Here is a 112,145-nt window from a genome sequence, read left to right as displayed (position 1 = left end):
CACTCTCAGTTAAGTCCCACTGTCCTGAATGTTTTCAGAAATCCTGGAAATAAATAACCTGAACCACAGTCATGAATTCACAGAGGTAGCAAAGATATTCCTTTAATGTAACTGGTTTTAAAAGATCCTTCAGTGAGATTAGTCTCCGGTTCAGAAGCAGAAACCACTTTGAATTCATTTTAGCTGTTTTGGTGTAAATGAAGGTACTGGTTGGAGCAGAAGCTCCTGCTGGGTTAAAGTCGCTCTACAGCCCCATCCAGCTCTCCTTGTGTGACGGCCTGTCTCAGGAGAACTCCTCTATACTCTTGATATACCTGACTGTGCTGCAGGAACTAACAAAAACACTAACAGAGTAAAACCAAAGAACATCACATTAGCTCCTAATCCTTCTTTTACCACCTGGACCACTTTGGGCTTCACCTTCTACCTCTTATATATGTATGTACACACTCAACTGGCTTCTTTCCCCACACCTTGGTGGAGGGATTCAGAAAACCACTGAAGCCCCATCCTGGAGCCAGGCCTGGCAGGGAGCTCAAGGGAGAGTGCCTAGTGCCAGGGTCTTACCCCATGAGACCCAACCGGGCCCAGCCTGAAGAGGAGACGTGGGCTCACCACCTGCTGTAGTGAGCAGGATGCCTGGGTGTGTGTCTGCTGGCTATCAGGACATATACTTATAGGTCCCTGATGAGAAGATTAAAAATGTGTGTTTTGTTAAATCATATATGTTTAAAGGGAAAATAAGAAATGCATATATATAACATAAATGATACCAGTAAATAATTTTTGAATGGATGCTTCAGGCTTCACACAGAGCCGTCTTGGTGAATAACATTTATGAGCCTGTTTTGAAAGCAGGCCTTTACAACGCGCTTGTATCAACATTTAGCCAATTACAGGAAGTAAGTATCAAAATAAAAGTTCAGCTCAGCCAGCAGTGAATTTCAACTCCCGTCTTTGCCTCATTCCAAACTTTTCCATTCCTCCATTCCTTTTGCTTGTTCTTGTGGGTGTGGATTTATCAGCACCCAGAACAGAGCGATCAGGTATGGCAGAAACCCCAGAGGCCATGAGGCTTTCACAGCGTTTGGTAGTCATCAGTGAATAAACATGAAAGCTTGGCTCTTAATGTAACATCTGAGATTCAGAAATGTCCCAAAACATATTAAATATAGTCTTCTTCACAGGTATCTTCATCTTATCACAGTACTGCCACACAGTGTGCATTAAATTTACAAACAGCACAGAGGACACACAGAGAGGGTAGCATCGTCTGCATTACTGGTACAGAGATTATGTTTAAAGAGCCTTCTTCTCTGTCAGGGAGCAGCTGCCATCCCACACAGTGACACAAAGTTACACATCTGGACACTCTCTCCTCCACTGCACATCTTCAGGACTGAGCAGACTTCATCCTTCTGAGAGATTGACGGACTGGTGCTTACGCAGCACCTTCCTCCTCTAACTGAGCTGTCGGAGCGTTTTGTAATACCAGCTTCATTCACCCAGTCTCGCACCCTGTCTAAATGTGTCTAAATCCCTTGTCAAACATCTGTACACCCCAACCTGAGAGTAGTATAAATCCCGCTTTAGCCAGCTAGCATACTGGTATAAGATTCACAAGTAGCAAATGAAAAAGCTAGGACTGGTAAAAATCTGGTAAATGGAAATATCCAAATGATGAGATCCACGAGGGAGAGACAATCCTGATTCGAGCGGTGGTTCTGCGCATGCACTTTATGGTTATATTTATTAAAGTTAATCTAGATGTGTTAAAATTACTGAAATTTGTTTTGGTTTTTTGTATGACATCACTTGTCACTTTTTTGACAGTCGTATGGTAACACTCAATTTGTCACACACACACACACCCCCACACACAGATTTTTATTTCTTTTTTAATAACAATTCCATACATGCTTTCCGACCGGTTTGTCTGGTCCGACTTGGCTGTCCTGCTGGTGGGCCGGGCTGTGAGCTTACGTAGGGGACGGACGGGGTGAGGCGAAGCTTTAAATGAGGCTGGGTGGCGTTGCTGTGGCGTTTATTTGGCCATGTGGAGGAGAAGGACCGGAGAAGTTGGTTTTTAGATGGTTGTCGTCTTATGTTTTTGCTGCGAGCGTTTGGCTTCTACTAGCTAACTGCTCTTTTTAATAGAGTGCGCGAGGCACTTTAATTAACTTTTTAATTTAAAATAAAAGCAAACAGGGGAAGTGACAGCTTTATGTAACTTTTTAATCAACCCCTCAGGGATTGTAAATTACCTTTTTTTAAGTCTTAAAATTCCTTTAAGAAAATTAATAAACTTTTCCAGTTTACCTCGCGCCATGGAGAGGATCGACGACGGTTACTCGGCAACGCAGGAGTATCCACATCCGTTCATTCACAAAATGAAGCTGACCAGGGCGCAAAGGATCCGGGTAACGCTCAAATATATATCGATTTAATATAGAAAATAAAATAGAAAAACTCATATAATGACGTGTTTAATTTTAGTGACCATCAGTCATTCAAACATTGAGTGTTAACACCTGAAACCAACCATATGATGATTTTTACCAACACGGAAAGAGGAGCCAGTCACTAAAAAGTTATTTACGAAGTATTTACTATCAAGCGTTTTCTCTTGGGACTCTTCCGGTTTCCCATTTTCTTCTATGTTTGCCAATTTTTTTTTTCTCATATCGATACAATCTTCAGTTTAGGCTTCCACAGCTCCCTGTTTCTCTGAGATCATAAGCAAATGAGCAAAGTCATAAATGTTTCCCAGCACGGATAAGCGGGCTTGATGACGAGAACAACATACCAGAGGGTTCCACAACTTTGGAAAACTTAATCAGTGTGGCTGGGTGTAAAACTGCACCTCTATGGGCATCTGAGTGTGTTCCCCTTATACGCAGGACGAACTTCACAGGTGCAAAGCTCTAATCTTAATTTTATTCAGTAGTTTCAGACTAAAGTTGTAAAACCATCAAAAAAAAAGCCTATTTAATAGCCACAAATCAGGGTTTTCCTGTCACAAAATGGGACTTTGGTGACTGAATAAACTAACCAATAAAGGAGTCCGTCTGTTACATTATTTGACAGAAATCTGTGCCTCATTTGTAAATATTTGCTAAGCAAAAATGTCCACTGTGATTCATTCTGATGAAACTAGGTTTAAACAAATGTATTTATCGCAGCGCTGCTAATTTCAAATCATGCAAAGTCCAGTTTCTGAGCGGTATGAGATTTATTGGGTCGTATGTGTGACTGCGCATTTAATGTATTTCTTCTGATCTCACAGGGTATCATCCTCGGCAGCATCCTCTTCCCCATACGCGTCACCTTGGCGGTCCTTTTCTTCCTTATAATGTGGCCCATCGCCCGGCTGCGATTGGCCGGCCTGTCCGAGGAGGAGCGCTCCAAACCCGTAGAAGGCTGGCGCCGCTGGTTTTACCACCCAATCATCTGGCTGCTGAGCAGAGCTGTGTTCTTCTCTCTGGGTTTCTACTGGATTAAGGTCAAAGGTCGCAGGGCAAACCTGAAGGAGGCTCCGGTGCTGGTGGTGGCGCCCCACAGCAGCTTTCTGGACATGCTGGTTTTTTGCCCGGCCCAGCTGGCGACGGTGGTGTCGAGGTCAGAGAACACCAGCCTGCCGGTCATAGGAGGTAAACAAGAGTAGCTCTTAGCTAGTTCTTAAGATTTATCAATGTATACATTTCCTTCACGCGCATTTTTTTTTTATTGTGGGTCGACAATAATGGCAATTTTCAAGTAAAACAATTAGAAATTACATACATTGTACAGGGATAGGTGTCAGAGAACTATGACGTGACAGAAGCATAGCAGCAAGAGTGAAAGGGAAGCTTTACAAGATGGTAGTGAGGCCTGCTGTGATGTGATGTAATGTGTGGTTTGGAGACAATGGCACTGACAGAAAGATGGAGATGCTTAGATTTTCCCTGGGAATGATCAGAATGGACAAGAGTAGAAATGAGACAAATAGACTGAGATGGTTTAAACATGTGCAGAGGAGGAACACTGGGTATATTGGACAAAGGATGTCGAAGATGGAGCTGCCAGGCAAAGAGGAAGACCTCAGAGGAGATTTGTGGATATAGTGAAGAGGGTTGGTGTGACAGAAGAGGAGGATGCTAGGAACAGGGTGGAGATGGAGGCAGATGATCCGTGAATTTGTTTGCGTTGAAGCCATCACTGTAGCCTCTGAGGAGCTGAAGCACACTCGCACATTTCTGACACCGATAATGAATAAAGAAATTAACTGTTAGATTAATGTGTGCCTCCTTTTCTTGAGAATTCTGCTGCTGCCGTGCTAGAAGCCCTGCAAACTTGCCCACACAGCTTATTGCATGCTGATGTAAGGTGCTGCTGAGCTATGGTCTTACATAGGGCGTACATGCTGCTTCCTTTCAGATGTCTCCATGTCTGCTGTAGGAGAGAAATCTGCCTTTGATCGCGTGTTTTATCTTTTACGGGAACCCCTCTGCTATTCTGCTGACTCAGCCTCCGATGACAACATGAAGGTCGAGGCTTCAAGTGCAGACTTCCTTGTTTACAAGGAACTTGTTACTTGTTTATCCAGTTACTTGTTTATCTAGGTTGGATTTCATAGAAGTCCAAATGTAATGCGCAGTATTTGCAGTTATAGATATAGTTATATCTTTTCTTGTTTCTCTCTTTTTTCATCCTCTTGTCTTTACATCTGAATTAGCTGAATTCTCTGACTGACAGTCAGAAAGCTCCACCACAGTGTAAAACAAACTCACTGCTGGGAATCCATCCTGAAACCCCTCAGCACTTCTAGTTGAGCTGTTATTTTGCAGCATTATCAAATTTAACTTAATTTCACAGGTTAAACTGCATATATAGAACCACACAACTGATAATAAACACCTGAAAAGTTTCCCAACTTTGCCCCCAAATAAGTTTTTAAGAAAGCTTTTTTCTCCTCTGGATTGTAAATCTGCTTTTAGTCACTTGGTTGCATTTTTGTAATGACAAGTGCCTGGGTGACATCATATTTTCCTGTGCTGTGGAGGTATTCACAGTGCAGTGTGCTGATAAGAGCAGGCATTCGCTCTCCACCTTTTTCACACAAACAATCCAGAGCGATATTTGGCCATCGAACAGTTAGAGTAGGGGGTGGGGGAACTCCAGACCTCAAGGGCCGGTGTCCTGCAGGTTTTAGATGTGTCCTTGATCCAAAACAGATTATTTAAATGGCTAAATTACCTCCTCAACATGTCTTGAAGTTCTCCAGAGGCCTGGTAATGAACTAATCATTTGATTCAGGTGTGTTGACCCAGGGTGAGATCTAAAACCTGCAGGACACTGTCCCTTGAGGCCTGGAGTTCAGCGCCCCTGTGTTCTGCAAGCATGCGAGGAGATCCAAAGATAAAGAAGCGGCCCACACCGCTGGCTCCTGATCTGCTGCGTCTTACAGGGTGTCTTGCTTTCTGGTTCTGATTCTTGTTCTTTTCTTAATTGTGTTTCAGCTCTGCTGGAGTTCAACCAGTCTGTGTAAATTTTTCATGTCATGTCGACACGACATTATTCAAAAACAAGTAGGCTTGGGGTGTGTGAGTGTGTGTTTGTTTTGGTGTATAGCATCAGTTGGTTGAGAGCATTCACTGAAACTTTACAGAAGTTCAAAAGAGGCAGAGAAGCAGAAGGAAATGCAGGGAGTGTGAGTTTGAGTGTGCAAGGAAGTTTTTTTGGACCGTGGTGCAGCGGGGGTACAGACGGACAGATGGTAGCACTCATTGAATAATGAGGCCAGTGACATCACTCGCAGTCCTGTGTGTCACTCAGGCTAATGAGAACCTTGTGGAGTGCAAATGCAATGCTGGGAGTTCACACACATACACACAATGCTTGTGTTAATAATTCTTCCGCGTGTAAACAGAGAAGGTTGATTATGTTTTGGCTTTGCTTCTTACCAGTTCAAGTCCACGTCCAGCAAGATCGTGTGTGTGGTCGGTCTGATGGCTATGATGGCTGACGATCCTGAGCACCCTGACGTCTTCTTGCTGACCGACTCTGAGCATGGTGAGACTTGAACACGTGAGAGGGAGAAAGCAAAGAGGAAATGATTAATACAAGGATGCATTAAAATTGTAAAGTGGGTCAGGAGGTTTAAATTGAAGCGGGGACCCCTGGTTTACACACTGAAAAAGTCACCTCAGGGCAGCTGTTACTGCTGGTAGAAAAAGAGGGGACACAGATTAAAAGACTCAGTGTTTATGAAGAGAAAAGTAAAATAACTATGTGAAATTGTGGATGAGAAGATAAGGGATGTTGATGTTTCCCAAAGAGCTTAAAGTGAAAGGAGCCATAAGCAGTCTGAAAGTCCCGTGTGAGGTGGCAACACTGCCATGACATCACAAGCCTGGAAATCGCTCTCTCAGCTCACCGCTTCTTTTCATTTCTGTCCAGATGCTGATGTTTCCCGAGGGGACAACGACTAACGGCAGTGCTCTCATCAAATTCAAGCCCGGTGAGTGGGACCTACGCGTGCGACTCACGTAGGTGACATCATGCTGGTTTTCCAGCCGTTTGAACAAATGATGCAGGAATGACCTGTGTGAGCGGGAAGGGCGAAGCTGCACATTGTGCTGCTGCTGTGTGATTAACTGCTCCTCTCTTCCTCCTGTCTCCATCTGTGTCATGAAAGGTGCCTTTCTCGCTGGAGTTCCTGTCCAACCTGTGCTGCTGCATTACCCCAACAAGCTGGTGAGTAACACCATGGGCGTGCTGCTGGTGACAGCAGACGCCTTCTTTGGCTCTTTTAGGTTATATTAATCATTTGAGCCCTTCCATATTTTACACAGGACTGCCATTTTTGTCGGCTCTGATTCCGTTTATCGTACCTGGACCGTGTCCTCGGTCTGTGACAGATATTCTCAAATGTTCCTGGGTCTTTGTTTTTAAAGAGGTCTGTGATCACAGCTCAGGTTTATGCCACACTGGGCTGGTTTGCCTGAAACTGCAGCTGTTCATCCACAGAGAGATCTGTACCAGGGAGGTGCTGTTTGGGTAAACGGGCCTCAAGCATTATCCAAATGTTTCCCATGCACCCCATACATGATGTAATTGAATGGCTTTAATGAATCATGTCTTTAAGGATGGCCTTGGTGTTCATTCAGGGTTCGTAACGTGTCTTGAGGATCAGCTGAGGTTGCATTTGTGAACACACTGTGATGTTTACTCAGGCACTGTGTTTGCACACTGGGTACTACCGAGGTGTGCCGGGACTGACTGGTATTATATATGCTATAAAATAAAAGAATAATAACCCCTCCCACTCTGGGAAAGCAACTCAGAGGAAAGATAAGAAAACTTTAAATTTTTATTTAAATTTGTTGTCTCTTCTTCAGGATACTGTTCGCTGGACATACAAAGGCACAGCCTGGTGAGTTCCTTCATTGCTTCACCTGCACATCTGTCACACATGTTTAATGTCAGGGTTTAGTTTAGCAAACCCCAGAAACAAATGAAAATAAAAATCTACTTAAGGTAAGCTCCAAGTAAGAACTTGGTGCTTAAAATAATTATACAAGAGCAGCTTTTCAGCATCCTTATGCTTTTTCTAGAAGCTCAATGCAGTGCTTATCATTGTCAGCTGTAACAGATCAGCAGGGCCTGTGCTATGAAACAAGTCCAACACAACCAAGACGTCTGGCTTTATCTGGTTTGCTACCATCTGCAATCAGGATAAGCAGTCGCACGAACGTCGCTTGAGATGAGCGCGTTCGTGTGGAAAAAGGTGGCGTCGCCAGTCTGACCAATCACGGGCACGGGTGTATATTTTTACAAAGATAAAACCGCTACGTCAGAGAGATATGAAGAGAACAAACACACAATGTGTGTGAGCTTCAAGTGCTTTTGTCAGACTAGAAAAGATTTCTTGTATCAATAAAGTTTGGCCTGTTTGAAGCTGGGATGGAAAGTGGGCAAAAAGTCTGACTGCACAAGTTCAAAAGACTTCTCGGTGCCACGGCTCAAATATTAAGAGACATGTGCTTACAGTTAAGGGTCCCATCAAAGTTTTGTTTGGAAGATGGTTTGTTTTTTTCCTTCCAGCTGCAGCTCTGTTGGTGTTTAACAGTCTGAGAGCAAGAAGAGAATATAAACAGAATCACCCCACTTCTGTAAACCTTCGAAGTTGCTTTTAAGAATCTGTATTTCTTACTGATGCTCATCAGGGAGAGAAAAAGACTTTAAAAACTCAAGTTTGTCCTACTCTCTGTACACAGAGCTGAGAGATCATCCAGGAATGTCGATGCAATTCTTCAGATTAGTCAGCAGCCATCGTTTTCATACCTGTCTGTCGCTAATCTCCAACATAACTTGCTCCAGACTAGCGTACGTTGCCATGGTGAACCGCCCACCACACCAACAGGTTTAGCTTCTGTTTTTAACACATACAACATATCAATAATTCAATTACACTGGGGGGAAAATGCAAGGATATTGGCAATATTGTTGCAAATAATCAAGTCATTTGTATAAATTTTATGATGTAGACAATATAGAAGAATGGAGCAAAATTTAAAAAGCAGAAACCAGTGTTTTGTTTTGGGTTTTTTTTGTTTATTTTAAAAAAGCTCTGCATAAGGGTCAAAATTTTAATGTAATAAGTGTGTAAATGTAAGTTAGTGAAGAAAGAAGTGTGATATTGTCAGAGTAGGTAGTGGAGGAAGCCTTCCTCTTAGAGAGCGTTTTTGTTTATGACCTTTCGAAGCCCTTGTGAAGCTAAACGAGGCTGGAGCGTTCCGGACTTTGCACTCTAAGGAAATGTGCTCGTTTTTTCCAGCGTAATACTGACCGCACCTGACAACTCGTTATTGCGTTTTTAGAGATTTGACACAAAATATACAACATCAAAACTCAGAATTACTCTTTTTGTATACCAAAACACAAGAACAGAAAACAAAGGACAAACGTAGGTGGGGAAAATGTTAATCGAAGTTAGCTAGTGTACACAGGGAAGGGGGGATGCTGATTTTCCACTCCAATGATCCTGCCTTCTCTCACAGCTCGTCTTTGGTGGGACAGATGTGATCTTGTCCCATCATAGCAGCCAAATATGGCGCCATTGTTATTCAGGTGAATATAATACCCCTCCAGAAATGACTCTGGACCAGACGGGACCAAAACAGGTGTTCTTAAACAGTATTATCGAGCGCTATACACCAAGATCCCTTTAACATATTTCTGATCACAGTAGCACCCCTGCACACAGGATCCTGCCTGAACTGTGATTTAGTCAAAACAAAATGCTAATTTTTCATGATGAATCTAATCTTCTGCTCTGTGTGTTAGGACCGAGGCTCTGTGGCACACGGTGTCCCAGCCGTACACCAACATGACTGTTGAGGTGAGAACTGGTCATTCAGCTTATCAAACAAAAGCGTATATATCTACAACTTGTGGAAATGTCCTTTTACACACCCACACCTCAGTGATGTGGGTGTGTACGCCCACGTGTGTGTTTAGCACAATCTGACATTATTGTTAATTGTAGTGACAGGTTACAGTCGTGACTGGGTGTGGGCAGAGGTGTGACAGAGTTGGCGTGGTTTAAAAAAAAAAAAAAAAGTGTGTGTGTGTGTTGACTTTTGCCTCTCTGTTGAACTGTTACTGTGACTACACAAACAGTGTTTATCTCTTTATTGTGCTGCAGTTCCTGCCAGTTTACAACCCTTCAGAGGAGGAGAAGAAGGACCCCAACCTGTACGCAGACAACGTTCAGAAACTCATGGCCAGGTGAGGCGCACATTTTCCCTCATTTTATGACACGTCAGCCTAACAGTTTGGCTGCAGCCGCTGATTAATTAAAGTTAAAGTGGATTGTTGAATGCCTCCTTTTTTCTTTTTTTTAATAATCCCACTTACTGGTTCTCCCTGTTATGGGGAACTGGTTTGTTGCTCATGTTACAGTAGACATGCATTACAATGGAGGTACATTCCTGTAATTCCTGTGTCCAAGCACCAAAAGAATGTAAGCAAAACCAACAGTGGAGATTCAAAAATTGCAGTACTTCCACTGACCACATCAACTAAGTATTGTTACCAATAAAACCAAAGCACAGACTTACTGCACACGTTTAGCTTAATTTTATTCAGATAAGCCAATAGAAAGGTCTCACAAGGCCCCAGCAGCACATATGTCAATAGCAACAGGCGGTTGCCAGATGGTTGCAGACCAGTCTCTAGGCCTGTGTGACTGGAACCTTATTCACTTGATCCTACCTATCACACATCCCAGAGGGCCAACAAGTGGTTAGCAGTTTACCTCAAAAGCACCAGAACGTATCTTTTACCAACAGTTGTCACCACCTGGTGGCATGCAGAGAAACTGCAGGTTTAAACATGCCTTCTGGTCCTTGAATTTCTGAGTTTTTAAATACTTTCTGGCTCTGTTTGGTGATTTTATGTGTTATCTCTGCAATGTCACATTTTTATGATGTGTAGTTACGTGTGAGCGGTCACGGGAAATTATATTTCATGTAGTTTTAGGTTGGATCTTATGTACGAGGCAGATAGAGGAGAAAAGTAAAAGCTTTCTCTTGGTGAGGGATTTGTGTCTGCTGGTTGTTGTGACGTAGCTGTTTCTCCTGTGTGTTAGGGCCCTTGGAGTCCCCGCTACAGACCACGTGATGGAGGGTGGGGTTCCCGTCAGCAAAGTCGGTGGTCTGTCCCTCCCGCTGGAGTCTCCAGCCAGAGAAACGCTGACGCTGCTGCACAAAAACGGGTGAGAGATTACTCCTGCTCATGTTTTACTAAACTTTAAAACCTTTCATCTCCATCACACATCAGCTTACTTCACCTCCTTTATCCTCCTCTCCGTCAGTCTGGGAGCACATGAAGTACAGACTGCTCTGGACAGGATGATTGACAGGTGTCGCTCAGGAGCTCAGGGTGCAAAGGTCAGCGCAGAGGAGCTCGCCTCCATGCTCGGGCTGAGCCACCAGCAGACAGCTGTCCACATCTGCGGCCTCTACTCCAAGGTACGGTCGGGTGTACGCGCTGCAGCCGAGTCAGACCGTCCTCTTAGGTTTTATGGCTATAAACTGCGCCTGAGTGCACACTGTGTGCACCAAATATTTGTTTTTCACAAGAACTCGCGACAGCTGAGTCAACTATACTCAGATCTGAGAAGTCGATAAGCCGACAAGATTCAAAATGAAATGCTTCAGCCGCTTTCGATGAACTGATTCTTCAAGGAGGGAGGGCACGACAAAGGTTCAGCGCGTTTCTCTGTTGCTGTTAGAAACTGCAGATGTTTGTGTAGCAATTAGTGACGAGGTGAAACACAAACCCTTCCATCCATCTGTAACTCGTACTTACTGGCAGCAGGTTGAGCAGAGCATTTTAAAAGCTCGTCGGCCAGCTTCTTGTTAAAGAGTTTGTGCGACGCTCGAGTGAGAACGGTACAGATGATTCTCACAATCCACAGAAAGAGCAGATCTATTCAGAGGAGCAAGGACAAACTAAACCCTGATGAATGTTAACCGATAAGTCACAAACTCGCAGCTGCTTCTTCTAACCACAGGATCCTGGATTTAAAAAGCCCTGCTGTGTTTACCGAGAGCAAACAGATCTTGGGGCATATCATAAAGACGAGTGCATTGTGATTTTGGTGTTTTGATTTATAAATGAGGCGTTATAATAACTCATCTGTGCTTTTTCAGATTATGCAACATTTAAAAAGCTGAGAGGGAGAAGGTGCTGATGCAATCTGTGTGTTTTTAGGATGACTCTGTGGACCTGAGGCACATCTATTTTAGTGTCGCACCCCTGACTGGATGTGTTGACCTGAAGACACTGCTTCACTCTGCTTTCACTGTAAGTCCTGCTGATCGCCTCACCTTTCTCCACTTTCCCCTGTGTGCCTTTAGAAATATGACACATAGTCAGATATAATTTTAACTCCACAGTAAGAAATTACAGAATTAAAGAGCCCTGCATGTTTTAGTTTTTAAGACTGACTCCCCCAGTGGGATTTGTGACTTTTCCCTGAGTTCAAACTGTGGAACTTAGGCTCGATCGGCTTGCACAAAAACAGTCTTCACCTCCATAAGGAGCCTTTTTGTACCTCCTGCTGTTTTCTTGATTGTTCACTGTTTGTTTTTCAGTTGTTTAACAGAGAGGGCGGAGGCAGCCTGAGTGAAAGGGAGCTGTCGGACCTGATGGAGGCGCTGGTGGGCATCCCTCAGCACAGAATTGCCGAGCTCTACGCCGCCGCCTCCGATGAGAACCGGCTCACTGAAGGTGAGAATCAGCTGAACAGTGTAGATGAGCTGCAAAAGAACAAATTTCCCTCAAGAACCAGGGCGGTCAGTGAATGCCTGTTACTAGACAGTAGTAAAAACCATCCCTGCTGTGGCTTTGTTTCCACAGAGAGTCTGCTGCGGGTGCTGACTGCCCACCCAACCTTTCAGAAAGTGACGAAAGAGTACCTGAGGCCCGAGGAGGCTGCAGGTACTCTATCCAACGGGAGGTCTGTGAACAATAACGGATCAGTTTACAACAACAGCAAGAAGTCTGAATGAGGACCTCGCAGTGGGTTATTTTAGGGGGGCAGATTGAACCGGAATACTGGACAGAAGATTGTAGACATGTGAGGCGTGATGTGTTCATTGAAGTATTTATACAGTTCCTCTCTCAGGTGTGTGTGTGTGTGTGTGTGTGTGTGTGTGTTACTCTGAATAAATCTTTGCTTCAGATGCTGTTAAAGTCCAAAGGTCTTGAACGTGTTATTTATAAAGTTTCTTTGAATGTTTGCTGAGGTGGGGTTTTTATAGGAGTCCAAAGGTTTATTTTTCTACATGAATTTGTGTATTTTTGTTTACACGTGACAAATAAAGTGTCAAGTAAATGAGCTGCTGTCATGTCCTCCATCATTCCTGAATTCTGACTCGGTTCTCTTTCATTCACATAGTCAAATCTTGAAGTGTTCCTTTAATCGTTTTGAGAAGTATATGCACTCACTCAAAAACAGTTGTACACGTATGCCCAATAATGTGCCATCTGAATGTGTAGCTCAATAAAAGACATGACAAAGCTAATATAAGTTTTAAAAAAGTTGACTATAACCGGGGTGCACATAAGTGGTACACAGGTGCGCATGTGCTGTCAAAATAAAAGACCAGATAAGAAGTTGCAACGCGTGTTTGCGTACATAAGATTTTCATAAGAGGACAGACATTTGTTCAGAACTCTTAAAGATGTCGAAGAAGTAAGCTCCTTTAAGCAATTACTTTGGTGTTCCTCCACCTCCAAAGAAATGTCAGGAGTCCAAACTGCAAAAGAAGCGCATATAGTGGTTGCAGGAGGTGAGCTGGTTAACTTCTTTGTGCTCACGCTGTTGCTCCACAGGGTTGTGAAAGAAGCTGAGTAATAATGGGCAAGATAATGATATTTAAAAACTGAAGAGCACAATGAAATAGATAAAAGGCTGCAAAAGTAGTGCAAAACCTCTTAAAACATCTGGTGGAATATCTCACAACTGCTCATGTTAATCAGTAACACTGCCTGCTGTAAACCGAGGATTCCCAGAGAGCATGAGCAAAGTAGCTGAACATTTAAAGAAAAAAATAAAGCCGCAAAGAGTCTGGGTTAAAATTTATCTCTGAAACACGCACTGGATCTGGGTGAATGTATGTGACCTTTTACCCCTCGAGGGCACGCCGTCTCAAACGCAAACAAAACCAGCATCGCTGTGTTTATAAGGGCGAGTTAAAACTCCATCATGCAAGGAAAGAAAAAAAAACATATAGATAATAAAGAAGATCCAGAACCATGCTGCAGCGCTCTCTAAACTCTGAGACAGGTCGAAAAACTCGAAATCAGAGAAACCTCATCCCTAAAGAGGAGATGGACTGTCGCCCACAAACACAGTATGTTACACGCTTTGTTCCAGCCTTGCGTTTGGATAAGTTCAGCAGTAATTCAGCTCTATACAAAGAGTCCTCTCACCCTTTGAAATATCCGGCTTGTTGGGAAAAAGTTGACAAAAGTTTCCAAAATTGTACATCATGAAAAAAAAATAGAAAACATTAAACAACTGTATGAACAGAATCAATGTTTTAGAACATTTGACCTGTTTTATACTTCAATTTCTTCAATTTTATATATCCGCAGGTTAATTTGGAGCATACTTTGATCTTGCTCTCTCTGCTTCTTAGCGCCTAATTATTCATGTTCAAAGGTTGAAGGTGAAAAGTGAGAAAGCTAAACGTTAACCGACTTTTAACCTACAAGTAGTAACTGGCAAATCTTGTATAAATACGTCTCTGCCAGCGTAGTGAACAATTAGTGCAGAGGGCACGCAAAAGGCAAAGTTCAAAAAGCTGGAAAGTAGGACATGAGGAAAGTGTCTAAAGAGTTTGACTGTGAGACACGAGGAGAGGAATGGTGGCGTGAGGCTGTAAAGGAACAAAGAGAAACAGGACAGAGTGAGACGAAAAAATCATTAAAGCTCGTTCTAAAATCAATGACTCAGTGGAACAGGGAGAGAATCGGGACAGTCTTTGATCCTGTTTCTGTGAAAAACCAAACTAGTATCTGTTCTAGGGAAGGCTTTGGGGAGCACACCGGGTCTCGTTTCAGGAAGAGAATCAGGAACATGTCACATTTTTTATGATCTATGTCTGCCTTGCAGCACTGATCAGGCAGTGATGATCAGGAGTTGTGTTTGTTTATCCCAGTCAATGTCGGGGCTGCAATGCAACCCCTCTGAAAACGCTTTATTGGCCACATTTATGGTCGTGTGTGCTGCGTTTTGTGTTATTTACCATGTGATTGTGTTCTCTGTGCAGTTATATCTCCATAGAGATGCACATCAACAAGAAAGTTGCAGCATTGTATTTGTTTCTGCTGTCGGGTACCACGTGTAACACATTGGGACACAACCATGCGGTAATTAACACAAGCTGGATCAATACATAAGTTGGTTTGTAGGATCTACCAAGACTCACTGCAGAGCTCTAAATTAGCTGTTACCGTGATCCAGTGCCCTCTGTATTCCACAGAGGGCATAAAACATGGACATAGCTGCTGTGACTTGATTTTTGGATCTAATCTCTTCATTTTGAAGCCTCAACTTTGGTGTCTTGGCATCTGCCATTTGGTGGTTTTGGAGCCAGAAGTCACCTTATCTGGATGACACAGTCGAGTGCAGATTTATCAACTCATTGCTATCAACAGCTGATAGCAAATTGCCTCTATAAAGAGTGTACGTGTGTAACAAAAGACAGAGCTGTGAAAAATTATTTGCCCACTTTCTAATTTCTGAGGGTTTGGGTTTTTTTTTGCACATTTGTCACACCTACATTTTTCACAAATTTTTAGACAAATTTCAGACAGATTTTAATATTAGACAAAGATAAACCAAGTAAAAAGTTGTTTTTAAAGCTGCCCAGTAGGCACGCCCAGCCATTATTAGGAGCTGTGTGACAAAGTAAGGCTGGCTAAAAGATCCTAAACAGCTAACAAACAAAGTCACTGACATCTGTCAGTCTGGAAAAGGTTATAAAGCCACTTCGAAGGTTTTGGGACTTCACAGTCATCCACAAATGGAGAACACTAAGAAGTGATCGAGCTACTAAAACTTCTCCAAGATCACGTCGACGACTTATTCGGGACGTCACAAAAGACCCCAGAACAACATGTAAAAACCTGAGTTAAGGTCAGAGTTCACGATTGACTAATAAAAAAGAGACTGGAAAGAAATGGGAGAGTCCAAGGAGGAAACCCACTGCTGACCAAGAAGAACACAAATGCTTGTCTCATAGTTACCAAATAACATCCTGATGATCTCCAAGAGTTTAGGAGAATATTTTGTTGAGTGATGAGGCAGAAGCAAACGAGTCGTAGATTCATGAAATGAGGGTGAAAGGAGGGCCTTTAACGCAGGGACAGTAATCCAGAGAGAGACAGGGGCAGGGGAGAAACCTCAGCATGCTATTAATAAATAACCCCCAGTGGGTTTATGCAAATAGAAAAGTAGGACAAAAGAAGTAGAGTTAGGAGCCAGAAGAAATACGGACTGAAGTGAGAAAAGGTTGTAGAAGGTGGGAAGGTTGGAAAACACCTTGGTGTTAGCTGTAACTGTGATAACTAGTTTAGGTTTTAGTTTCGTTTTAAATCAGTTTGGTGGATTTGCAGTTTTTATGATTTGAAAATGTGTTTTCTTTAGTCAGAGGTGGACTTTAACTTCATCCCCGACCACTTACAGTAAACCACTGAGTTATTTAGGGCTGTCACCATATCAGATTTTCTTCACATGATTAAAATCATTTAATGATATGATTGGATGTCTGGTACAGAAGATAAAAACTGAATAAAAAATAGCGCTAAGCTGTATTTTTTGTCTGTTTTTGGCAACTGAATTAAAATAGAAGAGAGAGTTTGTATATATAACTGTAAGTGAGCAGGTATACCATCAACCAGACACTGGAACTACTGTAGCTGTCTCTGATACTAGTAAATGGCCTGTATTTATATAGTGCTTTACATATCCAGTCATCCACCCATTCACACACACATTCACACACTGGTGATGGCAGCTACATTGTAGCCGAAGCCACCCTGGGGCGCACTGACAGAGGCGAGGCTGCCGGACACTGGCGCCACCGGGCCCTCTGACCACCACCAGTAGGCAACGGGTGAAGTGTCTTGCCCAAGGACACAACGACCGAGACTGTCCGAGCCGGGGCTCGAACCGGCAACCTTCCGATTACAAGGCGAACTCCCAACTCTTGAGCCACGATCGCCCCAACACCTCCATTAATTTTGGGTCCTGAAACTGATTGTCTCGTTTTCATGATATGTTTTCTGATGTGATGCCCATAATGACTGAGGTTCTTTTAGACAACATCAATTTGGAGGGAAAATGAGGGCAGGTGCTAATTTTCAGTTAGCTTCCAAAGCTTTGGCGAAGTTCGGCTCATATGACATTGTATTAATTGTAAAATGCAATTGTTGGATATTTGTTTGACTTGTAGTAGCAGAAAAGTTGGAATTCTGCAAATAACACATTTTTAAAGCTTATTAAATTATTCATGTCAAGCTGCGTTATCTTTGACATTTTTCACAGATTCGAGTAAAGAAATCTGAGCTGATTATGTTTTGTTTTTGTGACAAACTGCTAGAAACAAAGAGCCCAGTTAGGTGACTTTTTATGCTTGAATGGTCATAGGAGAGTACCAAGTGGCTTAACAAACAAAAAAATCTACCTTTTGTCAATGGTCAAGTACAAGGACTGGACTAAAATTAATGATAATAATGGATTGCATTTATATAGCGCTTTTCGAGACCCTCAAAGCGCTTTACAATTCCACTATTCATTCACACACTGGTGGAGGCAAGCTACAGTTGTAGCCACAGCTGCCCTGGGGCAGACTGACAGGAGCGAGGCTGCCATATCGCGCCATCGGCTCCTCTGGCCAACACCAGTAGGCGGTAGGGTAAAGTGTCTTGCCCAAGGACACAACGACAGAGAGCCCGGGGGGATCGAACCGGCGACCTTCCGGTTACAGATACGTGCTAGCCTTATATGTGTGTCCCAAAACTGCATAAAATTACTAAAAATTTTCTGATATGGCTCAAAAAAGGTTTGCCAATTTATCTACGCTTCCAAACTGAAACCCAAAGAAGAGCAGAGGTGCAGCCAAAATAACTGAAATAATATTCAGGCTAACTCTCAGAATTGCACCACATACACAGTGTTTGCCTCACATTTAGTTTGGTGACATCTGGTTTCCCTTCTGAGCACATTTATGAATGTAGTTTGTTAGTGTTGATGACTGATGACACTCAAATATAGTAACTTCTGGCTGCAAAAATCGACAGTACGGCAGCTAACATGCTAACACTGAGGCGTCAAACTGAGTCCAAGACCAGTGGATGCCTTATTGTGGCTACAAAAATCTTTTGTTAATGCGTCACATCATATTTGAGAGTTGTCTTTCATATTGGGTATGATACAACCACCAGTTTCTAGGGAAAAATGTATATGGAAAAACTGGATAAAAGTGGTTAGTGGAGGTTGCTGATTGGTTGCAAATAAGAGTATAGCTTTGGTTGCTGTTAGATTACCAGTTTTTAATTTTTTTACCCACTAACTACTAGCCTGACGGTAGTAAAACTTGAAAAAGTACAATCCCAAATAGAAATGGAGAAAACTGTGCCTTAATAACATATAGCCAATGGAAGGTGGGTTTATAAAACCAGTCAGCATAAAAGTTTAACTGAAGCATTTGAACACACTGTCAATGCTGTGTTAAAACTAAAATAAAATGTGTTCTATTTTTTAAATATAGAAACTCATTTGAATGAATATTTCAGTTTAATTATAAATTAAATTATATTTTAATTTAACTCAGCCACCTCATTCAGAGTAAGTAACTATCTCTCTAGCACCTCCTGGTGGCTCCAAACTAAATTGCAGCCAAAACCTGTATGGTCCGTATGTTATATACAGAGCTAATATGATATTTGACAGGCTGAGATGCATATAATGGGTATTTGGGACTTCTATGAAATTAAAATGACATTTTAAAGTGTAATTTGTAACTGTTCCCTGGTGTAAGTGAGCTTCTGTACCTTCACCTAGGTAAAGTTTACCTCTCACCAGCACTTTGACTTCAGGGCTCAGTGGCGTGGGCTGAGCGACTTGTAAAGGGGCGGGACAGGTGATGAAGTAACAAACAGAGGGTATAAATTCTTTAGTATGTGTGCGGTTTGGCCATGAGGACAGTAGAAACTGAAAAATTCGTGGTTTCTGCTAGCTTATCTTTGTTTCTAAGGGTGTCCGAGCTAGCATCAGCTAACACTCAGGTTTTCAAACTCCAAACTGCCAAGGACACTTTTCCGAAAAAAGAGAGGTGCTGAGCAATGAGCGCACCCTGACCAGTTTTTCCCTTTCTTTTTTTTCTTTCCTCTGGCATTTTTAGATAAACTTTCAGCAGCAAAGGAGCCTGAATCACATTTTGAACTTTTTATAGTTAGTAAAACTTGTTTTTTTTGCTAGTTCGCCATGGAGAGGAAGAGCAGCAGGGCTGCTACACAGGAGTACCCCAACCCTTTCATTCATGAGCTGAAGCTGACCAAGGCGCAGTGGATCAAGGTACTCATTACATGTATTGATTTTATGCTTGGAAGTAGGGCAGGATGTCAGGCAGACCTACTGCCCTGCTTGAAACAGTTAATCTTCTGCTTAACCAGGGACCCTTGCTAACTCTGGGTTTGTCTCCGGTTTTTGGAGGTTATAAAGGTAATCCGCAAAATGCTAATTTATGCTACCAGATGTGATAGCCTGTTTTATTTTGTTTTAAAAGCTCAGTTTCCCACATATTTCTGCTTAAAATTAACTTAAAACATAATCAGAATTAAAATAATCAAAATCCAATTAAATAATCAAAGTGAGTAAATGAAACGGGAATGTTAGATGGATATTTATTTATTGAGGAAAATTATCTACTATTATTAGAAAAAGTATGTAAAAATCTCCTTTTCTGGTCCTTTTTTGTTATTTCCTCTGTAAATTTTGGTATGAATTTCTCAATTAATGTAACCTGATTTTCCCACGCTTTTACTGTAATTAGTAATCAAATTTAGCAAATAAAATTAGTTAATTACTTAATAAGTATAAGGACCCAATAGTAATTACCTAAAATTGGGAAAAATATCTAAAAACTTCTATTCTGACCTTTTTCTCTGAATGTATAACTTGATATAACCTAAATCATCAACCAATTTTTACATATTTTTGCTGTAAATAGATTAAAAACCAAACAAACTGAACAGATTAAATAAGGCTGAGGAGAAGTGTGTCTCTAGGAGCAGCAGTGAATTTAAAGGTTATATTAGAGGTAAATGCTTTGATTCAGGGATGGGGTGAAACTATTTAACTTTTAGGTCTGTTCTCAGACTGTATGTTGGTGGCTTTTCTTAAGGCAAATGATGTAGTGAAGGTCAGACGTTAAATCTTTTGTCAGGTTTTTCATGGTCAGATCTACCCATGCCACTTATCGAGCCTTATAGACCTTTTATAATGGGTTATACACCAAGTCACATTAACCTGCTAACATACAAACTCACATCTACTTTTTTAAAACTCAGTTCTTCCGTAATGAGGCATCTCTGTTTTGCTATAGAGATTATAAATCCAAATCATAGTGTTTCTGTACAGAGTATATAAATATTACACATCTGTAAACCAGATGTTTGTTTAGATCTTCTTTGAAAAGTTCGTTTGAACCTTGACACGGAGGAGTTCACTGTAGTTGCTTGTACCCAGATCATCTATATTTTGGTCTTCTAATGATGCTAACATACTATTACGCATACAAACGAGAACTAAAGCGTTTTTTTCATCAATTGTGTGTTTTTTAAGAATTATTTTTCTTAAAAATGAATGAAAGCCATGATGATGTGTTTCACTTGATGGGACCCCTGCATTATGTTTAAACAACTCTAATTTTAGCCCTCTGATCCTGCAGGGCATAATCCTGGGCTGCACCCTGCTCCCCATACGGGTCTTCCTGGCGTGGATCTTGTTAATCGCTGCTTGGATCGTCGCTGTGCCGAGATTGGCTGGCCTGTCTCAGGAGGAACGCTCCAAACCCTTATCAGGCTGGCGCCGCTGGTTGTTCCACCCGATCCTGTGGCTGCTGGGTCGTGCAGTGTTCTTCTGCGTGGGCTTCCATTGGGTTAAGGTGAAAGGTCGTAAGGCGGATGTGAAGGAGGCGCCGATCCTGGTAGTGGCGCCCCACAGCAGCTTCTTGGACATGGTGATCATGTTTCCAGCCGGGGTGCCGTCAGTTGTGTCGCGGTCGGAAAACATAAACCTGCCGGTCATAGGAGGTGAAGAGAGAGATGGAATTTGTTTACTTTGCCATTGTTTATACACCTGGAAGCACCTGTTGGATCGCTAAAGAGTTTCTTTTTAAAGTATCCTGATGGGAGCTGTTGGTGTTTCTTTGTTTTGCTGACTGAGACACAGTTCACATTTTACAGGCTGAGCTGTCACTTTAGTCATTTATTGAGGTCTAGCTTGCGTTTGCAGTATAGACAGGATGCCCACGTACTGTGTAGTAATATCTAAAGTAAAAAATGAAGATGATCCAGTGACAAGATCAGGAGCTTCTAATCTGCTCTATCTGCTCTAATAGTTCCTGATTAGATTTCTGGGATTTTTTTTAAATGTTTCAGCTCTGCTGGAGTGCAATCAGACTGTTCTTGTGAGCAGGAGGGATCCTGAGTCCAGGAAAGAAGCCGTCTCAGAGCTAAACAAGAGGGTCACCTCCGATGGATCCTGGCCTCAGGTGAGATGTTTTTGTGTCACTCGATACTCTTGTGGGTCATGTCGTCTTTCTGCTAAAAGGGATCATTAATATATTCAAGTATAAAGACTGAAACTGCCCTTTCTTCATACCTGCATAGATACTGATGTTTCCTGAAGGAACCACAACTAATGGCCGCTGTCTGCTCAGATTCAAGACTGGTGAGTTAAATCTACACACAGAGACAAAGAAAACCCCCTAAAACATAAATAAAATCTCACGTGATGCCATGTTTCATTAAAAACTAAACCTAATAATAATAATGATTAAAAAAAGTTAAAAACACTGTTTCTGAGATCTTAAGCAGCAGATTTGGGTTGTAAAAGAACAAATACATGGAGGTTAAAAGCATATCTAATCGTGTTACATGCTTTGAGCTTCGACTCCTCTCACTCCGTGTCTCAGGCGCTGAGCACTCGACGTAATAGGAGGAATCAAAGATTGAGAAGTGAGTGAGGAGTTCTGTCTTATTTCTGCGTCTCTGTCACATCAGGTGCTTTCGTTCCCGGCGTCCCCGTCCAGCCCGTCGTGTTGCATTACCCCAACGAGCTGGTGAGTAAAAGCATTAAAGCAGCAGCTTGATCTGCTAGTTATCAGCAACACAGCAGCTTTTTGTGAATGAAACCAAACTTTTTTGTCAATTACGACGAGGACAAAACCTCCATGACATGAAATGTAATAAATTGTAATTGTACAACAATGCAGAGGCAACATTTAGTTTCCTGCCAGTAGAGTTATGTGTTGATTTGGGGGTGGGTTTTTCAGGCAAGCTTTCACTTGTTTTGCTGCCTGTAGTTAATCTGAATGAATGCAGTTAAACCTGCTGCAAATAAAGACAGTTATCTGCAGCTGTTTAAGCCTCGCACCTTAGGCTGTCATGATTTGGCATATTAATAACATCATACTGGACTCCATTAAGTAATGCTTATCTGTCGGTGAATATTTCCTGGTCTTGGTCTCTGCTTAAAGAGATGCATAGTTCTGTAAGAGATCAGGATGTTTGCTCAGCCGTGACACTGATGAGTGACGAGCAGCAGTTTAATGGAAAGGCAGATTATATGGTAATAACAACATTTTAAGAAATTAGTCAAAATGAAAGGTTGTAACTTAAGCCTGAAGGTTAGTTGATCACATTCACGCTGCGATAGCGCCGCCAACTACATGCATCTCGTTCCATAACAGCATCCTCTGCAGCGACGTACATACGAGTCTAGTTTGACAGGAGGCGAAGACCAGAAATGTAATTTTTCCTCCCAGTACCAGGCAGGGTTTGTGAGCTATATTAGCCGAGATGGCTGCAGTCAAAAGGTTACATCTATCTGCAGCTGTTCAGCTAGCACAGCGAAAGAGTCACAGAGCAGGGCTTTCTCTGGCTCTACCTCCTGACCTCCAAGTATCCAAGAGAGTTTCTTTGTCAGAGCGATGAAACTAAACTGCTCTGCAGACACATCAGAGTACAGGCTGACCAGAGGTCCTTACACAGAGGAGGACAGTAAAGTTACATAATAAAACAAAACAACAAAACAGAATGAAGACAATCGTAGTGATAATCTTAATACTGAAGGAGAGTTAATCTTAGACTGAGAGAGCCAAATCAGCATTATTAATGTCATGTGGGAGTCTTTGATATAGTCACTGACTGACAAGTACTTGTGAGGCCTTCTAAAAGGAAACTGTTTGTGGTGCCAGGCACCATTTAAACACACTGTGGCGTTTGCACACGCTGGGTCCTGTCAGCGTGTGCAAACGGGGGAAATGAAATACTGTTAAAGTCATACATGCTGTGAGAAAATGCGTCACTCAGACTGATGCTAAACAGTTTAATGCAAGCTTTTCTCTGACTCTCCCTCAGGATACTATTCGCTGGACATACAAAGGAAGCAACTGGTGAGTCTGCTCACTTCTCCAGCTCAGAATCTGTGTGTTTGACATTTTGAGGCAGCACAAGGAATCAGCTGGAAGCCTCCTGGACTTTGGACCTTTTTTTTTAAACTCTTTTACTTTCTGAACTTGCTCATGGGCCTGAGAAATGTTGCTCATGAGTTTTAACTAATACACAGAAAGTGAGTATTAGCTTGTTAGCTTTGCATCAGTGTTATAAATCCTGAATGGTTAGTTATACAGAGGGCTACTTAAAAAAGAATGAATTTAACAGACAGTTCAGACAGTTAAATCTGAGACTGAATGTAAGCACAGGTTTTTGCACAGGTCCCTTTTTTAGCATCAGCAATCAGTTTATTTAAGAAAAATATGTAATAATGAGTCACATATATTACAATGAATTACTTCTTAGGGCTGAAAGTTGTATAAGTGGAAGAAAATAGATGGATGTGTGTATTTTGGAAAAAATAACCAATATCTTCCTGTTTTTGTCTCGTTAGGTTTCAGGTGCTGTTTCACACGCTTTCACAGCCGTACACCAACATCACTATTGAGGTAAGAGCTCACCGAGGTCAACCACCACGCTTGTTATCAATCATTAGACGTTATCAGCACATCTGATGATGTAAAGGTGTACACAATGTGCGTTTGGCACAGGTGATATCAGCAGTGGAGGGTGTGAGCGGAGGTGTGGCAGAGATTATGTGTTCAGTTTTTGAAGCTGCTTTGACAGCACACGTGTCTGCAGACGAGATCCTCTGCGTGCGTTTGTGTTGATTCGTGTGCCTGCCTCTATTGAGCTGTTACTGTTGTCTAGACGCTGTAAACACACAAATCAATGTTTGCCTGTTTATTGTGCTGCAGTTCCTGCCGGTTTACACTCCGTCCGAGGAGGAGAAAAAGAACTCCAGACTCTTTGCAGGCAACGTTCAGAAAGTCATGGCGAGGTGAGACCCACGTCACACAGCTGCTTTTATGCCATGCCGAACTAAAACGTGTGTCCCTCCAAACTAAAAGGAATCACAGACACCACTGAACACATGACAAAAACTGCTTATTTTCTGCATCCAGTGTCCTGCAGGACTGTGCGGCTTAGCTGGGCCTTCATCTGAGACCCTGACATGTCACACTCAGCTGTTTTAGCAGTATTGTGCTTTACATAAGATGAATCCACCTGATTACAGCAAGTTAAGGCTCATTGATCGCCTCATAAGAGTTTTGGATGTTGTGTTTTTATAAGTGTACTGTCGTTAAAGATGTCTCATTATCATTCTGAAATGAAACTCAAACTAGCTTTAGCTGTTTTAAATAAAAAAGGCTTGCTGAAAGGCACCTGCTGTTGGTTTTTCTGGTATCTCAGGGACCAAATATTTGTATAATGACTTCGGTGTAGGAAGAATAAATATCTACATTAGTTGTTTTTGTTGGTGTATGTGTAAACTGCACTTTGGAGTCACATTGATCCTAACAGAGCTCACAGCCAGTGTTTCCATTTAGAAAGAAGAAAATGTTAGAATAATAACAGAATCATCCAGTAATTCAAATAGAATCACTCCAGACCTGAAAGGACTCTTCAGGCAGATTAAAGGGAAATCTTTGTTTGACTTTGTGTCAGTTGTTGTAATCTGTTTGCTTTTTTCTTCTGTATGTTAGCGCTCTGGGAGTCCCTGCCTCAGACTACGTGATGGCAGGCCGGATTCCAGTCAGTAAGCTGAATGACCTCTCTGTCCCGCTTGAGTCTCCTGGGAAAGAAGCAATGACACTTCTATACAGAAAAGGGTGAGAGCCCGTTTGGATTTACCTTTTACTAAATCTGGTTTATTTATCACGTGAGAAACTCCTCCTCATCCTCTCCTCACACTGTGGTCTTTGTCCTCCTCTCCTATCAGTCTGGGCCCACGTGATGTAGAGGCAGCGTTGGACAGGATGATTGACAGGTGTCGCTCAGGAGCCGAGGGCGCAAAGGCCAACGCAGAGGAGCTCGCCTCCATTCTCGGGCTTAACAAAAAGACAGCCATCCACATCTGCAGCCTCTACTCTAAGGTACTCTTATTGTTAGAGGCAGCCAAGCTCTTCCTCAGCCACAGATGTTCCAGATGTTTTGATTTTTGAGGCTTGTCAGTTTATTCAGTAGCATATGAGTTTGCTGAAGGAAGCAGAGCAGAAGAAAGGCCACCAAAATAAAAGCTCAGGTGACAGAGAACGTGTTTTTGTGTGCTTGTTTTGTTTCAGGATGACACTGTGGACCTCAGACACATCTACTTCAATATGGCAGCCCTTATCGGACATGTGGACGAGATCTCTCTGTTTCACTCTGCTTTCGCTGTAAGTTCTGCTCTCTTAGATTCATATTTCGAGCAGACCTCTTGTTTTTGTCGGCGATGACACAGCCGTCTTGTGTTGCAGGCGTTCGACAGAGAGGGCAGAGGCAGTCTGACTAAAGAGGAGCTGACCGAGCTCATGGGAGCACTGCTGGGTGTTCCTCAGCAGAGCACCGAGGAGCTCTACGACACTGCCACCGAGGACCAGGAGCAGCTCACTGAAGGTGAGAGTCAAACGGCGAAGCAGCTGCTGACGGCACATCGCTGTGCAGCCGCTGGAGATTATAGAGCTGCGTGTTAGCGTTGTTGCATACAAACTACAAACTCGTGGTGAGTGTGAGGATTAGCGAAAAAGGTGCAGACACAGGAAGTTTTAGCCGCTTGTCAAGTGATGAAGCATCGACCTTGCTTGGTTGAGGCTAATATCTGCTTTAACGTGTTGTAGTGTATTGTGTTTTATTTTATTTAAACAAGCCCCTAAAAATAATCAGTGGTCACTGTGGGCTTCTCTGGCTGTTTATTAGCACCGTTTATGTGCAGCACATCTTTAAGCTCAGTGTTTAAAGGCTTACAAGGTTCACGGGTCACCAGACACAGAAGTGAGTGCCCCATAAAAGAATCACTCTGAGTCTGCCTAAGATTTCAGTGGCTACATGAAGCAGAGGATCAGGACGTTTTGATAGCCAGTAATACAAACCACACAGCAGCATATTAATTACTAACCTTGTGTTGTGGATCGATCCTCTCAGCTGTTCTCCTGACTGTTTGCCATATGATTTCATTTGTCTCTGCCCATCAGGGACCTTCACATTGATTTTTATTGAGGGGAAAACGCTCATGCTCCAGCTTCACTGTGCTAATGTGTTTATATTACCCTAACCATAGCCTGTAGCTAGCCACCAGGCAGTGCACTGTTATATCCCAGCTAGCCCAACTTCAATAATCCCACAAATACAGCTGCTGTTTATTTCCTGTTGTCATTTATGTGTGAAGTAACAGCAGAGCTGCACGTTTTAGCTTATTAGAAATCCCTCAGTAAGAACGCTTTGAACTCTAGGTGATGCTGCAGTGTTTGAGCTTAGGAGCCAAACAAGAGTTTGGACTCACTAACAACTAATCGTGTCAGAAAAACACGGGATAACAAAAACTTTGAAACCACAAACTGGAATATTGAGGCTGAATTTCCAACTGAATTTCGTGTTTCCAATGGGAATAATGCATGTCGACATTTGATGTGCAACACTACATGAAACACAAGGCTGGAAGGAAGATAACTCAAAGGATTAAGAACCCACGAGGGCCATCACATCCACCAGCAGAGAGTTACGTCTGTAAATAATAAACTAGCTGCATTAACACAGGAGCATAAACACATAGCTAGCCTGCAGGACCATGTTTGTGGGCTTCTTTGATGAAGTCCTCAGTTTAATGTGACAGCTCTTTTACTCAGCTCAGGTTTTTTGTACTTATTTACTGTTGACAGTGATTAAAATAACCTCTTTGCTCCCCGAGCCTGGGGATCTGGGCCTCTGCATCAGCCGACTGAAAAGCCAGTTTTGTCTAGTTTATTAGTAACTTTATATTTTATACTACAAATTTCTATCAGAAAAAATAATCATCAAACCTAGAGGATACATGTGTTTAACCTGAGCTTGGTCTTCACTGAGCTGTGGTGCCTTGTGCTGTGTTAAACTAAACTGAGGGGGATGGGAGGAGCTAAAATGTCTTCACATTTCCATAGAGAGCTTGCTGCTCGTGTTGACAACCCACCCGATATATCAGAAAGTGACAAAGGAGATCCTGCAGTCCAAGAGACTGCCATCCGCCAACGGGACGTCTGTGAACAACAATAGAAGCCTCCTGAACAGCTCCGTTAATGAGGACAAGAAGTCCGAATGATGATCTCCTCTCTGTAATTGGACCTTCTTTGTGTTTCCCCAGAGTGCACGATGGCGGGGCCAGATAGAAACAGAACAGAAACAGCTAAAGATTGTATTTTCAGCTTTTAAGTCTTTTTTTCCAGCTGTTATGTTTCAAAAAGTGTTACATATCCTATTAGTCTGCACCGACACAGAAAAGCCAAAAAAAGAACCTCTGAGGTTTAAAGTTAGTCTGAGTGATGCTGCTGTGGTGCTCTGAGGTGTGAGGACAGCTCCTGTTTTTTTTTCATCCTCATCGTGTACAGTCACTGTCATTTGTATTTATAACCTTTCCACTCATATGTGTTTTAGTGACTTTTGTGTTGTTAAAGGGATAACGATGATGATGATGATAGTAATGATGATAATTGCATGTGCAAAAACAAAGTATACTCTGGAAGATTTATTCTGTGTGAATGAACCATGTTTACATTTAACAATAAACTGTGAATTCATTTACAAAACCTTGTTTGTTTTCCCGCCTTAAGCGCCTGTAACAGATCAAACTGCAGCAGGAAATGGACGTTAAGAGTCCTGAGGTGTTTGTCACAAATAAACATCATTTAACTCTTACTCATTTATTTTTCTTTCAAACTGTTGCTCCTAGCTTCTTTTGGCTTTCCTGCTTTTTTTGTGGGACTCTACTCCAGTTGCTCCATTGCCGTCCCTGCGTTTTCTCCCGAGCGTCCCCTCTTCCCGCCGGCTTGGTTGTTTGACGCGGGTGATTTTTAAACTTGGGGCATTGTGTCGCGAAAAATCCCTTCAACGTTGGGACTCTTGAGCTGTTTCTTCTTTGCCGGCTCCAGAAACTGCTCTGCAGTGCTCATTAGTTTTGTTTCCCGGCTCCGCTTTCTCTTAAATGACTGGGTTCCTTGTTTTTTCTGCAGTTTTTTCTTCTCCTTGTCTTTCTCTGTTCCACGTGTTCTTTTAAGGACCGCAGCAAGCGCTTCGAGAATGTTGGTCTTGGGTTTGGTCTGGTTCTCCTCGCTCGCCTGAACCTCCTGTTCGAGAGTTTTGGGTGAAGGCGGTTCTTCTAAAAGGTTTGAAAGCAGGAGGGGGGAGCAGCTGATCCCAACTTCATTCTGGGATGAATTTTGTCCGTTTCTATTGGGGCTACTTGCAAAGAGGGAGCCTGGAGCGTCCAAAGAGAGTGACTGTGAAGATACCGAAGGTGTTTCTCCGTAGAAATGATCGCTGTTTGCAGGACATGGAGGCAGCTCCTCCTGCAAGATCATCTGTAGAGCAAGAGAACAAACAAAATATCCCCTAAACATTCATTTTCAATAAATGCTTATGTTTTTGTTTTTTAATTATTGTTACTGTACTGTATCAGTATTTAAAGGATGCTACCTCTTGCTCTTCTTCAAAAAGGTCCTGGCTGGCAGAGAGGAGAGGCATGAGGGCTTCGATATTCACCGTGGACTCCACCTGGCACAAAGAGCAAAGGCAACAGTTTGAACAACAAAACATCATAAAAAGGGCTAATACTCAGGAAGTGCTGTGAGCAAAATGTGCTGCAAGTATAGTTGCAAAGCTTTTTTATGAGTGAAACATGTTTTTATTAAACATGTGAACATAATACAAAACAAACTCTTGTAGGGGATACAAAGTTAGAGAAATACAATTTTTTGAAATTACGAGGATCATGCACATCTAGTACCAGCAGAGCGTAGTGGTCAGCGGGACACAAATTTTGTGTCCTTTGCTTTAGCTAGCGGTGAGCGCAGCGTAAGCTGCGTCCAATGTGAAAGGGCCTTCAGGGTCATCCAGGAAAAAAACTGGACTCTAAGTAAAAATCTGTATTCACCAACTAGTTGGCAAGTGGTAGCTAACCAGTTGCAAACCTCCTCCGTCAGTAGTTTTTTATGGAAGACGCCAGCTTGCCTGCAAACACTCGTCAGCTGCACTTTTACAAGCTTCACTATGACTCTGCAATTAGTCCACAAGTATTTGCAGACATGCCAGACCCTTCTTAGGACCACATTCTCCTAGCTACACCCAGCTACCTCCAGCAACCACTAACCGACCACAGGGAGGTTACACGTTTTCCTGAACAGCTGGAGGATGGTGGACAATCTGAGGGAAACTGTCCACTCACACTAAAGCCTCACCTGCTTAATCATTCTTTTTCTCTACAATGGGCCCCAAAACATACAAAACATAGCTTTGTGTTTTATGCAGTAAATCCTCAAATTATTGACTGAGCCATGAACTCATCATGACGGTGGTTATTGAGCCTGCCGATCAAGTAAGGAGCAGGTTGTTTTCCAGACTATTGCATTCAGATTTAATGTTTACAAACAGAGGCATCGCCCCCTGCTGGCTATTACAAGTAATTCAAATCACAGGACCACAGGTCCCCATCAGCTTTTTCTTAACAGTTGCTAACGGCAACAAATATATAACACTTCACATAATTTATTGGTGTGATGCTGTCTTCCTGCTCTAAATATAATGAAAGGGTTATACATGGACAGTTTACCTTACTGACAAACTCCTCGTCTCTGCACAGCTCATCCATATACTCCAGGAAGGAACTGTTTTCCATGTTCAGGTACCCAGCCTCTCCATGCTCCTCCTCCCTGGGGTCTTCAGCCTGAGTGGGAAGCAGCTGGAACAGACGAAGGGTAAAATATCTATATACAAACACAGCTTACAAAATTTATTTTTTCTACTTGTGGATGACTTGGTTGAAAAAGGCTGTTTACAGTTTCAATACAACTGCTCACCTGGTCAAAGAAGGACCCTAGGAGACTAAAACATTCGTCAATGGAATGTTTGTTCACTGCTTCCTCATCTAAAGAGGCTGTAGGTCCGGGAAAACAACAGTCCTCTGTAAGACTGGCTGGGATGTTTTCTTTGGGAGTCTTGCTTTCATTGCCTGGTTCGGCTTCATTGCCTGGGTTGCCTTTGTGTGGATTGTTCTTCTGGTCCTCTGTTAGTGAAGACAGACATAGTAAAAACGGGACAATAACTATTAGCTTTTATTTCTCACTACTCTGCTAAAAGTCTAATTAAATTTCAATCATATTTGATTTTTTTCAGCTGGTGGTCAGCTTAGCTGTTCAGGTACCTTTTGCACAGCTCTTTGACCCCTGACCTCCTGACCCTGCATCCACCTCTGTCCTCTGTCTTGATGCTGTTGTCACCTCTGCGGGCGAACTTATGTAGACCCTGTGGCACAAATGGTGGGGTCAGACACAATCAAGACATATCCAGTATTAGTTATTGTAACATGTGCAGTAATAGAGCCCTTACTGGTTTGCACAGTGAGTCTGAGGGAGCAGCACGATCTGCGGACACAGAATTGGTGGGAGGTGCCCGGGCCTGGAGCTGAAGGGCAGCTGTATGTAGGGCTGGGCCTTGTAACTGTAGCTGGGCATGGGCAGCCAGTAGGACTGTTGAGAAGAGTAGGGCCTATACAGGGGCTCGCCAGGCGATAAAGGCTGGAGGTGGAGCGGAGGCGGGTAGACAGCTGGCAGGAGGATTTGGAAGGAGTCCACCTGGGCTGGGAGATGCTGCACAGCATGCTGCTCCTTTCCTGGATGCCAGTCTACTCTATTTCTTTGCCTTTCTGCAGCTCTTGTTTGGGGGACAAATGGATTTACCCTTGCAGCTGAGCTCACAGGATAGAGCTGCTGTTGCTGAAGGTGCTGCCAGTGTTGCTGCTGAAGGTGTTGGTGGGGGTTGGGATGTTGCAGGGAGAATGGAAACAACTGAGCTGGATCCATCCTGGTTCTGCCTGGTTCGTTTGCTTCTTTACTGTCAGAGATAATAGGGTGATTCATATTGGTGATTTTAACAGTTAAAGGATCGATGAGGATCAAGAAAGACCATTCTGTGTTACACTCTTTTAGATGTCAGAGGTGAAAGCATGATGGGCGGACTGGTTGGAGCTGATAAGAAGGCATCAGTAACTCAAATAAACACTTGTAGGTGCACACAAGGTAAGCAGAAAAGCATATCTGAATGCACAGAAGCAGAAGACCACATCTGGTGTCACTGCTGGCAGCCAAGGACAGGAAACTGAGGCTCCAATTTATACACAATTCCCAAAATTAGACAACTGAAGATTATAAAAACGTTTCCTCTTCTGATGCCCAAAGGCTCGTGTCTTATCTTAAAGCCAGCTTTCACTCTTGCAAACAGGTGCTTTGGAACTCCACGTATGGACAGCTCCACATTAACTAACATGTAAATGCTTAATGTGGTGTAAAGACAAATGTGTCATTAATAACACAACGAGATGTGACCGTGTCACCTACGTGGACATATGTCAGAAACGACAAACAAGCCGAGCCTGAGAAGCTTAGAAGAGCGATCTGCCTTTGAAAAGACCGTAGTAAGAATAAAAACAGTGATGCTGTGGGCTGTGTGCTCTAGCAGAGTATACTCTAACTGTGTGACTGTTAGACAACAACATTACTTAGCCGGGCTCAGTGCATGCAGATAAGTTTTTATTATTAACTTAGTGTTTAGGTGAGGGAGTTTAGATGCTTAAGACTGGGTTAGCTGAACTGGTGGTACAGAGTCACCTCTAATTTCAACACATGCCGTTTAATTTTAACATGAGCAGTTATGACAACCTTTATGAAAACAATCAGTGCTCAGTGAAAGATATCCACACAGTGGTGTTTGCAAACACAAGACAGCCTTTCAGCGTTACATGCACACGACAGAAACAGTGCACACTGTAGTTAATAGCATTTCTCGGTTGCCTTACCTTTGTTAGTGAAGATAAACTAATCTTCTCTTAGATGCTGTAGTAGGTGCACACTCTGCTCAGACCAAAATTCAAAAGAAACCAAATGAAGGCAAATTTTTGTATGTAAACATTCCATATTTCACCCACCTGATGCACAAGAATTCTGCCCCCCCCCTCCCTCACCCCACACATACACACACATACACACACAAATTACTTTATTTATAGTACAGCTTTTATCCATTGCAACTTTTTATGACATGTGGGCTCATTGTTTTGTTTATTTATTTATTTGTCTCTTTTTGATTGCAGATACAAAGTGCTGTAATGTTTTATGAAGGAGTACAGCATAATCATTAACGGAAAAAAGCAAATTATGCAAGAAACTTCAGGTTTAATCTTTTTATCTTATCTTATCTTATCTTATCTTATCTTATCTTATCTTATTTTATTTTTTAAAACTGGGTCACGTGACAATAATAAGCGATCGCGTTAATGGCAACAGAGTTCGGATCTTGTCTCCAGGGTATCGTTTGAGATTCAAACGGAATGCAAAGGGTAGAAAAAGCTAGTGAGACTTCGTTTCCCAGAATGCTCTAAGTGCTGAACCGGATATCCGCTCTTCCGTCCCATAGCGAACCAACGTCCGCTGCACGTGGAAATCCAAGAGAAAAGAGCGCATTACAGCAATTTTTGCGTTGTTTTCGATATAAACAGCTTCGTATACATATTTTGAACCCCTGAAGTGTAAAAACAAACCAGCTCGGTCGGGATGTTTCTGCAGTATTACCTGAATGAAAACGGGGACAGAGTCTACACTCTGAAGGTAAAGTTGTGTTTATCTCCGACATGTTTCCCTTTATTCTTTGTAAACGCGTCTCCGCTGCTAACGTTAACGTAGATGTAAAGAGCTGAAACACCTGGGAAAATGCCCAACTTTAAAATATGGTCTGTTTTTTTTATATGTATGTTTGTATACAGTAAACATTACAGCAAAACGTTTCGGGGATTTTATCGTCACGAAGCCACCATACGCACAGTTTGTACAGTCGCATACGTTTAAAAACCCGAGTGGAGTATCACTCGATAATTGTCATAGCTTGAGGTAAAACTGCTTTGAAATCAAAATAAACACGACAAAATACAAGACGTATGCGTTTAATTAAAGCTATTAAGTAGTAGGTCAGTGTAATATAGTGAAATATGTCAAATTGAGCAAGTGAAACATAAAAGTAGGTGGCTGAAAGTAGTAAAACACGACAGTTAACAGAGTTTATTGGGCAGAAGTTAAAGTAGGCTTTGGCATGTAGCTCAGGTGTGGTGGGGCAGTGTGACTTTGCAGAAAGTTGGAACAACAGTTTTCTTTAATATCTGTAGTGGACAGGCTGCTCTCTGCTGACAGCCCGTCTAGAGCTTGACTGGTCACAGCAGAGCCAGCTCTATAAGCAGCTGTATTAGAAGAGCTCATTATAATTGTCGCCCCTGTAAATTTTGTATAAATGTGAGACCACCGTTAATCTAATCCAACAACGAGGACTGCACCTCTTCACCGTAGTCCAGCACTGCTCTGGAGTGTGCCTCAGTAATGCAAACCAACCAGGTAACCTCAGCGAGCAACGCATGCACAGATTCAGTGTCTGATTTTCAGGAATCATGAGATAATTTGGGACGTTAAGCTTTCAGTTTTATTTGTCATATGCAAGTTAGCACAGGGTCAACATCGCAAAGAAATGGATTTGACGAGCAGAAGACAGTCACTCAGCAGACTGGTACAGTAGAAAAAAATAAAATATAATAAAAATAAATAGAAAAATAGTAAGAGCAAAATATTAATAACATGTAGTAAAAGAAAAAGGAGATTTTCAGTTAACTGACTAAATATATATATATGTGTATGTGTGTGTATATATAAATATATGTACACACTAGTGATTAAATAAAGAAAATCTTAAATAGGGATGTGGGGGGCAGATGGGATATTGTACAGGAATGAGCAGCAGTACAAACTAAACAGTACAAAAGTTTTTGTTTTTTGTGGCAGTTGTTACAGTATTGCACTTTTTAAAAATATAAATACCAATAAAGAGGAGTGACCAGTGCAGATTATACAGAGTACTTGTGAAGCTGCAGGGTAGCTTCTGAGTGCATCCTGTGGAGAGTGTGTGTGTGTTTAAGTGTTGTGGTTGAGGTGTCGTATGGCTTGATGGTGGAAACTGTTTTTAAGTCTTGTAGTCCGAGCAGACAGGCTCCTGTAACGTCTGCCAGATGGTAACAAGGAGAAGAGCTGATGTGCTGGGTGGCTGTGGTCCTTGATGATGCTGTGTGCTTTACAGAGGCATCGCTGAAGATAAATGTCCTGAATGGCAGGAAGCCTCATGCCAGTGATGTGCTCTGCTGGCAGAGCAGCTTCCGTACCAAACTGTAATGCAGCTCGTCAGCAAGCTCTCAATTGCACACCTGTAGAAATTTGAGGTGATGTTGGCGTTCAGCTTGGAATTCCCACACAGCTAAGCGGTCCTTACCTTAGAGCGTAACTCCTGCTTCCCCTGCGGTCCGCTCTTGCTTCCATCTTCCTCCATCTCTTGAGTGTGAGGTTATCACACATTAACTTTTAAGCAGACAGATCCTGGGTTAGGACTGCACAGACGCAGTTTCTGTGTTTGGTGGTATTCATCGGGGTGTTTTGAAATTAGCTGCGATTACAGAATAACCAGATATGTTGGGCACGTAAGAGGGTATGCGCCCACAAACGAATGTTTGGAGTTGCCCTCGATGCGTTTCGTCCACCGTAAGGACATGTCCAACACTTGGCAGTTTTTACTTAAATGCTTTTAGTCGACTTTGAGGTACCTCATGCTTTTTTTGTCACATTCACTGTGAGCATTTTCTTGCGTGACTTCCCTGTAGCTGTCGTGTAGTTTTATCTTTCTTCCTAATAAATAAATGTACATCTTGAGTTGCTTTTCATTTTAACCATGTTGTTTATTAAATCTGAGTCTGTTGGAAAGCCCTTTCGACAGCAAGGGCGTCTTGCATCCTGTGACTTTCCAATCACCTTGAAGGAAATGAGAAATTATGGGCAAGTTTTAGCTCAACAACTGTTGGTTACCTATTAGTTAGGTCACAAGTGAAGAAACTCTTGTGCTGGCTTGTAAAGTTGGGAGGTGGTCTAGTTGCCTGGGGCCAGTAAACACACAGCCTGAGGCAGAAGCAGTCTGCAGACACAGGAAATCTCAGTGATTGAATGTGAACATGGAAATAGTTTGTACACTCAAAGAAAAGGGAACTGTTAGAGCTGTTCTTTCAGATATAGGTTACTGGAGAATGGGTTTATTCCTCCAGCCCACTTAAGATCAAATTGGTCTGAATTGGGAGCTTTATTGAGGAATATAGGGCTCAGACTGGACAAACAGTGAATTCAGACAATAATAATACCATGACACCGACAATTGCAACAAGATGAGTGTGAAGGTGTTGGACTAAATGAATAAATAAGGGATACCTGGTTACGATACATACAGTAAATAAATGGGAACTTGACAGTGTTGTGTAAATGGTATATAGACAACAAAACGGTGTATACAGCTCGATTTGGTTCAGCAGCAGTAATAATGGATGTTTTAAGTACAAACACTATGAGAGTGTTGGTGTTACAGGGTGACGGCCTGTGGGAAGAGACGATCCAGGTGTCTGCTTGTTTTGGCATGAAGTGCTCTGTAGCATTTACCAGTGGGGAGGAGTTGGAACAGGTTGTTTGCGGTATGTCTGTGAAGGTTCTCAGGTTGTGATAGGTCTGCAGTAATTTCACCTGCTTGTTTCCTGACTCTGGATTTGTACGAATCCTGCATGGAGGATGAGTCGACACCAACGTTTGTTTGTTTTACCTGCAGACCCCAGTGTCTGTTATAGTCTGGTCTCGTCCTGTTAAATCCAAACCATACAGTAATGTTTTTCAGAGTGCAGAGAATGAACTTCTTGCAAAAGCTCAGGCTGTTCGTCCTCTGCTGCGTCTTCTTGATGATTTTGTCTGTGTTGGAACAGCTGAACAGCTCCAACTGAAGTCTCCATTTCTGAGCATATTCAGCTCAAGATTGTTCTGATTACACCACAGGGACAGCTGTTCAACCCCACATCTGTATGGAGAGTCATCAGTCATGTCATCTGCACATTTCATGATTTTGACCTACAGGTCTTTAGTGATGCAGTTGTTTGTGTAGAGGGAGAGGACACAACTCTTGAGGCCACCACAGCTGATTTTTCCAGGTGCTGGATGTGGTTCTCCTCAGCGTCATCTACAGCTTTTGCTGTCTGTGTCTCAGGGTCCAACACTGGGCTATGAGGACCATGACTTCTGACTGCTGCAGTTCTAAACTGGTCCTGGGTCTGAATGGTTGTCTCTCTCTCCCTGTGTTAGCTCTGCAACGCCGCCAGCTGTCATGGAGAAATCTGAAAACGTACTGAAAATCTATTTTCATGATTTGAAACCCTTAAAAAGCACAAGCACACTCTTTTCTCTTTCCACAGAAGGTGACTCCAGATGGGGAGCCCACCAGCTCGGCCCACCCAGCTCGATTCTCCCCAGATGACAAGTTTTCCCGGCACCGGGTGATATTGAAGAAACGCTTCAACATACTGCTGACCCAGCAGCCCAAGCCTGTCATGTGAGGAGGAGGAGAAAGACATATCAGGATGGAGCTACAAGGAGAAGAGCGAGAAAACACCTGAGCCGGATTTAAAGGACTGCTCGTACCCTCTATTGATGCGATGATGGAATTTGTTCATTTTTTTTTTTTAAGGGTGGCGGTTTTTAATTTGTTCATACTAAATAAATCTTTGCATCATAGCTCCTCACGTGTTGCCTGTGTGTGTCTAAAATCCAGAATGGCTGACAGCTTGTTGGACAAATGAAGCATTTAAATGCAGATAGTCTTTAATGTGCCACCAACCTACCAGCCAGGGGGCGCTGTAGTATGAAGGTTGTCCTACAGGATTTCCCTATATCCAAAATAACACGATCACGTAATTTGTGGCATTATGAAAACACAGCTGATGATAGATTTGAGGAAGCACTTTAGCTGAGCCTGCAGATTTTCTCCATTTGTTTCCCAAGACAGCCATAACTTCCTCTCAAAGCTTTCTTTTTTTAAAAATCATTCTTTTACTTTTGCAGCCAAACACTGGATCGATTTGTAGATATACGACAGCCAGGTGACTCTTTGTGTGTGACTGCACAGGGTTTTTTTTTTTGTTTGTTTTGTTTTGTTTTGTGTTGTTTTGTTTTTTTTATATATCTTTTGTCCACCTGTCCCACATTCTGATTGGCTCCATTTTGAAATTCAGTGCTGTTAAAGACACTTTAAGTCCTGACTGGTACTGAGTGGCTGTGATCAGAGGTCTCCAGCAGGTTAACACTTCACTTGTGTTTTGCTGCTGACAACATGTTAAAGGTGGAACTGCAAGTGACTCCAACATCACAAGATGTGTGCACAACATGATGCAAACTAATAGGAAGTGTAGATGTCATGGTGTTGTACCTTGGAGTAAACAAGAGGATATTATTAAAAAAAACTCAAACAGTATTTATGCTAAATGTTGATTACTGCTTATTTAAAAGAAGCCAATACAAAGAACTGGTACAAAGCTGACCTCCAATTGTTAAATAATGGATGGACATTGTGAGGGAAGTCACCTTTATGTCAGCTGAATAATGTGCTACCTTTTTCTAACTTAGATGGATTAGAGAACTATAACTTGGTAAATATAGTTTGTTTGTTTTTTTTGTCCTTTTTTTTTTTTAAGAATTTGTCGGCTTTCTTAAAATGTGACAAAGTTTAGAAAGGAAAAAAGTTGTAATTCAAAAAAGTGCATTTGGACTGACACCCATATTTTTGTGGGAAACAAACGGCAGTTATTCAGACCAAAAGGAGAAAAGTACTAAAATTCACCTCCTTATGCTCATTGAATACTGCTAAAAAAAATCTAATTTAAATTAAGGGACCACTCAGTCATCACAAATTATCCCAAAGTCAGTTAAACTTCAGGGAGATCAGAGTGTACGGTTTGGAAACATAAATCATTTGTAGAAAGCCAATAAGAGGAATGGTTTCTCAGACTATTGCTCTTTCCTTATCCCTCCTGACTGCCGTTGTCACTCCTGTTAGCCTGAGGGATCACCTTGCATGATGAGATGATGAATGGTGTCCTGCTGGATCTTCTCCCAGTCCTAGATCAAGATATCTGTGGGCTCCTGCACAGCATTTCTGACATGATGAAAGGTCTGGGCTCCGGTCTGGGGTGTGTGAGGGACAGTCACGTCCAGAATCTGCCTGCACACTCTGATCACAAGAGGCCTGATGTTTTCCCACATGAGATGAACCCTGGGTTTACTGCATCAGCATAAGGTCTGAGGATTTAACCCCAGCACATTTTTGACCTATTTTCAGGCTGACTCTTATAAAGACAGCTTAACATGCCTGAAGTTGAACCGTTTTACACTGAAATGATCAAGCTTTCCCTTCATTTTCTTGAGCCATATATTTACTTACTTATATTTACTTAGATTAAAATCAAATTACCCGTAAAAAGTACTCTTCAACCTGAGCCTGAGGTTGGGAAGCGTCCCACAGCTCTGGAAAACCTCCTGTGTTGTACCAGTGCCAAAGACTTCACGCCCCAAGGACCTCAACAGCTACAGGCCGGTGGCTCTGACATCCCACCTGATGAAGACCCTGGAGCGGTTGGTCCTGGCTCAGCTTCGGCGCCTAACAAGCTCATCACTGGACCCACTTCAGTTTGCCTACCAGCCTGGCATTGGAGCGGATGATGCCGTCATTCACCTCCTACATCGTTCCCTCGCTCACCTGGAGACCGCTGGAAGCACTGTGAGAATCATGTTCTTTGATTTCTCCAGTGCCTTCAACACTATTCTTCCCTCGGTTCTGAAGGACAAGCTGGAGAACTCTGGAGTGGACCATCACCTCACTACCTGGATTTTGGACTACCTCACCGACCGACCACAGTATGTGAGGACTCAGGGCTGTGTGTCGGACAGGGTCGTCTGCAGTACGGGGGCCCCACAGGGAACGGTTCTGGCTCCGTTCCTCTTCACCATCTACACTGCAGACTTCTCCCACAATTCCACCCAGTGCTTCCTGCAGAAGTTCTCTGATGACTCTGCAATAGTCGGCCTCATCACTGATGGGGACGACAAGGAGTACAGAGGACTGACTCAAGACTTTGTGGACTGGTGCCAGCTGAACTACCTCCAGATCAACGCCAGTAAAACCAAGGAGCTGGTGGTAGACTTCCGCAGGCACAAGCATTCTCCACTGCAACCACTGAACATCCAGGGTATGGACATTGAGGCTGTGGACAGCTACAGGTACCTTGGTGTTCATCTGAACAACAGACTGGACTGGACTCATAACTCAGACGCCCTCTACAGGAAAGGGCAGAGCAGGCTGTACCTGCTGCGGAGACTCAGGTCGTTTGGGGTGGAGGGCCCACTCCTGAAGACCTTCTATGACTCTGTGGTGGCTTCTGCTATCTTTTATGGTGTGGTCTGCTGGGGCGGCAGCATCTCTGCTGGGGACAGGAAGAGACTGAACAGGGTGATCCGAAGGGCCAGCTCTGTTCTAGGATGCCCTCTGGACCCAGTGGAGGTGGTGAGTGACAGGAGAACGGCGGCTAAGCTGTCATCCGTGTTGGACAACGTCTCCCACCCCATGCAGCAGACTGTGACAGCACTGAGCAGCTCCTTCAGTGGGAGACTGCGGCACCCACGGTGTGGGACGGAGAGATTTCGCAGGTCTTTCCTCCCCACTGCTGTCAGACTCCACAACAAAGACTTTAACTGAACAAACACACACATCCACACATGTGCAATAACACTAAGTGCAATAATCTTTTCTGGCATCGTTGTATTTTTACTCAGTTGTATATAGCATTCGTATTCTATTTTTATCTTATTGTATATTTTTATTCTATTTTATTCTACTGTATATAGTATATTATTTTATTCTATTCTGTACAGCTGTGTACTGTATTTATTCTTATTGTATTCTAATTTTTGCCTCATAACTTTTGCACTGTCCACTTCCTGCTGTGACAAAACAAATTTCCCACGTGTGGGACTAATAAAGGTTATCTTATCTTATCTTAAAGCTTTCCCAGCAGAAAATACAGTGAAACAATGGAAAGAATTGATTACTGAAGTATTTTTAGAAGAACATACAATTTAATTCAGAAAATAGCAAAGGGCATAGTATTTCAGATATTTAATTTTACATTCTTGAATTGTTAATGCACCGATAATTTATGTAAGTTACATATTTTAGAGCCAGGTACTGGTTCCCAATATGTGGATTTGGGCCTAGTCCAAAGGGTCAGACTATAAGTGTGAGGAAAGAAGCAAAACTAATGTTAGCTGACAGAAGTACTTAAAACGTATTTTTAATATGGCAAAGTAACTAGTAGCTACAGCTTGCAGATAAATATAAAAGTACCAGAAATGTATTACAAATAGCAAAAGAGTGTGTAAAAAGTAAATCTGTATTAAATCTGGTATTGATCAAAAATATATTTAAAGAAATAAGTGATGCATTTCATATTTTTAGCAGCACTGTTCGTGTTCACTGTTCGATAGCTAGCCGCTGTCTACTCGAACTACATTTCCCAAGTAGCTTTTACCCCGTGTCTGTCACTAAGCATGCGCAAGACGTTTTAGCGACGGCGAGGAATAGAGGACCCCCCAGGCGCTCGCGCGTGTGTATGGTTGAGTCGATTGAACAACCCAAAAAAAAAAAAAAAAGTCCCGAGAAAACCTGGGAGACACTCCCAAATTTTTAGTGATTTAAAACAGCCATATGTGCATAGGGCCACATGGAAGCCAGAGCCAGGTATGTGTTTCATGTGATAACTGTCTGAACTCCGGGCTTTTTCTCTATCGGTGTCGGTGAGGCAGCCGGGGCTCCGCGGAGTTGACAGTTTATGGCACGGCTAGCCGCTGAGCTAGCTTCGGTTAGCCGCGCCGACTGTAGACGAGCGGCTTCACCCGATACGACCTCCACGTATGAGTGTGTGTATTTGTTACCACCTATGGATATCTGGTTGATGGGTCGGCGCTGGGCGTGATGCTCTTCGACACAAGACGCTTGGTTGAAAGGAAAATCACAACTTTGTGAGTAACGAGCTAATTACCCGGCCGGTTTATCCCGGAATAACCACGCGTTTTTGGACGTTTTTTTTACGTCTTTATTTTCAAGCCGCTCTTAAACATATCCCCCATGTCGTAAAAATCGCTCTTCACGAGGTTTGAGTTAATGTCTGCTTGGCATTTTATCCTAACGCTGGCTCTGGCCATATCGTGTCGTCTGCAGGTGTTCAGTGACCGGTTCGAGCCAGAATTATTATGGCCAGCTTAATTGGCTTACAATGGGCGGTGGTTAGAGAGGCGAGCATCCCAGCCAGCTTTGATTTTCCTAAACTGGTTAATTAAAGACTTTTCTTAATTGGTAAAGGTGTGTTTGGCCATGTCCTCGTCTCTGGATCATATTTGCTTACAGCCGCATTACCCTCGTGATGGAGGCTGCCTGCCAAAAGCGCAAGAGGACCCAATCTCCCTAATTTAACTGTAAAGTTCCTTAACGATAGTAAAATTAAGGCAGTATTTTCACTTAATTGATCTCAGACCTGGGAAAATCTTGAACTAGATGAGGTTAAAGCTAGTTACTGCTAGTTTAGCTAAAATAATAATCTTTAGTCATGGCGGTTAGATATGTTTAGGAGGTCAGGTAGCCTCACAGATATTGATCTGGGAGCTTGGCAAACTAATCCATGATCATTAATACTGGCCCACATTGGTAGCAAGGCATTATGACTGTCTCCTGATGCAAAGGTAACAGCTTAAAATACAAAAATAGGCCCCGAGTTAGCACGAAAAAGGAACAAAATGTGCTCAATCCTTATGCTTGGACAAAAAAGGTGGTTGAATATGCTGTAATGTTATCTAAGTGACACACATAAGAGTAAATGTGTGTGTTTAACATATTCTTTAAAGGAAACCAGAGCCAGGCATTCGTTTCAAATGACTAATGTTTGAGCTCTGAGGGTTTGTCTTGGGCATTTGTAAGTGTTGATAAGGCAGCATTAATAAAAAATGACCAACAAAGAGGCACCAAAATTTTACTGGCACTGCTTGGGTAAAGGGTCACTGTAAATAAATCACTGCTCAGTGAAAATATTGTAAACTGTATGCAGTAAAACAAGTGAAAATCAGTCAAACTAATATACCCAAAAGTGCAGTGTTAAATATTCCAAGGTTAAAGCAATGCTATGTGTATTATAGATAAAATATTATAAGTAAATCCAGGTGTAATGGGAAGTTTGATGGCCACAGGTTGGAATGATTTTAGGTTTTCAGGTTTATTTATAAATGTTCTAGAGCCAAAACACAAGAATTCACCTCTAAGTGCTTTATATTGTGAGATAACTAGGGCTGCACGATTTTGCATAAAATGAGAATCACGATTTATTTGCTTAGAATTGAGATCACGATTCTCTCACGATTTTCTTTTCCAGTATAAATATTTATTGCACTTATTAACTGCACATCAACTTCGTAACAGTTGAGACTGAACATAAAAACAATAAATAAACATAAAAACAACAAATGTCTCACGTTTTGTTGTTGCTGCAAAATGTTGTACTGCTTGAAATTCCGTCTCCACCGTTGCTCACACTGCGTGTATAGAGCAGGTAGTGCAACAATAGAAAAATAGTTGCGGGACGGCACTGTGTAGCGTTTGTCTAGGGTGTTGATCATTTTCCTAAATCCCTCGTTTTGCACAGTGTTGATGGGAGCCATATCTTTGGTCAGGTGATAAGTGATAGCCTCCGTAATTTCTTTGTGCCTGCGGGAGGTCGATGGGTATGGGGAAGCGCTGTATAAGGTTCCCGTTATTGATGTTTGGGTGGTTGACCGGGACGGATTTTCTCCTGTCACTTTCTCGTCATCCCTGAGGTGCTCTCCGTTGTTTTTTCCCTGCTAATTTTAGCAGCCAGCTTCTGTATCACGTGGTATAAGGCTCCGCCCTTGTCATTTGTTGAGCAGGAAGAGTGAGCGCTTGTTTTCATGCAGATTACGTCCTGGATCAAAATGTGGTACAATCGTCGTCTTTTTTTTCTTATTCTTTTTTTTTAAATCGTTGTCATTTGGAAATGAGATCGCACATAAGTATGAATTGAGATCGCGATTTTCTAACGATTAATCGTGCAGCCCTAGAGATAACCCTACAATAATACAGAGAAAACTCCTAAACTAGATGACTCTGTATGAACAAGTACTTAGTGATAGTGGGGAGGAAAGACTCTTGGGATGAAGACGGGCCAAAAGAGACACATGATTAGTACCTTCCAACTAGTGGATGACCTGCTCTTTCTCCTTCCTCGTCCTCTTCACATTGCTGGGGTTTTTTTTTTGTTTTGTTTTGTTTCTTTGTTTTTTAAACCAAGCTGTTGTCGGTGAAAACATCAATCTGGAGGTTTCAGAACAAGACTTCAGAAACAAGCTCATGACATCATGATCACTACGTCATTCTTTTCTACTGTCTATGAAGCCAACATTGGCAGTCACATAAAGGTGGTCATCAACTGGATAGGTCAGCCCAGGGCTTCCCAGTCTAGCTACTTTGGACACTCGTACTATCTGCGCCCTGAGGTTCAAGTGTTCTTCTGGGAATAGTGATGCTATTTCCCAGGGATTCCATGGTGGTGGTCAGTATCATATAGTTGGTCTTGTCACATGTCGGGAAGCTGTTATTTCACTTACAAGATCATTGAACATGCAACAGTGAGGGTTACAGATGATTTATTTTACCACAGTGGTGGATCAGTATCATCACATATTTGAAGCCAAAGTATCTGTGTTATATCAGAAGTGTAGTAAACTGTGCATCTGTGGATTGAGGCATTCTCAGCAGGGATGGATATATTTGGGTGGATATCCAAGCATTTATCAGTTCTTCTGTCTCGTTCTTTATTGATTCTTTTATGATTAATTGTGGAAAAATTTAAGCCTCCACAGGTTTGGAGAATCTTCAAAACTCTAAAGACAAGTAACAGAATTTGATAAAATCCTGCATGTGACTCATGGCATGCGAAAGCTCTGCTGCCATGAGTTTGATGGCGTCATTTAGTTACGCACAACTGTGAGAAAAACACACTGACACTGATAGAAGCATCTGATAAGCCTGGAGACATACAGCTCACATGGACTGGGTCATTTTGGAATCAGCCCTCAGTGGCAGTTTTAAAGGCCACTGCTTGCTCGTTGACCACAGCATGGTCACTGAATTGTTTCTACATTGCTCTCTGTATGTTGGCATCGCTACACATCAGCGTGAACTTAAAGTTGGGTTAGATTTAGACGGGCGTGTTGATCTCTAGTAGGAGGCAAGGCTCAGTCGTCTATCAGTGAATGTCAGACTGAAGATTGAGGTAGTAATATCTGCGCTGAGGCTCTGACATGTTCTGCCAGCTCATTCTATCACCTCGCTGTACGTTGTCTGCCCCCACCCCAAATCTAGCTTTCTTATTAGAAACACATGCTGGTGAGTTATAATGGAAACTAATTTAGGTGTAGCTCAAATATGGCTGGAGGAGGCTCACGAAAATAACCTCACGCCCGCCTCAGAGCAGATGCTTTTCACGCTGCAGCTTTCTTTATCTTTGAGAAACCCCCCTCCTTACCCCCTCTCCACCCATCTCGTCCACTTCTGAATGCAGACTGACAAAGACTGTTAGACGGGTAGCGTTATAAAACAGGAAAGAGAGGCCACGTCTGTGAATGCAGAGTGAGAAAAAACAGCCAGGAGCTACTGGCACAACCGGTTGGAACCGCTCTCTTTTAATAATTAAATTATGATTCAAGCTAAAACAACAATTCAGATACACAATGTCCACCTGTGCTGGGTCACTTCTTTCCCTCAGGTTAGTTAGCACACTGGATATCTAGTTCACTAACCACTGAAGGCGCTGGACAACAGTGATGTTCACAGTGCTTACTGTTTCACACCTCCTTTACTTAGAGAGCAGTCATGCTGCTCTGAGAAGATGATACTTGTGATGAACAGTCGTTTTCATAGAGTTGTTTCATTGGCATGTAGAGAAAAGGAATTGGGTTGAAATGTGTGGGTTTTTTATGTTGAGTTAAGAAGCACCATGACTGGTGCATAGATGCATTTTATGGTACAACAGAAGAAGTGCTTGGTGTTAACACACACTGTATATGAAAGATAGACACATCCAGCTCTCCCTTGTTGGTTTATGGATGCATTTAGTATTTTAGCTGCTGTTATTATCTTGTTTTTTTTTTTTTTCAGATTTCTTTCAGTTTGTTTGTTTCTTTTAAATTTAATTCTGCTTTATGTTTTTCCTGTCTGTCTGTACCCCTCACTGTACCACTTTCTTCCCTTCCTTTGCCCTGGCTCTGACCTCTAATGTGTGATATCATTATAAAGACATCTTTACCTCTAAGGTTGCTTGACAGACAAGTTTTACTTATGTTTACTTGAGAAATAGCAGAGAAAGACAAGTTTAATGCACTTGACTGCTGAGCCATAGGAATTGAAACAAAGTGCAGGTAGAAGAGAGAACGCACTGAGGGCAGTTTAAAGATTTAGCTTGATAATAAAAGACAGCCTCAGCTGTTTGTGTCATATCATGTCTCAGTTTTTATTCTACACATTCCCAAATTTATAGCCAGGGATTTGATCATTTTGTGCTTGTGTCACTGGAAACATTTATTTGTTGTACCTTTTCTTTCACATGCCGTGTGGAAGAAGTCTAGTTTGCTTAAATGGAGAATTTCAGCGTCAAAAGGGCAAATTGTAGAGGACGCCATTACCTCAGCATCAACTGCAAAATAGCCTAGCCTAGCTCAGCTCAGCCCTGCTGGCCAGTCCGTGACTCCTCCTTCCCCTTCCCTCTTCTCCCACATAGTGCCCCTCCACCCCTGTCTCTTTCAAGTGAGCTATAATGGCATCGGTGCGCTTCACCGTGACGCCCACTAAGGCGGAGGACCTCCCAGGGGGGTCAGACCTGTCACCTGACATCAGCCTGCGCTCCGGTTCCCGTGTGCGCTTTGAGTCAGACAGCGCCAACCGAAGTGACCCACTAAGCGAAGTTTCTGGAGGTGTGACGACGACTTCTGCAGGAGGAGGGGCTGACAGCCCGGATCACAGCAGTATAGACCAAGGTGAGGATACACACACCTAACACAAAGACATTTCTTTTTAACTGATGGTGTTTATTCTTTATACTTGAGACATGACAGCTGTCACGTCCTCTTTGAAGTTTCTTCATTGGCTGCATTATGTGTGACAGGCCTGTGCAGTGACCATGATTTAACCATCGGAAAAGGGGGGCTGGGATCAGGCTTATGTTGCTTAAGTCGGTGTGTTGTTTCCTGGCTTTTGCTACATGATGACTGGTTTTTAAAATTGATTCTGATAAGGTTTGATTGATTAATTGATTGATTTTTTTTTTTTTGTGGAAAAAATTTGACCTACCTAACTTTTCAGCTCGGTGTCTGAAAACGGTGTGGCAAGAGAACAGAAAAAAGCTTTGACATGTCACTTCCTATGTGGCATGATGTCTGCGTCATTGACTTTGCAATGTCCAAGTGTCAGAAAAACATCCAGGCATCGATAAAAGATATTGATGAGTCTTTGAGACTTATGAATAGTCTGCTTTTTTTCTTTTTTTTCTGAATTTTACTGTCTAGTTTCTAATGCCAGTCCTTTTCCTGTCTTACTTGAGCCCCAGTTCAGTTTGTTTTAGTTATTTATATATATCCATTAGGGGTGCAACGATATTCGTATCGATATTGAACCGTTCGATACAGTGCTTTCGGTTCGGTACACATATGTATCGAACAATACAACATTTGTAATTTATTTTATCAACTTTCCTTCTGACGATGCTGTCTGTGTTGAGCGCTCAGTGAATCTGCGTTCGACTACTCCGCCTAGGCTGCACTGTCGAGCGCAGATCCACTGAGCGCTCAACACAGACAGCATAGTCAGAAGGAAGAGCGCAGGGCAAGCTAGCGAGACAGAAGTTAAGCTCTCCTTGCAACATTCAGATCTGGCGTTTGGAATTATTTTGGTTTTCATGTGACGTATGACCCTGAAGGTAAGCGAGTCATGGACTAAAGTAAAACAGTATGTTGGATGTGCCATGCAATGCTCAATTACATGGGTGGGAACTAGTGTGTTAGCGCAGTTAGCTCGTTAACGTGTTGGCCGTCTAGCCCCATGCACGGGGCGATCGGCGGTAGCTCGTTAACGGAGATTTGCCGTGTTGTGGCGTTAAGGTCATTTCAACGAGATTAACCTGAAAGCACTAGTGGGAACACAACGAATATGACTGCACATTTACGCAGACATCATCCTAGTGCAAAGACAAAAACAACAAGCATGCTACTAACTTTAGCCGAGTCATTTAGACAGCTGTTAGCACATGATTCTCCTTATGCTGCTGAGAATATAGCCCAGAAGAACCGGATAGTATAGCTTTTATTTTGGAAAGAGCCATTTCTCTGTAATAAACTCTCTTTTCCAAAGATGAGTGATTCCTCAATCAGATACAGGGCTTGCAATATCGCTAGCCCGACGTCCCGGAGCTAGCGATTTTTTCAGTCGGGCTACCAAAATCTCTCTGCCCTGCCCGTCCGGCTATCGTAGGAAGGAAAAATATATGTCAATGCTTTTGCATTCTTTCAGAAATGTAGCTGGGTAATTATGTCATTGGCATCGGTGAGCCACTGTCAATATGTGACATATTGAAGTCGCGTTTGAATTTGCGCTTGTTTTTTTGCTTTCACTTTGCAATCGTGCGAACTGTGTATAGAGAGCGACAGCACTGATCTGTGAGTGATGATAATTTGTGCACCAATTCCTCTGACATCGTCTTATTAATCGTTAGCTTACTATGCAAACATGACAAGTGAAATCTCCCGCAGCTTAAACATGTGAGAGGTTGATCGCAGAGAATCGCTGAGCTTATGTGAGTGCGTGTGTAAAAGCAGCAGGATATATATTTTAGTTCTGCTGAGCCAAATAAGACAGGTCAGGGTGAAGAAGTGACAGACAAAGAAAAGCTTACCACAAAACGGAGAAGTTATGACAAATCAGACTATAAGGCAAAAAGAAAGTGCAGCTTTATGGTTTCATGGACAAAATAATTTCTGTGGCTGCAATATGACGAGCTAAATAACCAGGGCTGCACATAAGTGGTCCGCAGGTGCGCATTCGCTGTCAAAATAAAAAAACACGCACAAGGGTTAGGGTTAAATTTAAAAACTGTACTTTTGAGTTAAAATATATATTTATAATTTTAATAAATGACAAATTAAAAAGGCATGAACATTTTTTTTGTATCGAAAAAATATCGAACCGTGACACCAAAGTATCGAACCGAACCGAACCGTGAATTTTGTGTATCGTTGCACCCCTAATATCCATATATCCACACATTCTCTGTAAAGTCAGTTAAGTTGTGTTCAAGTTCATGCAGTTCACGTTAGTTCAGTTCACTTTGTTTTTGTTTTTATACCTCCAGACAGCAGCAGCAGACATCTCAGGGAACATAGCAATGTGAGATAAAGACTATGCAATATTAGAAAGGGAGCTGATAATGGTGCTTCTGTGTCTGCTTGCTAGATGCTTTTTTTTTTCCAGGTTCAAGCATCTACTATGTTGTTATTCTTGGATCTTTTTTTAGTTGTCATTCTCAGGCCTTTACAGTTTTATAAGCACTAGTTGGGCTTTTAGTCCAGATTTTTATATTGATTGATATCCAATTTGATATTGATATCTATTGATTTAAAAAAAAATCTGATATCAGCTGATATTTTCTGTTTTGCTTTTGTTTTTTCCCTTTTAGACACACAACATAAACAGAGTTCCCTCACATTTGTTATGTGTAGTCATTTATGAGTCCTTACTGAGATATTACGACTCGCAGCTCTGCTCGACACCACTTGGATCAGCTGGGTTGTTGTTTGTAGCGTTCCAAACACGAGTTGCCTAGAGGACGAGTGCCCCCTCTGGTGCACAACCAAAACTACAGTCATAATGTGTTGAATGGTGTTTCTCTCATCTCTCTTCATTTATCTGCCATTTAAAAAGCAATACTGATATATCAGCTGTTACATTGTTGAGATTGTAATTAATGTTCCTGACAGGGATCAGTGGGCACATTAAGGTGAGGATGAAGACTCATTCATCGCCATTGTTCTGAACCATGCTGTAGCATGTTAATTAAGTCATGAAGGCATTTGTAGAGGGTGATCTTCAGCATGTACTTCCTTTGTACTGTATGTTTGTGTATGGGTTTTTTGTTTGTTTGTTTTTCTTTTGCCTTTTTAAAATTTATTCTTTGCTTTGTCGCTTTTTCTAAATTCAGAATTGTTTATTCTATTACTCTTGTTCTCTTCTGCTTGCTTTCTTTTTTCTTTCTCAGCAGGTGATCCAGGTGATCGATATATGCATTTTTTTTTTCTCTGCCCGTTCTGTTGGTTTTTGTCTTTTGCCCTTCTCCCCCGTCCCTCTTCTCAGCTGTTTCTCTTTCCCTCTTTCTTTCTCCCCTTCTTTCCCCCAGTCAAGTCTGTCCCGTATTCAGTAAGTGAAAATAAAATAAACAATAAAAGGTGAATCAAATGGACCATTACGGCAAGGCTGGGATGGTCAGTTTGGTAAAGTAAATCCGTTGGGCATCTTTCTTTGCCTTTAGACAACAATTCTGATGGCAAAAGAGCCAAACGGGACAGGCAAAAAAAAAAAAATAATAATAAAATAAAATAAAATAAATAAATAAATAAATTCAGAATTGCTAGTTTGGTTTGAACAGGAAGAGCAGGGCACCCGCTGGGCGTGGGTTCATGAGGGGAACATTAGTTATGATGGCTCATGTTAAAACTAATGCTGAATTCCTATGCAACAAATTCCCACACATGAACTAGTGAGACTGGTTTTCACCGGACACAAAGAAAGGTCTTCTACAGCTTTTTTTTGCCCAGACTGTTCATTTTCTAGGAAATAAAAAGGGAAATGCTATTTTTAGATTCTTGAGATGTGCTCATGCATGTCTCAAGTTGAAAAATGCATTTTTAAATAGGTTTTATGGCTCTCTGGGCTGTTAAGCTCTCCATTTGTTTTTCTAAGTGAGAACTTGAGGCCAGAGTGCTCCCCTCAGGGCTAGTCAGCCAATTGAGCAACAGTTGAACTTCACCATCATTGCGGTTAGCAGAAACTGAGAACAATAAGAGGATTTCATTCTGTTGTGATTGTAGCGCATGTTCCACTTCCCTTACTGCCAAATCAAATCACTTTTATTGTCACATCACATGTGCAGGTACATTGGTACAGCACATGCGAGTGAAATTCTTGTGTGCGAGCTTCACAAGCAACAGAGTTGTGCAAAATACAACAACGTAAACAGGCAAAATATACGAATGGCTAAATCTGAAACTAATAAATATATGTACAATATATAATAGTATATGGGGGGGGGGGGGAAATCTGGATGTGTATACTAAATGTTTTTCTACGTGTGTGTGTGTTTGTGTGTGTGTGTGTGTGTGTGTACACATATTTTACAAATTAAATAGAGTCAATAAATAAAATATATAAAAATATACAAAAAAATATACAGCCACATCAGTTCTGAACTGATTCACTTCTTTCCTTAATCACAAACCCCTTCACATGCACAGATATGTGTATTTTCAGAAGAATCCAGAAGAATAGAGGATAATGGTAAACAGCTTCCATTTTACTGATGTGACTGTGCAGGTGTCAAAAGGGGTTATAACCGTGCAGAGATGATCCGGTAAAGCTCTTTCATAGTAGTAAGCATGGCCCACGCTCTTTAATAAGCTTCCATAAATAGATATTAAGCCAGTTAACCCGACTTGAGTTTCGGTCAAGCTTTAGTGATGCTGCGGTGGCCGTTTGTGAGTCTGTGCAGAAATAGCAGAGCAAGCGTGTTAGAGGAAGAAAAATGCTGTTGTAGAAGTAAATGAGCCAAAGTCCTGAAAGACAGGAGGTGTGCAGAGTTATTTTCAGAAAGGTCATAGACTCTGTGATCCATTAATGTTGACACCGATAAAGTTCCCTACTGAAGCATGCATATAGTCCACACACTGCTACATCTGGCTCCAGTAACTTTCTGCTCCACTGACTGTACGGCAGAGGACCTGTCCTCTTGGGGCCACACACACAGCTGTGTTCCCCTGTGCTGAACTGGGTGTGGATTATAGAATGAAGTTGAACAGCTGAGCACAGAGAGGACAGCAGTAAGAGCTCACATGTGTCTCTGGACAGCTTTTAGTTTGGCTAAGAGGAGGTTTTCAGATCAGTACTGGTGTAGATAGGAGCGTATAGAACTCGATGGATATCCACCAATATACTGTCAAACTGCAGCGTTTATTTTATTTGCAATAGTAACATACTTGGTGACAATAAATAGTGGATTGGTGTTCAGATGCATCTCCGTGGGCGGAACGGCAGGCTGCGACAGTAGTTCTCGTTTTGCTCTGCTGCAGCAGTGATTTTGGCATAACGGCACATAAACATTAACTTGCTGCTGAGAGACTCCGCTAAATGACATCCTGCTGACACGGGCAGAGCAGGGTCTGACTGGTTAGTGCTGAGCAAGCTTTCAAAATAAAAGAATCTTAAATGACTCACGCAATTTCTTGGGTTTCAGTTTAAATACCTGGCAGCACACCCAAATAAAGCCTGTTTGTGGGGAAACAGAAATGTATACTTTCATATTTGAGGAAAAACAAACTTGGGACTGTATTTGTAAGCCGAGTTGGCTGTTCGGTTGAGAAGTGTCTGACCTGAGTCACATGTTGTTGTCTGAATCACTGAACTTTTTTAAAAAGAGCAGCATCATCTGTAAGCTGTGCACACCAAGGCTGGTCTCACAAATGACGCAACAACAAAACTAACCACATGGAAGCAGGTAGTTTCCCCGATGCTCTCAGCTCTGATGCTGACTGTCAGTCAAATGATTTTCCACATTTAAAAAGAGTTTATTTTTTTAAGAAGGCACACAGTGTGAGTAGGTATCCTGTCTTGATGGTGGATCGCTATGTTAAATATGTCCTAATTGGTCCTTGTGAGCCAAAAGCTCAGACTTCAGACTGCCCTAGATGCTGGTTTCAGTTTGGCTTTGTATGATGTCACAGTTTACTGTGTAAACCTGCTGTTCAAACCTGTTTGTGAGGGTCAACCAATCAGAATCCCAATAATGTTGGCTTAAAGAAGTGTGTTCAAGATTATAACTGAAATCTTGATTATGCAGAGCTCATGTAGTCGAGCCAAAGAATGCAAATCTAAACGCCCCCCCCCCCCTTGTGAAAACTGAAAGTTCAGATGATTTCTCCACAACAGCCTGAGCAGATAGAAAGTGTGAATCTCGACAGTCCTGATTAACAGGTTAAGTGCTAAACATACTGAGGCTACATCCACACTGATGCGTTTTGTATGAAAACACATCGTTTTGGCCTCCCATCCACACTGAGACGCCGTTTTCCCCAAATGAGAACGCAGCGTTTTGAAAACGCTGTCGAAAACGCATACATTTGAAGAGGGTGCTTATGCGCCGCAGAGTGGACAGCGAAAACTGAGACTTTCGAAAACGATGACGCATGTTAGTCATGTGATGCAGTCATGTGACCAATTAAACTAAGATAGCAGAGGGCATTATACAGCAGTTGTTTTGTTTGCGCTCAATTTTGACAGCCCTATTAAAGATTAATATCAGTCTGTACACGCTTCAGATAGCTTTTCTTCAAATTCTTTAATTCTCACTCGCTTTTGCAACTTTGTACTTTTGTGTTACTCACAGCAACAACTCCACCTCATTGTTAGTCCATTTAAAAACTCGGTGCTTTTCCTCGACATTTTGCTGCGACGTTTCAGAGAGCCGGAAAGTAAAGAAACAGCAGACAGAAATGAGGCAGGTGGAATCTTCTTGCGTTTCACGCATGCACAGTACTGGACCGTAAGCGTTTTCGTCCGTTTCAATGTGGACGCACAACTCTGTGAAAACGACTGAAAACGCTAGTGTGGACGCGGAGACGACAACGCCATTTTCAAATCTATCCGGGCGAGTGTGAGCTTGTTGAGATGTGGCGCATTCACGTTTATCTGTGTTCATCTGACATGGTTCAGTTTCTGTGTGTAAAGAGCAGCATCATGAAAATCAGGAGCACGCATTAGATGACCTGCCAGTTAACATGTTTTATGAACAAATGAGCGAGCTACCTGATTAGCTCGTTAGTTAAAATCTCCCAGCATGCCATCGTGCTTCAGCTGTTGATTGTTAGGAGTGAGGTTTTGCCTGTGTTGAGTCAGTATCACACTCGGTATCTTTGGCCAAATGTAGCACTGCGAACAGGATGGGAAGTTACCACCCACCACACAAATGCTGGCTTTTTTTTTTCTTTATTTCCTCCCAGGGATCGTTGATTCGTTTTTTTCTTTGGCACGTAACCAGCCGATGTTCTAAAATAGACAGTGAAAGCTGCTGAGGCAGTTTTAGATTCACCAGCTAGTGTGAACTCATTCATAGAGTAAACACTAAAAATGAATCATGCTCTCAACCCCCCCCCCCCCCCGGCCGCACCACCAGGTGTGAAGAGGTGGAAGTTTGCTGTGTTTACAGGAAAATGAAGTAAATATAGGAAGATTTGTTATTTATTTATTGTTATTATTTCAGTTTGGGGTAACTTTACATGTATTTAAGGGGAATCCACACCGTTATTATTTATTTTGCTATTGGAATGTTACACAAGAAGGGAAAACTTGTCTCATCCCTCAGTCTCTGGTTTTCTTCTGAGTGCCCTTCTGTGAAGCGTGTGACCCTTGGCTGCTGTTAGCGTGAGTGTGGCGTAGCAGGGAGGGGGAAGTGATGCTGCTGACTCAGGTGCTGCCGATGCAGCGGTCTGCACCGGCGGGAGGAACCGAGCCAGCGACACGGGGTCGCTGCATCAAACTGTGACTGTGAGGGAAACAGCTGAAAGTCGACACCACCGAGCCATGATGACAGCGATTTTAAAAAAAAAAAAAAAAAAAAAAAAGGCTTCCTTTGTGCTCAGTCATATTCGTGCTGCATCATCCTTTCCTTTTCTTTCCCTTTGTTTATTATTTCTCTCTCTGTCTTTCTTTTATTGGCTAGGTGAGGGAAATTCGAAAACCTCCAGCGTGTACATCAACAGCAATCATCAGGTGGACGATGACGACTTCTACGACAAAAACCTGGCCTTGTTTGAGGTACAAAACATTTCAGCCACTCTTTCTAGTGGCTGTATTTGCTGCTTTCTTATAATGTATTCACTCTTATGGTTTTATTATACAGCACAGGGCTAAGAATAGAAAAGGATGGTGACTGTTTATTTGATGAATGTCTGCTAACTGGAGCCCAGAATAACCAGCATGAGGCTGGTGGGTGTAGATAATTTCAGGTTTTATAGCTTACAGAGTTCCTTCTTCTCTCTCCCACTTCTTTATCTACCGGTTCAGTATGCCTCTTTGCCTCCTCTTCTTTCATTCTGTCTGTTGCCTTTCTCCGGTTGTCATTTTATCTTTCTTTCACTTGTTCTCCTATCTTTACTTCATCTCTGCCTCACAGTAATTTATGCCTTTCCTCCTTTTTTTAAATTTGCCCCATCTTTACTCCATCTGTTTTAATCTCTTTCTCGCTCCACCATACTTCATTGTCTCCTCTTTTTGTTCGTCCTCTACCCACAGGAGGAGATGGACACTCGGCCGAAGGTGTCCTCTCTCCTCAGCCGCCTGGTCAACTACACCAACCTGACTCAGGGGGCCAAAGAGCATGAAGAGGCCGAGAGCATCGGCGAGAAAAAGAAACCCAGCAAGGTACAAACGAATAAACCTTGAAACACACGTAAACACAAGTGTGACCTCGTAAAACATTAAATCCCTTTAGTGTTTTAATGAGATTCACTGGATGGCGAGGCATGTTGGGCAATCTGCCCATATGGAGTGCACAATTCCAGCTGTACTTTGTCTGGCTGAACAATGATCTTTTACTGCAGTGTCATAACCAGGATGAGCCCTGGTTGTAGCAATGGTGTAGTAAGTACAAAGTTGATCTGGATGACAGTAACAATCCTCACATGGTCACTAGTTCATATGTTGCACCTGAAACAATAAAAATAAAGACATCCATTTGTTCATCAGTTTTTGTGGCCCTGTCCTAGAAAACTGACTCTTTCTGCCGCCCTCCTGACTCGCTGCCTCCAGCTGAAATTGCGTTTGGATGTAACCCTGGTGTGGAGCCCAATCCTTCCTGATAAGGCGCTGGCTGGCCCAGATAAGAACTGCCTGTCTGTTTTGGCGGTTTGAGAGTAATTGCACGTTTGCCGGATTGCTCGGACACATTTGCCAACAGACGGCAGGGAAAGTTAAACCAAAACATGTTTAATCCTCCCGTCTGGACCCCACCGTGTGTTCAGTACAAGCATCAACATAAGTCTGGTACAGCAGGGAGGAGCCGTGCAGTGATTTCAAGACCTTACCTGGAAAGATGACAGTGGAGCAGGGCTAGTTTAAAGACCAGCTTTAAGAGATTAATATTTGGATAAGAAAACATTTGAATGGAGAAGGAGCAGCGTTAAATCCCAACTGGACCAGAGTAGAAGTGATTCATGGGTCTCCATGTATGTGTGCTTCCTGCAAGCAGATGTACAAAATGTTAAAAACATGGGTTTCCTAAAACATGGGTTTTCGGACACTAGGGTCATTCCATATAAAATCAGACACATATGGGAATAAATATTTGCCATCTGCCCCGCCACTAAATGAGGCAATTTGACCATACCAGGAAAGTTGTCTGAGTCCGCAGAGTACATAAACATGGATTTGAGGGATTTTTTTGATTGTTTGTTTGTTTGTTTGTTTGTTTTCCAGCAGTTTTGAACCATTTTTGAGCTAGCAGTAAGACATTTAGGCTCTGTTTAAAAGCTGCAACCAAATCCATTTTATACCCACTCCAGGTCTCATGATATACAGCTAGACTCTTGTTTTTGTACAACATGATGTTTTTTCTGAACTTTGTGTGTGAGTATCATGGCATAAATCATTTCTATAGGAAAACTTCTCCGGTTGACTGTCTGTAGAGTATTGGGCCCAGGCATTAGTACTGCTTTTTGGGTAAACCTTCAAAGTCCACATCACCAAGTGGGACAGGTGGCAGGTCAAAACATGTTGCAGTGTATGAAAGGTCTGCTTACAGCAGAATGTAGATCATTCAGAATGTAAGCTTATTGGCTAATTACAGTATCTAATATTAGCTTCCTCTTTCCTCTGATGAATCTAATGTTTTTAGCATTTGCTTGTGGGGCTTGAGCCTGTCCCATCTGTCGGAGGGCGTGAGAGGCTGTTAAGGGGCAAACACATTCACACCTACAGCTAATTTAGAATCACCAGTTAACCTAACATGGACTATGGGAGGAAGCTGGAGTACCCTGGGGGAGCCCACACAAATGAAGTTGTTGAAGAATGGCTAAAATGATGTTCATCGAAAGTCTGAATTAACCTTTAATGTAACATCAGTTTAATGTGTTTAGTTTCGTTTTATTTACAGATGAAGGTAGTATGATGGACTGAAATAAATGAACAAATTCCAAATGAGCACCTCAGCGTAACATTACGTGCTGTCTTTGGATTTCGTTTCTGCTTAAACCTTTTTTCTTCTGTGTAATCTTCCAGTCGCCACAGATGGGGACGCTGATGGGCGTGTACCTTCCTTGTCTGCAGAACATCTTCGGCGTCATCTTGTTCCTGCGGTTGACCTGGGTGGTGGGAACTGCCGGCGTGCTGCAGGCCTTCTGGATTGTTCTTATGTGCTGTTGCTGTGTGAGTATTGGAGTATTAGCAAGCAGCCCCAAGGAGACAAAAACAGGAAACCTTTCTAAAACACTGCCGTCTCTCCTCTCCAGACAATGTTGACCGCCATATCAATGAGTGCAATCGCAACCAATGGAGTCGTACCAGGTATTCCTTTATCTTTATGTTTCTTCCTTCATTCTGTGGACACAGTGGCCCAGAGATCCTTCCTTCTTGTCTTTCTGCTTCTTCCTCCTCATCTTCTTTACTTTTCCCTCCTTTCCTTCCCTTTATTTGTTCTTCTCTCTACTCTTTCCTCCCCTCCTCATTCTTCTTCTTCCATGTTTTTTTCCTTCCCATTTATCCACACTTAGAACCAGTATGAAGAGCACAATGGGTACTGTTAATCTATTAGATTAAGATTTACACAAAGTGATTTACATAGATTAACTTTACATAATGAATGTAACTTATTTCTTAACTTCATATTATTCATCCTGTAATTTATTTACGCAAAGAAAGAAAATGCACTCTTTACAAAAAGCTATAAATCCAGCAGGGTGCTGAGTTTAGGGTCACCTCTGTGTTGTCTGCTTCAGTGTCTCTGAATTGAAGTGTATTTCCACAATAAATCACATTTTTATGTGGACACTTTGCAGTGGACTGAGTCTGGTGGCCTCTGTGGATGTTGTGTTGACTTTTGTAGTTTGTCTTTCCCGGTTGTCCTTCTCATTTTCCAGCTTTGGGCGCGCTGACGACGTTTTGCTAACGAGTGTTATTTCTGTGTCCCGTCTCTCCCTCTGTCTGCTCTCCCTCTCTGTCTGTGCCTTCATTAAAAACCTAGAATATTTATCTGCCATTGACCTTTTCTCTCGCCGAAATGCCTCGAGGCGAATATCCTGAGTGTCAGAGTAGTTTGATTAACTGACTTATTTTCCAACAAGCATGGCACAGTTTGATAATTGAATGTAGAACGAGAAAACCTCTGTAAAGTAGAAAATTAATCTAACAAGTTCTGACTCTCATCAGGCATTTTACCCCACGCTCTGTCTCACCTGAGCAGCTTCCAGCTGTCATGCTTTCTATTCTCAGATGGTAGCGATTAAGTGTGTGTGTGTGTGTGTGTGTGTGTGTGTCTGTGTGTGGTTTACTGAGGTCAGGATGAACAAGTAATAAAGTGTGTTTGGGTTCTCAAATACAGCTCAGCACTAAAAATCACTCAGCCTGTGCAGACATAGTGACCTGAAAGTCCAGCAGGTTTTGTGGCCTCGCTCAGGAACTTCTCACATTAAATATGTCTAAATCTACCACATTCATATTCAATTACATTTTTTTTGTGACATCGACCCTGCTGTGTGTTCCTTTTTGTGTGATGTTCAATGCTGCTGTTTGGAAACCAAACACCGAATTATGCTCGCAGTCAGCAGAGTATTGGTATCTGCTCTTACTGCCTCATTTGTGTTATATGTGGTTCAAATGGTATCAGCAAATAGCCGCTGTTTGCCTTGCCACACTTGGAGTAGCAATTGTGTAGGGGCAATGTTAATTTTACCGTAATGCGGGCTGGGCTGTGTTACCCGAGTGTTGGCTTATTCACGTACAGCCTGGTGCTTGATGTCAGAAGGTTGGATGCATTAAGCTCGACCTGGTCCAGCACTTGGAGTGAGCTGAGCAGCTGCTGCCGTGTGCATTTGCAGATGCCGTTTGAATGAAAGCCCGCTCTGTCTGTATTTGTGTCACATAGAACATTATGCTTACTTCTACAAGCATAGTATGACTCCTCTTTTCTCCCCTTTTGCCTCCCAACATCATAATGTTACTAACCATCCACCGCCTCCGCTCTTTCTCTTTCTTTTTCCACCCTTCTTTTCCCCCCTCCAATCTGTTTCTGTCTTCATCCCACTTTTTTCCATCCCTCTTTCTCCCTCTTCATTTCCACTTCCTCCAACCCTTAAATACACCTTCCTCCTCCTGCTTCTTTCCTCCTCCTCCAGCGGGAGGTTCCTACTTCATGATCAGCCGCTCTTTGGGTCCAGAGTTTGGGGGGGCGGTAGGCCTGTGCTTCTACTTGGGCACAACCTTCGCTGGAGCCATGTACATCCTGGGAGCTGTCGAGATCCTTCTGGTGAGTTGCTTTGTTTGCTTTGTTGTTGTTCCAGTTAGTATCGTGTTCTCCAGACTTTCTTCTGGATGTAAAGGCTTACGTTGTGATCATTGAGTGACTCTATACCGATACGAGGTAGCAACGACTCATTGCCTTCACTATATGTGGACCTCACAAAACCCATAAGCTCAGTTATTTTAAATAAACATGTGACCTGATTGGCTGATTTGCACTAAACACACTTATATTACTGAACCTTCAGATAAGTGAGGCCTGCTTCTTGCTCTCTTCCCTCTCCCTCTGACAGATGTACATTGCACCCAGAGCAGCGATCTTTGAAGGTGAAGGAGCAGCCATGTTGAACAACATGAGGATATACGGCTCCATCTTTCTCCTCTTCATGGCCTTGCTGGTTTTCGTGGGGGTCAAGTATGTGAACAAACTGGCCTCTGTCTTCTTGGCCTGTGTCATCATCTCCATTTTATCCATTTATGTCGGAGCGCTGGTTTCTGCCTTCAGCGTGCCGGATTTTCCGTGAGTCTTGATTATTTGGAAAAACACAGAGCTGACCGATCATTTATGCGTCACATTTTTGACTGACTGGGCTTTCATCCACAGCGTATGCATGCTGGGAAACAGAACTATCAACGCCCATGATGTTGTTGACAAACACTGTAGTAAAACTGTCCTGGTTAAAGTTCCAGCTGAGAAATTAGACAGCAACTTCACGATTAACGGTGGGTTCAGATTTCCTTCTTTCTGTTACGAGTCATGAGGAGTAAGAGTGTCTCTCTGAGTTACACCAGTGTTTTTCTGAAACACTGTTTTTTTTTTTCTCTCTCTCTGATAGAAAACAGCACAGTGGGCCCCACTTTTGACCCCAGCCATGTCCCAGAGGTGATGGTGGAGAAGACCACACATCTTTGGAAGTTATTTTGCCATAACGCACAGCTCAACACCACCTGTGACGAATACTTCACTTCAAACAACTTCTCTGAGATTAAAGGGATCCCCGGACTGACTAGTGGGGCCATATCAGGTAGAGTGCATGCATGAGGAGTGCAGTGATTCTCTGAATGAGAGATCATATAAAATATGGACACGGCCAATGTGATATCATCCACCTGTTACGAAGCCAAGCTGAGTGTTTTACCATTGCCTCTTTGTTTTTGTTTTTTAAATCTGATGAGGGTGGTCATTAGCCAAGTCTGGCTGTGTCCATCTTCTTTTTAGTCTGTGGTCTCCATGGAAGTTCCAGGAAAGTCTGGGATTGCACTGTTAGTGTTGTTGGCTGAAAGCTAGAACCTCACTTATAGCTGACCAGTATGAAATTACTTATTTACTGAGTGTGCATTTAAAAAAATATAATCGATTAAAACTTTAAACCGTCACATTTAAACAGGCGTTAAATTGTTGTGCTAATGTTGTTTTTGCTAAGTGACTTTAAGAAGGATAAGTAACCAGTATCTGTCCCTCTGGCTCAAAATGTATTCTTGATTCTTCCTGATTAAAAGAGGAAGAACTTAGTATTGATGTTTTCCCTTGTAGCTATTAACTTAGCTTGAGCAGCTGAATGACGGAATAACAGGAGTAAAATAAATATGGGCTCAAATTGTGGTCATAAATATTTTGTACTTGTAAATCTGTGTGTGTGTGTGTGTGTGTGTGTGTGTGTGTGTGCGCGCGCATTCAAGTTACAAGTATGAATTTTGACCCGGTTTTTCTTCCTTTCATCTGATTGGCCAATGTTATGTCAATCACAAATTTAACTATCCAATCAGAGAACAGGTGGGTTTGGCTATTGGAGGGGTGCTTTATGGAGTCCACACACAAATCTTTTTTTACACATACAAATCGTGATTTACAAGTACAAAATATTTATGACCACAATTTGAGCCCATAAATAAATCCTGACATACTGTGCTCTGTAACAGTAATGGACCTCAGCTGGCCTGGTGCAGCAGAATGCTTTAAAAGCAATCTGGTCTGAAGTTATGTTGGTGCTTTAAGGAGAAAGATAAGAAATCCAGTTTTTATCCCCCAATATGTGAACACGCCAAACATCTTAGATGAATAAAATGAACATAATATCACAGACAGGACAGAATTTCTAGGTAGAGCTGAGAGGCAGAAGGCTTCACAGCTCACAGAAATGAGAATTTGAAGGTCCAAGTCTGAGGCCATGGCCCTCAGGTGGAAAAGTGTGGAGTGGTCACCCCAGGTCAAGGACGAGTCCCTCCACTGCCCCAAGTGGAGGAGTTTAAGTAATTTGGGGGTCTTGTTCACGAATGAGGGGAGAGGGAGATCGACAAATGAACCACATCACTGCACTGCTCTGTTGTAGGAAAGAGAGAACTCTATGTAAACGTGAAGCTGACAGTTTACTGGTCAATCTTTGACTTTACTCTATCTTAGAGAAAGGGTGAAGAGTCCAGTGATGGAAGAGGGGCTCAGAGTAGAGCCACTACTACTCCTCATTGAAAGAATCCAGCTGAGGTGGTTCAGGCATCTCACTAAGATGCCTCCTGGCTGAGGTGTTTTGGGCTCGTCATACCGGAATGAGGCTCCGGGGCAGACCCAGGGCATGCTGGAGAGATTACATCTCAGCTGGCCTGAGAATGCCTCAATGTCCCCCTGGATAAGGTAGAGAAGTGGCTATGGAGAGGGAGGTTTGGACTTCTTGGCTAGGGCTGTCGCCCCTACAACTGAGCCCTGGATAAGCAGCAGTTGGAGGATGTTTTATCAAAGGAGACGGAGGCAGATATTATACCAGCTTACTAATGCTACACTAATTAGGGCCTCTAAATCTAAATAAATGTGAATGTGTAGGTGAATGTTTATCCTCTGCCAATGTCAATGACTGATCTTACATGGGGTTTTTTTTTCTCCCTCTTAACAGAGAACCTGTGGAGTACATACCTCCACAAAGGGGATGTTTTGGAGAAAAGATCCCTCCACACCTCTCAAGTTGCACACCCAGCCTCTGATCGCTATCCGTACGTGTTTGCTGACATCACCACCTCCTTCACAGTGCTCGTGGGCATCTTCTTCCCCTCGGTCACAGGTACAGACGCCCCTAAAATACTAACTGGGCTCCATTCAGTGTTAATTCAGAAATATAAGCATATAAGAAATTTAAACCTAATATTGGCTTGGTTCAGTGATGAAAACGGATCATTGACAGGAAAAGCGCTGTAGGCGTGATATTGATTCCCGCTCACGGTGCAGCTGCTGATTCAGGATCAAACCTGTCAGGCATCTATTCTTGGATTTCTGTTTGTGTCTGTGCAGTTGGCTTTATTTTCACTTTTTAGCTTGAAAACACTTTAAAAAAGAAAAAATATGGAGATGGATTCTCTTTGATTTGAAATATTGATCACACATTTCACTCATGAGGGTGTTTATTAAAAAACTGTGGTATATTCAGTGTAACATTAAAGTTGATATTTTAAGCACAAAGCTGTTGAGTTATCACTTATCTCCTCTTCCTTTGAATGATTTTGTTTCTCAGGAATCATGGCCGGCTCCAACCGGTCGGGGGATTTAAAAGATGCTCAGCGCTCCATCCCCATCGGAACCATCCTCGCCATCCTCACCACCTCTTTAGTCTGTATCCTTTCATCTGACAATTTGATTGAACTTTCATGCACTCAAATTCAAAAGCAACTCAAAGCACAATTTAAGATGCTACAACACAATTCTGAAGTTTTTAACCTAAATGCTGATCATGGAAATATTTAATGAGAATAATGTTGTGTTGTTAGTGGATTAAGTCTGTCCACCTGTTTTATTTTCATGCTGTCTGTCCATCCTTACATCCATCTGAGAATACCTTGAATTGTGTTTTTTGTTTTTTAAAAGGTGGACTGATTGAAATTTGCTAATCCAAGGTTAAGATCAATGTCAAAGTCGAAAGTTCACCTTTAGTTTGCTCACCATTCTCGCTGTTACCCCACTAGAGCACTTCACCCTTAGACTGCAGCCTTACTTGTTGTTCCTAAAGTATTTAAAGGTAGAATGGGAGGCAGAGGCTTCAGTGTCAGGCCTCTCTTCTATGGAACCAGCTTCCAGTTTTGATCCAGGAGACAGACACTATCTCTGCTTTTAAAACTTAAAACCTTTCTTTTTGAAAATAAAACAATTATAATTAAAAAGAATTATAGTTGGGGTTGGATCAGGTGACTCTGAATCCTCCCTTAGTTACTCTGTAATAGTCCTAGGCTCTTGTGAGCTTCCCGTGACGCACTCAGTGTTTCTTCTTCACTCATCTTTTTCACTCTGAGTGTTGGCACATGACTCGGCATTTAATTATTAGTTACTGTTAATCTCTGGCTCTCTTCCACAGCGTGTTTTTTGTCCTGTCTTCATTTCCTCAACTGGTCGTGTCTGAGGGTGAGGTGGAGAGTTCTTCCTGTTAAAAGGGAGTTTTTCCTTCCTACTGTCCTCAGGTTCTTGTTTATAGGGGGGCATCTGTGCTACTGTAGGGTCTTTATATTACAATATAAAGCACCTTGAGGCGAGTGCTGTTGTGATTTATGTGGAGAGTCCACAGAGACTGGATGGCGTATCTCGACCGGGCAGTGGAGGCGTATGACTGAGAGGCAGTTCTTCGAATTTTCTCAGCACAGTCCGATTTTCGTGGCACTGAAAGTACTTTGTATTGTTTTGTTTTGTTTTTTTCCTGACCTGCTGTTCATCCAGATCTGAGCAATGTCGTGTTGTTTGGAGCCTGCATCGAGGGGGTGGTCCTCAGAGACAAGTCAGTACACCTGCTCTTGTGTTTGTATTTGCATGTGTTGTGTTGTATGTGAGGCAGAAGGACTTTGATGCTTAAACTACTTCATGTGTTGTTACTTCTGCAGGTTTGGAGATTCAGTTAAAGGCAATCTGGTGGTGGGGACTTTGGCTTGGCCCTCGCCGTGGGTCATTGTGATCGGGTCCTTCTTCTCCACATGTGGCGCGGGCCTCCAGTCTTTGACTGGCGCTCCACGACTCCTGCAGGCCATCGCCAAAGACAACATCATCCCCTTCCTCCGGGTTAGAGCTGCTAGTTTTCAGTTTAATTACAGGGACTGTCCAAGCACTTCTCCTTTATTCTTGTTGTGCTCAGGATTAACTTAATGATGCTGTATGAAGCAGAAATCCCTACTGATGTTGAATTACTGATGTATTTATGCTGCATACTTCAGTTCTTTCCACTTGCATACAGAAACATCTTGCAGCAGGGGAAGACAGTGTGCAAATACCTTGATGGAACTGTGGTGCTTTAAAATGCTTTAAAGTGATGGTGTTTTATGTTTTCTGTTTATTTATTTAGGTAGTTTGAGTGTAATTTGTAGTTACCTGGAGATGCTGTATTCTCTCCAATTCCTGCCTTTCACCGAAGCTTTTGATTATTTCTTTGATTCTCAGTGCTCAGGCTATTGCCTCCTTCCACTCTCTATGTAATAACAACCCTCAGATTTTATTTTTTCATTTGCAGTACTTGCCATTTCCTTAAACATAGTGTGATTTGCTGGGTCTGTGTGTGTATATTTGAACTCTGTGTGTTTCTGGCAGGTCTTTGGCCACGGGAAAGCTAACGGGGAACCTACGTGGGCTCTGCTGCTGACAGCTCTGATAGCTGAGCTGGGGGTTCTCATCGCATCTCTGGACATGGTGGCTCCTATTCTGACAATGTAAGATGCAGTTATGTTACATGTGTGTGCATGTGCACATTTAGTCTGCCTTCATCACCTCAGTTTGAATCTCCAACCCTCCTTCCAGGTTCTTCCTTATGTGTTACCTGTTTGTGAACCTGGCCTGTGCCCTTCAGACCCTCCTGAGGACACCCAACTGGAGGCCTCGCTTCTCATACTACCACTGGTACTACCAAAGACTCACTCACTCACTCTCTCTCTCGCTCCCCCCCCCCCCCCCCCCCCTGACGTCTGCTCTGCTCATCTGTCCAGGAGCTTGTCCTTTCTGGGGATGACTTTCTGCCTGGCGCTCATGTTCATATCCTCTTGGTACTACGCAATCGTTGCCATGGTGATTGCCGGGATGATCTACAAGTACATTGAGTATCAAGGGTATGTTGCCATGGAGATGTACTCCCTCTACATGATTGTGCATGTACAGACTGGTGTGTAAACATGTCTGTTTCGTGTTAACATGTTTATTTTATTTTCAGGGGAACAGAAGAGTGTACAGTGTATACTGTTTGTGAATAAATAAATATACCTGTATGTTCTCTTATATTTTCTGGGTGTGGTTGTGTATCAGGGCAGAGAAGGAGTGGGGAGATGGGATCCGTGGTCTGTCACTCAGCGCTGCCCGTTATGCTCTGCTGAGGCTGGAAGAAGGACCACCGCATACTAAAAACTGGAGGTATTGAAATGTCTCACAAACACAGGATGCAAGTTGACCTGTTAGAAGTTGATGAACTGTTTGCACTTAAGTTTGCGTGCAGTGCTGGGAGTAAAGCTGCAAGACATCATCAGAATCTGCGTCACATTTAGCATTATAAACAAGAATCTGATGATTTTAATGTGCCAAGTCTCTTTTGGTGTGCAGTACTAGGTATAGCAGATCAGTAAATTAAACACTGCAGGTCACTACTGTCACTTTCAAACAGATCTGGGAGAGCTCCAGGTTGCTGGACACTGGTTTTCTTTCACAAATAAATTGAATTTCAGTTTGTTGCTATGTAATTACATTTTGACATGTTAGCCAGCCATGGGGCCTCCGTGTGACTTTGTTGGGTCTCTTTATGTGCTTCAAATGATGCTGACTGAGCTGAACTAACTGCATCAAGACAGGAGGACAGGGGGTGAGCGAACTCTGAAAATGAGTTGCCTCATAGTGGTGCTTTGGTTTCACAACTGGGGAGATGCACATCAGGCTAAATGAAAGGCCTCTTTATTACCCTTTCCAGCGCTTCCATCATGTCTCACAGTCCTCAGCTGATGTTTATCAAGTTAGCATTGAATTATAGATGACCAATTCTCCATTTACTTTTATTTTGTTTATCTGAGCACTTGGCTGTGACGTTTTCAAAACCCATTCAAAAATGTAGACAGCATAAAGACAGACAATCTGAGGCTCTGCTGTCACTAATATTTAGGAATAATCCACTAACGCACACATGCTCTTGTTCATCGCCTTGTCTGTCCGTGTCCAGGCCTCAGCTTTTGGTGTTACTAAAACTGGACGAAGACGCCCACGTCAAGTCTCCTCGGCTCCTGACGTTTGCCAGCCAGCTAAAGGCGGGAAAAGGCCTGACCATTGTTGGCACTGTTGTCCCCGGGAACTACCTGCAGAGCTATGGAGAGGCGCTCGCTGCTGAGCAGGTAGGGCCGTTTGTTATTGATGGGTGGAAATGTATTTGCTTTCAGATAATGCGGAGTTGGACCTTTTATCCTTCTTTCCTCAGACTCTGAAGCACCTGATGGATAAGGAGCGCGTGAAGGGCTTCTGCCAGTGCATCGTGGCTCAAAAGCCACGTGATGGGATCAGCCACATGATCCAGTCAAGTGGCCTGGGAGGAATGAAACCCAACACTGTGGTGATGGGCTGGCCTCACGCCTGGAGGCAAAGCGAGGACCCACAGTCCTGGAAGACCTTCATCAGTGAGTCAAGAGAGGACAGCAAAGCGGTTAATGGGGTTGTTTCAGAGTTAACAAGCTAACGACGCCCTCTTTCCTCCTTTCAGACACAGTGCGGGTGACCACAGCGGCCCACCTTGCGCTTCTGGTGCCCAAAAACATCTCCCTGTTCCCTAGCAACTCCGAGCCCTGCACAGAGGGCTACATCGATGTGTGGTGGATCGTCCATGACGGCGGGATGCTGATGCTTCTGCCTTTCCTCCTGCGACAACACAAGGCAAGAAAACAAAGTGTTGATCTTAAACTCTAACAAAGCCTTTAAAGTTTCCGCTGAACCCTCTGCTCTGTCTCTGCCCAGGTGTGGCGCAAGTGTTCAATGCGAATCTTCACAGTGGCCCAGATGGAGGATAATTCCATCCAGATGAAGAAGGATTTGTTAACCTTCACCTATCAGCTACGCATCGATGCTGAGGTGGAAGTAGTGGAGATGGTACGCATCGTTGCACCCCTAATAAAAATAATATATATATATACATATTACCGGGTCTGACCACTTGCACTTTGACTGAAATATTCACCTTTAATGGCTGCACTGGTTCGCCAGCTGAAACATGTAGATGCATAATTTTTTACAGCCTTTAAGATCGTATTTAAGTTGTTGTTGAATCACAGATTTTTACATAAAAAATAAACAGGTAATACTTTCATTTTCTTGACTAAAGAGATTCTACTGTGATGATTAAGCCTATGAGCAGGAGGTGTCTCTCTCTGCACTTCAGAGTACACCAGAGTTTTGTGTTGAGGCCTCTGGTGGATTGAATTCTTTAAACATGAAAACAGACAGAAGGAACCTGCTTTAAATCCCTTCGGGCACTCCCCCTTTCTTCTGCAGTGCAAAGACATGCGTGTAATGTTAATTCTGAACTGGATGAAGTTCTTAAAGTGCATAAACTGAACCACTGTGTGAATATAAGGTTAAATGTGGACCTAAGATCTCAGTAAAATATAAATTCCAGTCTGATTTCCACTAATCTCTACAACAGCTGTTTTCTCACCTCTTCTGAGCATGTCCATGTACCTCTTCTCAGCACGACAGTGACATCAGTGCATATACCTATGAGAGGACGCTGATGATGGAGCAGAGGTGTCAGATGCTCAGACAGATGCGACTGTCTAAATCTGATCGGGACAGAGAGGTAGGTGTGGAAAGCTTACAGCGGGGTTTTGTGTGGTGTGAAAAATGCCCGCAGGTTTGTGTAGGGTTGATTAGGAGTTTGAAACTTTATGCAAGCTGGGTCTTAACAAGCATTTGTCCACCACTTTCACCAGGAGAGCCCTAGCAGTAGCAGCAACAATGGTAGGCCAGAGGCAGGTGGAGCTACAAGGTCTCAGGTGAGGTTAGAGGTCAAGGTCAGCTGTGAGTTCAGGAGTTTAAGGAAATATAAAAAATAATATTTTTTGTTCTGCAAAAATAAGCTGGAACAAAGTGGAGATCAGGTTCCCAGTACAGACGCCATGTTTTGTCTTTGAGGTCACCGTTTTCTTCCAGATTAAATTAGATTTAAGGAGAAAGAGCTCAGTGTTAAGGTCCAAAGGTTGCTAAAGAAACTAAAGTGCAGTGTACTGAGGTGATAGCAAAGAAATCCTGGTGGGTAACACTCATGGTAAGGGACACGGGCTACTGACAAAAAAAAGCACTGCAGACGGTAACTTGCATTGAGATGTTTGTTAAACGTTCATGTCGCCTCCTTTTGCCTCTCATCTCCTCAGAGGGTACGCTGGAGTTTTGATGATGTAAGTTTGCGCAGTAGAGAAGCAACAGCTGTCTGAAGTAGAGCAGATTAGACTCTGTAGAGTAGCCTGCAGTCAGGACACGCTGTCAAAGTAAAGAGTGAAACCCTCTGAACAGCTGTGAGTGCAGCTGAGCCCTTCAGATGAAGAGTTGAGAGGGAAAAAAGCGATGTGGTCACCGTGACGTCAGCCGTCGGTTTGTGAAGTGTCTTCACGAAGCTGGGACTGAAACTGCAAGCATACGCTCCTCTCACGCTCTTAGAAACAAAATTTACACAGTGAGCTGAACTCAGGGTCAGGAGGTGTCAAGGAAAACAAATCATATATTAGAAATGTGAGCTGTGACTTCTCTTTTCAGACCAGAGGAGTAACTTACAGTGGGGCAAAAAAGTATTTAGTCAGCCACCGATTGTGCAAGTTCCCCCACTTAAAATGATGACAGAGGTCAGTAATTTGCACCAGAGGTACACTTCAACTGTGAGAGACAGAATGTGAAAAAAAAAATCCATGAATCCACATGGTAGGATTTGTAAATTTATTCGTAAATCAGGGTGGAAAATAAGTATTTGGTCACCTCAAACAAGGAAAATCTCTGGCTCTCACAGACCTGTAACGTCTTCTGTAAGACGCTTTTCTGTCCCCCACTCGTTACCTGTATGAATGGCACCTGTTTGAACTCATCATCTGTATAAAAGACACCTGTCCACAGCCTCAAACAGTCAGACTCCAAACTCCGCCATGGCCAAGACCAAAGAGCTTTCGAAGGACACCAGGAAAAGTATTGTAGACCTGCACCAGACTGGGAAGAGTGAATCTACAATAGGCAAGCAGCTTGGTGTGAAAAAATCAACTGTGGGAGCAATCATCAGAAAATGGAAGACATACAAGACCACTGATAATCTCCCTCGATCTGGGGCTCCACGCAAGATCTCATCCCGTGGGGTCAAAATGATCATGAGAACGGTGAGCAAAGATCCCAGAACCACACGGGGGGACCTGGTGAATGACCTGCAGAGAGCTGGGACCAAAGTAACAAAGGTCACCATCAGTAACACACTACAACGGCAGGGAATCAAATCCCGCAGTGCCAGACGTGTTCCGCTGCTGAAGCCAGTGCATGTCCAGGCCCGTCTGAAGTTTGCCAGAGAGCACATGGATGATACAGCAGAGGATTGGGAGAATGTCATGTGGTCAGATGAAACCAAAGTAGAACTTTTTGGTATAAACTCAACTCGTCGTGTTTGGAGGAAGAAGAATACTGAGTTGCATCCCAAGAACACCATACCTACTGTGAAGCATGGGGGTGGAAACATCATGCTATGGGGCTGTTTTTCTGCCAAGGGGACAGGACGACTGATCCGTGTTAAGGACAGAATGAATGGGGCCATGTATCGTGAGATTTTGAGCCAAAACCTCCTTCCATCAGTGAGAACTTTGAAGATGAAACGAGGCTGGGTCTTCCAACATGACAATGATCCAAAACACACCGCCCGGGCAACAAAGGAGTGGCTCCGTAAGAAGCATTTGAAAGTCCTGGAGTGGCCTAGCCAGTCTCCAGACCTCAACCCCATAGAAAATCTGTGGCGGGAGTTGAAAGTCCGTGTTGCTCGGCGACAGCCCCAAAACATCACTGCTCTCGAGAAGATCTGCATGGAGGAATGGGCCAAAATACCAGCTACTGTGTGTGCAAACCTGGTAAAGACCTATAGTAAACGTTTGACCTCTGTTATTGCCAACAAAGGTTATGTTACAAAGTATTGAGTTGTATTTTTGTTATTGACCAAATACTTATTTTCCACCCTGATTTACGAATAAATTCTTTACAAATCCTACCATGTGGATTCATGGATTTTTTTTTTCACATTCTGTCTCTCACAGTTGAAGTGTACCTCTGGTGCAAATTACTGACCTCTGTCATAAGTTTAAGTGGGGGAACTTGCACAATCGGTGGCTGACTAAATACTTTTTTGCCCCACTGTAAATGTACACCAGCACTGTCACATTCACATGGAGCAGCTTTAATGTAACTGCAGCTTTAATTTTTGAAGCCTGTGCCTCCTAAAAACACTTCCATTACATGTGATGTTATCGTAATGTTTGGTGTTGTCTAGCGTTGATGCAGCAGTCCAGCATGATTTTCCTCTATGGGGAGACACAATAAAATAATATGATCTTAATAATTACAGGATGGTGGGGTGAACTTTTTCCAGGGTTCTTCATTGGGGTGTGTCAGGGAAAAGTTTGAAAACCCCTGCTTTAAATAAAACACTGAATTGTTACAGAGTGAATCCTTTGACCTCCCTAATGTAGATCAAATCCACATTTATTTCACTGTCAGTCCAGTTCTTTATCTGAAGGGTTCAGTTAATGCTAACATGTGTCAGATGCTTCTTCCTTTAACTGTTCTGTCATCTTTGTTTCCCTCTACCCTTCACACTCATTCACATTTCAGATTTTCAGAAGCTTTTTGTCTCGGGCCTTTTTTATTTACTGCCGTGTCCCTGTAGTTGTGCTTCAGTGCCCACCAGAGTAGATGCAGGCTGTGTTTGATTTTGGGGAGTTAGGTGACCTTGTGTTTTCTGTAGGCGTATCTTTCCCCCAGGTACAAAAGTCCTGGACCCTTCACGCCAAACACCTCCAGAGGAGACAGAGACAGACAGGTACAGAGAGACGGAGAGAGGCAGGAGTCAGGAATGACTGTAGAAAAGAGAGGTTTGCCAATGAGGTGGAAGAAAAGGCTGGAAAAAGAGATGAGAGAGAGCGTGTTTGTGTGTTTTCACACGCCAGGCCCAGCTGGTGAAGGATCGTAACTCCATGCTGCGTCTGACGAGCATCGGCTCAGACGACGAAGATGACACAGACGGCGGCGAGCGAGACCGGGCGGCGAGCGGCGGCGGCGGCGGCAGCTCTGAGCACCACCGCCGCATTCAGATGACCTGGACCAAAGAGAAGACCACACAATACAGAGCGACGCACTCGGGCTGCTCCACCCCCGAGGGCTTCAGGGACATGCTGAGCATCAGGCCGTGAGCAGACACAGCAGGTTTCTCTGTGACACTGAGATCCGCGCTAACCAGGTCCTTTAACGCATCTCATTTTTCCTCCAGGGACCACTCCAACGTCAGGCGAATGCACACTGCCGTCAAACTCAACGAGGTCATCGTCAACAGATCCCACGACGCCCGGATCGTCCTGCTCAACATGCCTGGACCTCCCAGGAACACCGAAGGAGATGAGAACTGTATCCTTAACCCCGAGTCTGCACCAAATTAAATGTTAGGCGCTTGTTTTTGCAGTCACTGAGTGTACTTTTGTTACAGCAGACACCTTTATGATGGCTTAAACAGGGTTTAAAAAATTAATTACAAAATCACTAAAGCCTTAAAGACGAAAGGAAATTTAGTTCAATTTTGCTTACTAACATGATTATTAAAACGTATAAGCTTTTCATTTATTTAAAAGAATTCATTTATATTATCAAAGTAACATAGTATGAGAAGTTCGTTAATTCAGTGAGCAGACATGGAGTTCCTGGAGGTCCTGACAGAAGGATTGGAGCGTGTGCTGTTGGTGAGAGGCGGAGGAAGTGAAGTCATCACCATCTACTCCTGATTAGACAAACACAGGAAGCCAGCATCAAGCAAGCAGCCAGTCGTGCAGGAGAGAGCAGAGTGAAGACGATGGGATCTGGGAACCTGAAAAAGAGCGATTGTCGATTGTCACACTTCCCTGTCGTGGCGCTGGTTTCCATCCCACATGCTGTCCAAGCGACAAAAATGCCAACACAATTCCAACAAGGAGCAGTGTGTGTGTGTGTGTGTGTGTGTGTGTGTGTGTGTGTGTGTGTGTGTATGTTTGACTCACCCACCCGAGGGTCCTCTGACTCGATGAGGAAGGGAGCACTGTGGTGTTAGGAGCGATTGCGTTTGGAGGGGCGGACCACAGAGGCTAACGGTGAGAGGCTGCGGAGCGGCCGACCCGCTGATGAGACTCAGGGTTGCTTTTTGTACAGAATGTAATTTGGAAGCAGACAGCAGTTTTCTGTCAGAATCAAGTATGGTTTTCTTTTTGTTGCTTCTCACAAACACATCTGTTTACTCTTACCAGCGTATCGGTACTCTTTATTTTCATATCCAGGAGTATTTGCACACAACTGACGAGAATCTGCTTTATTAAGACGCACTGACAAGGATTTATTTTTTGATTTTCGCTGCTACTACTTAGAATTTAGTCACAACAGCCTTTAACATAAAAATGTTGGGTGTTTAAAATTCAGACATCTTACCTCAAAAATGAATTTATTCATATCAGATGAATATTTTAATAAATACAGCATATTAAGACAGAATTTCAGGCTATATATATAAAATTTAAATGGATAAGTAGAAATTCTGATAAGGTCTATTTTATTGGCATTCAGCAGGACTATGTTGTGTAAAAAATTGATAACACCTGAGTTTTATTTACATTTTTAAAAATCAAATAAAAATTCAAAGGTACTTTTTGTAAATTCCTGTATTTTAAAAAATAGTTTGAAACATCAAAAATTAACTAAAGTGACAGCCACGCAGGCCTTGTGTTGCAGGGTCAGTGTAACCTTTATTAATTATTACTATTATTATTATTATTTCTTTTTACTGTGGCGCCAGGCCAAAGGCAATGCACGTTGAGGAAGAGGGGGTGGGACTAAAAATCAAAGCGGCACCTACCTGCAAACATCCCACTGGTGAAGTGCTGCCCCCTGGTGGTAAGTTTTAGCTCATTTTTGCAGAGGGTAATTACAAGAATTCCCCCTTCAGAACTTCCATAATTAGAAGAAAACCTGTCAGAGCTCAGTTTAAAATCACAAGGTTTATTCCGGAAACCCATCAAACCTTGCTGATACAGCAGTGTCCACTTCTTCTTTTTTTTCTTTTTTTTTTTTTTAATTGCTTAAAGAGGATTTCGGTCTTTTGCACCACATTCAAGGTTCAAGGGTTCAACACATTCACAGCTGTGGATGTGACACCAAAATGAAACCAGTGCAAAGGAAATGGTCAGAGGTTTTCTCTCTGCTCTCTCGTTTTCTCTCAGGCCCACGCTGGACTGCACCTGAATAGTTAGTAAGTTATTCGACGTTAGCGTAGAGTTCAGTTTAGAGATGGGGGGGGGGGGGGCTGGGGACAGTTTTTGGTTGTTGCCATAACGACCTTGTAAAGGGAAACAGTATTGTGGAGACACTGGACCATCGTGGAGAGGACCACCACACTTCATGTGTATACATTTTTGTGTGTGTGTGTGTGTGTGTGTGTGTGTGTGTGTGTGTGTGTGTGAGAGAGAGAGAGAGAGAGAGAATGTGGGCTCACAAGCTACAATGAGGAGCTCTGAACTGCAGGTGTTTGATTCCACTCTAACGCTTTCTTTTTTCTTTTTTACAGTGTTACCGTGCAGGGTTGTTCTCTGTTCATTGTTATTTCCTAAACATTGTTTTGTTTTGTTTTTTTCTTGCTTGTACATAAAAATGAAAAATCCCAAGTTTTATCTTTTTTTAATTACATTAATATAAAAAGGAATAAAAAAAACTTTGCTTGGAAAAAAAATGGGAATAAATAAAACAGTTTTGAAAAAAAAAAATGCACAAACTGTGATCTGTGTTTTATTGTATATATTTGATGATTGATAGTGTAGGTGGTTGGATTATTTTGCCTGTTTATAGACAGACACATTTATCAAATCTTTTTTATGTTTTGACTTTTTAACCGTAGACATTTCAGTGGACTTTAACAAGAACAGCTGAGCAGATGATTTTAAATTGATTAAACTGAAATGAAGATCTGTTTGTCCAAAGAAAAAATTATTTGGACATAAGCTGCTTTCTTTTTGCTCATTTTCAGTCACATCCTTGTACTGGACCATTTTCAGTGGAATGTTTATCACTCCACAAAACACTCACCTATGAATGATTCAAGCCAAAAAAGGCACCTAACTAAAGGGATGAACTAGTGTATCTACTGACTACCTGTCAAAAAACACATCACTGGTTTTCATTTTTTCAGCCAAATCAGTTTAATAATACCAAATTTAACAGTTTGACATGTTTTTTTTAAACTATACAACTTGTACAAAACTACAACTGGGCGTGAATGATATATTTAAATAGGCTGAGTGTAGTGCAACCAGCATGAACCAGTGCAAACTGGATAGTGCAATGTGCATATGACCTGAATGACATAACAGTGGGTTAGTGTTCAACAGAGTGACAGCCCGGGGCAAGAAAGTCTGTGGCGGCTGGTTTTAGTAAAGAGCTCTGTAGCACCTGGCTAAGGGCAGCAGCTTGAACAGTTTGTGTCCGGGATGTGAGTGGTCTGCAGAGATCTGGACATACCCTGCAGTGTACCCCAAAAAGAATCTGAGGAAACTGGACAAGTGAATAAAAATGCCCTAAAACACTCCAACAAAGACCTGACAGATGCATCTGAACCTTCAGCTGATGCATGTACTGTTAACTGAAGCTTCATTAAGTTGTCAAGAGGCCATTATTAGGAAAGGAAATGGGGGAAAAGGCTGAGCTATTCCAAATTACACCAGAACTAACTTAAATTCAGTGACAACAGGATTTATGGAGTGATGAATCCAAATGTAAAATTTGTGGTTCAAATTGTCAAAATGTACAGAAGAACTCAGGAGAGAGGCCCATTGGTCTACAGCACAGGTGTTGAACTCCAGGCCTCAAGGGCCGGTCTCCTGCAGGTTTTAAATGTGTCTTTGATCCAATCCAAGAAACCTTGTCTAGGAGTTCAGGCTGTACTGAAGAATAAAGACAAATATTGACTTTCAAGCTCATTAAAATGATACAAACACTGTTTTTGCCTTATAAACTACTTTTCCGTGACCCAATTTCGTTTTTTAAACGAATAAAAAAAACATAGCTCCTTTTTAGAACTTCCTTTTAATTGCTTTTCTGTTATCAATGCTATAAATTTCTACGTCTTATTTTGAAAGCCAAGCTTCCAACTTGTGCTTGCTGAGGTCACGTGATTCTGCACGTACAATCCGGAAGCCGGTGCCATGTTGTGATATTTGAGGAAATCACTTCTGGGTGAAGTTCCCTGGCAAAAGTGGGATTAAAAACAAACAAACAAACACAGTTAAACAGGTTTCGGGGTGAGCATGGAGGTAAGAGTGGCTGGTGTTAACAAAATAAACTGCTGCGCACGCACACAAGATGACAAAATATAGCACGCGCAGTCTGGCTGTCAGACATCATTGGCGGCCTGCTGTACGCGCTGACCTCACTGATCATTGTTCCTCTGTTCACGGATTTCACGTTAACTTCTGCTAACATGTTCAGCCTCGTTTTAACCCAGCTGTCTGTCCGAGCAGGCGGACCTGAGGCAGTCTCAGTGTTAGTGAACTTTAATCGGTTTAAACAACAAAAAATATGCCGCTCGTTTATCCAGGAAGGAGCCACAGGATAGAGCAGTTAAATCAGCTGAAGGTGGCTGTTAAACGCCAACAAACAGTCTAACATCCCCATCCAGTAAGAACCAGCCTAATGTGGGGTGTTAGTCCATGTCAGACAGGAAACTTTATGTTAAAGGACTTAATTTAGATAACATATGAGTGCTAACCGGGTTAATTGATGCCGAACAGCAGTAGCAGCCAGCTTCCCTTTAAACCTTTCAAAATAAAGGAGACATTACTGCAGCATAATATTAATTCTCTACAATCTAGACATGTTATATCAGGTGTATTAAACTTAAGGGCCGGGAACCATAATCAGCCCGACAAAGACTCCAGTCCAGGCCACTGGAATGCTGTGGAGAATTTGAAGGAGAGAATAGATTTGAAACTTTCAGTGATATTCTCACAAGTTTTCTAGCTTTTCCTATTGATATTCATGCTACACCAAATAATTACCCAAGAGATAAACAATTAAATGACATAAAAGTTTTTTTTTTTCAATATCTACTGTAGAAATATTCTGTTTTAGGAAAAAAGAACGTCATTAAAAATACTATACTGTTTGGGCAATTAGCTACCAGAAGTTGTTCTGTTATTGTGCACATTTATCACATAGAAAAACTATAACATATTCTTGCACTTGCACTTGTTTTTCTTATATTTAGATATGCCAGGGATTAAATGTGAAGTTAAACATCTTGCTGTTCTGGCCCACTTAAGATCAGAATTGGCTTTATGTGGCCCATGATGTCAAATTAGTTTGACATCCTTGTCTTAGATACCATAAGCAAAAAAAGCATACTTTAAAATGAAGGTAAACGTGATGCACGGAGCACTGTATAGTTAGTAGTACTGTAGTACTGTGTAAACGTTTTCAGCCATGCTTCATTTCTTTATAGTTGACCTTTCAAAATAAGATGTAGTTACTGTTTGCCATAGAAATGTTTTTATGTATAGGGTTTTCGATTTATAAGGGGAGGTAAATCAAAAACCTGGAACAAGCCAGTCGAATTCCAGTGCCTGTACTGCATTAGGAAGTCAGGAGTGGTAGAGAAGTATGTGAGGGCGGTGCAGAATGTGTTTGAGGACAGTGAGACATTATTAAGGTGCAAGTCTCTTGATACTCGCAAGGGTGATGGACAGGCTGACAGATGAGGTCAGGCAGGAGGTGGTAGTCTGTCCCAGACAACGTGATCTATGGTGAGAGTAGGGAGCAGGTGGAGGAGCAGGCGGCTGTATGATCTGTTGAGAAGGTGAACGCAAATCCGTAGGTGCGAGGCAGAATACATGTGTGGGAAAAGTCATTTGCAAAGACTAGAGGTAGTGAAGGGGTGAAGTGCAGGCGTTTTTGTTACCTGGGGGCAAACTTACAAAGCAACAAAGAGAGGTAAAGAAGAGTGCAAGCAGGGTGGAGACAAGTGTGACAGGTGATTTGTAACAGAAGAGGTTGAGCAGTTTGGAAATGTTGAGGGTGATTGATATATTGGATAAAAGATGTTGCCAGGGAGGAGGAAAAAGAGGAAGACCACAGAGACGATCCATGGATGTTGTAAAAGAGGACATGAAGCTCCAGTAATGATTTTATTCGTCCACGATTATTTTGAAATCCGCTTCGCCCTACATCCGGCTTTGCACCAGTGTAGCTTGACCGCTGCCTGTTTATCCAACCCACGATCTGTTTCTCGGGATCCATTGAGGATCCTGGCCCGAGCCAAAGCGAAGCTTAAAAATCGGGGACTCTGTGTGTTTCCCTTGGCTGTCAGACACCTTGACACGACCGCGGTCGGTTTGCCGTTTAAACGGTCACTGAGACGTCGGAGGAGTAACAGGCAGGTAGACAGACAAACGAGCACCGGGCTGTCTGGCGGAGGGGGGCTGAAATGTGAGCGCCTCTGCAGGCTTGCGTCAAAGCCAGCTAACGCTAAACCGTGATAGGACAAAGTCAGCGAGAAAGACGGTTAAACGGCCACGTTACCTCGTCAGAGAGCCGGCCAGCTCACGGGCCGGGCTATTTTTGGCACGCGCACACACACATGCTCAGTTTAGCTGGCTGCCAGCCACGGCTGTCACTGTCGGCGGGTTTTTAAAGGAGAACCCGGGCTAACGGCGGAGCTGGTCGGTAACCAGCCTATCCGTCAATCGCACGCTGACAAGGGGCGGAAAAATCAGGGGAAAGGAGATCCGGTTAATAGCCTGACGTCGTATCGCAGCGAAGAAGGGGGGCCTCACAGCTCACACATGAGGCCCAGCTGAAAGGATGGATCTGAATTTTTACTCGGATTTAACGGACGGTACCGGGCAGCACGACGGGGATCCGGAGTTCCTGGATCCGCAGTCTTTCAATGGGTTCGACTCCGACAATAAGGTGACTGAACAGCCGCTCCGTGCATGCTTATTCGAGTACTGGACCCTTGAGTAATGGAGTATTTCCGTTTTAGAGAGAGTTATAGTTTCAGCTTAGGTTAGAAACCTTTAACTTATCTGTGCGACTAAAAATCATCCTTAAAACAAATCGATAAAGACGCATGTTGGACTTAAGGAGCCAACATGTGAGTGTATGCTCCTCTCCTGTGTTGAAATAAGGCTGTTTGAAACCATATCTTCTGTTTAACCCTCTGATCTCCAGTGATGGTTTATTTGTTTTTTGTGCCTACCTGTTTCAGCTTCAGTCAATTACTTTTGACCTTGTGTACAAAGGTAATTGCCCTCTTTGTCAAATCATGAATTAACAGTGATTAATCACATTTTTTTAGAAGGCAGAGTTCAGTTTCAGTAACCACACCCAGCCCTGATTACTGCCAGGCCTGATGAATGAAGACACCACTTCAGTAGAAGCTGTCTGACATAGTAAAGGAGGCTAAAAGATCCCAGAAAGCAACACATGCCACGATCTAAAGAAGCAAATGAGAAACAAAGTCATTGACATCTATCAATCTGGAAAACTGTTACCCTGCCATTTCTAAAGCTTTGGGACTGTCTGAACCACGGTGAGAGCCATTATCCACAAACGAAGAAACCTTGGATCAGTGGTGAACCTGTCCAGGAGTGTCCGACCTACCAAAACTACTCGAAGAGCACGTAAGCAACTCACTTGCCTCTATTAAGGCCAGAGTCAGTGATTCAACAGTAAGAAAGAGACTGGATGAAAATAGCATCCATGGGAGGAGAGGTCAAGGAGCAAACCACCACTGACCAAGAAGAACACAAAATCTCGTCTTACATTTACCAAATAACATCTTGGTGATCCCCAAGAATTTATGCAAATATTCTGTGGACTGATGAGATAGAAGCTGAATTTGGAAGGTTTAGGTCCCATTACATCTACAAAAAACTAACACAGCATTAAAAAGAACATCACACATGGTGGTGATAGTGTGATGGTCTCCGGTTGCTTTACCTCTTCAGGACTTGGACGACTAACCATAAAGGAGAACGTCCGACCATCAGTTCATGTCCGGAAGCTCAAGAGCGCTCAGTTTGTGCAGCAGGACAACGATCAAAAACACACCAGCAAGGCCAAAAACCAGAATGAAGGTTTTGAAGTGGTCTGTTCAAAGTCCGGACTTGAACCAGATTGAGACATTTTGGCCTGACCTTAGACAGACTGTTCATGCTCAAAAACTCACCAATGCGACTGAATCAAAACAATTCTGGTAAGAAGAGGGGGCCAAAACTCCTCCAGTGACGTGAAAGACTTGTTGCAGTTGTTGCTGCTAGGAGTGGCACAAACAGTTATTAGGTTTAGGGGGCAGTTACTTCCCCACAGGGCAGATGGGTTTGAATAACTTCTTTCTCTTAATAAATGAAGTCGTCATTTAAAAACCGCATTTTGGATTTGCCTCTGGCACCACAGGAAGTCCTGTTTTTACCTGCACAAACATATTTACTCTTACTAAAGTCAAATGCATCTCAGAGTGTCAATTGCAGATTTTTCAATATATTCAAACTAGCTCTTCTTTACTAACCAGGTGTAAAGAGGAAGCCTCCTCTGTGACTCTCAGTTTAAGCTAGATTTGCTGGTAAATGTGTGTTTTATGGTGTGCCCCTGTTGGCGGTGCGTTTAGGTAGCTCTTTGTGTTGCTGTGATGATGGTGTCGCCCCTCCTCCCTTACTGTTACACTCTCTTCCCCTGCGTTTCAGTTCCCTGGAGGCAGCGACAACTACCTGACGATTCCTGGTTCCGGCCACCCCTTCCTCTCCTCTTCAGAGGTAAGCCTTTATACTTGAGACACGAGCATCGGTCTGTTTCTGCAGAGGTCCCACCTCTCAGCAGATCCTGCCAGAGTTAAAGGCATTAGAAGTCTCTAAGAGTGCTAAAGAGGACAAAAATAAGGAATGCATAGATAAAATTTTGTGTCACTTCTTCATATATTTTATAGATACACAGGCTTTTTCCTGGCTCAGATAGGGCATCTGTGGACATATGCATATTTGGTCCATATGTAGTTGAGGCAAACAGTCTTTGTTGCTTTAGTTAAGTGAAATTTGGCCTCTGTTCTGTTATTTTTGGCCATTTTATTGACAGAACTGGGTTTAAGCTGATTTAAATTAAACTCTGTCCCCCTAAAAAATACTGTCTAAAAATGTATCTGCTGAAGACTTGATTTTTCTTTAGTAGAAACCAATTTTTTTTTAAAAATATGGTATTAAACTGCCAGTGCATAGTATTTTAAGTGATAGGCTTTAATGACATTATAAAGGCATGTAAAAGAAAAACCGACCACTGTAAAAGTCACTGAAAAGCTCTTTCTTATCTCACCACCTGCTGCACAGTTTACCTTCCTGTTTTTTATTTTGGCGATAGGTCACCTAGAAAGATTGTAAAAGACCAAGTCTTACTTTTGGACTCTGATGATTAACGGTTCAAAAATAATCCTTGTTTATCTTCTACTGCCCTTTGAAACGAGCTGTTTCAGTTCCTCCCACCTTTAAGCCAGCTTCTTTCTGATTGGCTACCTCCTGCAAATGTGAGGTTTGAACGGTAGGTGGGTGGGGCTTGAGCGTAGTAGATGACTATATATTAGGGCCATCCCCTTTTTTTGATGTCATAAAGATCCAGGAGTATAAATATTTAGTCCTATTTGGATACTTGCACATATTCAAAGGTCATTTGGTAGCTGCATTTAATGTGAGCATCCAGCATTTGTAAGACTGTTTATCAACAGAAGCTGCACTGTACAGTAGGGAAGCAGAGCTGCTGTTCCACATGGTAAAAGGTCTTTTGGAAACCCTTGTCATTGATTTTGCATCAGTTTAATCAAATGTTTTGGGTATTTTTGCTAATTATATATGTATATATTTAAGTTTGAAAAATGTGTGGAGACCTGAAGAGATTTAATATCCAATAATTCAAGAAAATTTTCAAACGTTCTCAAAGACTGCACACTTTGCCATCAGTTAGAATTTTTCCACAGGGCACACTGTAAAATCTCTTATCCAGATGTTTCAAAGAGACTGTTAAGAAAACATCTGGAGAACATTGATAAGCGACTGTAAGTGACCCTGTGAGTTTTTCAGACGTTTATAGTCTGTTTATTTTTGAGAAAACGGGCACTTAGCTTTGAGAGTTATTTGTAGCGCAAGCTGGGGCTGGACAAGTTTACAGGGAGGGTTTGATCCAGCACGGAGCTAAAGTCCTCTTTGCACTTGATGGTCTGGCTCAACTTCACACCAGTTGGTTTTTTGTCTTTGAAGATAGATCCCTTTTTTTGTAAAAAAAATAAACAACTCACTATTATTGGCTTTCCCAAAAAGCTGAGCCGGTACTAAAAGGTGAGGTTTGACATGTGCGTTGCAGGAGTGGTCTTAAAAAAAGCTCAGAAGAGCCTCAATGGAAAGCTGTAGGAGAGTGCCATAATGCAAAGATGCCAAAGAGCCGTTCAGCAGCCAAACCAGGTGCAAAATCAAGCGGCATCAGAGAAACTGTAACAGGGCATAAATAATCAGAAATAACTCTACCCTTTACTGCCATTCATCAGATATATTATTGGGACAAAGATTGAGTGTAGAGAAATGTCCATTTAACTTTAGAGAGTCATCATTGTTCCAGCAGACAGGCTGCCTGAGAAAGTTTTATACTACCCAAAATAAAAAGGAGGAGGAACTAAAGTTAATACTGAGAAAAATGACACAAGAAGCTGTCGAACACTCTATTTAAAAACGATTAAAATAAGATATTTCTGCTGATGAATACACTGAGCTGGGTTATAGTGCTGCTGCTTTAAATAATAGATGGCTTATGTTGAAATCTGCTGTGCTGTAGGGGAACAGGCTGTGTTGTGTTGTGTGCATGTTTGAGTTGTTCATTTTGAGATGGTATATCTTTATAGAGCAGGAAGAAAGGCATCCTTTCCATATCCTTCTCTGTTCTCTGGTTTTCACGATGATTGCAATGATTAATACAGCACCTCTGTGACAGTAAGCTTAAGGTGACAGTGATGCTCTCTGTGAGGAGGTTTTGATACCGTAAGCAAGTAAATTTAACTTGAGCCTTTACGACAGAGCACAAATGAAGCTCAACTTGATAGCAGTTTACAATCTTGCCACGTTAAGTAGCAGCAGTTTTCTAGCATTTACTTAAACCATCAATCTTCTGCTGCACAGAAACCCAGACCTCCCTCTCCTGCCCATCTCCTCCAGCTCTGGGGCTCAGTGCTTAGACACCAGGCCAGCTGAGACATGTAATCTCTCCAGAATGTTACGGGGCATTTTGAGGTGCCTTTGGAGGAAGTTTGTTTCCCCCCCTGCATCTCAGGAACTTCATTCATGTCCCAGAGCTCGTGGTCACAGGTGAGGGTGGGAGCATAGATGGACTGGTGAATCGCCTGTGCACCGCTCCATTCTCCTGCTCATGAAGAAGACCCTGAAACTTTCTCCACTTGGATCAACAACTTGTCCCAGACTCAGAGTGGACACTGCACCCTTTCTGGTTCCACTCTCCTGGAGACAGGCTGGATTAATTTAAACCACGTTCATGTCATTTCAACCTGCTGTCCACCTGAGCCTGTGGGATGTGAACTGTTTATAAAAAGGCTTTAAGTGTCACACCCCACCGCCTCAAATCCAGGCACCTTTTTGATAATTCTGTCCTGTAGAAAACAGGCTTTTTATCGAGAATGAGTCATGAGACACTATTTAAAAAGCTGCAAAACTGACTCATCTAGCGTGTGAGTCAAACGATGGGGGCTTTCAGTGATGCAGCTGCAGACACATGATGAATATGGACGTTTAGTTTGAGGCCAGTCAGAGTTTAAGTTGACATCTTTTCGCTGCTGCTCTCCCGTCAGGATAGACGGGAACCTAAAAGCTGAAGCAGGCTGCACTTTGTGGAACAGTCATTATGTAAATGTGCAAGCAGCTGCTTAGCTGACTATGGCATCATCAGGTAAAACATCTCAACAAGCACCTGGTTTTAGCCGGTTTTAAATCTGCTTTAACAGTTTCTATGCTAAAGCTGTGAGTTTTTTGTTTATTAAAGGGAAAAACCCTGATTGAACTGAGCTTTACTCCTTCTGATAGGTTAACTGAACAAAGATCAGCTGCCTCTGTTGGTTTTCCACTCCAGCTATTAGCAAGTTCTTGTCAAGGAGCTTCCTGTTCCCAGGCCTGAACAATCCATCATCGTCAGAACTTGTAAATGGAAAACACAGTATGAAATCAGTGTCAGAGAAAACTTTGGTAGGGGTGGGGGCTCGGGGAGGCTTAGAAGTGATAAAAGTTTGGAGTTGGTTTAGTGTGATCTTCACAACATATGAGAGTTTATTCACCAAGTGTCGGAGTGATGTTAGATCCTAACTACTACTTCTTCTTCCTCTCCTCTGTCTTCCCCGTGCTCACCAGACGTTCCACACTCCCAGCCTTGGCGATGAGGAATTCGAGATCCCTCCCATCTCTCTGGACCCGGACTCTGCCCTCTCCGTGTCAGATGTCGTGTCCCATTTCGGGGAGCTGTCAGAAACTGGACCCTCGGACAGCGTGGTGGTACCTGGGAACGCCGTCGTTGAAGGTGACGACCCCTCGTTCGCGTCCACTTTTGTTAGTGCGGCCTCTCAGGGACTGGAGCACCTGACTCTTGGAGTCATGACCCAGTCAGGAGGGAATACTTTGTTAGGGTCGTCACTGGGAATGGTAAGGAATACGTGACATTTTAACCTTTACCCACCTTCAGTCTCCTCTTTAAGTAACGCCCCTTTTCTCCTCCTCCCTATCCCAGGATCTCGGTCATCCCATTGGCTCTCAGTTCAGCAGCTCGTCCCCGGTAACCATCGACGTCCCTCTAGGTGACATGGGCCAGGGTTTACTGGGGTCCAATCAGCTCACCACTATAGACCAATCAGAGCTCAGTGCTCAACTGGGGCTCGGCTTGGGCGGCGGGAACATACTTCAGCGGCCGCAGTCGCCCGAAAACCCGCTGTCGGCCACAGCCTCGCCCACCAGCTCGCTCCAGGATGATGACATGGACGACTTCAGAAGGGTGAGTCTTAAATATAACCAGCGTCTGGCACTCATCTGTTTGAAAATGCATCTCATTTATTTACTCCAACGTGCCCTTTTGCCTCCTCATCCTCCATCAGAGCGTCCTAGTCGAATCTCCGGTCTCTCTGGCCGTCTCCCCTGGAGTCATCTCCCTCGATCCCTCCCCGTCTGAATCCCCGCTGTCTGCGCCGACCTCCAGCGTCTCCTCTGGTACGGGAAGGAAAGGAGGAGCAGGAGGGGGGAAGAAGGGGAAGAAGAAGAAGGATCCCAACGAGCCCCAGAAACCTGTGTCGGCCTACGCTCTGTTCTTCAGGGACACACAGGCAGCTATTAAGGGACAAAACCCCAACGCGACTTTCGGAGAGGTCTCCAAGATCGTGGCGTCCATGTGGGACAGTCTGGGGGAGGAGCAGAAACAAGTAAGAGGGTTTCTTTGGTTCCTTCAAGGTTTTTAAGATTGTAAATGTGCTTGTGTAGTCATTTAATATTTATCATTTTTAGGTTTACAAGAGGAAAAACGAAGCAGCAAAGAAGGATTACTTGAAAGCGCTGGCAGAGTACAGAGCCAGTCTCATTTCTCAGGTGAGTCAAACCTTGATAGTTTGAAGCAGACAAACCACAGGTATGCTAGCATGATGTCCTGATCACACAGGGTTTAACTCTTTAATCGTTCCCTCATAAAGACGACATTTGACGACTGTTTTCTACACCTCAGTGTATATCAGTGAGGGGTTAGGGATGACAGGATGAATTTACTATTGCTTACTCAGTATCAGCACCCATGACTTTAATGTGGCACCACAGATGAATAAAGTTTGCAGAGACTGGACTAGATGAGTCCTGATGCAGCTGCATTCATAAACTGTGCAGGTGCTGTGCACAGGCATGCATTTCTACTAATAATTGACAAGAAGCAGACCTCTCAGTGTTCTGCACATACACCTAAAATATTTTAGATAAGAAAAATCTCAAAGGCACCAACACCAGACCAGTTCAGACTAATACTGTAACTTTCAGCTGTATCCATGTGGATGAGTTGTAACATCTTTCACTCATTATGCAGTTGTTATGAGGACATGTGGTTCAATAACTCATATCTGGATTTTATTAAAAGGAAATGGTTACACGTGATGCAATACGATGAGAAACTTAAACCATGAAGAGTTTCTGTATATAAGAAGATGTGCTCTGTGCTCAGGTGTGGTGGCAGTGGGGAGTGACTGCGGTGATTCAATGATCAGTCTGCATAGCTCTGACCTTCAGTCCAACTTTTCTACAGATATTATGTACCATGTTCACTGCCCCAGAAAGGAAGTGAAGAGCCAGCTGCTGCCATGTTACTGCAGTGTGTGTCTGCCTGAACATGAAAGGTGGCTGATATATTGCACCTGGCTCGTGTTCTTTGTCGTTGCAGCCTTTTTTCCTTTTTCCAAGTGTTATTGGTAAAACGGCGTTGCTGGCTCTTTATGTTAAGATTATCTATAATAAAGACTATTTTATTTACTAAAAACCACCTCTCTGTTTTCCTTTCATTCTGTTCTGGACTCATTTGTTACTGGTCCCCTCACTCGCATGCCTAGACCCCTTCGGGGGGAACGTAACAATGTGGGGGCTCGTCCGGGATCTGAATGGAAGGAACAGCAATTGAGTTTTAGTGAGTTGTTTGCCGGTGGCTTGTTTAGTTGTATTATATCTGCTGCGCTCTCTCTCCAGTTAGCAAAGGGGAGTGTCTAGCTGAGCGTAAGCTCCTCCTTCAGGCACTCATTTTTTATTTTGCCTTTTTTAATTTCGGAGTAATCCTGGGTGGGGATTAGTTCCCTGTCGAGGGTAGGCTTGTCGGTGCTTTGTGCACTTAATGCTTATCCTTTAAAGTTGCCTCGAGCCTGGTACACTCCAGAAGCTAAGCAGGCTAAGATTTTAGTAGGCAGGTCTGAGGAGAGGGTCGGTGTTAATTTTATTTATTGGTTAACCCTGTGGCCACACATATTTCCCACCTGTTTTTGATTTGTGTATTGGAGGTGGTTCTTCTTTGTTGTTGTTATTATTAGCCTCAGGTAGTTTTAGTTTTAATGGCTACCTTTGATATTGCCGTGTAGGCCACCTGGGTTGGCTGGCAGACTGTTTACTTAGCCTGATAGTGCGAAGGACACTGTCTCCGCTGAACTCTGGACACACACACACACACACACACACTTACACTGACAAGCACTCACTCATCCCCCTCCCTTTCCAACGCCTTCGATGCTTGTGCCCTACCGGGGAAGATAGCAGTCAACTGGACCAGCACAGATGCTGCAGGACCGGATGCGCTGTCTACGCCGGCTCTCTCTTACCCTTTACCCGCCCCTGTTGCTTGTCTCGTGTTTCTATGGTGTATTGATAGTCATGTGCTTTTGTGCTGAGGTGTTTTTTCTGTTATCAAACTGTTCTCCCACCAGGAGCTCAGTCTGAGTGGAGTTTTTTTTCTCCTCCTCTTACCTCATGTAGTGTATTTTCGTTGTTTTTCCTATCAGCCTACCTTTCTGACATGTCTCCCCAATGTGATGTTTGTGTAAAGTTGGTCAGAAGGTTCCTTTGTGAGTGCGCATGCGCCATTAGCGTGCTGCCTGCTGTAACCCCTAATTTCCCTCGGGATGAATAAAGTATTCTGATTCTGATTCAAGGAAAATCCTTCGCTTGTCCAGCTGGACGCCTGTAGGAAGAGGGATCTGCATGAGGTGGCATCATTTTATGGCATTTGTGTCTCCACAGCTCCGCGTAAGGCTGAGCTGAAGGCTGCTCTTGTGTCTGGCTTGGTGGAGAAAGGGATGGTGGCCCTGCCAGTGTCTGCCAGTCTACCTGAGCATGGTGTAACGTCTCAGCCTGTTCTGCAGGTGCCAGCTCAAGGTGTAGCTACATCAGTTGCTGCTCTCACCACGAGAGTTGAAGTTCTATGATTTAAATCGTGTAAACCTTGAGCACTGAGTACACACTGATGATTTATCAAAGAGCTTTGTCTCGTCTCATCGAGAAACGGTTTCTATCCTGATGCTTTGGAACTCCAGCTGTAAATCTGGTAGTTCTGATGTTCTGCATCGTAAAGTTTAGGATACATTCTGCTGTCCTGGTGCGGACACACCAGAGCAACACAAATATCCACCTAAACGTTTCTCTTCTTCTTCCTCTCTTCAGGCACCTATTGAGGTCATGGAAACCACACCATCACCCCCACCTTCAGCCCCAACTCCTGTGGTCACAGCCATGCCTACGCCCATCCCCGCCCCCACCCCGCCCACCCGGCCAACTAGGTCCCAGCACTACAACCCAGAGGAGAACACCATCACCAACATCTGTACCTCCAACATCATCCTGGACCTGCCTCAGGTCACCACCCGGTCCCGCACCGGGGCCATCAAACCGCAGCCTCCACCAGCGAGCACTGCCCTCAACACTGCCCCCGTCACCAAAATCATCATCAAGCAGACACCGCTACCCTCCGGCGGCATGTCAGCTACGGTGACGACCGCCTCCTCGCCCCGCCAGCCTCCGCCGCTGCAGCAGATGCAGAGCACCCCTCCTCCACCCCGGCTGCAGCAAATGGTGCACGCCCAGGCGCCCCCGCCTCTCCAGGCCAAACCGCGTGGTGGAGGAGGGGCGGCGGCAGCCACCACTGCTCCGCCGCCGCTTAAGGTAGTGCCTTCAGCACGCCAGTCAGATTCAAGCGCCTCGATCATTGTGACGTCAACGGGGGAAACCCCCACGACAGTGTCTGCCACCACCTCTGCTCTGGCGGTGGAGGTTGGACACACGGGTGAGGTGACGGGAGGAGAGGAAGTGGCTGAAGGCGAGGAAGGGGTGAGCCGCTGAACTTCGAACACGTCGAACATTTACTGTTAAGTGTTTGGATGAATACACATTCACATAAATTTCGGTGTTTCTTTTTGTCCGCCCTCTCAGATGGAGGTGGAGGTTAATGTTGCTCCTGGCCCGAGTGTGACTCCCACCGCCAACCCGAACATTTGCGTGCGCGCCGGCTGCACAAACCCCGCCGTGGAGAGCAAAGACTGGGACAAAGAGTACTGTAGCAACGAGTGTGTCGCCACACACTGCAGGTGCGTACAGACGGACCTAAACTCGACTCCTGGAGTGTGCGTCAGTACTTTAAATGTTTCCACAGCGTGCTCTGCTTCACTTCCAGAGGTTTGTGAAGTACTTTAGGTGGTCGTAAAGATGCTGTTTAACAAAGAAACACAGAGTCAAAGCATAGTGACTCTGAGATCGGTTGGAAAAGACAGTTAATAATCCACAGGTTCACCTACTGAAACCTTCAGTTTTACTTCCTCTAGATTAGAGTCTTATTGGTGTGTAAGTGATGGCTAAAATTAGCAATATATCAGTATAATATATTTGATATTTATAATGGCTGTGTAACAAACCCACCACAGACCCGACCACGTTTCAACGCTTTTCAGCACTCTTTTATTAGTTTTCTTCTACAGCACTCAGTCACAGCTTTTTAGCTGCACCTACACATACACAACAACAACCACAGGATTCACAGGACTCTAGCTCATTGTCTTTTAAGTCGGCGAGGTGCGATTGTAGGTGCCTCTCAGATGCATCCACCTCCCTCGCAGCCGTGCTGCAGACCACGCCCCACCACAGGCTGGTTAGATGAAAATTCAACAAAGCTAAATAAGAGACGAGAGAAACACTTAGACTGTATCGGATCACCAGATGTCAAAGTTGGTTTAAAAAAACATGAAAATAAAATCTTGATCGTCCGCTCAACTCGTGCATAAAAATTCACCAAAACACAGAAATTTAAACATTTGACCAAGATTCCTGTTTGAAAGACCAACATGGCACTGTATGACATAAAGATGCCCCACCCTCAAATATTTCAGGTACAAAAATGTTCAGTTTTCAGTAGAGATGGCACGATACCACTTTTTTATGTCCGATACCGATACCGATATCATAAATTTGGATATCTGCCGATACCGATATGAATCCGATATAGTGTTTTTTAATCAACAAAACTGTTTTTTAAAATATCTTGCTGCATTTTGCAAGTCTGCAAGTTCATACTCAAGTTTAAAACAACAACTACACTAAAGCTATTCTGTTATACCTGTATACAAAAAAAATATTTCATAGTTCAGCAATACTGATCAATCTAATAAACTTAGACCTACACCATCCTCCCTATTCTGGTATTTTAAAGAGTACTTAGCGTAAATATTAAGCAACCTAACTAATAGGGTTCCAACTCCCAGCAACAACAAAATTAAATAAATAAAAAATAGGGAACCACCCCTCACGCGCCACCTCATGATGCTTAATCGACGTAATCAACCTTAATTTGATGCAGTGTGAAAAAAAAATGCACAGAAATCAATTATTTTTCAAGAAATATTAAATAGATTCAACATCTTTCTTCAACAAAATTGCAGACTGCACAGATGGTACCTTCCCAAAGTAAAAAGTACTATAGCTTACTAGGGTATATATATTAGACTTAATAGTCACTATGTACAGTAATTGACTTCTATTCATTTTACATCAAATTAAAACTTTGGGTGTCAGATAATTATTTATTAAAAGCTAGACATTTTAAATGAGAATAAGAAAGAAAAGTATGTCTTTGTGCCCCCTTTTCCCAGTTAATGCCCTATCGGCCCCCCTGGCTAAACTTTGCTAGATCCGCCCCTGCACAGTTACCAGCCGTCAGCTACGTAGAAAAAGATCCTGGTGTAGAAATTAATATTAAATAAATTCTAACAACAGCTTATCAAGCTTAAACGTGCTGCTGTTGTTCAGCCGCTGGTTTGCTCTTTCTGGCGCCAAGTGGACCAAAAACAAACGAGAGACAGACTCGCGACAGAAAAGCCGATCAGCTGATTTAAGCAGTTTCACGATTGAAGTAGCAGCCGGAGAGCGAGAGGCAGTCGCTTGTTAAGCTTAACGTGGGAATGCTTTACAAACATTCAGAGATGGACTTACACACTTGCTTTACTTCTCTCGGGGATAACTTTGTCGGAGATGAAATGCCAGGTTGCTAGCGAAGCTCCACATGCTATCCAGACCACCGACAGGTCCTGCATGCCACAGCTGCTCTATCACGTGATGCCTACGTTCTGAGGTGAGTTACGGCGTGTTGCAAGTTTTGTGAGGTGCTTTCGTGATATTTAATGGATCGAGATTACATTTTTTATTTTTCTCCGATATCCGATCCAGTAATTTAGGTCAGTATCGGACCGATACCGATACGTAATATCGGATCGGTCCATCTCTAGTTTTCAGCTCTGAGAACATATTTAGTTTTAAAATCAAAGAACTTCATGGTGCTCTTTGATTAAAGTTACAGTTTAAAAAGCAAGAAAGAAATTAAAAAAAATAATTTTGTCAAAGACTAAAACAATTGCCTGGGTGTTTCCATTGTGTTTCTTTAAATACCCGATGAAGGCTGGTATCAGAGGCAGGGGTGGATCTACAGGGGGCAATGGGGGGGCCCTTTATGTCCTCTCAATAGTTGAAAAACTAATTGCTTGTTCGTCCAAAAGCCTCTTATAGTCTGTTTTGTTTTTTTTAGAAGAGATGATGATACAATGTAACATTTTCTAGTTCTGATCACAGGTATACCAACCATTTATTTATGTATTTATTTATTTAGTGTGTTCTCACAACAAGCTCTTGAAATAAACTTTTGGTTTGCATTGTGTAGTTTTGACAGAAAAGTATAGAGACAAGCTTCCGAACAAATTATTGGAATGTGAACAGTATGGATCTTTGTCTTCAAACCCCTAAAATTGGATTACAAGTGCATCTTACTCAGACCTGCTTGAACCTAATGTTTTCATCATCCTCTCTTCTCCACAGAGACGTTTTCATGGCCTGGTGCGCTATCCGAGGGCAGAACTCCACCACGGTAACATAGGACCGGGACACACCTGAGGGGAGGAGTGATGCTCGGAGACGGAAAAGGATGAGAATACCACATGAAATGCAAACGGACAGAGAAAAGACTGAATAATAGACTCAGGTATTGGCACATAATGGTTTGTTTTATCGTGCTCATGTCATCTTGTGGACACACAAAAAGAAAGAAAGGAAAAAAAAAAAGAAGTCCCTGTGTTGTACCTCCCACAAGAAGCTTCTCTAGCAGAATAAAACAAACTCTTGAGTCATCTGCGAATACCACGATCGCGTGGACGGCGAAGAAACCACAGAGGCTCGGCTCTGCTGCTCCAGACATTTCCTGCTCTCGATCATTGATTGTGAATTTAAAACACAGACTTGATAAAAAGTAACGTTTTATACAGGCTTATGGTGTTTTTAATTGTTTTGAAAAGATGGGGAGAAAAGAAAATCATCACAGACGTATTCAGTTTATTCATTTCAGAAAAATGAATCTTTAAGTGTGTTTGCTATTCCCTTTACTCGTCACGGTGAGGAGCGATCAATGTGAACGAATTGAGAGTTTTGAGTCGTCTGTTCTTGAGTAAAGTGGGGCTGGTTTTTGGTTTTTTTTGTTGTTGTTTTTTTTAAGGAGAAAGGGGGCTGGGTGGGGGAGCAACACGCAGGCAAAAGCACAAATGGTCTTAAAGCTACTTTGGAGTCGTGAAGAGGTTGAAAGGTCTGAAGCCATTCAGAGACCCGGTGATCTGCTGTCTGCTAAATGCTGTTTGTCACCTTTTACAAGCCGCCTGAGGGGAAAAGAAACAAACAAGGTTACTTCCAACTTAAATAAGGTGCTAAGATTCAGGAAAAGTATCTCTGTCTGTCGTTCTCTCTTCCTGCTGGAAGGCCCTGTGTCCTGAGAGCTTTTTAAATGTGTGCTGGGTTTTTCTTAATGAGGTAAAAATTTCTGTTTGAGGAAAGAGAAACAAAAATAAGAGAGATGTGTATCGCAGCAAAATAACACACCAGCTCTGACAAACACTACTTACTGTAAAGGGAAATTGGTGTTAAAGCTTTATTTTTTAACCGGGACATTGTTTCAGGTGAAACGGAAGAATGATGGCTGCTTCCAAAAAACAAACAACGCTTCCCAGTGTGATGAGATCCTGCAGCGCAGATGTACTGGAAATGTTTTTAATCATGAAATAAATATTTTATGTTTCAGTACACTCCTGGTGACAGTTTGGCCTCACGTTTTACGGCTGTAGTAACAAGAATACAGACTTTTATTTTCTGTTTATGATTTTTCTTCTCATGTAACAAGGTTAGATTTGCTGCTGAATGTCTGACTTTGTTGTTGTTTTTATATTAATTTAAAGAAAAAGTTTGTGCGCCGTTCAGGAAATATAAGTAAATAAATACACAGACTGTATGACACAAAAAATAACAAAGCTAGATGCTACGGCATCACCTTGGACTCATTTTTACAACTTTTTAATAGGAAAAAAAAAAGAGGAATTTTAATTAAAAAATGTTTGACATTTGTGAAATTGTAATTTTTCCTTTATTCTTTTTTTTTTTTTTTAAACATTTGTTTTGGTTTTTATTGCCTTTTGAATCAAGTCTCCAGATGCAGACGTTTGGTTTCCTGGTATTTCAAAACATTAATGCAATGAAGCAGGCGCCTTGAGGCAACTGCTGTTGTGATTTGTGTGTACACTAGTGCAGAAAAGAAACTTGACTGTTGGACAACTGTTCCATGTTCTGATTATTTGAGCGATGTCATCATTTTCTGTTTCACAAATATGTGGAAGCCACAGGTTAAAAGGTTAAATGATGTTTATCGTCTCACACAGCGTGCTCTTTGGAAACTTTTTCAGTGCAGCAGTTTGAGAAAATATCATAAGCTGTCTGGATATCACCGGTGAGTGTGTGAGTCAGCGGTGTGAGCAGGGATTCCTTCAATTATGTCACGAACGCGGAGCTCGGATTATGAATGACTGGGAAGCATTACGCTCAATGGATGCCATAGGGCTTTGGAGTTGTCACACCGCAATGCATTGTGGGAGAGTGGCACCATTTTAGCAGGCCACGAATCAAAACAAACACACTGTTGGAAAGAAGACCGCTACGAACCATACTTAAAAGCAGCTCAAAAGAAAAAGGACTTTATAGAGCCAGATTGCGTCCAGATGCAAAGAGACGGTACTTGCAAAAAATAGCCTGCTTTGGAAATGTGGACCCGTATGAAACACGGCAGTGGAGTAGAAACCCTGAAGAACAACCGGTATTGACTGAGCCTGATATATTCTCGTACCTCGTCTGTGGAGTCAGCGCATACACGGCGCACCAGTTTATAAATCTCTGTAGGCGCACATGCAATTCACCAATGGTTGGGTACAAGATTTGGCTATTTTTAGACCACGTTGTGAGTACGCCCTCATTCAAACAAAGGTAAGTCAGCTCGAGTACAGCGAGTAAAATGCGTTTGATTTCCCTGCAAACATTCAGATTAGTGCGAGCATAAATTCATTCATGAGGGGAAATTACAGTGAGAACATGTTGAGGCTCTGTTAGATGGATAACATAGTGAGTTCAGTGCATTGATGTGACAATGTCCTGAAGGATTTTGTCATTCTCTCTATGGTTAAAGATATTGCACTAATTAATTCATATTTATTTTAAATAAATCCTAATTACACATCTTGCTTCCATATTTGTGTGCTGTGTCACTAAAAATACATTGTTTTAGTTTTTTACATTGATTAATGACCTGCAGAATCTGTGATTCATAATTGTCACTTAAAGTCAAACTTTATGCTCCCTCTTGAAAGTGATTACATCCTTGCATTACATACTTTAGATTCGTTTTTGCTGGCAGGTTTAAAAAAACAAGACAAAAACAAAACAGGCAGATTTAGAATATAACATGCAGCGTTCTATAGATGGATAAAATTCAAATTCAAATTCAAATTCAAATTTTATTTGTCACGTACACAGTCATACACAGTACGATATGTAGTGAAATGCTTGGACAACTGCTCGTGACCTAAAGAGAACAAAAAAGGAAAAGGCTATGAATAAGATAGGAAATAAATATGAAAAATTAAAAAGGGTAAATTTAACTAGGAAGGAATAAAATATAAATTAAGGTTAAAAATGAAATAACTGTACAACACAAATTAGAATGAAGGGTAAATTTAACTGGGAAGAATAAGATAAAGATAAATATATAAATTAAAGTTGAAAATAAAATAACTGTACACTGTACTATATTGTGTATAGTTCTATACACAATATAGAACTATATAAGAATGTATGAAGAAATCTAAATATAAATAAATATATACACAATAACAGCAGCTGTACAAGTATTAACCGGAAATGAAGAATATAGTGACCAGTGTTGTGCAAAAACAATGTCCAGAAAGTCCAGTGTGTGTGTAAGAACCATATGTGTGGGTCAGTACTGTGTGGTGGTGTGATTGAGAGACCGTATCGCCTGCGGGAAGAAGCTCCTCCTCAGTCTCTCTGTGTTGGTCTTCAGGGAGCGGAATCGCTTTCCTGACCTCAGCAGAGAGAACAGTCTGTTGTTGGGATGGCTGAGGTCCTTCACGATCTTCCTGGCCTTGGTCCAGCACCGCCTGCTGTAGATTGAGTGCAGGTCAGGGAGCTCGGAGCGGATGGTGCGCTCAGCTGACCGCACAACCCTCTGTAGAGCTCGTCTGTCCTGCATGGTGCTGTTCCCGAACCAGGTTAAGATGTTTCCCGCCAGGATCACATCTTAACCTGGTTCGGGAACAGCACCATAATACATAAAATACATAAAAAATACATAAATAATACATAAAAAGATTTAAAAATTACATGTATGTGGCAACTTTCTAAACACTTTATTTGTTACATTTATGATAAATGGATTTGAAAGTAGATCAAATACATATGTTTCACATATTATAGGCCAACAAGTTACTTATACCAGTTTAAATACGACCAAGCAGTTTTTGGCAAATACCGGAAATCAGTTTTTGGCAGACAATCACTTTTTGGCACAACACCGGTGTTCCAGATCTACTGGCGTTTAGATCAACTGGCGTTGGTCGAACAGATATGTGGCAGTCTTGCGTTTCAGGAGCTGCTACCGACAAACCAGCAAAAAAACGCCAATTGTGTCATCTGTGACACTTGTGAGGTTGTCTCAAACACACTCCGTCAGTCTTGATGCTGTTGAACAACAAAATGTTTAAAAATGTGGCGAGTTTACTTGGTGATATCCTCATGCGCGACGCGATCGCGAAAACAGCAAACAATTAACACCACGCCGATGTTGTTCACAGGACAGCAAGAGTAAACGATCGGGAGACTCTTGTCATCATTATCGTTCTCCTGGCACGGTTTGTTTCTCCGGTTTCAGCGTTTTTGCTTCACAACTACAGCGTGCAGTTTACTTTGTGCACTAACATGGACTCGAGTCAACCAGCGCCACCTCTGGCCAAGTGCCACAGCCTACAGCCAGATCAACCTGTGACACACATCTGCACCACGTTTGATTTCGTTTCATGCACATTTGTACCTTTCAACCGTGTCTGTTTGTGCGTCATGCAAATAAACGTTTAATATGATTGAAATGATATCATATATTCCTTATTGGCCTACATTTGTTCAAAATCCCAAATTATATACACAAAGTCATAGAAATCACCACTCCAATTGGTCATCATGATTTTGATATTCTCTTTTTCCATAACAATGAAATACACCTTGGACAAATATGACACATCAATATTTCATTAGTGTTGTCACATCACATCCTGTAAGCATCGTCTGTCTGTGTCTTTTCCCTGGAAATGAATATTTCCAGCCAATACAGGCAATCCATCAACATGGCTGGAGTTATATACAGTCTGTATAAGTGTGGTTAATCTAATGAAGATTTGTAAGGAGACGGCAGTTACTGTGAATTCACAGCAGTTACACAGTGATTAGTAATAAACAGCCAGTGAGAGTGAGTGGATATAAGAAAGTCAGTGACTCAGGTGTGTCGCTTGGTTTGTCATCTGTTTGTGAGACTGGAGGAGACGTAGAAATACTTTGTTTTAAATCTTAGTTAGGAAGGTTCCTGTTTGAAAACAAGCACTTTTTGTGAGAAATGCAAGAAGTACATCTGCAGAAAGCACACAGTTACATTCTGTCCATCATGTGGACAAAACTGTAAATGTTGAACATTGGAAAACTGTGAACATTGGGAAAGTTCAAAAGAAATGTGTTTGTAAGAACGAAAAACCAAATTGTTCCTAAAATAGTTATGGAAAGTCTAACTGTTGTATGTCTGTGTTCTACATGTTTATCTGATGGGAAATAAAGTTGCTATTGTTTTATTGCAGTTTCTTGACAATTCTGAGTGGATTTACACAGTACGGGTCAAAATGACCCGCAACAAAATCAATGTCACTTGTTTGTTCTTCAACATAGTACAAGGGTTAATGTCCAAAACTTGCTTATGATCTTCAATTTGTAGCAGATCCACTATCACACAGCAGCTGGAGCAGTCTCCAATGGAGGTCAGTCCACTGCTGCCACCTGTGGCCACATACCATAGCCTACTACTAGATTAACTTGTGACACACCTGCTGCTATGATCACAGTGAGTAGAGGCTGAGTGGCTGCACTTACCCCTGGTACATTCAAATCTACCCACAAACATGTTGAAAGATGCAATGGCAGCAATGTGGATTGTCAACACTAAAAACAATCAGTAAGCAAAGACAACAGGGATCACTTTTTTCTGTTTATTTAGCACCCACAACATTTGTAGTCGCCTTCTGCACAGGGGAAGTCCACACACACCGTGTGGTACCACTTTCCACAGAAGGTGCAATCTGCAAGATTGAATGAGATTGTCAGAGTCATTGTCTGACTGTTTATTACTAATCACCCGCTGTACATTCACAGTAACTGCCATCTCCTTACAAATGTTTATTAGATTGACCACACTTATACAGACTGTATATAACAACCAACTCTAAAATGTTCGTTTGCAGAGGGAAGACACAGACAGACTGCGCTAACGGCATGTGATGTTACAACACTAGTGAAATATTAGTGTCATTTCATTCATTTCAAAGGTTTATTTGCATGACGCACAAACAGACACAATTGAAAGGTACAAATGTGCATGACACGAATTCAAACGTGGTGCAGATGTGTGTCACAGGTTGATCTGGCTGTAGGCTGTGGCACTTGGCCAGAGGTGGCGCTGGTTGACTCGACTCCATGTTAGTGCACAAAGTAAACTGCTCGCTGTAGTTGTGAAGCAAAAACGCTGAATTCGGAGAAACAAACCGTGCAAGTGGAACGATAACGACGACAAGAGTCTCCCGATCGTTTACTCTTGCTGTCCTGTGAACAACAACGGCGTGGTGTTACTTGTTTGCTGTTTTCGCGATCGCGTCGCGCATGAGGATATCACCAGGTAAACTCGCCACATTTTTAAACATTTTGTTGTTCAACAGCATCAAGACTGACGGAGTGTGTTTGAGACAACCTCACAAGTGTCACAGATGACACAATTGGCGTTTTTTTTGCTGGTTTGTCGGTAGGAGCTCCTGAAACGCAAGACTGCCACACATCTGTTCGACCAACGCCAGTTGATCTAAACGCCAGTAGATCTGGAACACAGGCAAACCAGCCTGTGAAATGGATGAAACACATCGTGACTGGGCTCCAACTGCGTTTTGGTGAACATGTTCCCCAGTGTGGTAGTAAAACCAGGGGAAAATGCTCTCGTTAAATACTCTTAAAGGTCTTGTGCTGTATATGTAGTGATACGTTTTCAAAAGAGACAGTAAATGACAAAATGCTAGTAGCAGATGATATTATTTAAATGCTGTCATGATTTTATGTGAACATTTTGTCATTTGTAAACTATAAACAACATGGATTCTACATTGTAACTGATGTGATGTTCTACAAAGTGCTTTTGATAATAAAAAAACATTAGTTTCTTTATTCAACTTTTTGAACAGTGGTACTTAGTAAGTACATATTCAGTAAATGCAAATTATTTACATGCCCCCCTAAATACAACATTATGGGTTATTCAGAACAGAACTCTGCTTGGAGAAATATTTTCCCATCAGTTGATCCAACTCCTCCATAGTAGCAGGTGGAATTTTTCTGTTTTGAGGACGGCTTCTTGTACCTGTCACTACAGATGGTCTGTTTATGTTTTGATTGAGAGCCTTTTTTTGGGCAGCTGAAGAGGAGAAGTCTATCTTATGGCCAACCTCTGGCTGTATCTTGGTCATATCACCCAGCAAAACCCAGTATGCAGGTTCATCTGTAACAGTCCTTGTGCCACGGATCAACACTGTTGCTTCTACTTTAAACAGAAGAGCAGCGACACGACTGCAGGTCTCCACGACTCCGGCCATACAGGTGCAGTTCAACCTTCCCTGTGATGCTCACTATGACCCATGCCCGCAATGCTGGTTCATTCAGTCTTTGAGAGTGCAGGACCTGAAACACACAAAGTTAATTTAAGACAACAACTTTAATGAGCCAAGACCGACACAAATGTATTTGATCTACTTTCAAATCCATTTATCATAAATGTAACAAAGTGTTTAGAAAGTTGCCACATACATGTAATTTTTAATCTTTTTATGTATCCATCTATAGAACGCTGCATGTTATATTCTAAATCTGCCTGTTTTGTTTTTGTCTTGTTTTTTTAAACCTGCCAGCAAAAACGAATCTAAAGTATGTAATGCAAGGATGTAATCACTTTCAAGAGGGAGCATAAAGTTTGACTTTAAGTGACAATTATGAATCACAGATTCTGCAGGTCATTAATCAATGTAAAAAACTAAAACAATGTATTTTTAGTGACACAGCACACAAATATGGAAGCAAGATGTGTAATTAGGATTTATTTAAAATAAATATGAATTAATTAGTGCAATATCTTTAACCATAGAGAGAATGACAAAATCCTTCAGGACATTGTCACATCAATGCACTGAACTCACTATGTTATCCATCTAACAGAGCCTCAACATGTTCTCACTGTAATTTCCCCTCATGAATGAATTTATGCTCGCACTAATCTGAATGTTTGGAGGGAAATCAAACGCATTTTACTCGCTGTACTCAAGCTGACTTACCTTTGTTTGAATGAGGGCATACTCACAACGTGGTCTAAAAATAGCCAAATCTTGTACCCAACCATTGGTGAATTGCATGTGCGCCTACAGAGATTTATAAACTGGTGCGCCGTGTATGCGCTGACTCCACAGACGAGGTACGAGAATATATCAGGCTCAGTCAATACCGGTTGTTCTTCAGGGTTTCTACTCCACTGCCGTGTTTCATACGGGTCCACATTTCCAAAGCAGGCTATTTTTTGCAAGTACCGTCTCTTTGCATCTGGACGCAATCTGGCTCTATAAAGTCCTTTTTCTTTTGAGCTGCTTTTAAGTATGGTTCGTAGCGGTCTTCTTTCCAACAGTGTGTTTGTTTTGATTCGTGGCCTGCTAAAATGGTGCCACTCTCCCACAATGCATTGCGGTGTGACAACTCCAAAGCCCTATGGCATCCATTGAGCGTAATGCTTCCCAGTCATTCATAATCCGAGCTCCGCGTTCGTGACATAATTGAAGGAATCCCTGCTCACACCGCTGACTCACACACTCACCGGTGATATCCAGACAGCTTATGATATTTTCTCAAACTGCTGCGCTGAAAAAGTTTCCAAAGAGCACGCTGTGTGAGACGATAAACATCATTTAACCTTTTAACCTGTGGCTCAGGCGAGTCAGTCACTGCAAACACATTTGTATCATCAAGTGTTTGTCAAAAGAAAAGGGTATGTTTTTCTACAGTTAGGTTTATTTTCTATGTGCAGTAAAGTGCATCATCTGTGTTCAGTCATACATTTTGTAATTGTTATAAACAGAACAAATGTTTTCTCAATTCACTGCTTGATTCTTAACTTGTTTAAATGAAACATGATGAAATGTCATTGCATTATTTTTTAAATGTCCTTGGCAGTGCATGTGTCTGCATTGTAACTTACTAATAAAACGTCCTGTGTGTACTTTGGTGTGTGATTTATATTATTTTATTGCACATAAATCAGTAATTTTATTTTACAGTTATACACAGCCTTATATCTCTTCTTGCTGATGTTGTTTCCAGTGTAAGTAACTTGGCTGCATGACAAATGTTCTTAGGGATCAATAAAGTATTCTGATTCTGATTCATGTGTAGTATTTAATGATTCAGTAATGAATGAATCTTGACCTTCTTTGAAAACCTTTCACTTCATTTGAAGCATCTCCTCTCTTGTTATGTGCCATTCATTCCTATTCCCTCTGCTTTACTGCTTCCATGATGTTAAGCTGAGTTTAAATACTGATCCGATACTTCCTGGAGGTTTTTATTGTAGAAAGACTCTTTCTGATGAAACATCAGCTGAATTTGTCATATCAGTGTGCTGAAGGAGGTATAACATCTTTTCTGACATGCAGTGGAGCCCTGAGAGTCTGAGACCAAGAGTGAGAATCCTCCTCTTTATTTAGGTTTGAATTGAGTTTGGACAAAGTTTATTCTGAAATGATAATATTGACTTAAAATGTGATGGAAAACTTTAATCTGTTAATGACCACACTCTGCATGGATGTGTGTTTATACACTGCTTTGCTTCTAATCAGAAGATTAAACAGAAGATTAAATTAACAGAGAAGATTTTTCTTATTCTACCACAGTCGCCGTGGAGAAAGGGTTGCATCCATTCTTGGTTACATGGTCACAACAAAATGACTGCTCTGCTTCAGTTATGAGCTTTCAGTTGATATCACATTGCAGGGTGACTTCACAATGACATCACAGTTCAGATATTATGCTATAAACAAGGTATAGCATCACCAATAGTGACAACATCAGTGAATCACTGATGTTGTCAGGTGAAATAGAACCCATGAGACGGAGCAGGTACCGCTGTTTCGGACAATGCCACGACGCAGGTATTGACGCAAACATGCGAGGTCTACTCGCCCCGTTCGCAGACGCAGGAGACCCCACAAGGCCTCCGGTGTCCGCTGACGTGGGAGAAGATGCCGTCGCAGACATTAGACAATTTTAATAAACATGTTGCAGGCGCATTAAAACTTTAATCCAATGAATTTCTTTTAGATTAGTGTGTTTGTTTGTTTTTTTGTGGGTTTGTTGGAAACAGAGAAAAAAGTGTTTGGATGAACAATTGCAAAAATGATTGTTGTACTAGAAGACTCTCCTTTCCCTTTATTGTTTCAACCAATTATTTAATTTGTCATTATTAACATTAATATGAATCATCAGTGTAAATATGCATTTGTGAATGTCTCCTGTTGTCAGATATCCTGTTTGGATCGTCCACTTTGACTCTTCACAATGTGAGTTATATTCTGTTAAATATCTAAACCTGTGAGTAAAGGAAACTGATATTCACACTGAGTAAAGCGCCAACAATAGTGATGTTGTTGCACCACAGTCATGTTTAATGTCTCTGGTTATTGGGAGTAGAGTGTTTGCACCACTCAAAGCAACTTGATCACCAAAGGCACTAAAGGCACAGATGGGGATTGAACCCATGATCTTTGGTTTACGAGACCAACGCCTTTCCACTTGGCCACCATGCCACACATGCACAACTTTCTATACCGTAACATCACATTGCTCTTGAATTGTTCAATTAACGTTGATGAACATGTTATCCCAATAATAATTTATTGGGGTATTTTGCTCTTTCAGTCACTGAAAGGAAGATTTCCTATATTGATGCAATTTTTTATTTTGTATTGACGTACTTTTCCTGATTTCATCTGTACAGGTGTTCCACACACTAACTCCCATGACTGTAATGCTCTGATATTTTACATTTGTCCACTGGCTTGCTGAACATAAGGATTCCTCTGAAGTCATGAGTTTTTGGTCTTATTTGGAACAAGTTCTGAATGTTGTGGGACAAAGATTTATTTGCGGCTTTGTATATTGTTTACGCAGGTCTGAGGTTAACCAATCTGAAATGAAGATGGCGCCGGTGAGGTCGGCTGCCGTCACGACTGCTCCGACCACCTTTTCTTTGTCTTTGTTTTTTAAGTTAGTTTTCAGCGTTTCTAAATCGGCAAAATCATCACCATTGGGTACATTAGGTATGACAGTGACACTCTTGTTTCTATTGGTATACAATGTACTCACAATTCGAAGTTTTTAACTCCGGATCCGAGCTGGCCGAGTGAGATCTCGAGGGAGAACAAAGGGAAGCGGCGGCGGCCTAGAGGGAAGCGAGCCGGCGTCAGGAACAGGCTGAGAGCTCGTGCACACCGCACACCTCTGCCTAGCATCCTGCTCGCCAACGTCCAGTCACTGGAGAACAAGCTTGACGACCTCAGGGCCAGGGTAGAGTTCCAGAGAGACATTCGGGACTGCAATCTCCTCTGCTTCACCGAGACATGGCTGAACCCAGCGGTGCCGGACCACGCCATCCAGCCGGCCGAGTTCTTCTCGGTTCACCGCATGGACAGGACACGGGACTCGGGGAAGTCAAGGGGAGGCGGCGTGTGTTTAATGGTGAACAACAACTGGTGCAACAGTGCGAACGTTGTTCCTCTCACACGCTCCTGCACACCAAATCTGGAACTACTGTCCATCATGTGTCGTCCTTTTTATCTACCTCGGGAATTTACATCGGTCATTGTAAGTGCCGTTTATATTCCACCACAAGCGGACACGGTCACCGCCTTATGCGAGCTGCATGAGGCACTCACACAGCACCAGACACAACACCGGGACGCTGCGCTTATTGTGACGGGGGACTTTAATAGCGCCAACCTCAAACGCGCAGCGCCGAACTTTTATCAACACATCTCCTGCCCCACCAGAGGTGAAAGGACACTGGACCACTGCTACACTACAGTCAAGGACGGCTACAAGGCACAATCCCGCCCTCCGTTTGGCAAATCTGATCACGCCGCCATCTTCCTCATGCCAAAATATAAACAAAGGCTGAAACAGGAAGTTCCGGTTCAAAGGAAGGTCGCGCGCTGGACGGATCAATCGGTGGCCGCGTTACAGGACGCACTCGATGACGCAGACTGGGGCATGTTCAGAAACAGCTCCGATGATGACGTCAACGTGTTTACGGAAGCGGTTGTGGGATTCATCGGGAAACTAGCGGATGATACCGTGGAGACAAAGACTATCACAACGTTTCCCAACCAGAAGCCGTGGGTGGATAAAACCATCCGCGACGCTCTGAGATCCCGCACCGCTGCCTACAACACGGGACTCACAACGGGGGACATGGACCCGTACAAAGCCGCGTCATATAACGTGCGGAGGGCGGTGAAAGAGGCGAAGCAGCGCTACGGGAGGAAACTAGAGTCACAACTCCAACAGAGTGACTCTAGGAGCCTGTGGCGGGGACTAAGGACAATAACGGACTATAAAGCACCAACAACCGGTATGACGAACGCGGCCGTGACTCTGGCAGACGAGCTGAACACTTTCTATGCTCGCTTCGAGGCTGCAGCTAAGGTCTCCAACAATGCTAGTGTTAGCGGCGCTAACGGCTGCAGACAGGAAGATACTGCCAGCACCAGAAACGTGCTCGTCATCTCCGAGCATGAAGTAAGGAGAGCCTTCAAGAGAGTGAACACCAGGAAAGCAGCAGGACCAGACGGCATCCCAGGTCGTATCCTAAGAGACTGCGCATACCAGCTAGCTCCTGTGTTCACTGAGATATTCAACATCTCTTTATCTCAGTCGGTGATCCCCACATGCTTCAAAGAGTCCATCATTGTTCCTGTCCCGAAGAAACCCCACCCTGCTTCTCTCAATGACTATCGCCCTGTAGCCCTCACCTCAGTAGTGATGAAGTGCTTTGAACGCCTGGTCAGAGACTTCATCATTTCTTCACTACCAGACACACTGGACCCACTACAGTTCGCTTACCGTCCAAATCGTTCCACAGACGATGCCATCTCTCATCTCCTCCACACATCACTCACTCACTTGGACACTAGAAGGGGGAATTATGTTAAAATGCTCTTCATAGACTACAGCTCTGCATTTAACACCATAATTCCCTCCACACTCACCACCAAGCTGGAGCATCTGGGACTCAGCTCATCTATGTGTCAGTGGATCTCCAACTTCCTAACTGGCAGACCACAGGCAGTAAGGATGGGCGGACATGTCTCAGCCTCCACCACTCTCAGCACTGGAGCCCCCCAGGGGTGTGTTCTGAGCCCCCTGCTGTACTCTTTGTACACATATGACTGTGTGGCCACTACCAGCTCCACCACCATCATCAAGTTTGCTGACGACACCGTCGTGGTGGGCCTGATCTCTGATAACAACGAGACGGCCTACCTGAAGGAGATTAGGAATCTGGAGAACTGGTGCCAGAGGAACAACCTCCTTCTAAACGTCAGTAAGACAAAGGAGCTGATAGTGGACTTCAGCACTAAGCAGGAGAGGAACTACCAGACCCCCGTCATCAACGAGTGCCCAGTGGAGAGAGTGGACAGCTTCAAATACCTCGGAGTTCACATCACGCAGGACCTGTCATGGTCCTGTCACATCAACACCGTGGTGAAAAAGGCCCGTCAGCGTCTCTACCACCTCAGACGCTTGAGAGACTTCCAACTGCCCTCCAAGGTGCTCAGGAACTTTTACTCGTGCACCATAGAGAGCATCCTGACGGGAAACATCTTAACCTGGTTCGGGAACAGCACCATGCAGGACAGACGAGCTCTACAGAGGGTTGTGCGGTCAGCTGAGCGCACCATCCGCTCCGAGCTCCCTGACCTGCACTCAATCTACAGCAGGCGGTGCTGGACCAAGGCCAGGAAGATCGTGAAGGACCTCAGCCATCCCAACAACAGACTGTTCTCTCTGTTGAGGTCAGGAAAGCGATTCCGCTCCCTGAAGACCAACACAGAGAGACTGAGGAGGAGCTTCTTCCTGCAGGCGATACGGTCTCTCAATCACACCACCACACAGTACTGACCCACACATATGGTTCTTACACACACACTGGACTTTCTGGACATTGTTTTTGCACACATTGTTTTTTTGCACAACACTGGTCACTATATTCTTCATTTCCGGTTAATACTTGTACAGCTGCTGTTATTGTGTATATATTTATTTATATTTAGATTTCTTCATACATTCTTATATAGTTCTATATTGTGTATTTTGTTGTACAGTTATTTCATTTTTAACCTTAATTTATATTTTATTCCTTCCTAGTTAAATTTACCCTTTTTAATTTTTCATATTTATTTCCTATCTTATTCATAGCCTTTTCCTTTTTTGTTTTCTTTAGGTCACGAGCAGTTGTCCAAGCATTTCACTACATATCGTACTGTGTATGACTGTGTACGTGACAAATAAAATTTGAATTTGAATTTGATCTTTAAATTTGAGAATATTTAATTTGATAAAAAGTGGATTTGATGGTTCTCTTGAAGTAGGAAAATATGTTCATTAACATTAATTGAAAAATTCAAGAGGAATGTGATATAACAGTAAAGATAAGCTTTAATAATATAATTGTTATCGTTATTATAAATATTATTATATTAATAAAAATAAGGTTTATTAATGAATAATTATTATTAGGAAAACATGTTGATTAACATTCATTAACGTCTTTAATTCTTTATTCTGCAAAACGGAAATACCAGGTCTACTCAGTCAACAAAAACAAGCTATAGACCTCCGTACGTTAAGACATTCAGCTCCACTTATTAAAACATTTGTGTGTTTTTGTACGTTTGAGCCTGAATGAATACTGTTCACACTGTATGAATCAGAACCCCCCGAAATGAATTCAGACTTGTGTACCCAATTCTTCTTTTGAAGGTAATTAAATCATGCTGTACAATATGCCACCCTGGAAGAAGAACAGTTCTACCGAATAATAAAATGTCCCAAAAGTACCATGATATTCATGCCCACGATTAATGTATGCACACAAACACACAAACATATAAAACTAATAAATTAAATAAAAATCTGCGTTAATTTTAGTCAATGAAAACCCGACAAAGAATGTCATATAAAACATCACCCTGCAGAGAAAAACAATTAAACTGGGAGAGCATCACGGGCCATACGTAACCACTGCTGGTATCGCGAGAATTACGTCAAATGAGTCGTTTGATGACGGTGGCGGGAAAACCGCGGTGGCGGGCAATGCAGCGTGGTCAACACTAGACAGGGGGTGCTGTTGTGCAGATAATGTGTGAAATGCGCCACAAAAAATAATACTAAAATAAAATAAAATAAATAAAAAATAAGAAAGTAAAAATTGAATCGAGGTGAAATAACGCGATTGTTTTTTCTATTATGTTTCGGTTGGTGTGAAAATATAATGAAGCGTTATGTTATGTTTTACGGTTTTATAAAATCTGATGTGTGAAGTCTCAGAGGGGGGAGGGAGGAAAAAAAGACTGGAGGGGAGGGGGGTGCTGTGGACTTAATTATAACAGATTGGTGTGTACGTGGTCGTGTGTGTCGAGTAGGAGGTGGGAAAAAATACAATTTTAATAATTTTGCGAGTTTTAAAGCAGGTGAAAGCGGGCTGTAAGGTTAGCGTGCGCTGTGTTTTTACATGTCTCCTCAGCTCAGAGGGCCGCTATTGTATAATTATAAGGTAAGCAGCAGCATCTCGTGGTGGTATTTGGAGCCCAGCAGGCGTGGAAAGAAAGTGCGTTGTTGTTAGTTGACACTGCTCATCATCCTCATCCGGCCTGCTGCGAAGCGAAGCCGGGAGCTGGAGTTTGAAACGGAGCGCTCACAATGGCGGTAAACCTGGATAAGGACGCATACTACCGCCGGATCAAGAGACTATACAGTAACTGGAAGGTAAAATATAGTAAAGGGGGAGTTGATGTGAGGCGTGTGTCCGCTCGGTGTGCTTTAGTGGAGAAAAGTGCAGCTGCTGGCGACAAGTTAGCCGCGTTTTTCTTGCCCGAGCGAGCGCACTGTTGTTAGGATGAGCGGTGATGTGTCTCTCGCTCAATACCAGGGCGAACACTGGTCGCCACCTGAGCTCCTTTATTCCTTTTTATTTCACACACGAATCCAACCTTTGCACCACCCTTATTTTGTTTTGTTCTTGTCTCTACTGGCAGGCTGGTTCCCTCTGGTTAGCGCACCAAAATCGCCCCATTCACCACGCTAACTAGCGTGCTAGCATGTTAACTTTACTCCAAGCTAACTTATTAGCCGAGCGGCTAACTGTGTAATAAACCAGCCACTTCTGATTTAACACTTAAACTGAGATGAAGCCGTGCTGTGACGGTCGTCAGGCACATAGATGTGCCTGACAGGTGGCTAACTGCACCACTTGTTTACATTTACTGCCACTTCGCACTTGGCTGCATGCTAACATTAGCTGGCTAGTTAGCATGAAAGTAACGCCAGCATCCTGGTGACATGTGCAAGACGTCCAGAGCTGCTTTCTTTATTACCGCTCTCACCTTTTGTTTAAAGATTCCTGCGTGAATTATTTTAATCTTAAGTACACTCTTTTCATAGGTTGAAGTACATTTTAAGAGCTGCTGGCTCTTGTTGCTGACTTTTCAGCTCATATTTGACCCCATGTCACGCTCTCAGGCTGCTTAACTGTTTCATGTGCATTGGAACTGCCATTTAAAGCCTCTAAAGCACCTTTAATGGGACTTAATATAATATCGCCGGATATCCTGAATGATAAACTGGATTAGCTTTGAGTTGTGTGGTTGTGCCACTACTTCCCCAAAGAACAAGTCCAGATGGAGTAGGAGCACCTCACTGTGGACCTCATTATATGCTCTTTATCATCTCATGCGTGACATCAAACTGTGTGTATGTTTGTGTTTTGCAGAAGGGAGAAGATGAGTTTGGCAAAGTCGACGCTATCGTGGTGTCTGTGGGGGTTGATGAGGAAATTGTGTATGCCAAATCCACAGCCATACAGGTAAGTGTGGAGCAGCACGTGAAAGGAAGGCAACACCTTTCTCTCTGTGCATTTAGGAAGGGAAATGGTTGTTGCAGAGTGACTGCAGTCAGTTTGAACTATTCAAATGACTTTAATGAGTTGTTGTTTTTATTTTTTGTTTTTTGCAAGAATCTCAGCTGCCATTGAGTATTTGAAACTTAATTTAACAAAATTGACCTTGGGTGTGGCTTAAATCTCTTTTGTAGTTCCCTAAAGTCCTCAAGCACGTTGTATCTGTTATATCTTAGATAAACATTTTACAGAGCTGTTGCATCCTGTGCCTCCAGAAAAGCAAATGCAATATGCATCTACAACCAACTGTCCTTGAGGGTTATTCAAGTAGAAAATTATTATTTAGCTCCAAAACAGTAAAACGCCACCAAATGCAGGAATTTACTCCCTCCTCCCCAATCCCCCCCCCCCCCCCCCCCCTTTTTTTTTTTTTTTTTTCTCTTTCTCAGACGTGGCTGTTTGGCTACGAGTTGACCGACACCATCATGGTGTTCTGTGACACCAAAATCATCTTCCTCGCCAGCAAGAAAAAGGTGGATTTCCTCAAGCAGGTGGCTATAACTAAAGGCAACGAGAATGCCAATGGTGTCCCGCCCATTACCCTGCTCACCAGAGAAAAGGTAACGCACGTGAAGTCGCCTCATATACACACACATGGAAGTTGGTGAGAGAGTGTGATGTGTTTTTTTTTGTTAATGGCTAGGTTTATCCAAAAAGAGGAATCTGATTTGTTATTGAGTGCTTGAGAAAAATCGAAAGCTTCCTCTTTTGTGGTTTGAGTTCTTCAGACTTTTTTTTTTTCTTTATAAGTCACATGTTGTTCAATCCAATGCAGTTTTGTTTCTCATCTGTCATCTCAAAGTGGTTTTTATTGTAAGGTAAAGCTCCTGCAGTACTACAGAGAAAACCCCAACAATTGCATGACAAGCATTTGGCGACAGTGGGAAGGCAAAACTTCCTTGTAACAGGAAGAACTTCTGGCAGAACCAGGCAAAGGGAGGGGCAGCGATCTGCCATGAATATTTGGTGGTGAAAGGAAGAAGAGAGCCAGAGATTGATAATAACTAATAGCTGGTTCAGTTTGGAGGGTGTGAAGATTTTTAGCCACGTATGTATCTGCTGACTTCGTCTTCAAATCTAGTTTCATTGCATGTGCGTTGTTATTATTACTTGCTTTAATTTACAACAGCAGTAATTTCAAGGCAGTTTATTTTGTAACAGAGTCGTACTCATAGGTGATAAAAGACTCCATGAGAGGAGCAGAGCAGGACTCAGGCAGCGGTCGTGATCCTGCAGATGGACTGGTCTTGTATCAGTTTTCTATTTTGAGCTTTTTAGCACAAGCCTTTTTCATATAGCACTTTTTCCTCTTCTACCTTTTTCTGCACTTTGACTACACTGTGACTGCTCTAAAGAGGTGCAGTCCAGTGAGGTTTTGCACAAACTGTCACGTCAACATCTTGGGTTGACGCCGTTATCTGACGTCCTTCTTCCTCTTTGGACACCCCCTGCATGCTCGAACTGCTCAGGAGGGCCTCCTGCAGAGAAAAGCAAGGGTTGTAGAGGGTGGAGTAGTCATACTTCAAAAACTGCATCCTTCTCATGCACGTGGCTGCCACTTCCACGAAAGGACTGGTTAATTGTCAGGCTGTAGCTGGAGACGAGAGACCACACCAGATGTAGCCGGCACAGAGGAGATGGTCGTGTGGAGAGAAGGATGACTCAGATGTGATGGTTTTGCACTCGGGTGGAGACGGGAGAGGCAGGTTTCTTGCAGAGAGCACTGTGTTGGGATTGGCAGGAATCAAAGTTTCTGTGAATGTGCTGAACGTTAAACAGGAACATTAGCGCCTGTGTTCTACCTCGTCGGTGGTCAACACATGCCTTGTGTGGGATTTAAAAGGTTATGAATCGAACAGCCTTGGAGGAGGGGAAGGCGGAGTGTGCTAAAAATGATTTTCTTTTTCCTTTCATCCTTTTATTAGTGTATTACTTGTTTTTCAGAACGAGAGTAACAAGGCCAACTTTGACAAGATGATCGAGGCGATCAGAGGTAGCAAAGAGGGCAAGACGGTGGGTGTGTTCAGCAAAGACAAATTCCCAGGAGAGTACATGAAGAGCTGGAATGACACGCTCTCTGCTGAGGGACTGGAGAAGGTGAGGCGCGATCCCAACACATCGGCCAGCTCTGCGAATGTTACGCTCCCGTTTCAGTCGTGATCAGATGTACTCTGCTTCTGTCTGCAGGTGGACATCAGTGCTGTGGTCGCCTACACGATGGCGGTGAAGGAAGACGGAGAGCTGGCCCTGATGAAGAAAGCGGCAGCCATTACCAGCGAGGTTTACTCAAAGTTTTTCAAGGAGCGCGTGATGGAGATTGTTGATGCTGATGAGGTGAGGGGGGAGGAGCAGCTGGACTTGGTGTCATTTTGTGTTTTCAAGCTGTGTGTTGCTGTCTGCTTTCAGTGCTTAGAACAGCTTAAGACACAATTTATCCATGTCATATCATAGTGTTTGCATCACTTTTCGGTCATCAGTATATCTGTAGATTATGAAGGTCCAGTGTAGCACAGTTTGTAATAACGCACAAACACTCTCAGATTAGTTTTGGAGACTCTGTCCCTGAAAGTGTAACTAATACTGGAGCAGCCGCCACACGTCTTTATTTGTATCTTTTGATCCTCTCCAACAGAAAGTGCGTCACAGCAAGCTGGCGGAGTCGGTGGAGAAGGCCATCGAGGAAAAGAAGTACCTGGGCGGTGCGGATCCGTCCACCGTGGAAATGTGTTATCCTCCCATCATCCAGAGCGGTGGGAACTACAGTCTCAAGTTCAGCGTGGTCAGGTGTGTGCAGGTCCAGTCTCACTTAAAGCCAGGAGGCATTTGCAGCTGGTTTTGTCACAATTAAATAAATTGGTTTTGGTAGTGCTGGAAATGTATTAATTTATTGTTTTGTTTTTTAAAATTAATTTTTTAAACAAAGCTCTTTAAGATTCACGTTCACAAGAGCTTCAGGGTTGGTCCTAGTTGATTTTCAAGGAGTAAAAACTTAAAGAAATCCAAAATCAGGATCCAGCAGCCTTTAATATAAAAAAAAAAGTTTACATTTTATGGGAAACATGTAGTGCAGCATTAGATGAGTAGATTTATGAGTCTTTAGCCACAGCTTAATGTTTTTTACGGTTTAATCTTTGATGTGAATTAAAGTATTCGAGTGTTAATGAGCTTCAGAGATGCTTTCAGGTGGATCTCAGTGCAGAGCTAACATACCTGGCGACACACCTGTTTAGCACCCAGATAGATGAGTTGTGCTAATCCTCTCTAAACTCAGAAACAAAGCAGCATATTCCCTAAAATACTGAGCTGCTCTTGAACATTTTGTTTGTTTTAAATCGGGTAGGAAAACACTAGGATTTATTAAATGCTGCCTAAGTACAGCTCACAGATTATAGATTCAGTCAACAGGACAAGATGAGGAGCAGAGACCAGTTATCAATGACCCTCTATCGTTCCCTCTCTGCGCAGCGATAAGAACCACATGCACTTTGGTGCCATCACGTGTGCCATGGGGATCCGCTACAAGTCGTACTGCTCCAACCTGGTGCGCACACTCATGGTGGACCCCTCTCAGGAGATGCAGGACAACTACAACTTCCTGCTGCAGGTGGAAGAGGAGCTGCTCAAGGAGCTCAAGCACGGTGAGTTTAGGAGA

The 112,145-nt window shown here is 42.8% G+C and overlaps 5 protein-coding genes across 12 annotated transcripts in view; all 5 read left to right on the top strand.

The window, feature by feature from the left end:
• The first annotated feature begins 2,106 nt into the window (after window positions 1–2,106).
• On the top strand, window positions 2,107–28,018 carry lpcat4 (lysophosphatidylcholine acyltransferase 4). The gene is made up of 29 exons (XM_082527793.1): window positions 2,107–2,420; window positions 3,287–3,650; window positions 5,499–5,523; window positions 5,611–5,689; window positions 6,353–6,358; window positions 6,439–6,499; window positions 6,677–6,735; window positions 7,380–7,414; window positions 9,328–9,382; window positions 9,689–9,771; window positions 10,634–10,759; window positions 10,859–11,015; window positions 11,761–11,853; window positions 12,144–12,279; window positions 12,409–12,558; window positions 18,461–18,474; window positions 19,043–19,138; window positions 20,514–20,877; window positions 21,226–21,338; window positions 21,457–21,517; window positions 21,850–21,908; window positions 23,209–23,243; window positions 23,738–23,792; window positions 24,102–24,184; window positions 24,891–25,016; window positions 25,127–25,280; window positions 25,470–25,562; window positions 25,644–25,782; window positions 27,300–28,018. The coding sequence occupies exons 1-29, from the start codon at window positions 2,328–2,330 to the stop codon at window positions 27,455–27,457; spliced, it is 3,072 nt and encodes a 1,023-aa protein (XP_082383919.1). The 5' UTR covers window positions 2,107–2,327; the 3' UTR covers window positions 27,458–28,018.
• A 4,754-nt stretch (window positions 28,019–32,772) lies between these two features.
• nop10 (NOP10 ribonucleoprotein homolog (yeast)) lies at window positions 32,773–37,025 on the top strand. The gene is made up of 2 exons (XM_082528231.1): window positions 32,773–33,008; window positions 36,707–37,025. The coding sequence occupies exons 1-2, from the start codon at window positions 32,955–32,957 to the stop codon at window positions 36,845–36,847; spliced, it is 195 nt and encodes a 64-aa protein (XP_082384357.1). The 5' UTR covers window positions 32,773–32,954; the 3' UTR covers window positions 36,848–37,025.
• A 3,935-nt stretch (window positions 37,026–40,960) lies between these two features.
• slc12a6 (solute carrier family 12 member 6) lies at window positions 40,961–74,212 on the top strand. 8 transcript variants are annotated; one of them, XM_082519528.1, is made up of 29 exons: window positions 41,000–41,079; window positions 45,700–45,716; window positions 46,181–46,436; window positions 54,434–54,528; window positions 55,006–55,134; window positions 56,989–57,135; window positions 57,219–57,273; window positions 59,100–59,230; window positions 59,517–59,743; window positions 59,828–59,946; window positions 60,060–60,248; window positions 62,109–62,273; window positions 62,721–62,819; window positions 63,911–63,968; window positions 64,072–64,246; window positions 64,769–64,887; window positions 64,976–65,074; window positions 65,161–65,280; window positions 65,474–65,578; window positions 66,372–66,540; window positions 66,624–66,819; window positions 66,903–67,072; window positions 67,154–67,285; window positions 67,884–67,991; window positions 68,125–68,187; window positions 71,172–71,246; window positions 71,374–71,612; window positions 71,694–71,827; window positions 72,107–74,212. In XM_082519528.1, the coding sequence occupies exons 3-29, from the start codon at window positions 46,217–46,219 to the stop codon at window positions 72,196–72,198; spliced, it is 3,630 nt and encodes a 1,209-aa protein (XP_082375654.1). In that variant the 5' UTR covers window positions 41,000–41,079; window positions 45,700–45,716; window positions 46,181–46,216; the 3' UTR covers window positions 72,199–74,212. The 8 variants fall into 8 exon arrangements, with proteins under 8 accessions (XP_082375656.1, XP_082375657.1, XP_082375658.1 ...); XM_082519530.1 differs by lacking the exon at window positions 68,125–68,187 and adding an exon at window positions 68,566–68,589 and having other exon boundaries at window positions 40,961–41,079; window positions 45,700–46,436; XM_082519527.1 differs by lacking the exon at window positions 45,700–45,716 and having other exon boundaries at window positions 40,968–41,079.
• Window positions 74,213–75,747: 1,535 nt separating this feature from the next.
• On the top strand, window positions 75,748–93,154 carry tox4b (TOX high mobility group box family member 4 b). Its single transcript, XM_082528756.1, has 9 exons — window positions 75,748–78,394; window positions 80,170–80,238; window positions 83,869–84,156; window positions 84,242–84,502; window positions 84,603–84,923; window positions 85,006–85,086; window positions 87,676–88,338; window positions 88,441–88,595; window positions 91,366–93,154. Exons 1-9 carry the CDS (start codon window positions 78,287–78,289, stop codon window positions 91,421–91,423), a joined length of 2,004 nt encoding a protein of 667 aa, XP_082384882.1. The 5' UTR covers window positions 75,748–78,286; the 3' UTR covers window positions 91,424–93,154.
• A 13,745-nt stretch (window positions 93,155–106,899) lies between these two features.
• supt16h (SPT16 homolog, facilitates chromatin remodeling subunit) overlaps window positions 106,900–112,145 on the top strand; it is a 15,146-nt gene continuing 9,900 nt past the window's right edge. The window contains exons 1-8 of the mRNA XM_082511732.1: window positions 106,900–106,964; window positions 107,063–107,304; window positions 108,308–108,400; window positions 108,883–109,053; window positions 110,438–110,590; window positions 110,681–110,827; window positions 111,126–111,277; window positions 111,959–112,131. Of these exons, the coding sequence (XP_082367858.1) occupies window positions 107,239–107,304; window positions 108,308–108,400; window positions 108,883–109,053; window positions 110,438–110,590; window positions 110,681–110,827; window positions 111,126–111,277; window positions 111,959–112,131 (955 nt within the window). The 5' untranslated portion in view covers window positions 106,900–106,964; window positions 107,063–107,238. The remainder of the gene's footprint in view (window positions 106,965–107,062; window positions 107,305–108,307; window positions 108,401–108,882; window positions 109,054–110,437; window positions 110,591–110,680; window positions 110,828–111,125; window positions 111,278–111,958; window positions 112,132–112,145) is intronic.

The sequence above is a fragment of the Aulonocara stuartgranti genome, assembly GCF_965226115.1.
Source record: "Aulonocara stuartgranti genome assembly, chromosome: 3".
Classification (NCBI taxonomy): Eukaryota; Metazoa; Chordata; class Actinopteri; order Cichliformes; family Cichlidae; genus Aulonocara; species Aulonocara stuartgranti.
This window is presented reverse-complemented; position numbering and strand designations above follow the sequence as displayed.

Coding starts and splice junctions, on each gene's coding strand:
- lpcat4 (XM_082527793.1), top strand. CDS start 2,328: ATGGAGAGGATCGACGACGGTTACTCGGCAACGCAGGAGTATCCACAT. Junction 21,518..21,849: donor TCTGCTCAGATTCAAGACTG/GTGAGTTAAATC, acceptor CTGTCACATCAG/GTGCTTTCGTTCCCGGCGTC. Junction 23,244..23,737: donor ACATACAAAGGAAGCAACTG/GTGAGTCTGCTC, acceptor TTGTCTCGTTAG/GTTTCAGGTGCTGTTTCACA.
- nop10 (XM_082528231.1), top strand. CDS start 32,955: ATGTTTCTGCAGTATTACCTGAATGAAAACGGGGACAGAGTCTACACT. Junction 33,009..36,706: donor ACAGAGTCTACACTCTGAAG/GTAAAGTTGTGT, acceptor CTCTTTCCACAG/AAGGTGACTCCAGATGGGGA.
- slc12a6 (XM_082519527.1), top strand. CDS start 46,217: ATGGCATCGGTGCGCTTCACCGTGACGCCCACTAAGGCGGAGGACCTC. Junction 60,249..62,108: donor GACTAGTGGGGCCATATCAG/GTAGAGTGCATG, acceptor CCCTCTTAACAG/AGAACCTGTGGAGTACATAC. Junction 71,828..72,106: donor CACCGAAGGAGATGAGAACT/GTATCCTTAACC, acceptor TTCAGTGAGCAG/ACATGGAGTTCCTGGAGGTC.
- tox4b (XM_082528756.1), top strand. CDS start 78,287: ATGGATCTGAATTTTTACTCGGATTTAACGGACGGTACCGGGCAGCAC. Junction 78,395..80,169: donor GGTTCGACTCCGACAATAAG/GTGACTGAACAG, acceptor CCTGCGTTTCAG/TTCCCTGGAGGCAGCGACAA. Junction 88,339..88,440: donor TGGCTGAAGGCGAGGAAGGG/GTGAGCCGCTGA, acceptor CCGCCCTCTCAG/ATGGAGGTGGAGGTTAATGT.